Raw genomic sequence first — 131,833 nt, forward strand, 5'->3', positions numbered from 1 at the left:
AGGTCACTGCCAAGTGTCACAAAAACCTTTTGACTGTGGGTAAAGGGAAGATGACACTATCCCAACTCAAGAGTCTGCCACATGGAGACTGCCAAACAGCCAGGGCTCCTCACCCTATTGCCGCCTCCATTTTTTTTCCCTTGGGAGTGGAGGCACAGAGCTTTAGGCCATGTTTGTGGGGTTGCAAGCTGACAGCTGGCTCAGAGTCTACTCCCCAAGTTCTGTCCCTGCCCTGACATTCCTCCTAGTCTCAGTAGAGCAGGATGAGATGCCAGCCAAGGGAACCAAGGTATGTGCCCAGAGGTGGCGGAAGGACTTTATTCAAGTTCTGGATTTTCCCATGTCTGATTCTTCTGTCAAGTTCTGGATTTTTCCGTCAGTCTGATTCTTCCATTATCTCCACTTTGGGGAGGAAGCCTCCAGACCTGATGGAACGTTCATAATGCCTAGGGAGATTTCCAGGCCCTAAAAAATGTGTCTTCCACCTCCCCCCCAGGTCCATCTGTATCCATATCCATGCTGGAGACACTTCTGGGCCTGGCCCCAAACACACGGGACTAATCTTTGAGGCAATTGGCAGGGACCTGTTTGAGCGGCATGACCACTTCGGTCCCTGTCTCTGAGGTGGCCCGGGAGCATTTCCGGCTGCTGCGTAGGCTGTAGAACTTCTCAGTGAGGTGCTTCCGGAATTTCTTGGTGAGGAAACAGTAGATGATGGGGTCTAAGACACAGTTGGTGCTCAGGAGGCAAAGGGTGATTTGATGAGCATCATTAATGGCCTGATGGAACGGGGTCTTCAGGAATTTCAGTTCCAGCAGGGTCCAGGGCAACTGCACTATATGGTGGGGCACAAAACAAATGATGAACACGGCCAAGACAGTGCACACCATCCACAGCGCCCGACGCTTGACTTCCACGTTGCTCTGCAGCTGGGCTGGCTGCATGAGCAGCTTCCGAATGATGACCAGGTTGCAGAAGAAAATGAGGAGGAATACAAGGAAGAAACTGCACACAAGAAAGATGTGGATGGTGAGGACTGGGATGCTGCCCTCCTCATAATGCTCAAAGCAGCGGGTGACGTTGCCTGAACCCAACTTGTTGGGCACAACATTGGTAGAGTCGTCAAAAAAGAAGTAGGAGGCAGAAGACACAATAGCCACCCAAATGACCAGGGACAAATAGATGCCCCGCTTGCGTGTGGTGGCCTGAGCCGTCTTGATGGGCTGTGTCACGGCCTGGAAACGGTTGTAAGTGATGACACCCAAAAAGGCCACCGAGCAGTAGGTGTTGATGAAAAAGAAGCAACCAGTCATGTTGCACAGGAATTTAGGGAGAACCCAGTTGCCCTGGTTGTAGTAGTAGATGATCCACAGGGGCAGAGCGATCAGAAACAGCAGGTCTGCCATGGTGAGGTTCACCATGAAGATCTTTATCTCGTTGAGTTTCTTGGAAGGGTACAGGCGGGCAAAAACCCACAGCACATAGCTGTTGGCTATTACCCCCAGCACAAAGATGATGCTGTAGAAGATGGGGAAGAGGGTGTATCTGAACTCAGAATCCACACGGTGGGAGTCATTTGACTCCATTGCTCTGGACTGACTGGGGCAGCTGGTCTTAGGGCCTGTCACAGGGTTCATCTGTGCCTGAAAGACAACACAGGAATTATGGGTTATTGAAGGGCCAGCAAGGGACTATCTTCACTCATAAACTTCAAAACTATCATTTCCCGCATTTCATTTTATGAACATTGCCAGGGATCGACCCCAGAGTCTCACACTTGCAAGTAAAATGCTGCGCTAATGAGTTGGTTATATATATTGGCTTATCTACTTTCAGGGACACACCCAGGACGTTCAGGCCTGATAGACCTTTGTTTTGTTATTTTGTTTGTTTGCTTGTTTTTTTTGGGCCACACCCAGCAGTGCTCAGGACTTATTCCTGACTCTGCACTCAGGGACCACTCCTGACAGTGCTCAGGGGACCATATGGGGTTCCAGGGATCGAACCTGGGAAGACCTTGTGCAAAACAAGTGTCTTGCCAGCTCTTCAGCCCCAAAGCCTGATAGTCCTTTGAGGACACTGCAGATCACACACAGAAATTATGAGGGACATGAAGTAGTGGAATGTAACTCAAGGCCTTCACATGTCAGGCATGTGCTCTGCATGGAGCCATCTCCCCCAGCCCTCCTTGACTTACTTGACTTAAAGTTTTAGACAATCTTCAGAAATATGGCTCAGCAGTAGAGCACTTTCCTCGAATATGTGGGCACTGGGCTCGGTCCCCAGAACCATTTCTTTAAAAGCCTCAATCTTTTACTGGTGAAAATGATATCAAATTTTATGAGATAAATTTTTAATTGTCTGGAAATTATAAATAATTTTCTGTGGGGGTATGGTGCTGCCAGCAAGTCAATCTGTACCTGGGAGGCGAGTACATCAGCAGCCTGATGGCGTCTTCAAACTTCCATATACCCCAAAATTGCTGCTGTGCCTTTGGCTAGACCCCAAAAACTTGGGGCAAAGTTTACCAAGGAAGTAAATGGCCAAAAGTTAGGTATGTGGGAGACACACCCACAAACCACCTCCGGTTCAGCTATATAATTGGAGGCATGGCCTCTCTGGTTCCTGACCGAACTGCTTAATGGCCATGATCCCAGAGACTCAGAAACAAATCTCGAAAGCCAGCAGCTTTTGGCAGAAATGCGTCCGGTCCCTGCAGTAGGTTACCGGTTCTGGGCCAACCCAGGTGGGAAGAGGTTTTGTGCCTTGGCCTCTTCCCCCTGGCAGCCCAGTGGCCACCATCCTCCAGAGGCCACTGGACAATCCAGTTTGGGCCTGCAGTGATGAGACACACAGGGCCTCATGGGATGGGGGTGGAGCCGGTCCTTTCCTCCCCACCCCAATGAGACCCCAAGTCATCATCCACGAACAGCCTCTCTGGCTCCTGATTAAGCTGCTTAACAGCCATGATACCAGAGACTCAGAAACAAGTCTCAAAACCCATTGGCTTTTGGCAGAAATGCATCTGGACCCCACAGTAGGTTACTGTCGCCAGGCCAACCCAGGGGGGAAAGGGTGTCCTTCCTCCACCTGCTCCCCCTTGGCGGCTAGGTGGCCGTCATCCTCCAGAGGCCATTGAACAGTCAGGCTTGGGCCCACAGTGACGAAACTTGCTGGGCCTCATGGGATGGGGGTGGAGCCGGTCCTGTTCTCCCCACCCCAACGAGACCCCAAGTCATCGCCCATGAACGGCCTTTCTGGCTCCTGATCAAGCTGCTTTACGGCCATGATCCAAGAGACTCAGAAACAAATCTCGAAACCCAGCAGCTTTTGGCAGAAACACATCCAGACCATGTAGTAGATTACTGTTACTGAGCCACCCCAGGGGGAAAGGGTGATGTCACTCCGCCTGCTCCCCCTTGGCGGCTTGGTGGCTGTCATCCTCCAGAGGCCATTGGACAGTCAGGCTTGGGCCCACAGTGACGAAACTTGTTGGGCCTCATGGGATGGGGGGGGGGGAGGCTGGTCCTGTCCTCCCCACCCCAATGAGACCCCAAGTCATCACCCACGAATGGCCTCTCTGACTCCTGATCAAGCTGCTTAATGGCCATGATCCCAGAGACTCAGAAACAAATCTCGAAACCCAGCAACTTTTGGCAGAAATGCGTCCAGACCACGCAGTAGGTTCTTGTCGCCAGGCCACCCCAGGGGGGAAAGGGTGTTGTCCCTCCGCCTGCTTCCCCCTGGCAGCTCAGTGGCTGTCATCCTCCAGAGGCCATTGGACGGTCAAGTTTGGGCCACAGTGATGAGACACGAGGGGTCTTGTGGGATGGGGGTGGAGCCGGCCCTTTACTCCCCACCCCAACAAGATCCTGAGTCACCGCCCATGAACGGCCTTTCTGGCTCCTGATCAAGCTGCTTAACGGCCATGATCCCAGAGACTCAGGAGCAAATCTCAGAACCCAGCAGGTTTTGGCAGAAATCCCTCCAGATTTAAGTATTAAAATTTTGGAATTTCAAAATCGCGTGGCCACTACTGCAGCCATGCAACATCATATGTTATTCATAACCAGCAATAGAAAACAAATTATCTACGGTTGCCTTTTCAGCAGATCGGAGTGTTGGGGTAAAATCTCAAATAATAATGGTGGGCCTGGTGTCAAAATATTGAACGTGATCAAAGTAGAGAGAAAGTAATGTGGAAATCATCTGCCCCACGGGTAGGGGGAGGGTGTGGGATGGGGGTTGTTTGTGGTGGAGAATGGGCACTGGTGAAGGTACGGGTGTTTCATTGTATGACTGAGACTTAGACCCGAAAGCTTTGTAACTGCTCTCACAGTGATTCAATAAATAAAATTATAAAAATGGAAAAAAAAAAGTAAGGTAGATTCATGCCCAATTCAATCAACTAATCAGTGGCTGAATAAGTAGCAGTACTCCTACATAAAACAACAACAACAACAACAAAATTATTTTCTGATGATGAAATTTGAAAATAAAATTATTTCTGGCTTTTTTCCATTCTAGAGAAATCTGTGTTCTCTCTTGAGCCTATATCTCTTTCTCTTCTTTCATACAAGTAAAATTCTTTCAGTAAAACTTTTTAGCATCACTTAAAAAAATAATTCTGTTCTCCTTAAAAAAAATCTGAAAAATAGAGGCCAGAGAGATGAGACAGTAGGTTGGGTGTTTGCTTGCACATGGCTGACCAGAGTTCAATTGCCAGCACCCATTTGGTCCCCCAAGTCTTACTAGGAATAATTCCTGAGTGCAGAGTCAGGACCAACCCCTGAACACTGTTGGGTGTGACCCCCTCAAAAAATCTGAAAGATATAGAGAAATATTTTAGTGTCAGAAATACCTGAGAAAGAAATACCACCTTGTCTGATTAAAAGAATATTGTGTCCGTTTTTTTTTTCAATAGAAATATTTATTGGAAATTAGAAGGAAAAGGAAAAGAAACTCCTCCGTGGAGTAAATGTGGTCTAACAGGGAAAACTAACCTGATTAATTTTGTTAAATAAAAGAGCTGCTTGGTCCCAATTATATATGTGTATAGAACTAGAAAATGATCTAAAAGATATCCGTGACTCAAACAGTTGGCAGAAGTATTATTTGAGGAGGTGGGGTGGACTTGGTGGTAAGTTTATTTACTTTATATTTTTGTTTCAACTTTTTAGGAGCATTTATTACTTTGTCAAGTGTGTGTGTGTGTGTGTGTGTGTGTGTGTGTGTGTGTGTTTCTTGGAGTTCAAACCCACTAAACGCTACCAATGAGTCACCATCAGTCCTGCTCATTTCCTTTTAAAACATTTTTAGGGACTGGAGGCTGGAGTGACAATACAGTTAGTAAGGCATTTGCCTTGCACCTGGCTGATTGGGGTTCTATCCCTGGCATTCCATATGGTCCCCCAAGCACAGACAGGAGTCATTCCTGAGTGCAGAGACAGGAGTAATACCTGAGTATCACCAGGTATGACCCAAAAAGAAAAAAAAATTGAGGCTGAAGAGATAGTACATGGTTAAGGCATTTGCCTTGCATGCAACTGACCTAGGTTTAATCCTTGACACCACATATGGCCTCCCAGACATCTCTAGGAATGACCCCTGAGCACAGAGCCAGGAGTAACTCCTGAGCACAGCCAGATGTGACCCCAAACAAAAACAAGGAGTTGTATTTTGAGGGGAGGGTAGTGAGGTGGTACAAGAGGTAAAGAATTTGCTTTGCCTGTGGCCTAACACTCCTTCCCCGCCACAAAAAGGAAACCAAGCATTAAAAAATATATAATATTAAAAGAAAAGTTGCCAGTAAAAAATCCTAGCAGACAATAACTTAATGAAGTCATCAGTATTAACATCATCAAGGCCAGAGAGATGGTTCCGATGCGCTGAGCATATGCTTTGCATGTAGAAGTGCTGGGTATGGTCACTGTTCATGATCCCCTAAGCACTCTGCTGGGTGTAACCCAAACCTCCCCCCTGGAAAAGATTTAAATCATCATTAATAATATATAATTTGGCCAGAGATGTAGTACATTGGTTAAGGTGCTTGCTTTCCTTGGTGATTCAATTTTATCCCCACATACGGCCCTCAAACATCATCAAGAGTGATCCCTAAACACAGAGTCAAGAGTAAGTCCTGAGCTGTGTGTGGCCCCAAATCTAGAATTTTATAAAAAGACATAGTATCTGTAAGTACTCCTGATACGATGTTGTTCACTCGAGTCATCCTAAATAGGATTGGCAGAACACTAGATGAAGGACAACCATGTGAGCAAGCAGGGTTCCGCAAAGGATTCAGCACCATCGACCATATCCACACGATAACCAAACTCATTGAGGTTTCTCGGGAGTTCAAGATGCCGCTCTGCTTAACGTTCATTGATTTAAAGAAGGCCTTTGATTCTGTTGAGACGGAAGCGGTCATTGAAGCCCTAGCCAATCAGGGCATACAAGCCCAATACATCAGGATCCTCCGTGAGCTGTATTGCGGATTCACTACCAGGATCTCACCATTCTACAAAGAAGTGATCGTTGATGTCAAGAGAGGGGTGCGGCAGGGTGATACCATTTCACCAAAACTCTTCAGTGCCACCCTCGAGAACATCATGCGACGACTGGAATGGGAAGGAATGGGAGTGAAGATAGATGGTCGGCAACTACACCACCTCCGCTTTGCTGATGACATTGTTTTAATAACACCAAACATCAGCCAAGCGGCACAAATGCTGGCCGACTTTGACCGTGAGTGTGGAAAGGTAGGACTACAGCTGAATCTTACGAAGACAATGTTTATGAGAAATAGCCTTGTTCCTGACTCCCCATTCGCTCTCAATGGAACGACCATCTCCGAATGCAACAGCTATGTGTACCTAGGTCGAGAGGTCAACATGACAAATGACCTGGCACCCGAGCTGCGCAGGAGGAAGAGAGCGGCTTGGAACGCCTTCAAGAACGTCGAAGAAATAGCTAAGAGGACGAAGAACCTCCGGCTCCGGGCACATCTCTTTGATTCCACTGTTCTTCCTGCATTATCATATGCCTCAGAGACCTGGGCCCTACGCAAACAAGATGAGAACGCCATTCAGGTCTCCCAAAGAAGAATAGAAAGAGCTATGCTTGGAATATCACGTTTCACTCAAATGAGAGAACGAATCCGGAGTTCTGACATCCGTCGACGATCAAGGATCAGGGACGCTGTCTCATTTGCCAAGGTGTCGAAAATCAGATGGGCTGGTCACGTAATGAGATTTAAAGACGACCGTTGGACTAGAGCTGTTACTGATTGGATTCCACGGGATGTCAAGAGACCGCGTGGCCGCCCACCTACCAGATGGTCAGACTTCTTTGTCAAGGTCATGAACGATCGGTTTGAGGCCCTCCATGTTCCTGGAGCGAAGAGATGCCATTGGGCTACACTAGCACGCGACAGGGACAAATGGAGACGTTACTGGCGCCCGCTCGAGCAAATCGACGACTAACGGGAAGTTAAGTGATTAAGTGAAATTAAAAAATAAACACAGTTTGGGATGGCCCAAAAACAAAGAAAGGAAAAAGAAAGACAATGTACACTTGGGATCACTTCTTCTGGAGCCAGTCAGTCTGCAAGAGGCTTTCACAAACACACTATCTCATTTGAATCTCACAAAACCCCTTGGAGACCAAAAGCATGATCCCCATGTTATGGGACAGAAAAAGTACTTAGTGACCTCTCTGTGTCCTTACAGCTGTTACAGATTGGAGCCAGTACCTCAAACCCAGCTCTGTCATTGTTCAGTCAGCTTGTCGTCCACCACTTACTGCAGAACAGTACAGAAGTGAAGTGCACTGTGACACAGGGGAGACCAGGGCAAACACAATGGGCAGGAACTGACAGCTGCATGCGGGGGACAGACAAAGCACAGCTGCTCTCTAACAAAAATGGGAGCTGAGGGTCGGAGAGATGGTACAGCAGATTGTCTTAAATGTTGGAGCTTCAGTGGTGTTTTTTGTGGCTTTCTTTTCTTTCTTTTTTAAAGTTTTTGGGGCACACTCAGCTGTGCTCAGGGGCTTACTCCTGGCTCCACACTCAAGAATTACTCCTGGTGGTACTCGGGTCACCATATGAGATAACAAGGATCAAATCCAGGTCAGCCACATGCAAGGCAAGCACCCCACCTGCTGTACTATCTCTCTAGGCCCCCTCACATGTGGGGACCTGGTTCCATCCCCAGCACCATAAATGATCTCCCAGCACAGCCAGGAGGGATCCCTAAGCACAGAGCAGAAATCAGCCCTGAGTTCAGTTGGGTATGGCCCAAACACCCCATCCCCTGCAGAAAAAAAAAAACGCAAGCAAGCAAGCAAGCAAGCAAGCAAGCAAGCAAACAGGCAGGCAGGCAGGCAAGAAGGAAAGAAAGAAAGAAAGAAAGAAAGAAAGAAAGAAAGAAAGAAAGGAAGGAAGGAAGGAAGGAAGGAAGGAAGGAAGGAAGGAAGGAAGGAAGGAAGAAAGAAAGAGAGAGGGGAAGGAAGGAAGGAAGGAAGGAAGGAAGGAAGGAAGGAAGGAAGGAAGGAAGGAAGGAAGGAAGGAAGGAAGGGAGGGCCAGAGCGATAGCACAGCGGGTAGGGCGTTTGCCTTGCACACAGCTGACCTGGGTTCGATCCCTGGCATCCCATATGGTCCCCCAAGCACCACCAGGAGAGATTCCTGAGTTCAGAGCCAGGAATGACCCCTGAGCATCGCTGGGTGTGACAAAGAAAGAAAAGAAAGAAAGAAAGAAAGAAAGAAAGAAAGAAAGAAAGAAAGAAAGAAAATGGAGGGCTGATATGAACAATGAATAAGAGAAGTCTATTTTTAAATGAGGTGACATTTCAGTTGAGTCTAGAAAAAGGAACAGAAGGAAAGTTCCACGCAGACGGGTCATCTCAGATCTAGGACTGAGGCAGGAAGGGGGTTCACTAGGTTTCAGAAACTGAAAAGAGTGTCACTTGATGACCATTCCCTTACTTCCAACTTCCACCTCCCCTCATTTGATGCCAAGTTTCCACCAGCCTCAGCCAACACAGACTTTTCATGCCCCGAAGATGGCACCATCAGCAGGAACACTGCTTTGCATGCAGGTGCCCTCAGTTTGCCCATCACCCCATCCGCCATGCACAGAGCTGCAAGGAGACTGAGCTCTACTGCCTGTGGCTGCAGAACCAAATAGACTTCCAGGTGCAGTCTTCAGCCTGCCACACCTTTCCTGCCTCTGTCTTCAGGCATCACCAGGGCCCTGGCTTGAACACTTCTCCCTGGCCAACTCCAACTAGCATTTCCTATTAGAACTAAAGTTCCAATGCTTCTGAAGTCTCCAGGCCAGGGGACATCTCAAAACTCCCTGGATTTCTTTTTTTTATTTGACGATGGAGGGGGCGGGGGCGGGGGTGTGTTGGGCATTGGGCCAAACCCAGTGATGCTCAAGGTTTATTCCAGGCTATGCACTCAGGAATCACTCCTGGAAGTCTTCAGGGGACCACATGGGAGGTTGGGGTCGAATCCAGGTGGATGGGCTGCATGCAAGGCAAGTGCCTTACCACTGTACTATCACTCCCGCCCCAAAGCACCCGGGATTTCTTTGTAAATTTTAGTGGAGTTGTAATCAATAGCCCTTTGTGTGATTTGCTTAATCCTGTGCATTGATTATGAGCACATGGTCTTGCCTGTCTATTCAATGCTGTTCCCAGCGCTCTGAGTCCAGGAAGAGGCACTGGGAAGGAAGTCTAGTAATGACACCCATCCCTCAGGGAACCCAGAGTGTCGGAAACACTTGAAATCTAAAGATACTTACAAGAGAGTATAAAGAAATAAATGATTTTAAGTGGAAGTTTGTGCTTTGTTTCATTTCATGCGGCAGTGGTTTATCTATTTAGTTTTAAATAAATGTAGGTTTCATTATTCCAATAAATCATTGCTATTCCTTTCAAAACAAAGCCCTTGCCCTCAAGTCACACAGTGACTGACATTATTCCTGCTGCAGCTTCCCAGCAGGAAAAGTAGCAACTTCTACTGGCAGCCAACTTTCCCACTCCTAAAGGTGACAATGGTCCCACATCTCTAGGATTTTGGGAGCCAGAGAGAGTACAGCGGTAAGGCATTTGCCTTGCACTGGAGAAGTTGGCCTGAGTTTGATCCTCGACATAGTAGATAGTCCCCCCAACACCATTAAAAGTGATCCCTGAGCACAGAGCCATGCATAAGCCCTAAGCATTGCTTGGTGTAGAGCAAAAGCAAAAAAATAAAATGATTAATGGGGGACCAATGAGATATACATATGGGTATAAATATATAATATATATTATAAATATATACCCCTTCCTTTTTAAGTACATATCTGTATGAAAGCAAATATTTTCATTTATTCCAACCAAAACAAATTAATACAACATATTGCAGAAACAGATTTTAAAAATCCAGCTGCCTTCTATTAAGCCCAACATTAAAGAGATTTGTAAAAAATGTAAATCAATGCCACTCTTCTCTCCCTGTGTTTTGAAAATGTAGTTCTTTTCCACTAAAAATAGGGTATTTATGCTAATATGGAGTTAATATTGATTTATTTAAAAGCAAAAATTTTAGCATGTCTTAGTTTTACTTCTGAATACAGTAAACATTGATGGATGGAATTCATCTTTTGTAAATAAAAACCACCTGGGGTCTCCAACAATAGTTTGGAAGGAAAGAAAAAGATCCTGAAACATGAGGATTTGAAAATTAGGGCTACACCATCTTAGCATCTACTCCCCAATCCCCTCTCCTCAGGGAGCAGATGAGCTGGAGTCAGGGAGACAGCCATGCGGTAAGACCGATGAAACTTGGTAGAGCGAACCTGCAGGCAGGAGGCTATGGGGACCTGGACACCATCCCACATGCCAAGTGTGACAGAGACACTGTGAGCCTGGTGCACATGGAGTGAGAAGTGCACTGTGGTTCAGTGCACACAGGCACCACAACCACAGTTTGGCCCCGTCATTGCAACAAGCAAGCAAAAGGTAGGGTGGAGAGGGGTAATAGGATAAGATGGGTTGCTGGGACACACACGTCAAGTCCTACATTCAGCCTCTCCAATAATAAATGCTTGTTCAAGGAGACAGCTTTTTTCCTTTTGTTGAAGCTTTTGTCTTGGGGGGGGGGGGGGTCTCTGTTCTTGGGACCTATGGGAGGAAGCCCCTAGCTGGACAGTGCTTGGTGTTCACTCTGAGACTTTGAGGAAGTTACAACCCTACCCATCCACTTCAAAGGAAGTCCCCATAAAGAAAGTTCCTTCCTCCTTTGGAAAATAGGGTGGAGGACACTCTTTTCAGCCAGAGATCATGCCAATACATTTTGGGTTTTTTTTTTTTCTTATTGGGTCACACCCAGTGATACACAGGGGTTACTCCTGGTTCATTCACTTAGGAATTACTCCTGGCAGTGCTCAGGGGACCATATGGGATGCTTGGAATCAAACCCAGGTTGGCCGCATGCAAGGTAAACACCCTACCTGCTGTGCTATCACTCCAGTCCCTTGCCACTACACTTTGGGTAGTGTCCCCATGCCATGCCTGCCTAGGCCCGTACAGAATTAATGATTTAAAAATACATACTCTCATTGGGGAAAAACTAAAAGTTTTCCCTTGATCAGCCACAAGACAAGGTTGCCCACACTCACCACTTCTATTCAATACAGTACTGAAATTCTTTGCCATAGCAATTAGACAAGAAAACGGTATTAAGGGCATCCAGATAGGAAAAGAAGAAATCCTAAAAGAAAAGAGATATTTAAAAAACAATTCTATTCATAAATCTGCCTCAGAAAATCAAGTACTTTGCAGTCAGCTTAACTAAATGGGTGAAAGAGCCATACAAAGAAAACTATGGGACTGGAGAGATAGCACAGCAGGTAGGGCATTTGCCTTGCATGCAGCTGACCTGGGTTCGATTCCCAGCATCCCATATGGTCCCCTGAGCACTGCCAGGAGTAACTCCTGAGTGCAGACCCAGGAGTAACCCCTGTGCATCACCAAGTGTGACCCAAAAAGAAAAAAAAACTATAAAACACAATTTTAAGAAATAAAAGAGGAGAAAGAGAGAGAGAGGGGAAGAAGAAAAGTGCCTGTCATAGAGGCAGACTGGGGGCGAGAGGCAGAAGGAAAACTGGGAATATTAGTGGTGGGAAATGTACACTGGTGAAGGGATGGTGTTGGAATATTATACAACTGAAACTCAGTCATGAACAACTTTGTAACTGTGTGTCTCATTGTAATTCAAATGGAAAGAAAGAAAGAAAGAAAGAAAGAAAGAAAGAAAGAGAGAGAGAGAAAGAAAGAAAGAAAGAAAGAAAGAAAGAAAGAAAGAAAGAAAGAAAGAAAATAAGACCAAGAATATAGAAGCACACCCCCTGCTCATGGATGGAGATATTAATACCATCAAAATGGCAATACTCCTCAAAGCATTATACAGATTCAGTGCAATCCCTAACCCGTGATATTTTTCAAAAACATAGATCAAACACTCCTAAAATTGGGGGTATGGTGCTGCCAGCAGGTCAATCTGTACCTGTGAGACGAGTGCATCAGCAGCCTGATGGCGCCTACAGACATCCAGAAACCCCAAAATTGCTGCTGTGCCTTTGGCCAGACCCAAAAACTTGGGGCAAAGTTTACCAAGAAAGTAAACAGCCAATGGGGCTGAAGCAATAACAAAGCAGGTAGGGCGTTTGCCTTGCACGCGGCCAACCCGGGTTCAATTCCCAGCATCCCATATGGTCCCCTGAGCACCGCCAGGGGTAATTCCTGAGCGCAGAGCCAGGAGTAACCCCTGTGCATCGCCGGGTGTGACCCAAAAAGATTTTTAAAAAAATGAAAGTAAACGGCAAGAGGCTGGAAAAATAGCACAGCGGGTAGAGCGTTTGCCTTGCACAAAGCCAAACCAGGTTTGATTCCCAGCATCTCATATAGTCCCCTGAGCACCGCCAGGGGTAATTCCTTAGTGCAGAGCCAGGTGTGACCCAAAAAAAAAAACAGAAAACAAAAAAAAAAAGAAAGTAAACGGCCAAAAGTTAGGTATGTGGGAGACACACCCACAAACCACCTTCACCTCAGCTATATAATTGGAGGCATAGCCTCTCTGGTTCCTGATTGAACTGCTTAATGGCCATGACCCCAGAGACTCAGAAATAAATCTCGAAACCCAACAGCTTTTGGCAGAAATGTGTCTAGTCCCTGCAGTAGGTTACCGGCGCTAGGCCACCCCAAGTGGGAATAGGTTTTGTGCCTTGGCCTGCTCCCCCTTGGTGGCTCAGTGGCCGCCATCCTCCAGAGGCCACTGGACAGTCAGGTTTGGGCCCACAGTGACGAGACAACTGGGGCCTCACAGAACGGGGGTGACGTCGGCCCTTTCCTCCCCATCCTAACGATACCCTGAGTCGCCGCCCATGAACGGCCTCTCTGGCTCCTGATCAAGCTGCTTAATGACCATGATATCAGAGACTTAGAAACAAATCTTGAAACCCAGCAGCTTCTGGCAGAAATACATCCGGACCCCTCAGTAGTTTACTGTCTTCAGGCCACCTCAGGGGGGGAGATGGGTGCTGTCCTTCCACCTGCTCCCCTCTGGCGGCCCGGTGCCGCCATCCTCCAGAGGCCACTGGACAGTCAGGTTTGGGCCCACAGTGATGAGACACATGGGGCCTCATGGGATGGGGGTGGAGCCAACCCTTTCCTTCCCGTCCCAACGAGACCCCGAGTTGCTGCCACAAACAGCCTCTCTGGCTCCTGATCAAGCTGCTTAACGGCCATGATCCCAGAGACTCAGGAACAAATCGCAGAACCCAGCAGGTTTTGGCAGAAGTCCCTCCAGATTTAATTGTTAAAACTTTTGAATTTCAAAATCACGCAGCTACTACTGCAGCCGTGCGACATCATGTGTTATTCATAAACAGCAATAGAAAACAAATTGTCTACTGTTGGCTTTTTGGCAGATCCGAGTGTTGGGGTAAAATCTCAAATAATAATGCTGGGTCAGGTGTCAAAATATTGAATGTAATCAAAGTAGAGAGAGAGTAATGTGGAGGTCATCTGCCCCACAGGTGGGGAAGGGTGTGGGATGGGAGTATACTGGGGTTTTTGGAGGTGGAGAATGGGCCCAGGTACGGGTGTTTCGTTGTATGACCAAGACTTAAACCTGAAAGCTTTGTAACTGCTCTCACAGTGATTCAATAAATAAAATTATAAAAAATTAAAAAATATAATAAAATTTTTAAAAAAACACTCCTAGAATTTATATGAATACTTCCTCCCCTGCAAAATAGTGAAAGTAATCCTCAGGAAAAAAAGATGATGGGAGGCATCACTCTCCCCAACTCAAACTGTACTATAAAGCAGTAGTAATTAAAACAGCATGGTACTGCAGACCCTCAAATCAAGGAATAGAGTTAAATATTCTGAGGCAGAACCTCAGGTATATGACCAGTTGATCTTTGACAAAGAAGCAAAATATATAAAATGTAGCAAGGAAAACCTCTTCAACATGTGGTGCTGAGAAAACTGGTCAGCTACATGCAATAAAATGAACTCAGACCTCTTTCTAATGCCATGCACAGAAGTCAAATCAAAATGGGTTAAAGATTTTGATATCAGACCTGAATCCATAAGATACACAGAGGAAAACATAGGCAGAAGCCTCCATGACATTGAAGCTAAAAGACATCTTCAAGGATAAAATTCCACTGACTAAACGAGTGAAAACAAAGATAAACAAATGGGGCTACATTAAATTTAAAAGCTTCTGCTCCTCGGAGGAAATGGGGACCAGGATACAAAGATAGGAATGGAATGGAAGAAACTATTTACCCAACACTCATCGGATAAAGGGTTAATATCAAAGATATTAAAGTCACTGGTAAAACTATAAGAAAAAAACATCCAGCCTGATCAAAAAATGGGGAGAAAGAATTAACAGAAACTTACTTAAAATATAAATACAAATGGCCAAAAGGCATAAGAAAAATGTTCATCATTAATCATCAGGGAGATGCAAATCAAAACAACGAGATAACTTCTCACACCACAGAGCCTAACACACATCAAAAAGAACAAAAACAAACAAACAAAAAAATGAACAAGAACAACCAGTGCCGGAGCAGATGCAGGGAGAAAGGGACTCTCACTCACTGCTGTTGGGAATGCTGACTGGTCCAGCCTTTCTGAAAAACTATGTGGACATTCCTTAAAAACCTAGGAATTGGGGGTATGGTGCCGCCAGCAGGGCAATTTGTACCTGAGAGGTAAGTGCATCAGCAGCCTGATGGCACCATCAGACTTTCAGATACCCCAAAATTGCTGCTGTGCCTTTGGCCAGACCCCAAAAACTTGGGGCAAAGTTTGCCAAGAAAGTAAAAGGCCAAAAATTAGGTATGTGGAAGACACACCCACAAACCACCTCCGGCTCAGCTATATAATTGGAGGCAAGGCCTCTCTGGTTCCTGATCGAACTGCTTAATGGCCATGATCCCAGAGACTCAGAAATGAATCTCGGAACTCAAAGGCTTTTGGCAGAAATGCGTCCTGTTCCTGCAGTAGGTTACTGGCACTGGGCCACTCCGAGTGGGAATAGGTTTCGTGCCTTGGCCTGTTCCCCCTGGTGGCCCGGTGGCTGCCATCCTCCAGAGGCCACTGGACAGTCAAGTTTGGGCCTGCAGTGACGAGATACGCGGGGCTTCACCAGATGGGGGTGGAACCGACCCTTTCCTCCCCATCCCAACGAGACCCGAGTCACCGCCTACAAACGGCCTCTCTGGCTCCTGATCAAGCTGATTAACGGCCATGATCCCAGAGACTCAGAAACAAATTTTGAAATACAGCGGCTTTTGGCAGAAATGCATCTGGACCACATACAAGGTGGCCGCCATCTCAGAGTTTATAGGAAAGCCAAGTATGAGCCGGCGGTGACAGGGCAACTGCTGTCTCATGGGAAGGGGGTGGTACTGGCTCATCCTTCACGCCCTACCAAGGTCACGAGTTGCCCTCCAGAAGCGGTTCTCTGGCACAGCCATGGCTCAAGAGGCAAAAGGACTTAATCCAGAGCCCAGCAGCTTGCGGCAGAAAAGAAAAGGGACCATGCGTTAAACTACGGTGCCATGCCTCCCTGGGAGGGAAAGGGTGTTGCTCCCTTCCATCTTCCCCCACCACCACCCTACCTCCCCCACCCCTGGAAGCAAGGTGGCCACCGCCTCAGAGCTTATAGAAAAGCCAGGTAGGAGCCGGAGGTGACGGGGCAACTGCAGTCTCATGGGAAGGGGGGCGGTACTGGCTCGTCCTTCACGCCCTACCGAGGTCACGAGTTGCCCCCCACGAGTGGCTCTCTGGCACAGCCATAACACCAGATGCACAGAAACCAATCTCGTAATTATCTGGCTCTTTGCAGAAATCCAAAGTCATTATATGATTCTCATAACCAGCTATAGAAAACAGAGTATTTCACAATGCCTTTTCAGCAATTCTGATTGTTGGGTGAGAAATTCTAAACAATAATGGTGCATCTTTTGTCAAAATAATGAATGTAATCAATGTAGAGAAAAGTTAAATAGAAATCATGTGCCTCACAGGCATGGGGAGGGATGGGAGGAGGGGTATATTGGGGTTCTTGGTGGTGAAAAATGAGTACTGGTGAAGGGAAAGGTGTTTGATCATTATATGACGGAGACTTAAACCTGAAAGCTTTGTAACTTTTCCCACAGTGATTCAATAAATAAATATAAGAAAAATAAATAAATAAATTTATGGAAAAAAAAGTAAGGTGGAGTTCATGCCCAATTCAATCAATTTATTCAGCTAATCAGTGGCTGAATAAATAGCAGTACTCCTACACTAAAAAAAAAAAAAAAACCCTAGGAATTAAGCTTCCATTTGACCCTGTAACTCCACTTCTTAGGATATACCCCGGAGACCCAAAAACAAAATGGAGAAAAGTATGCTCTTTGCAGCACTGCCACAATAGCTAAAACCTGGAAACAACCCCAGTGTCCAAGAAGAGATGACAGGATAAAGAAACTATGGTCCATATACACATTGGAATATTACTCGGACATAAGAAAAGAAAACATTATGCAACTTGCTGCTACATGGAGGGACCTGGAAAGTATGATGCTGTGTGAAGACAGAGGGAGAGAGACCATGATATAAAGAAACAAAGTTGTGAAATAAGGAATACCCAAAGACAATGGAAACAAAGAACATGAGAACTGGACTTCAGTAGGAAGCTCGTGAGAAGGCTGGGGGCTGGGGCAGGGAGCAGCCTGTGTTGGAAGGAAGCATTCAACCAGGAAGAGGAGGTGAGGAGTGACCAGTGGTAAAGTGTTATGCGTGAAATCCTATCAACAATAATACTTTAAACCACAGTGCAAAAATGTACATATATATATATATACACATACACACACATATACATGTGTGTGCCTCTTGTAGAAGCTGACTGGTGGATGGGAGGCAACTGGGGTGGCGGGGTACATTGATGGAGGGAAGTGCTCACTTCCCTGTGGAAGGAGTTGGTGTTGAAATATTGTATGTCTGAAGCCCAGTCATGAATAACTTGCTGATTCACGGTGACTAAATAAAACAATTACATTTGGTTTGTTCATCACAGACTGGACTTTTGGGTTTGTTTGTTTGGTTTTTTTTTTTTGCATTGCATTACATAAGTCCACTATTACATTATCATAGATTCTTGAAAACTGCAACTTTAGGCAAAGGACAATGCATAACAAAAGCAGATCTTCTAATAACATTTCATTCTACATCAGCAGGTTTTTTTTTTCTCATCAACATAGGAAACAAAATGATGTTATCTGAGGACTTATTGTAAGTAATTTCTTTGGTTCTCCCCATGACCTCATTTTATTTCCTTTATGTGGGACTTTCCTGGAATTAGCTTGTTTATTTACAAATGTAATGCCTATTCTTTAAAACTCTAGTGTTAATGTTGATCACTCCTTTTCTCCCCTCTTCCCTCTGTGCGCCCAACTCTCTTAGTTCTATTTTCAGATTCCAAGGGTTTGTTTTCATTCATCACTGTCCGTGTCTCTTGTCCATTCCCTTTTATGATTCCTTTCTGGTTTTTTGTCTGTTTGGGGGCCACATCTGGTAGTTCTCAGGGGTTACTCCTGGTTCTGCACTCAGAAATTACTCCTGACGGGCTCAGGGGACCATATGGGATGTCAGGGATTGAACCTGGGTTGGCCGCATTCAAGGCAAGTGAACTACCTGCTGTACTATCGCTATGGTCCCTAATGGTTATTTTAAATACCAGGCATATGAGCAACATTATCCAGCTTTGGTGCACCTCTCTCTGATTGATTTCACTTAGTGTGACACTCTCTAGCTATCCAAATTGTAACCAAAGGTAGAATTGTATCTCCTCTCAGAACCGAGTAATATTCCGTGGCATATCTACAGACCACAGTGGAACTGGTTTTTTTTTTTTTTTACCCACAAGCCTTCTCTTCTCAGTGGGGCACTCACAGACCAAGCCCTTTTGTCTGGTCACACATTCATAGGCTTTCATTAGATCAGTGCTCACAGCTTCAGGCCTGTGCAGAGCTCAGAGTCCTCTGAGAACAGACCCAGTCCCTGCCCCTGAGTGCCTCACACAGCATGAAAGATTCAGCAATGGTAAATGGAAAGTTCTCTGAAGCGGAAGACACCAAAGGTCAGAGAAATGCTGCAGTGCTGGCCGGCACCCAGGCCTGAGGTCAGCAGCAGCTTCCTCGGGTGCTGAAAGAGGAGAAATCGCAGGCAGGAAGGCCAGGTGGGCGACTGGTATGCCTTGTTCTGGGACACTCTGCCTTCTAGGGTGAGGGAGGTGAGAAGAAACGGGATCAGTCAAGTCAGGAAAGGCCTTGGAGATGAAATTAGGGACTACCAGGTGGCTGAGAGGAGCCTGGAGCCTCCACTCTAGGCTGGATGTGGCCTTGGGGAAGACAGTTCAGACAGCTGCGCAGACAGACAGGTGAGGGGGACAGACAGACCACTGTGATGACCTGGGGACTCCCAGGAGGCTGGAACCAAAGAAAAGAGGGGAAAAGCATGCGACACTGTAGTTTTTATAGGAGACTGAATGAACAGGAATTGGTGATGGGTGGGAGAGAGAGAAAGAAGTCGGGACTGTCAGAGCCGTAGGCCAGGGCATTGAGGATGATACTGAAGGGGGCGCTGAGTAGGGCTGGGGAGAAGGAACTCAGCTGAGCCGGAGCCTGCAGAAGTGCCTGTGAAATGCCAGGAAAGCTGAGAGTAAACCCTGGAAAGCCTGACATTAAAAGAGAAGGGAGGGCCAGGGAGATAGTACTGGTGGGCAGGGCCTAAAGTTGGGATGAGGGCTGGAGTGATAGTACAGAGGGTAAGACGTTTGCCTTGCACTCAGCCAACCAGGGTCAATCCCCAGAATCCCATGTGGTCCCCCAAACACCACTAAGAGTAATCCCTGATGGGGCTGGAGCAATAGTACTATAGGTAGGGCATTTGCCTTGCATATGGCTGACCCGGGTTCGATACCCAGCATCCCATATGGTCCCCCTGAGCACTGCCAGAAGTAATTCCCGAGTGCATGAGCTAGGAGTAACCCCTGTGCATCACCGGGAGTGACCCAAAAAGCCAAAAAAGAAAAGAGTAATTTCTGAATGCAGAGCCAGGAGCACCCCCTGAGCATCACTGGGTGTGGCCAAAAAGCAAAACTAAAAAATAAAAGCAGGATGTCAGAAGAGAAAGCTAGTAAAATAAGAACAGTGTAACTGTATAAAATTAAAAAATAAGTAGAAAAAAGAAAATTTATTGTTGACTCCCAGGATCGTCTTAGTTCCAATCTTTGCATTAAAGTTGGAGAAGCAGCAAATCCTTCAGATGATCCAACCATGATATTCGGGGAATTTTTTTTTAATTCTAATAAATAAATAAATAAAGTTGGACACAAGGCAAGTCCCTTACCCCTTATTCCATCTCTCCAGCTTAGGATTGCTTTCTAAACTCAGGTCTTGTCTCACCTGGGGCCAGAGAGATAGTACAGGGGGTAAGTTTCTCATTTTGCATGCAGTTAACCTGAGTTCAATCCCTGGCACCACATAATGGTTCCCTGAGCCCCTCTAGGAGCAATCCCTGAATGTAGAGCCAGCAGTAAGCCCTGAACACTGCTGGGTATGGCTTCAAAACCAAAATAAATAAAATTAAAATAAAAGAGAAGGGAGTTCCCAACGAGACCCCAAGTCATTGCCCACGAACAGCCTCTCTGGCTCCTGATCAAACTGCTTAATGGCCATGATCTCAGAGACTCAGAAACAAATCTCGAAACCCAGCAGCTTTTGACAGAAATATGTCCGGACCACCCAGTAGGTTCCTGTCGCCAGGCCACCCCATGGGGGAAAGGGTGTTGTCCCTCCGCCTGCTTCCCCTTGGCGGCTCGGTGGCTGTCATCCTCCAGAGGCCATTGGACAGTCAGGTTTGGGCCCACAGTGACGAGACACGCAGGGCCTTGTGGGATGGGGTGGAGCCGGCCCTTTGCTCCCCACCCCAACAAGACCCCGAGTCTCCGCCTATGAATGGCCTTTCTGGCTTCTGATCAAGCTGCTTAACGGCCATGATCCCAGAGACTCAGGAGCAAATCTCAGAACCCAGCAGGTTTTGGCAGAAATCCCTCCAGATTTAAGTATTAAAATTTTGGAATTTCAAAATCGCGTGGCCACTACTGCAGCCATGCAACATCATATGTTATTCATAACCAGCAATAGAAAACACATTGCCTACGGTTGCCTTTTCAGTAGATCGGAGTGTTGGGGTAAAATCTCAAATAATAATGGTGAGTCTGGTGTCAAAATATTGAATGTGATCAAAGTAGAGAGAGAGTAATGAGGAAATCATCCGCCCCACAGGTAGGGGGAGGGTGTGGGATAGGGTAGACTGGGGTTGTTGGGGGTGGAGAATGGGCATTGGTGAAGGTACGGGTGTTTCATTGTATGACCGAGACTTAGACCTGAAAGCTCTGTAACTGCTCTCACGGTGATTCAATAAATAAAATTATAAAAAATGAAAAAAAAAAGTAAGGTGGAGTTCATGCACATTCAATCAGCTAATCAGTGGCTGAATAAATAGCAGTATTCCTACATTTAAAAAAGAGAGAGAAAAGGGAGTTCCTTCGCCTCGCTCTATCAAAGAAAGAGAGAAACCAGAGGAATAGCACAGTGGTTACATGCCTTGTAAGCATTTGGTAACAGATTTAAATCCCCGGTGTCCCACATATGCCAAGTACAATCCTGGCAGCTCCCCAGTTTAAATCGGACAGCTCTACTACCTGTGATTCCCTGCACCACATGCCATTTCCAGCCCACCACAGCCAGATGTGTGTGAACACCACAAAAAGGAGTGTGATTCCCCCACCCCCCTCCCCAGTGCAAACACCAAAACTAAGGCACCACAGCCAAGAAGTGCATCCCCTGGAAAGCACATGTATGAGCACTGCAGAGATCCCTTGTGAATGTCACACCTTCATTTATGTGTCTCAACCAAGAGCGAAAGCACCTTAACTAAAGGAGTACAAAGCTCAGGGAGCACTGTGGCTCAGGGTGCAAGCACCACTAACAATGTGTGAGCTCCATAGTTAGGCACACACATACGTGTGTGTTTGTGTGTGCACACACGCCACCTCTAGTCATCACAACATCAATAACAGAGAAGCGGGAGGTAGGCAGGAACTAATCAACTACTTTTCAGTCATCTAATTAATTTAACTAATTATTAGTTAATTATTGTTAATTAAGTGCTCATGGCTTACTCCTGGCTGTGTTCAGAGATCACTCCTGGTTGGGGCTCAAGTAACCATATGTGGTGCCAGAAATCGAATCTGGGTCAGCAGCATGCAAGGCAATTGCCCTACCTGCTATACTATATCTCTGGCCCTTAACTTTTTTTTTTCAAGATAGAAATGTGGGTCATCATTGGGTTGGAGAGATAGTGCAATGTGTAGGGCACTTGCCTTACACGGGGCCAACCAGGTTCAATCCCCAGCACCCCATGTGGTCTCCTAAGCACCGCCTGGAGTGATTTCAGAACACAGAGCCAGGAGTAACCTCTGAGTATTGCTGGATGTAGCCCCAAAACAAATAAGCAAACAAACAACAAAAAGATGGGTCACCAGCAGCTCTCCTGGAAACATCCAAGAAAATTCACCAGGGTTCTTGCACGCACCACATCTCTGCCAACTGGCATGGTCTATTCTGGAAATGTGGCCTCAGTGTATGCCACCAGCATCTCCATCAGTGCTGGAAAGAACTCGGGTTCTATTTAGTTGACCTCAGTGAAATTCCTTAAATGGATTATCAAGACACTCCTCAGCGGAAAACATGTAGTTCTTTGTACATTGAAGTTTTTCAACACTTAGGGTCATGGTCCCCTGTACTGCTGGGTTCAAATTCTGTACTGTTAGGTCTGTACTTTCAGCCCAAGTATCACCTGGGGAGGCCCTTTCTAGACAGATACATACATAGATGATAGACAGACAGATGGACAGACAACTAGGCAGAGAGAGGAATAGGTAGGTAGGAAGAGAAAGAACTGGCTTGATAGATAGGTAGACAGGAAGGTAGGTAGATAGAATAATAGTTATGTAAATAGATAAGCAGATAGGTAGGTAAGCTGATATAATGAGGGAAGGAGGGAAGTAGATTTATAGGGAAGGAGATACTTAAAATGGTAGCTGGATGGATGGATGGATGGATGGATGGATGGATGGGTGGATGGTTGAATGGATAAGATGGACAGATAAGAAAGTAGACAATCCAAGAGAGAGTTCATTGCAGGAGAGAATGTGCCTGCATTCTGACCTCCATCCCAAAGGTCAGCTTCCCAGGAACCCCACCTGTGACAATGTCTCTCTCCCCAGAGATTCAGAAGCCCCTGCAGAAGGCTCCACGGAGCTGGGCGCCAGAACAGTGAAACATCTGCTCAAGTAGAGCCTTCAGGTGGGCTTAGCCGAGAATTGGTGGCAGCTGGCCCCCGGCCCCTGGGATTGCTTGGGAGACAACCCCCAGCCTGGCACAAAATTTTCTGTTTGTTTTTGGGCGCTTAGGGGATCAAGTGAATGTTTTGCATGTGCAAGGCCTGTTGAACTATCTCTACAGCACCCTCCACAAAACTTTTTAATTAAAAATTTGATTAGGGGCCAGAGAAGTAATACAGCAAATAACGCTCTTTCTTGCCTTGCACATGGCAGATCTGGGTTTGATTCTGGCTTGCTATATGGTTGGTCCTTAGGGCACCTCCAGGAGTGAGTCCTGAGTGCAGAGCCAGGAGTAACCTTTAAGCATTGCCAAGTGTGACCCCCCCCCCCAACAAAACAAAATAAAATAATGGTTTAATTTAATTTTTTTGGTTGTTTTTTGGGGGTTTTTTGTTTGTTTTTTGCTTTTTGGGTCACACCCAGAGATTCTCAGGGATTGCTCCTGGCTCTGTACTCAGGAATTTCTCCTGGGGGTGCTCGGGAGCCCATGTGGGATGCCAGGGATTGAGCCGAGTCAGTCATGTCAGTCACGTGCAAGGCAAATGCCCTACCCACTGTACTATTGCTCCAGCCCCTATTTTTTATTTTTTTAATCAATTTTTAAAAAGTGATCTCAGGGGCTAGAGAGATAGCACAGCGGGTAGGGCGTTTGCCTTGCACGCGGCCGACCCGGGTTCAATTCCCAGCATTCCATATGGTCCCCTGAGCACCACCAGGAGTAACTCCTAAGTGCAGAGCCAGGAGTAACCCCTGTGCATTTCCGGGTGTGACCCAAAAAAGCAAAAAAAAAAAAAAGAAAAAGAAAAAGTGATCTCAGAGGAGGTGACATATAAATGAAACCAGAGGCAGTTTGGCAGGAAGCCCAAGAAACTGACGCTTCAAACTCCTAGATCTTATATCTAATTTATGTGCTTGCAATTTGGTATCTTTGTTCAAAGATGGCCTTCAAGATAACATAAATATTAGAGTCCATCAAGACCTGTACCCTGCACTGGCTGAAATCTGAAAAGCGAGAATGAACATGTCAGGAAAATCTGGAGATTCTTCCAGGCAAAGGGAACTATGTGCAAAGGAGCAGCAGTGGGAGCATGTGATGTTCTAAGACAGAATATTTTTGTTATGTTCAAGGAACAAAAGGTCAGTGCGGCCCTAGGGGGAGAAGAAACAGGGTGGGTAAGATGAGGTTAGATGGGAGGCTGCCAAGTTGCTCCTAAGTCAAGAGTTTGATGCACAAAGGCATTCAGCTATCAATTTTTTTTCAGTACCAAAGATCAAATCCAGAGTTTCACATGCAAGGTCTCTACCTTTGAGTTACATCCTAGAGACACTCTTCCTAACCCCTTTTTTTGAGCCATACCCACTATGCTCAGCTTGGTGCTCCCAGGACTTACTGTGCAGAGGTGCCTGCTTTCGGCACTTGAGTGACCTCCTTGGCCTCTAATTTATTCATTTCTCTGTTTTTTCCCTTAGGGTTTTTGGGCCACACCAGCGGTGCTCAGGACTTACTCCTGACTGCACTCAGGAATTACTCCTGGCAGTGCTTGGGAACAATTTGGGGGTCAAATGTGGGTCGGACATGTACAAGGTCAGCGCCCTTCTCACTGGACTCTCTCTCCATGCCTTAATTTATTCATTTCTTATAGGACCAGAGCGACCAGTACTCAGGAGGCCAGGTCACTTCAGGGGTGCAATTCAGGGCCTTGCACAAACTGGAGCGATAGCACAGCGGGTAGGGCGTTCGCCTTACAAGTGGCCAACATGGCCGACCCGAGTTCGATTCCTCCACCCCTCTCGGAGAGCCCGGCAAGCTACCGAGAGTATTCGATATGCCAGACACAGTAACAACAAAGTCTCCAATGGAGACGTTACTGGGCCCGCTCGAGCAAATCGACGATCAACGGGAGGGCACAAACCAAGCATGTGCTCTATCACTTGAGCTGTCTCCAGACTCAGGAGTTTGCATTTAACTCTGAGCCCCAGGGTGCTATGGAGTCTGTCAAACAGGTAAACCACGGGCTCAAATTGTCCTGCTTCTGAGCAGAGGATAGACAATGGGTGATGAGGGCAGAAGCAGAGACTGTCGCAGAAGCAAGCGAGGGCAGTAGCCTGCACCGGAGTGTGGCATTTTCAGTCCCTCTGTCCCCATCACCCAGTCTAAACTTGGCCAGAGTAGGAGCTTGGTAAACACTGTGGAGTGAATAAATACCCAGCAGCAGTCAAGGGTGGCCCCTTAGGGAGATTTGCGAAAGGGTAGTCTACACAGAGACAGGAGAGTGCCTGGGGCTGCCTATTACCCTGAGCAACTTCCACACCAGGCAGAGTGAGCCCTTGACAACCTCTGTGCTCGCTCTGTGGTCCCAGAAGCTAACGAGAAATGCAGATTCTGGGGGCTGGGATGTAACTCAGTTACAGAGTGATTGCCTTGCATGTGTGAAGCCTGGGTTCAGTACCTAGCAGAGACAGAAAGGAAGAAAGGAAAAGAACCAGAACCAGAGAGATAGTACAGTGGAAAGGGTCTTTGCCTTGCATGTGGCTGATCCACGTTCGATCCCTGGCATCCTGTATGGTTTCTCGAGCACTGCCAGGAGTGATTCCTGAGCACAGAGGCAGGAGTAAGTCCTGAGCACTGCAGGTGTTCAATAAACTGCTGGGTTCAATAACCTGGAGTTAATGTGTGCTGGTGTAATCTATGACAATGACATTGTGAAAAAAACATAGAGGCTTCTCAAGAACCCAGAATCTTTTGTTTGTTTGCTTGTTTGTTTGAGCAGCCACACCCTGTAGTCTTTTTTAAAATTTATTTGAGCTGCAAATGTAGTGCATTAAATTTACCTTAAATAAATATCTATTACAATTTTTTTTTAAAGAAGAAAGAAATAGGCCCAGTCTCTCTAAGGGAGGTGTGTTGCGCTGGGGAGAGCAGAAAGATCTGGGTTCACACCTGGATCTGCCCTTCTCCTGCTGTGTGACCTTGAGCAGGCCACTTCAGCTCTCTGAGCCACAGTCCTGCCATCTGCAAAAATCTGACATTCCTGACTGTGTTTCCAGAGACGTGTGCTGAGTGCTGGACCCAGACAGGACCACCTAGGAAGAGGCTACCCTCTCCCTGTGCCCAGCCACCCTCATGGAGCCAGGAGAAGAGACGAAGGTCACCCTGAACTCCAGGCACTCTCCTGCCAACTCCAGGCAGTGCCTCAAACTCAAGCCCACAAAGCTTTTAACAGTGCAGGAGCATCTGGAGGCGGAGAGAGGAGACTCAGACTTAACATGTGGGCAAGATTCTCTGACAGCTCCAGGCTGGAAGTAGGCCTAGGCCCAGCATTCGCGGGGCTGGGCAGGGGGAGCATAAATATTCGAGGTGACAAGAGGAATCCTGTCAACTGGGTCCCCCTCCCTCTGCCTGCATGCCCGTCCTCCCTGGAGAGATGCCAGCACTGGGGAGCCTGGAGTGTGGGTCCCATCCTGAGCGGGACAGTCAGAGCCAAGGGACCACCACACCCGAAGGGGGGCGGGGGGTGGGAAGGAGAAGGAAGTAGGTAGTTGCTACTTTCCGGTGGACACGGTGGGCTAGGAAGTTGGGTTTACCACGCAGACCGACTTCTAATGTCTATGGGATCTCTTGCGGTCAAGAATACAGATGTCTAAATATTTATAAACTATAAGTCAGACACATCCAAGTTCATGCACACCCCGCGCCCAGGCAGCTCTTTGCAGCTCTGCCAGACTGGGGGTGCGTTTGCTCAGAGCATGGGCTGGGAGTGGAGGGCGGGGGAGCCTCCGAGGGGGTGCACCCACCCAGACTGCTCTCCTGGCTCTGTGTGAGGGCTTGTCTAGAGGGGAGTCAGAGCCTGTCCAGCTCAGCACAGGCCACTGAGCATCACTTTCTCATCTAACGTACAGACAGGGCTGGGGAGACGCTTCAACAGCCTGAGCAGATGCAGGGGACTGGATTCCATCCCCAGCACCACAAGGTCCCACAGGCACCACCAAGAGTGATTCTGAGCACAGAGCAGCAGCCCCTGAGCACTGCTGGGTTTGGCCCCAAAGCCAAGACAATGACCACATTTATGGTTGAGGGCTAGGAGATAGCTCAATGATACAGCACATGCCTAGTATCACAAACCCAATACCTGAGCACTACACCCTCAAGTATCACTGGGAAACCCGGGACCTTTGAGCACCACTGTGAGTGTCTCCTATTTAAACACACTGCTCTCGGGGCCAGAGCGATGGTACAGCAGGAAGGGCCTTTGCCTTGTATGTGGCTGACCTGGATTCGATCCCTGGCATCCCATATGGTTTCCTGAACACCACCAGGAGTAATTCCTGAGTGCAAAGCCAGAAGTAAACCCTGAATACCCCCTGAGTATGGTTCAAAATCAAAATTTAAAAAAAAAAATACTGCTCTGAGAGGGTAAATTTATCTCAGTAAAAAAGTAAAATATTTAGGAGTTAGAGATAGTGCAGCTGGTATGGCACTTGCTTTGCATGCAACTGGCCTGGGTTCGATTCCCAGCATCCCATATGGCCCCTGAACCCCATCAGGAGTGATCCCTGAGCTCAGAGCCAGGAGTAAATCCTGAGCACTACCAGGTGTGACCCCCCCCCTCAAAAAAAATAAAATAAAAATGAAATGCTTAAGGAAGCAGTTATTGAAGAACACAGTTTCTATTTTTAACTTGAAATCATATAGCTCACCTTTATTTGCCAACTGGTGAACCTTAGAACAAATTGTGTCCCCTCTCTGGGTCCCTAGATAAAACTGCATCTACCTTGGAGCTCTGTGAGCACCCAGTGAGATAAAGGACAGGCGAATTTGGGCAGTGAGCGTTCAAAGCAGAAACTCCAGAGACAGACAAACCCAGGCTCAAATCTTGCCTCTGATGTTTCCCAACTTTTAGGCCACAGGCAAGCATGCAGCTTTGTGCTTCAGGTCCTTTCCCAGAGACAGAGCTAGTAGCATTGCCTGTAAAGAGGGGCTGGAGCGATAGCACAGCGGGCAGGGCGTTTGCCTTGCACGCGGCCGACCCGGGTTCGATTTCCAGCATCCCATATGGTCCCCTGAGCACCGCCAAGAGTGATTCCTGAGTGCAGAGCCAGGAGTAACGCCTGTGAATCGCTGGGTGTGATCCAAAAAGAAAAAAAAAAACCACACTGATGTAAAGAATTGAGGAACTTTTCTGTCCGGTGAGCACAATTCAAGGTCTCCACAATCAGCAGCTGTAATGTGAGCAAAAATCAGCTGGCAACCTGCTTGCCACCAATTTCTGCCAAGACAATTATCACTTCCCTGAAGCTCTGGTTTAATTGTCTGAGGAAAAGATAACATTACGTGCTTATTCGGGTTATTTAAGGATGAAGTGGAAAATGCTTTTTGTTTATTGTAGGTGGTTAAAAAGAAAAGTTTTCCCCCTGTGTAATTATTGTGAGCACTTTGCTTTGTGGTCACTGTAATATCTGGGGGGAGGTGTGGGACGGGAAGAGTAACAATAGTCCATATTTCCCTGGCATCGATTCAGAGCAGTGTGCAGAACGTAATGCTCTTTTGTAAGCAACAATCTGATGTTCAAAATAAATTTAGTAAGAAACATTTTTATGATTTTTAAAATAAATGTAGTGAATTAAAAAAAAACAGAAGTAGAAAATACCTGGTCCTGGTCCATTGCAAGAACCCAGTGAGGGCCAGGGACGTGGATCACGGGGTCTCCTACAGAGGCACGGCCCTGGGTTCCACCCCTGTCACCACATGTCTCTGGAGCACCGATGACCCCTGAGAAACAGAGGGGAGGACCCCCACAACAACATCTACAGAGCATCTACAGAGCTCAATGAATGCTCACTGCTCTTAGTCTTCCCTACCCTAGAAAGAGTCAGAGGGGCCACGCCTGCTTCCTGTAACACAGCACTCACCGCACTGTAAGAGCTGTAGGTTGTATACTCCCTGGGAGCCATCACATCCCAGCATCACCTCCCACGCAGCAGATATGTGGACAACACTTAGTAAATAGTCTCTCTCTCTCTCTCTCTCCCTCTCTCTCTCTCTCTCTCTCTCTGTGTGTGTGTGTGTGTGTGTGTGTGTGTGTGTGTGTCTAGCTTTCTCTCTCTCTCCCTCACACATCATACTGTCCTTCAGTCTTCACTTTCAAATTTTGGAGCTGGAAAGATGGTACAGCACAGGTAGAGTACTTGACTTGCACACACACAACCAATCCAGGTTCAATCCCTGGCACCCCATATGGTTCCCCAAGTGCACCAGGGGTGATCCCTAAGCTCAGAGCCAGGAGTAAGCCCTGAGCATGGACAAAAACAAACGCCTGCCCCAGCCACTCTCAGACCTTACATTCCCTAAGGCTTCAAAAAACTCCATAATCATTTGCCTCCTACAAACAACAAACACTGTCCTCCCGTTGTTCATCTATTTGCTTGAGCGGGCCCAGCAACATCTCCATATTTTTTTGAGACTTGTTGTTACTGTGTTTGGCATATCGAATACATCATGGGTAGCTTGCCAGGCTCTGCCGTGCGGGCGAGATACTCTCAGTAGCTTGCCGGGCTCTCCGAGAGGGGCGGAGGAATTGAACCCAGCTCAGCCGGGTTCGATGTCTGCAAGGAAAACGCCCTAACACTGTGCTATCGCTCCAGCCCTATGAGTCCCAGAATTTTCATCTGGAAGAATATCATCTACACTCGTCACAAAATTGCCCTGAAGTTAGGGAAAGATGAACCTCTCAAGCCATGGCAGATCCAGGGCGCTCGACCCATGCCCTCTGGCCTCTGTGCTGGCCGATCCCCGCTCCTCTCCTGCTAAAGCACCCTTGGAGGGCAATTTTCACCATTTGTTCAAGAAAGGATTCGAGGGGCATATTTGGGGAGACAGGTATGCTGGCCTATAATTCTACCTGGGGCTCCCCAGTCTCCATACAGAGATCTGCAGGGACTGAGGACATTGATCACTGACTGTTCCTCCTCTGGAGTAGGGCAGGGCTGGGGAGAACCCGCGCGGGGAGAAGCCATGCTGGCCTCCTTCCACAGCCTGGTTATCCTTCTCCCTGCAATGCTACCTTGGCCCCTGGTGCAGGCTGGCTGTGAAGCTGGGGGGCCCTGGGCCTGGCCTGGGTCTCTCCTTTTGGCTCCATGGTGGTGTTAGTCTGGGATCCCCTCCCCCAGGTGCTTCTTGGAAGTCAAGCAAGGCAGAGAAGAGAAAACAGGAGGAACTTCCCTGGGCGCCCGAGAACAGGGCTCAGGACTATAGACCCAGGAGTCCTGCTCAGTCCAAGGGCAAACACTGGGTACGGAGCAGAGCCCGGGGCCACATACGCCTAAGTCTGCAGCTTGCTGACCTGGGGGTCTCCTTTTCTTCAATCGCAAAATGGTGATAAGGAAACCTTCCTCATTTTTGTTTTGTTGCCACATCTGACAATGCTCAGGGCTAACTTCTGGCTCTGCAATCAGGGATCACTCCTGGCAGTGCTCAGGGGACCCTACGGGATGCCCGGGACTGAACCTTGGTCAGCTCTGTGCAAGGCAAACACCCTACCCACTGTACTATTGCTCTAGCCCCAAGAGGAAGGTTTTCTGGGCTGAAGCGATAGTACAGTGGGTAGGGCACTTCTCTTGAACGCTGCCAACTCAGCTTCAATCCCCAATACCACATATCCCTAAAGCACGGAGCATCACCATATGTGATCCCTGATTGCAGAGCCAGGAGCAACCCCTGAGCACTGCTGAGTATGGCCCCCAAAACCTCCTGAAAAATAAGAAAAGAAAATCTTCATAGATAATCATCTACAATCATCAAACAATTTGTGCGGGTGGTATTATGAGCTCAGGAAGGAAGGGAGGGAGGGAGGGAGGGAGGGAGGAAGGAAGGAAGGAAGGAAGGAAGGAAGGAAGGAAGGAAGGAAGGAAGGAAGGAAGGAAAGAGGGAGGGAGGGAGGGAGGGAGGGAAAGAGAGGGAGGGAGGGTGAAAAAAGAGAGGGAAGGAGGGAGGGAAGGAAGGAGACAGGTGTCAAACTGGGTATATCTCCTTTGGAAACAGTAACCTGGATGGCAGAAGGAAATCCGGTATCAGGGTAAGATCTGAGATCTGGTCTCAGCTGTATTTCCCTTTCTTGAATCTCTTCCCAGTTTGGGGTCTTTGGATCTTTATCTTCAAAAAAAGGGCACACGCCCATACCTCCCCTACCTCAATCCATTACTGTGAAAAGGAAGTAGAAAAGTTAGGAGTGATAGAACTTCCGTAAACAGCAGCGAGCTTTGCAAACTGAAATGGACTTGACTGCGGAGGGACTGGCACACCATTGTGGCATTATTTAATTCAGCATAGCCCTAAACCTGGGCCATGAGGCTCTCCTCCAGCAGAAGAGGTAGAAGGGGTTCCTGAGTAGGGGTCTTCCCTCCACCTATTATCCCCCCATCCTGTCTGTTTCTCTCTCTGTCTCTGTCTCTGTCTCTCTCTCTGTCTCTCTCTCTCTCTCTCTCTCTCTCTCTCTCTCTCACACACACACACACATACACACACTGTGGTTCTTGGAATCATTTTGACTTAAGACACAAGAAAAGGACTAGTAGGTGACTCAAAGGGTTGGGCACATGCTCTCTATGTGGGAACCCCAGATTCAGTTCCTGACATTGCATAGTTTCTCAAGCACTACTTTGAGCAACCCCAAGCAATGTGCCGGGACTAACTCCCCCTCCACACACACACACACACACACACACACACACACACACACACCCCACAAATACCACTGGGTATGGCCCCAAACCAAAACCAACAAGAGACACAAGGAGAGCAAGGCTTTCCACTGTCGGCATCAGGCCCACCTGCAGGTTGGAGCTTCCTGGACAGAAGCCGATACAGCCAGAGCCAGCTCCCCAGTGCACACCCACACCCCGTGGCACACAGTCCTCACACGTGTTTCAATCAGTGCGCACTCTGGCCTGAAGACCTGCTTTCTCACTCCTGCTGCACGCTTGAGGCCCTCACCCAAACCTTCCTGGGACAGAAGGGGAAAGTGAGAGTCAGAGAAGAGAAAGCGTTTGCCCACAGTGACAGCAGGGCAGGGGACAGAGCTGGTCACTGAGGCATGATCTTCTCACGCTCCAAAATTCCCCAAGCACAATACGCCACCTTTTCGTTCATCTGCTAAGTCCTGCTTTGAGAGGACACTCCAGGGGCTGGAGCAATAACACAGCCGGGTTCAAACCCCAGCACCACCTCAAGCCCTTCAGGAGTGATCTGCAAGCACAGAGCCAGGAGGAAGCCCTGAGCACAGCCAGGTATGGCCCCCAAACCAAACCAACAACAACAAGTAAGATAATGCTTCACGCCAAGTTCTGCTAAGAGTGAGGCTTAAACATTGGTCACAACAAATTCCTGGACTTGATGGAGCCAGAGAGACAGTACTCTTGCGGGTAGGACACTAGCCTAGCAGGCACCCAGCCCAGGGTCAATCTCTGACATCACTTATGGTCAACTGCATACCAGCGGGAGTGATCTGTGAGTGCAGAGCCAGGAGTAATGCTGTCACCCCAAAAGCAAAAAGACAAAAACCAAGTTCCAGGGCCGGAGAGAACTCTATAGGCTGAGCACAGTCTTTGCATGCAGGAGGCTGGGTTCCATCCCAGGCAAGGCAAAATCCCAAAACATCACCAGGACTGACCCTCAATACAGAGTTAGTTGGGAGAAGTCCCCAAGTATCACTGGGTCTAGCTCCCCAAACATTTTAATTAATTAAAAAAATTATCTTCCTGGGATAAGTGTTGGAATGCTGTATGACTGAAACCGAATCATGAACAACCTTGTAACTATGTATCTCACCGTTATTCTATTTCACGGTCACAGTCACAGTCCTCCTGTTGTTCATCAATTTGCTCGAGCAGGCCCAGTAACATCTCCATCATGAGACTTGTTGATACTGTGTTTTGGCACATCGAATACTTCACGGGTAGCTTGCCAGGCTCTGCCGTGCGGGCGAGATACTCTCAGTAGCTTGCCAGGCTCTCTGAGAGGGGTGGAGGAATCGAACTCGGGTCAGCCATGTTGGCCGCTTGTAAGGCAAATGCCCTACCGCTGTGCTATCGCTCCAGCCCAGTGATTCTATTTTAAAAAAAAAAAAATTATTCCTGGGTATGGAGCAATAGTAAAATGGGTAGGGCATTTGCCTTGCACGTGGCCAAGCTGGGTTCAATCCTCAGCATTCCATATGGTCTGCCAAGCACACCAGGAGTCATCCTCGAGCACTCCTAGGTGTGGCCAAAAAACAAATAAAATTCTCTTTCTGGCATTCACAGTATGAATTACCGTGTCAGAATTATAAACACCTGGGCTGAGTTCCTGCAGCATCTTCCAAGTCACCAAACACTTCCCCACCAGTCCTGGGACCTGAGGAGCAAACCCACTGCGAGCCAGACCTTGGTACGAACCTCCCCAGAGAACCGAGCAGTGGGTGATCAGTCCCTATCCCAGCCACAGCTGTGACTTTCTGGAGCTCCTGCCAGGGAGCTGCCATGCCCTCGGTGGAAGCTCAAGAGACCACAGGAGGCTGGCAGCAGATTCTGAACACCTCTCCTCACCCTGAACACACATCTCATTTCCTTGTCTGTTTGCTCGCTTGCTTGTTTCTTTGCTGCCTGTTTCCACTCTGGAGAAACTATGTTCTCTCACGCTCTCCCTCTCTCTCCCCTCTCATGTCTTTCTAAATAAGTTTCAAAAAACCTATCTTTTTCACAAAAAAAAGAAAAAAGAAACTGAAGGGGTGGCCGATTCCTAGGGAGCCCCCTGGGTCCCGTCGGGATCATCCTCCTCTCGTCACCATCCCCCCCTCCCAGTCACCCCAGCACTATCTCCACCCCAGGCAGCCAAAGAGCAGAGCCGGGACCCCCAAGAAGGCAGTTGGAGAAAATCTTCCCAAAGAGGAGATCGCTTGTGGAGAGGGTGCTCGCTAGCGAGAGCGGCCAAGGGTCAGAACCCTGGTCTCCTAAGGATCTTCCATCTGCCTCCCCCTGCCCTGCCAAAGCTTGGACCGCCCCCCCCCCCCCATGCTCCCTCACACTTACCTGCACCCAAGCAGCTGAGCTCCACCGCCAGAGTGAGCGTCTAAGGGCAGCCCTGACCTCAGCTGTCTGGAAATTGCAGAAGTGAGGAAACAGGGTGATGCTGCCAAGTCACCCCCGCGAGGAAACGCCGTGACCCTCCGCTGCATGCGCGGCAGCATCCGCTGAGTTGGGTTCACCCTGGGCTCACACTGAGGTGGAGTGCTTACAGGGCAAGGGGACAACGAGCAGGGTGGGGTGTGGGCACAGCTATTATGCCAGGAAGCGGGGTTGAGAGGAAAAGGAGAAAGCAAGAACTCTGTGTGTGTGTGTGTGTGTGAGAGAGAGAGAGAGAGAGAGAGAGAGAGAGAGAGAGAGAGAGAGAGAGAGAAAGAGAGAGAGAGTTAAAAGAGAAAAGATGAGACAGTGAGTGTGTGTCAGTGTGGGGGGTGGGAAAAAATGAGGAGACCAAGAGAGTTTAAAGACAAAAGATGAGGAAGTGTGTGTGTGTGTGTGTGTGTGTGTGAGAGAGAGAGAGAGAGAGAGAGAGAGAAATGAGGAGAGAGAAGTACAAAGACTAAGAGAGTTAAAAGACAAAAGATGAGACAGTGAGTATGTATGAGTGTGTGTGTGTGTGTGAGTGTGTGAGTGTGTGTGTGAGTGTGTGAGTGTGTGTGTGTGAGTGTGTGAGTGTGTGTGTGTGTGTGCGTGCTGGTGGGTGAGAGGAAACATGAAAGAAAGGGGAAGAAGACGGGGGGAGGGGGTGGCTGAGAAGGGAGGAGCCCACACTGAGAAGAGATCTACCCATAGCCCACACTGAGCATCCCTGGTGACAAAGAAAAGCCAAGGCAAGGAAGCGGGAGATGAGAGGAGAGTGAGGGTGGATGACTGCAAAGGGAGTGAACTCAGGTGTGCGCAGGGGAGGGGGCAGGGGAAGAGGGGTGAGAGTCACTTGAACGGAGGTTCTGTGCTGACACAAGCGACAGCCATGTGAACCAGAGCTCCCTGCCTCTGTCTCCATCTACCACACATCTGTTCCACCAATAAGCATTGACTGGGTACCCCCGGGCACCAGGCGCTGTGCTGGATGAAGTCCCTGTCAGGCCGGGCTGAAATCTAACCGCCTCCTTGCACAGGAACCGACTCCCAGCAAATGGAGGGTTCCAGTCTCAGCTCACCCAGGAGTTCAGACTCCTCCTCCTGAGTTGGATCGCAGACAGTTCTCCTTCTCCTTCTGCCCATCACCAGAACCAAAACCTGAGCTCAAGAGTCATACCACCTTTAAACTGTGTCTCCATCCTGAGAACCAAAGCCTCCCACCCCTGCCCCCCATCACCATGGGTGCCCCCATGTGCTCCTGACCCTTAAGTCACTCAGCGCACAATCCTAGGAGACCCATCACAGCTCTGCCTGTCACTCACACATACCGACACATGGGCGCCCAGATCTCTCCCAGACTCACCTCAATCACACACACACACACACACACACACACACACACACACACACACACACTCCTCCAATCCCAGGACATGGCTCAGACCTGTCAGGAGCTTCAATGGAAGCTCAGTTGTTGTTGCTTGGTTGGCTTGGGGGCCACCCTGGTGGTTCTCAGAGACGACTCCCAAGACATTGCTCAGGGGTCACTCCTGGCAGCATGCAGGAGACCACCGGTGTTGGGTTTGATTTCCACGTGTAGAGCATGTACACTGGCCCCTGGAGCTATCCCACAATGCCTATGAGGGACTTTCAAGCTCTCCTGTTCCCTTAAAGGCCTTTTGAACTTTGAACACCCTTAGACACAACCAAATGTTCGGTGCTTTTCGCATCTGAGTTTACAAACTCCACCTGAACATGGGGTTCTACTCCCCAACTCAAATCCTCTTTCCCACACTGGCTTCGCTTCCCCCAGCATCTTCCCACCACTCCAGTCCAGGAGGTCTAGAGGGACTGTTCGGACTAGCCAGTCCCATTGGCTAGATTCTCTGGGATACCTGGTCCCAGCTGAAGGATGCTCAGCTCCATTTTTCTTCAGTCCCTCACATATGTTCATGGAGCACCTGCTCCTCAGGGACTTCTTTTGTTTGCTTGTTTGTTTGGCCACACCTGGAAGTGCTCAGGTTTTATTCCCAGCACTGTGCTCAGGGATCACTCCTGGTGGGGCTCAGGAGGACCATATGGGGTGTTGAGGATCACACCCAAGTTGGTCATGTGCAAGGCAAGTGCTCTGCCCACTGTACTATCTCTCCAGCCCCTTCAGGATCATTTTTTAAGATTAGCAATAAGCAGGATAGGAGGGGAGAGACTATTATCAACAACCCACAGGTGAAGAAACTGAGATTGGCTTCCAACCATTCACATCCATCTCCATTCTTAGCAAATGATGCCACGTCTATTTGGAATTGTATCTAAATATGAATCTCACTAAGCCTTAGCTTGAACCAAAGATTTTTAGGGAAAATGGGGGACGGAGGATCGTATTAAAGGATTTTCCAAGGAAGCAATTAACCAATCAGATCCAGGATGTGAGACAAGGAGCTTCTATGGCACAATCAATCCATTTCATCAATATATCAACCACACGAAAGAAAGAAAGAAAAAAAAAGAGGTCACCGTTCTAGATTAAAGAGATTTAAGAGATTAAACTCAAATGCAGGCTGGAGAGATAGCACAGGAGGTAAAATGTTTGCCTTACACACAGCTGACCCGGATTGATCCCTGACAGCAGATGGTCCCCCAGTCCCACCAGGAGTGATTGATCCATGAGCAAAGAGCCAGGGGGAAGCGCCACACCCCATAAGGTCTGGCAAAAAAAAAAAAAAAAAAGACAAAAACCCTAAATCAAACACAACCTGAGGCTCTTGCTTGAAGCCCGGCTGGGTCACAGCCAGTATGGAGAAAGAGTCTGGCACAGACCCGTGAAGAAGAAAAGAGGCCAGGCGGGGCCACTCAGGAAGCCAGCATCCCTGCGCACAGCCTTTCCACCCTGAGAGCCCAGGAGAGGGGGCAGCACCCGAGACCTGAGATTTGCTCGAGCGGGCCCAGTAACGTCTCCATTGGAGACTTTGTTGTTACTGTGTCTGGCATATCGCATACTCTCGGGAGCTTGCCGGGCTCTCCGAGCGGGGCGGAGGAATCGAACTCGGGTCGGCCATGTTGGCTGCGTGCAAGGCAGACGCCCTACCCGCTGTGCTATCGCTCCAGCCCGAGCCCTGAGATAGCAGAGCTAAATTCCCAAACCTCAACTTCTTTCTTAGTGAGAGGGGAGGAATTAGCCACACTCTGTGGTGCTCAAGGCCTATTCCTGGCTCAGTGCTCAGGAGTAAGCCCTGGTGGTTCTCAGGAAACCATATCTCACACTGGGGATCTGAACTTGGCCAGCTGCCTGCAAGACAATCACCTTAACAGCTGTACTTCTTTTGGGTCCTACAGACTTCTTTTTTGTTGCCGGGGAGGCTGGGTGGGGGCGGGGTGGAAGGAGGGAGGTACTTTATACCTAGTAGTACTCATGGTTTTCTCCTGGTTCTGTGCTCAGGGTCACTCCTGGCAGTGTTGGGGGACCATATGTAATGCTAGGGATCAAACTGGAGTCAGTTGCGTGCATACAACGCAAGTTCCTGAGCCCCTGGACTATCTCTCCAGTCCCCTGCTGACTGCTTACCAGTGCCTCCCTGAGTAACCAGAAGCAAGAGTCATGGGTCGATGCAGCTCAGGATTCAGGGGCACCGGGCGGAGCAGAGACAGGCAGGCAGTGGATCTAGAGGTGGAAACAGAAGGTACCAAGACAAGAATAGTTGAGAAATTCTGGACAGGATTTTAGGGAATTCTAAAAAATCGTTAATTTTATCGGTGACAATGATAGTATAGTTATACTTTCAAATATGCATACATATATATATATATGGGCTGAGAGGGAGGACAGGACGAAGGTGCTTTCAGGCACATGCAAATTCAAATCCCCAGACTCACAGTCCCCCCAAGCACTGCCAGGGGTCCCTCCTGAGCACATAGCTGAGAGTAACTTCTAAGCACTGCAGGATGTGGCCCCAAAGCAAACCACAACAAAAATGTGTTTAGACGTCAACACATTTAGGGATAAAATGACCTAGATTTGCTTTAAAATATTATTGCAAACCAAATAATAAAGTATAAGTGCAAAGCAAGAGAAAAGCAAGGAGAAAGAGAAAAGGGGAGAGAGGGAGAGAAGAAGAGAGCCAGCAGGCAAGAAGGGTGTGGCGAGATACGGAACCCAGGAGTGAATCCTGCAGGAAGGCTGGATCAAGGTCCTCAAATCCCAGATCTGAGGCTCTGGAACCTGTAAATATTACCTTATATGGCCGGGACTTCGCACAAGGATCAAATGAATGCTCTTGAGATGGGGGATTTTCCTACATTGTCCAAGGCAGCCTTATGCAATTCCAAGTATCTGTCACAGCGAATGGGCAGGGCTGCTGTCTGGTGGGTGGGGCCTGCTGAATGCCCGACAATGCACAGAACAACAAAAACGCATCTGCCTCAAAGTGCGGGTCTGACTGAGGCTGAGAAATGCTGGACTCTAGGACCAGGGATATGACTCAAAGTGAAGAAGACAAGCCAGAAACAGCCTGCATTCCCTCTCCGGCACCACAAGACCCCCTCACACTGCAGGAACCAAAAATTTATTGAGCCCTACAATGGTGTGGCGGGAGGGTGGGGGGGCGGGGAGAGGCAATCTGGATTCTATCCATCTATATTGCTAAGAGTTAATCTAAAATTTCTTGTGGAGGTGTTATCAGGAAAATAGAACTGTTTACCTTACATTTGGGGTTAATAAGATATTTTACTGGTCCTATCACTAAAAAAGCTTATCATCAAGTTTAAAGTAAACAAATTTTTGGGGGGGGGTCACACCCAGCGATGCACAGGGGTTACTCCTGGCTCATTTGCTCAAGAATTACTTCTAGCGGTTCTCAGGGGACCATATGGAATGCTGAGAATGGAACCCAGTTCAGCGGCATGCAAGGCAGATGCGCTACCTGTTGTGCTATCGCTCCAGCCCCTAAACAAGTTTTAAATGAGATATTTTCTCTCTCTGTCTCTCTCTGTCTCTGTCTCTCTGTCTCTGTCTCTGTCTCTCTCTCTCTCTCTCTCTCACACACACACACACACACACACACAACCCTCTGGCCACCTTTCACTCTCTCCATGCAAGGAGGGCACTGTCCAAACCATTTTCCTTCTTATCTGGGTTTTGACACCTCACTCATCTGCCTGCTTCCACCCTTGAGCCCTTTTTCTGTTCTCCACACAGCAGTGCCCTGACCCTATTAAACATCCATCAGATCACATCAGTGTTTCGCTCAAAGCCCCCTGGTGGCTTCTATAGCACTCAGATGAAAAGCCTGAGTCCTTTCAAATGTCCCCAAGGCCCTGCAAGACCATACCTCATGCCCCTCTCCCGTTCCCCATCCCCTGCAGTTCCCTCTTCCTGTTCCACAAGGAAGCACCAGGCTCACGTCTCCACCCAATTTTGTATATGGCGTGCTTTCAGTCTGAAACGCTTCCCCAGACACGCAGACTGAGTCTTTACCAGACCCACTTTCTCAGAGAGACCTTCTCCCCTAAAGGAATCGCATCCACACATGCCCCTACCCATGTGCTCTCAGCCCCTACCCTGTTCTCCACAGCACTAGACACATCAAACATATTCTGTTTCCTTTGCTTCTCATCTGTCTTCACGACTCAACTGAGAAATCTTAGAGTACCGGGACTTGTTTGCTGGTCGTAAATTATATCTTTTAAAAAATTAGGTTTCCTTCTCATTGCTTGCTCATATTTTTTTTCTGTTGATGTTGTATTGAGGAATCTTGTTACTGGATCCCATGATAAGATATTTTACTGGTCCCTTCACTAAAAAAGCTTATCATCAAGTTTAAAGTAAACAAATTTGGGGGGGGGTCACACCCAGCGACACACAGGGATTACTCCTGGCTCATTTGCTCAAGAACTACCATGTTGTACGGTTTCTCTCTAACATTTCTGGAGTGAAGGAAGTTAGAAAGAGGAAGTGATTCTCACGTGATGTAGCTGCTAGAGGCCAGAACTAGAATTAGGACCCAGGAGCCCAAAATCCTCCCTGAGTCTCGCACCACTGTTCCAGAAGCCTTGTGAGCTCCTTCCTGCTGTCTTACACTGTCTGTACAGGACGGGGCAGTTTTGTGAAGTCTTCTCTCAAAATAAAGGATAACATGGGTCGGAGCAATAGTACAGCAGATTGGGCACTTGCCTTGCACACAACTGATCTGGGTTTGATCCCTGACATCCCACATGGTCTCCTAAGCACCATCAGGAGTAATTCCTGAGTGCAGAGCCAGGAGTAACCCCTGAGCATCATGGGGTGTAACTCAAAAAGCCTAAATAAATACTTTTTTTTAAATAAAGGATAATGTGGGAGGAGAGCATCACGGGGAAAGAGCATGGATTTTAGAGTCAAAGGAACTTGTACTCACAGCTTGACTGCCACTAACTTTCTATATAGATTTTAAAACGCCAATTTAGGGGCTGGAGCAATAGCACAGCGGGTAGGACGTTTGCCTTGCATGTGGCCAACCCGGGTTCGATTCCCAGCATCCCATATGGTACCCTGAGCACCGCCAGGAGTAACTCCTGAGCGCAAAGCCAGGAGTAACCCCTGTGCATTGCCGGGTGTGACCCAAAAAGCAAAATAAATAAATAAAATTTTTAAAAAATAAAATGCCAATTTACCTGCACAAGTCTCAGTTTCTTCATCTGCAAACAGGGTATAAAAGTACCTCACTTTGTTATTAAGAACATGAGTACCCACCCCTCAAAATTATGAAGCTTGGAAAGGAAAAGCAAGATTTGCCTTAGACCAAACAATATGAATTTTTAGTTGTTGTTTTTGGAGCCACAACCAGCCATGTTCAGGGGCTAATCCTGGCTTTGTGCTCAGGAGTGACGCTTGGCTGCTTGGGGGCCCATCTGGGGTGCGAGGATTTGAACCAGTCTCAACCACAGGTCAGGTTGAGACCTGATCTCCTGTAGTATCTTTCCAGCCGACCAAATAGAAACTTTACATAGAAAAATTAAAGCAAGCAAGTGAAAAAGTTATTGGAACCAACAAAAGACTTCAACAATATTTCTACATATAAAATCAACAGGAAAAAATCAATAAGTAAGCAATGAAAAGAAAATGTTATTTTGGGGCTGGAGCAATAGCACAGCGGGTAAGGTGTTTGTCTTGCACGTGGCCGACCTGAATTCGACTCCCAGCATCCCATATGGTCCCCCGAGCACCGCCAGGAGTAATTCCTGAGTGCAGAGCCAGGAGTAACCCCTGTGCATCGCCGGGTGTGACCCAAAAAGAAAAAAAAAAGTTATTTTTCAGAAGATACAATTTATAACAGCAAAAAAAAAATCCTGTTATGGTAAGATAGTTTTTATAGGGTGTGCAGGATCTTGATGGAGGAAATTACAAAATCGTTGAAAAAATAAAGAGATCCAACAGATGTGACATTTTGTACATAGGACTGTCAAAAATATCATAAACAAATAAATTCTTCCCAATGTAATCTATAAATTTAATGCTAAACCCTTCCCAATGTAATCTATAAATTTAATGCCAATATAATCAAATCCAATAAATGTTAGACTGCAAAAGTCTTTTCACAACGTTTATGTGTATCAAATCACCACAATATGTTATGTATTGTGATTGTTGGGTCACACCTGGTGGTGCTCAGGGCTTACTGCTGGCTCTGTGCTCCTTGCAAGGCTCAGGGGACTGTATGTGTGGTGCCAGGGATCAAACCTGGGTTGGCCGTATGCAAGGCAAACATCCTACCTGCTATAGTACCTCTCCAACTCTGCTACAATGTACACTTAAAATATTTTACTTTTTTTTATGTCAATTACACACTAATAAGACTGGGGGGGGGCGGCTGGAGAGAGAGCACAGCGGGTAGGGGCGTTTGCCTTGCAGGAGGCCAACCTGGGTTCAATTCCCAGCACCCCATATGGTCCCCTGAGCACCGCCAGGAGTAACTCCTGAGTGCAGAGCCAGGAGTAACCCCTGTGCATCGCCCCATCGCCGGGTATGACTCAAAAAGAAAAAAAAAAATAAGACTCAGGGGAATAACATATATAAAATACTTGAAAAAATACAGGGACCAAGAAGTTAATTGGGGGTTAGGACGCTTCTTGCATGTACCTGAACAAGGCTCGGTCCCTGGCACCACATGGTCCTCACTGGAAACACAGCCCCCGAGCTGCCCCACATCCTTGGCCCCTGCACTCAACCACGGGTGGCTGAGAGCCCTAGTTAGGCCCCCAGGCCTCCTGAGTACCCCCTGGGATACCCACACCACCACGCAAAATAAGATGGGGGTGGGGGAAGATCTCTAGTAACACACTGATTGCAAAACAAGGACAGGAAACTGTCTTTTTACTACATTCTATTGGGCTGTTACTTTGTTCCTTTGCAAAATATAAAATAATCGGGCCAGAGAGATAGTACCGTGAGTAGGGCACTTGCCTTGCACATGACTGATGCTGGTAAGGTCCCTGGCACTTCACAAAGTTCCCTGAGCTGAACCCTGGGCACAGAGACAGGAGTAAGGACTGAGGATTGTCAGTGTGGCCCATGTGAGAGCGTCTTAATCTCTCTGAGCCTGTACCAAAACTTAGCTTTTAAATGAAAATAGGGAGCAAGAAAGATGGTTCAAAGGCCTGGAGCACATGCTTTGCGCGTGAAAACTCTGAATTCAGTCCCCAGCTTTGGGTTCCCACAAAAGGCAAGAGGACTCTCAAGCACTGAGCCCGGAATAGCCACCCAGACTGCTGGGTGCAATTCCCAGACCAAAATAACGCAGGTTAAGCGAGGTCACAGAATCTACTTGCTAAAAGGACTGCAGGGCCCTGGGATGACTCAGAAGCAGAGCAACTGGTGTGAGGCTGACAGCTGAACCCCCACCCCCATCCCACATGCCCAGTTCCCGCCCCCAGGTCCGACTATTAGTGTTCCTGTCTCACAATGGGGTGTGCAATCCACAGCACATGACTGAAAGTGTGTGGGAGCCTGCGGAGCACCACAACCACCTCTAAAAGGAAGGAACCATTTCCATTCCACTATTCAAACGCTAGTTAAGATGGTGCCTGCCAAGGCTCGGGGCGTGCTGTCTGACTACAGCCACGTGTGATAAATGCCAGCCAGCTTTCACTCTTAGCTGCTTGTGTGGAATCCTGGGGGCACAACAGCAGCAGAGAAACCCTCCCTCGGTCAGAGAGATGGGACAGAGGTCAAGGTGCTTGCCTTGCACGTGGCCGACCCTGGTTCAATCCCTGTCACCACAAATGGTCCCTTGAATCCCTCCAGGAGTACTCCAAGTGCAGAACCAGGAGTAAGCCCTGAGCACTGCCAGATGTGGCCCAACCCTCCCTGCCGAAATAAACCCCCTGTTATCCTCCATGTGATAGGATTCCTGACTGCTCCTGGCTGCCCCAATAGCACAGCAGGACCTGAAAGGAGATGGGGGTGTTTCTGGGTTGAAAGGAGTGTGTGTGTGTGTGTGTGTGTGTGTGTGTGTGTGTGTGTGTGTGTGTGTTTCTGTGTTTGTCTTTATATGTGTATATCGATAGGGCTGGAGCGATAGCACAGCGGTAGGGCGTTTGCCTTGCACATAGCCAAGATGGCCGACCCGAGTTCGATTCCTCCGCCCCTCTCGGAGAGCCCGGCAAGCTACCGAGAGTATCTCACCCCCACGGCAGAGCCTGGCAAGCTCCCCGTGATGTATTCGATATGCCAAACACAGTAACAACAAAGTCTCCAATGGAGACGTTACTGGGCCCGCTCGAGCAAATCGATGAACAACGGGAGGACGGTGATTGATTGATTGTGTATATCGATGTCTATGTGTGTCTGTATGTGTGTCTGAGTCTGTGTGTCTCTGTATGTGTGTCTGTCTCTGTGTATCTGGGTTTTTGTATTTGTCTCTGTGTATCTATGTGTGTATCTATGTCTCTGTATGCCTGTGTGTCTGTACATGTGTGTATGAGTCTCTGTGTGTGTTTCTGTCTCTGTGTGTCTGTGTTTTGTGTTTGAGTCTCTGTATGTGTCTGAGTTGTATCTGTCTATGTGTGTCCATGTGTGCCTGTGTGTGTCTAAGTCTGTGTGTCTGTATCTGTGTCTGAGTCTGTGTGTGTGTGTGTGTGTGTGTGTGTGTGTGTGTGTGTATGTGCCAGTCTGTGGGAGTGCAGGATCCAGCATGTCTTGGCCTGCTCAGGTCTCATGTCTGCCACTGCGGTTGTCCACGCTGTGTATCTGTCTGGATGCTGCCTCCTCTGTGGGACTGACTAGTATGCACCTCCCGTGCAGGAACACTGCATCCCGGTCACAGCTGACACTCTGTCCAATGATGGCCCTGGGTTGTTTCCGGAACAAGGAGAGCCGAGGCTGTGGCTCATCTGGGAAGGTGAGAAGGGTTTCGTGGGAGGTGGCACAGGAATGCTCTGTTGGTAACCCCTATGCCCTGGAATGCTGTGGAGAAAGATGTATGCTGTGTCAGTGTGTGTGGGAAAGGGGTGCTGCCACGATGGAGCCAGACCCCGCTCTATTCTACAGGCCCCTCCAGCCGCAGGGATTCTGTGGCACATCCCCGCCTGACCCTCTCATCCCAGCCACCAGCCTCTTACCTGACAAACAGCAGGGACGGGATCCAAGTGGTGGCAGGAGGCTAAGAGGGTGATGGGGGAACATGTTTCCTGGGAGGCTTCTCAGGAGCTCAGGAAGCAGGGAAGGAGCATGCGGAAGGCAGGCCCAGCCCAAGGTGTGACTCACTTTATACAGCAGTCCCTGTTCAGAATTTCGGGGAGGTCTGCCCACTGGCTAGACGCGGAGGGCAGGGCAGAAAGCCAGGAAGCAGGTCTGGGAGGAGCCCAGGTGTCTGGGAACGCCTCCTCCAGCCAGGCGCCCCGCCAATACCCGCCCAGGCCCATTGGATGCAGAGGCCCCCAGGAAGAGTTGGGGCCAGCCTGGCAGAGGATGAACTGGTACCCTAGAATGTCAGGGAGATGGACGCTGACCAAGAAAAGGGCCCTGATCCAGGCAGGTTCCCGCCCTCTCCTCAGAGTTCAGCTTTCAAGGCTGTAGCCCCAACTCCAGTGAGCCCCAAGTGGACATAAATGACCCTAAGGTGCTTCCAGAAGACATGTTCAAGGGAGCTCTGCTGACAGGCGCCAACAGAGAACAGCCCTCTAGAAACACTCACTCTTTGTTTTGGGGGCTCTTTTGGGGGGCCCACACCCAGGGGCTTCCTCCTGGAGTGTCAAGGCTTCCTCTTGGCTCTGTGCTCCGGGATCACTCCTGGTGGCCAGAGGACCTTATAGGGTGCTGGGGATAGAACCCATGTCAGCCGCATACAAGGTAAATGCCCTAACCACCGGACTATATTGCTCTGGGCCCACGGAATACCCAATCTTTTGTTTGTTCATTTTTTGTTTGAGGCCATACCTGGCTATGCTCAGGAGTTACTCCTGGCTTCTGGCTTCTGTGCTCAGGAATTACTCCTGGCAGTGCTCGAGATACCATATGGGATATTAGGGATGGAAATCGTGTTGGCCGCGTGCAAGGCTGGCACCCTCCCTGCTGTACTATTGCTCCAGCCCCAGAATACCCAATCTTCTAGAGAAAAGTCTGTCTTCAGAAGTCATCCCTGTCTTGACAGAGAGGTAGCCCCTTCCTGCAGGGGCCCCCACCTGAGGAGGGAGACAAATTCCTGCTCTGGGGAGCCCCTGTCTGAGCAGGCCCCACATTCCGTAGAAAGCAACTTGCAGTCACCTCCCTCATCAGAACCCCGGTGGGCTCAGAGTGGGCAGCGGTGCTCAGCAAGGAGAACCAAAATAGGGGTCTTTGCTCAGAGTCCAAGAGAACCCGTCTCTGAGGGACGTGGTTCTGGGAGCAGCAGGCGAGTCGGGCTCCAGAGGAAGACAGGTCAGGAAAGAGCCTTCCGTTACCTCGGGGCTTTCTAACTGTGCTCACCACTCCCCATCCTGGTCAGAGCCGCCCCTCGGAGCCCACACAGGCTCCTCAACCTCCTCACCCTCAGGAAAAAACATCTTAGAAGCAGCAGCTGAGGCTCTAAGAGAACATCAGGAGTGCAGATGTCTGACACAAAACACAGGCCACTGCCTCTATGTACAAGGCTTGATTTCCCTTTCAGTGTTTATTATCCTCACCCTCTACTGGCTGTTGTTGATGTTACAAGGACCAGAGTTGCCACACCCCTGGCCATGGTGCTCACACACAGGCTCAGCAGAGGCTGCACTCCACGCTGAGGCCCCAAGTTTCCGGCTGTGCTCACTGCTCCCCGTCCTGGTCAGAACCGCCTCACTGAGCCCACACAGTGAGGTCATGGATCTCATTAGGACTCTGCAGTGCTCACCTATGTATAGGCCACAGGTCAAGCTTCCTGGCACAAGAGCTTTTTTAGTCAGTGATTGTGAGGGGATTGCACCCCTTTGTGGTGCTTCCACATTTTACTGCATGGAGACCGGATGTTACTTATGGCACTGGAGACTGCAAACAAAAGAACTGGCGGGCTCTAAGAGCAGAGCTGTCAGGACAGAGCTCTGCGCACATGAGTCACTGGGGGTCTAGGCTCAGGACCAGACACACACAGGGCAGGTACTTACCCCTTGTGCCAGTACTCTGGGCCGACAAGTTTTCCTCTTTTTATAACTGGAATGAAGAGGGGGTGGCGGGGTATTTTTAACTTCATTTTACTTAAGAAGGTAAAAACTAAAGCCTATAGATAAGAAATAACATGCCAAAGTTACAGTCAGCAAGTGAATGAACAAACAGCCAGAAACATGATTCCGCCCCTTGGGTGCTCATCCCAGAGTCGAGGCAGACATACCACTCCCCAGTTCCAAGGGTGAGAGTGGGCATGCTCCAGCCAGGAGGTTGATGCACCGACAGACAGTGTGCGTATGAAGTAGGGGGTGGGCACAAAAGGCGACGAAAGCCGAAAGGAACAAATCCTGCATCACTGAGCTCCCACCTTGGGTGGGTCAGGCTCCCTAGCAGCCCCCTAGGCACTGACTTTCACCCACAGAAGCTGCAAATCAGACATGGGGCCTGGACAAGGGTGCAAGGCCAAGGGGGCAGGGATCTGGAGTGACTGAACAGCGAAGGGCAACGACTGATGTTCTTAACTGATGCTTCTGTTGAGGTGATCACACTGTTTTCAAGACACAATTTTCTGGGCCCAGGAGATAAAACTCACAGGCTTAGCACACAAAAGCTCTGCATTTGACCAGCCCCTCCCCCAGAGCCACACGATGTCCCAAACCCCGCCAGAAATGGCCAGAAGTAAAAGATGTAACTCCCTCTTCAGACACAAGGAAGCAGAGACTCAGGGCTGACTCCACATGCCAGGATTGGACCCAGCCCAGCCTGGCTCCTGCTCACCACTACCCTCAGTTGGCCCCCAGGTGGCAGCAGGCGTGTGTTCCAGTAGCTCAGTAATCCAGTAAATCACCGCGAGAAGGGAAACTGCTCATCAGGTCTTTCATCTGCTCTAGGCACTGACCCCAAAAACCCTCGACACATTCATGAACTGAGGCTGGAGTTCCACCAACACCCCGGCCCCGGAGGCACCCAGATTCAGTCTACCCCTGCGCTGCACACCCCCAGCCCTCCACGTGGCCCTGGAAAGATGCTCTCGGCACACTTGGTACAGGCCAGCGACTGCCTGTGTGCCATTAGAATGTCTATGGCTGAAATTCACCAGAAAGGAAAGGAAACGGGCAGGCATTAGTCCACCTGTACAAACAGGATGTTGTGTGAATTTTCAGTAAGATTTTGTGACCTCCCAGGTCTCCCCTCACCCAACCAGTATGTTTGAGACAGGACAAAGGCCACTCTGCTCCCGCTTCTGGGGCCCGTTCCTTCCAGCAGCCCTTAAGTCTGACTCACCTGTGCAGTTCTTAGTCACTCCCAGCAGGTAATCTCCCTTCTTCCTTTCTCACCAACATTACTCTTAGAGAAACAGCAGGTCCCCTTGGGTAAGAGCCATAGTATGGTGGGAAGGAAAAAGAGGGAGGAAGGGAGGAACCAATCCCCGAATCCAAAGGGCAAGCCCATGCTCCTGTCATCTTCCCAGCTATGAGTCAGAGGTGGCCAGGGAAGCCATTTTCTAACGCCATCTCTTGGGGAACATTTTATATCTCCTGAGTGATTTCTGCTTGGTAACTCAGGCGGGCTGCTGGCCTGATCTTCCAGAAGATGAGCCTAGAGATTGCTGAGGACAACGCCATCCTCTGAGGGTGGAAGGGAGAAATGATGCATTGACTTTTGCTCCTTTTTCCTTGCAGCAAATGGGTTTCCTAACATACCAATCTCTGGGCTCCCCCTTTAAAAAGACCACCTCCAGGCCAGAGAGCCCAGTGGGTTCTGCATGTGGGCCAGGACAAAACCCTCATGTTACAAAGTCTCCAAGCACAGCCTGGAGTGACACTGAACACAAAGCTGTGAGCAGCCTCTGGGTGTGGTCCAAATACCAAACCAATCGAACACAAAACCCAATGCTCTATTTCCTCTTTTGTCCCTCCCAGAGCCAGCTGGACATTCGAATTGATGGGTATTTTCATGCATTATCCCATTTAATCCTCAAAATAGCAAATATCTTCCTTTTACACAGTAATAAGCATATGGAAACATGCAGAGTCCTGGGGTAGTGACCTGTTTATGCTATGAATAATACTGACTGTGAAAGCAGTGAATCTAGAACCTCATTCTATTCCGAAGGAAACAGGTTCAGGGGCCGGAGTGATGGTACAGCAGGGAGGGCACCTGCCTTACACGCGGCAACCTGGGTTTGATCCCCAGTTATCTCATATGTCTCATGAGCACCGCCGGGAATGATCCCTGAGTACACAGCCAGGAGTAATCCCTGAGAACCACCAGTGTGGCCCCCAAACAAAAACGGAAACAGGTTCAGAGGCTGGAGAGATAGTAGTAGACAGGGCGCTTGCTCTGCATGTGGCCAATCCAGGTTCAATTCCCAGCACCCCATGTGATCCCCTAAGTCTCTAGGAGTGATCCCCCAAACAAGAAGTGCCAGGAGTGAGCCCTGAGTATGGCCAAAAAAGGAAACAGGTCCAGCAAATCAATGGCAGGGAGTAGGTCTCTCCAGCTCCAAGGCATTTCCATGTTGAGTAACTTTGGCCTCATACGTGACACATCACTGCAGAGAACATCAATGACGGGGTACAAACGTGTCACACAGAGGATCAGCTCTAACGAACGCAGGCCGGGGCCATGACGGTACTGGGAGGTGGACGCTCTCTTAAGAGAAAACAGGATTGGGTGCCCGGAGGCTCAAGCCACACTGACTGGCTGCGCTGTCAGGGCATGCCTCTCCCTGAAGAGGAAAGCTTAGAAGGAGCCACACCCAGAAACAAGCTCTGCAGCCAAGGAGCTCCCATGGGGACCCCACTCGGCTTGGAAGTCAAGGCCACACCATTTTAAGCAACATGTTTAATTGGATGATTTCCACAAACTCTACATCAAGTTCCTAACCATCACAATCCAGTGGAGTACAAAACATTAAGTTACAGGCTGTGGGAGGAGAAGACAGCCGGGAGGAGGCGCCTTCCACTCCGGGTTGGTCTACGGGGTATGAGAAGGAGGTTCCACTTCCAACCAAGCCCCTCTTTCCATTGTACAAAAGAATTACTCTGATCGGTATTAAATTGTATTGAAAACAAAATGGACTAAAAAGCAAGTACTACTCTATGTTGGGGTGGAAATGGGAGGGTAGAATGAGTCCTTCAAAGCGGGAAGGGAGATGGCGGGAGAAGGGTCTGCGGCCCAGCCCCAGGCGGTCACTCGCGCTGCTCCATTTTTACTTTGGGGGGTCTCAGGAAGGTCCGATTTTTCTTCTCTTTCTTCCCCTTTGTATTTGCTTGGAAGTTTCGCCAGCTGTCCACACGGCCATCTCGACTTTCCTAAGCAGTAAAGAGGGTTGAGTGGAAACAGCCTACTGGGAGGAAGGGACTAGCCCTGCTGTGCCCCTCCCTACCCGCCAGCTCAGCCCTGTGAACGGTCCAAGGACAGCAGGGAACTTTCTCCCACTCCTGCAGGTTCAAAAGAGTGACAGCGTACCCAGAAAGCAGTGTATGCTACAGCAGGAAGAAGGGGTAGGCGGCTCCAGGGGCTGGAGCAACTGCCTTGCTTGCAGTGGCCCCGAGTTTAATCCCCAGAAACGAAGGGTCCCTGGACACCACTGGGAGCAACTCCTAACTACCAGCACATGTGGCCCAAAAGCAAAAGCAAAAAAAAAAAAAAAAAAAAAAGCGTGCCATTTAGCACAGGCCATTACGAATTCACCCAAAATCTCTGCTGTGCCGCTGGCTTTCCAGAAGCGTCACTCAGATTCCTATCCCCTGTCTGAGGTTTAGGGATAAGCCTGTGACCAGGGTGTCCCAGGAGTCAAGTTCCGAAATCACATGTCTTATCTGGAAGCAGGACGCCATTAAGAACCCCAGCTCCTACAAACAGACCTCAAGTCACACAAAACTGTCTAAATCAGACGTGCAAATCATGATCCTTGAGCACCGCAGCCAGTACAGACTAAGGCCATGCTTGGGGACCCACTGCCCTTTGCAATGGGACAGAGCTGCCTCCAAAGCCCGTACCCTGCGTCAGGCTAGATCCTCCTGTGGGTCCCAGGACCAACCCAGAACCAAAGTGCTGAGACTTGAGTTTTTTTTTCTCTGGAGGAGATTCCCTTGGTTAACTTAAAACTTACCTCGAAGTTTTTCTGCCACTCTCTTTCTCGTTTGGCTTTTTCTTGAGCTTCAATCTCTTCTTCTCTTTGCCGCTTCCTAGGGAAAGAACCAGGTCATAGTACTCTCAGAGACTGAGCACCACCCTGGTTTGGGCATCCGCATTGAAGCAGGATTCATTAAAGTCAGCAGTCTAGTCTAGCTGAGGTCACAGAGTCAACGGATCAGTCTATTCTGAGGTCAGGCAGTCGAGGGAGCTACACTGACAACAGTTCCCTCGAGTTCTGTACGTGTGCACCAGGGAAAGAGTTCAACACAGTTTCTGGCTATGCTTGGGGGACTACATGTGGAAATAGAGTATCGAACTGAGGTTGGCTGCATGCGTGTGGGGCAACCCCCTTACCCACTTGTACTATGCCCTAGCTCCAAATTGATTTTCTGAATGTACCTGTAGAGGGGGCAGGAACAAGAATTCCCACACCACTGCAAACACTAACCAAAAGTGCCAAGTGCAGCCTGTGAGAAAACTATCTGGAGAACTCAGGCCATCCTGTTTCAGCGGAGGGCCTCTGGAATAGAGACGCTTACTCAAAATCATAGCCAGAACCCTCTCCCCAAAAAAAGGCATTTCAGGGCTGGAGCAATAGTACAGTGGATAAGGCACTTGCCTTGCACAGTGAACCTGGGTTCGATCTCCAAGTACCACTAGGAGAGCGAAGTCAGGAGGAAGCCCAGTTACCGTGTATAGCCCAAAAAGCGCCTGTGAATGTGTGAGAACGTGTGTACACACACACACACACACACACACACACACTTCAAGCACCTTAAATAGCAGAACCTAGTAACTACTAAGCACCGATCAACAATACAAATATCGAAACTAAATACACAGAAAGGTTCCCTGTACAGGCCTGGGGGAACAGCACTGGCCCCACGTCTGCCCTTCAAGCACATGGTGCCCACAGCACCAACAGCAGGTTTGGATGCTCTGCTGTCTGGGACTTCCACCGCCCCTCCCCACCACCCCGCACACAGCCAGGAAGGGAGACCCTGCCCCCTCCTGTGAGTACCACGGCCCTAAGGAGGAGCCCCGACTAAAGAGTGTGTGAGACATAACTGCAGCAGAAAGGGTGTGGTCGGGGAGCACGAAGGCTGAGCATGCAGTATGCCCAGGCTCCCTCAGCTCACCACTACCAAAGGGAGGAGAGAGGATGGACATTACTTTAAAAAGATTTCTTGCAAAAAGAAAAATGAATTTAAGACAATGGATGTTCTGTAAGAGACTACTGTACAATACTACATTGCCACCAAAACTAAACCCACTCATCACACAAGATTCTGCAGCCAAAGAGAGCACTCAGAGGACTGAAGGGCAGAGCACTTGCTTGGTGGGGTGGGGATTTTGGGGTTAATCCTCAGTATTCACCACCCCCCCAAGAAAAGGTCTGAGAGTAGCCACCAAGCATTGCTAGGTGTATCTTGCCCCTACCCCACCCCCCAAAAAATAAAACACAGAATGATTAGGATGACAAATTCTGGACTAGAGAGATAGTATAGGGGACAGTATTTGCCTTGAATGAATGTCACCAGGCCCAGCTCAAATCCCTGCCACTGCCAGGAGTCACTCATGAGCACAGAGTCTCTGAGCACCTCTGGTGTGACCCAAAAACAAATACAGTTCTGGCCTCATAACTGCCCAGTTCACAGCAGGAAATCAGAAAGAAAACAGCATTTCAATTATAATCTTCCTAAATGTGGGTCTATGTTCCCTAAGTCAAAAGAACTGTTTGCTCTGGTGATTCACAAGTATGGTTCTTAAGGGCCAGAGCAATAGTATAGCAGGTAGGGCATTTGCCTGCATATGTCCAACTCAGGTTTAACCCTCAATCCCTTATGGTCCCCTGAGATCTGCCAGGAGTGATCCCTGAGTGCAGAACCAGGAATAAGTCTTAAAGCACAGCAGGCTGTGGCCAAAAACAAAAAAATAATAATAAAGGGGAAAAAACTGGCTTTTTCAAGGTACTCCTTTAGGCAAATTCTGAAGTCACAAGCTTCAATCTGCTTTCTTATATCAGGAATTTCCCAAAGCCAGATCTTGGTGGACCCAGGGGCTCAGAGAACGGCTGATGTGAATGTGTAAATACATACCTTTCATGCATCTCTTTGGCTTCTCTCTCTTTCCTTTTAATTTCCAGCTCAGCAAATAGCTTCATGGTCTGTTTGTATACTGCTTGTTTGAACTAAAAGAAAATTAACAACGAAAGGAAGTAAGTTCAACCAGTGACTTCAATCAGTTCTTTTAGATGGAGTTTAAAACAAAATTAGGGTGCAATAAAGGAAAAAAAGAAGATTCTTCAGACAAAACCACTTAATGATGCTCTCTCAGGAGAGAACACACCTGCCTAAGAAATCTTTCTACTGTCATCCACTGGAACCCCACTCCTCACTAAAAAGCACCAGGAAGGAAACAATTCTGTCCGCTTACTACAATTCAGGACTTCTCTGCAGTTGCAGTTACTTAGGTGAGGGATTTCCAAGGACATGCTCTAGAGTCCCAGGGGCCCTACCACTATGATGGATTCCTGGCTGACTGGGTCAGCGGCTCAGTGCAAGCACCCTGGAACTATGTGTTGCTCAGGATCCAGAATCAGGGATCCCCAGACCACCCAGGCAGCTCTCAAGGGGTCTCAAGGCTGCACCTGGCAACACTCTTGGGACTTGGTGGCCTGAGGATCCATGCACATACCAGGCTAGGCACATGCCCTGACCGCTGTGCAAACTCCCAGCCCTGAACCTTTGTTCTTCTTGTTTTTTTTTTCTTGGCTTTTTAGGTAATACCAGTGAAACTCCGGGTAGGGGGGTTACTCCTGGCTCTGCACTCAGGAATCACTCCCGGCAGTATTTGGGGGACCATATGAGGTGCTGGGGATCAAACCCAGGTCGGCCATGTGCAAGGCAAATATCCTACCTGCTGTACTACCGCTAGGCCCGGGTCCTCTATTCTTGAAATGTCCCAAGATACATTTCATCATTTCGTTTCACAAATGCTTTATGATGATTCTGTGCACCTACTCTCACAGGCTACGGGCTGTGGGAGAGCCACTCCACATCCCATCATCTGTCCTCCAGACGCGGTCCTGAACCAGCAGTTAAAAGCTGAAGCTTCCCAGGCTTCCTTGGAGAGGCAGAGCCAATTGAATTTCAAGTTTCAGCCCATGAGAAATGAGGCAGCCACTTCCTGGAATGTTCTCACAGGGAAAGCGTTAATCCCCACTTGTTCTCTTCCTTGATTCTGCTGTTTGGCACTTGAGCTGACATGATGACACACCCTAGACTTCAAAGAGCAAGTCACATCCTTGTGAGCTGAGTGACAGAAAGGAGGAGGCTGAGCGTCTGGGTGACACAGGCCCTGGGCAGCCAGACCATTGGCCATCTTCCCAAAGAAACAAACCACTCTTGTTCAAACCCATCATGCTGGATCTGTGCATGGTGCTGAACTTATGTTCTACCCAATACACTGAACAGAAATGACAACAGTGCACAGGGGCTGGGGAGGTGGCACAGAGGGCAGAGTATGCAGGAGCCTCGGGTTCAGTCCCCAGTACCACCTGGTCCCCCAAGGCACCAAGCCAGGAATAGCCATGCACCACCAGGTGTGGCCCAAAAACCTACAGACCAAAAAAACAAAAAATATTTAACAACAGAATTCTATCTTTAAAACCTCCTGCCCATCAAATGCAAAGAACTGTACTTTATTTTTTAGTGAAATAAAGTAGTATTATTGAGAGAGAACACTAATTCAACAGAGAGAGAATATGCAGAGGGGGAGAGGCAGAGAGAGAAGAAAGGCTGGAAGGAAAGGAACGCATGTCTTAAAGAAGAGGTGGGGCAACCCCGGGTGGAGTGCTCGCAACCCCAGAGTGGAGAGCACTCAAGCACAACTTTTTTCTCCCTTTGTTTTGGCATTTTTGGCCACATCCAGCTGTGCTCAGAGATCACTCCAGGTGGGTTCAGGGGACCACCTGAGGTGCAAGGGATTAAACCTAGACTGGGCACATGCAAAGCAATCGCCTTACCCACTGCAATCTCTACCCCCCAAATATATTTCAAATATACAAAGCAATACAGAAAATAATAAATGACAGATTTCATATGATCGGTATCCAGAAATACAGAGACAATGGAGCTGAGTGATGAATGTAGTAAAAAGGAAAGTAAGAGATTCCAAATTTTTGTCACTTCCTTCTAGTACTGTTTCCTGCCCGGCAATACTCAGTGAAATCAGGGCTGGAGAGATAGCACAGCAGGTAGGGCATTTGCCTTGCACACGGCCAACCTGGGTTCGATTCCCAGCATCCCATATGGTCCCCTGAGCAGCGCCAGGAGTAACTCGTGAGTGCAGAGCCAGGAGTAACCCCTGTGCATTGCCAGGTGTGACCCAAAAAGCCAAAAAAAAATAAAATAAAATAAAATACTCAGTGAAATCAATGCTGCGAACTCAGCCAATAAGGACCAATAGCAAGAGAAGTCCAAGAGTCTGCAATGAATATTTCAATATATTTAGGGCTCTAAATAAAGGCTCCTCAATGGAGAGTTACTACTGGAGACTTTTAATTTATGTATTTTTTTTCAACTTTTCCAAATTTTCAATCACGAGTTTTTTTACAAGAAGCAGGGAGTCAAGGTATGTGGGGGGGAGCTTCAGTTAATACAGCAGTTTATAGTATAGAGTTAGTACAGCATTTGCCTTGCATAAAGTAGACCTGGGTTCAATCCCAGAAGTGACTCCTGAGCACAGAGTCAGGAGTAAGTCCTGAGTAAAACCACCTGTGGCCCAAAAACCAAAATATATTATTTTAGCACTGTAGCAATGAAGCACTGTCCTCCCATTGTTCATCGATTTGCTCAAGCAGGCACCAGTAATGTCTCTTGTTGTGAGACTTGTTGTTACTATTTCTGGCATATCGAATATGTCACGGGGAGCCCCTGCTAGGCCTTGTCAAGAGGGCAAGATAATTTAAGTAATCAGACACAAATATCAAAGCAAATTCTCTCTGAACCAGGCTCTACAAAACAGCCCCCTGAATTAAACAATGCTCCATTTTTCTGTAAATTATTGAAGCATAAGGAGCACTTGAAGCTAGTAACAGCTCCTTACCCTAAATTATTTATGACTGCTCCCAAAAGAGCCTATGCCAATTAAAATGTCTATTGTACTGATATGGTTTAAGTATCATCAAATGGATAAATGTGACTATGAAAATAAATGTTTGTTGGACTGAGACTGCAGCTCAATGGTAGGGCACTGCCTTACACGTGTGAGGGTTTTCTATACTTGGTATTTTTGGCTGTGTCACCCCCAACATGTTCAGGGGTTACTCCTGGCTCTGCACTCAAGAACTATTCCCAGCAGTGCTCGGGGTACCATATGGGATCTGAGGATTAAACCCAGGTCAGTCATAAGCAAGGCAAATATCCTAACCACTGTACTATCACTCCAGCCCCAAGACCAGGGTTTGATCCCCCGCATGGCAAAAAATAAATAGTAAGGCCAGAGAGAGAATACAACAGAAAAGGCACTTGCCTTTCATGGGGCCAACCCTGGTTTAATCCCCAACACTATATATAGTTCCCTGAGTACTGCCCAGAGTAATTTCAGGACACTTTCAGGTGTTTCCAACCCCCAACCCAAATAAAAAAACTATTCTAATCATGAAAGGACAACTGGGACGGAGAAGGGACCATTATGACAGTAATGGTAACAAGAGGTCACTCTGGATGGGAGATGCATGCTGAACGGTATCTGTACTGCAAACAATAACAGGAGAGAGGAGACAGGAGACAGGAGAGAGGAAACGAGAGACAGAGAGAGAGAGAGAAGAAAAATGCCTGCCACAGAGGCAGGATGGCGGGGCTGAGGGGGGAAGAGAGAGGGGATACAGAGGATATTGGTGGGTAATATGCACTGGTAGAAGAATGGGTGTTAGAACATTGTATGACTGAAATTCAATCATGAAAGCTTTGTAACTATCTCACAGTGACACATTCAATTAAAAATAAAAATAAAATTAATTTAAAAAATAATAATGAAAGTAAGAGCTTACTTCTGGTTTTGAAGCTAAGCTGACTAGGGCATGTCAGGTACATGGCTCAGTGTAAACTTAGGTTTCAGACGCATAAAGTCGGTTTAATCCCTGATGCTGGAGAACATGAAACTGACTGGGTAGGGAGTTGAGTCAAAGGGCTAGAGCACACATTCTACATACAGGAGCCCCCACTGACCCCCCACCCCGCACTACATGATCCTGTGAGTCAGGAGCAGCCTCTTGTACTGAAAGATACGGTCCCCCTGAAAATAAACTAAGCTGACTGCCGGCTTATTACTTACAGAGTTCTTTCTCAACCCATAATCGATCAATACTGAATGTATGAGGACCCAGGGAGACGGTTCAAACAGCCAAGCGGATGTTTTAAATGCCCTATATTCAATCCCTGGCACCACATGGATCCTCTCCCCCCATGGGGGGTGGGGGAGAACTGCCAGGAGAACCACCAAGCACAGAGCTGCAAGCAGCCCATGAGCACTGCCAAAACAAAAAATAGAAATAAAAATAATAAGGTTGAATGTTTGATATTCAATAAACATGAGTCCTTAAAATAGCTGTTCAATAAATTCAGTAAATTCAATAAGATCTAAGGAGACATCTGTGAAAGACTAGGGTATACTCCAGATGGAATCCCGGCGACCAAAAGCTTCCACAAGCAAGGCCCAGGTATGTGGGTTCCAGGACTAAAACTCCATGCCGCATGGCGGCAAAGGCGCTGGGCTGTCCCCCCTAAGTTCCCCGCCCGCTCGTCGGCCTGGCTGTCACATCCACAATGTCCCTCCAGGCGCCTTCTTAATGCACCGACAGCTCTGGTCCAGACACCCAACTGAATCCCAAAATGGATTAATGCCCTACAGAAATGTCTCTGGAACCCAACCATTTACAATCTAGAATTCCAGAAGTGCGTGGCCACGGCACCCAAGATATTCAAAATGAACAATGGACAATAAATGATCTAGCATCTGCCCCTGGCAGGCAGACTTGAATTCAAGCAAAACATAATGCCCAAAAGTAGAGAAAGAGTATTGGGGAAACTGCCTGCCATGGAGGCAGAGTGAAGACTGGGATGGGGGAGGAGGGTGTGGGTATATATATTGGGGACACTGGTGGTGGAAAATGGGCACTGGTGGAGGGATGAGTGTTCGGTCACTGCACGGCTGAATCTCGAACATGAAAGCTTTGTAACTATCTCACAGTGATTCAATAAAAAAAAAAAAAAGAAAAAAAACAGTAATGTGGAGTTCATGCCCAATTCAGTCAGCTTAATCAATGGCTGAATAAATAGCAGTACTTCTACATTAAAAAAGAAAAAAAAAAAAAACCCTAGGGGAAAAAATCACTAACATTCAGGACTTGGTTCTCAGGTTTACTTTACAAATATCAAAGTTTTCAATGTACTTAGAAAGAATTTATAATAGAAATAACACAGGCCCAGGAGATGGCTCAGTGATCTAAAGCCCTTATCTAGCAATCCTAAGGCTGCAGGTTCAAGTCCAGCACTGTGGTGATGCTGAGAGGCTATTATCAGGGATGCCCAGAGGGGCAGGTCTAAAAGATGGCACACGGGCTTCGAAAGCACACAGGGCAGGCATACGATCCTAAGCTGACCACATGCACCCAGGCACTCCTCAAGTTCAACCACCAGCACCAAAAACCAAACCGAAAAAAAAAAAAAAAAGCAGAAGTATGGAGAATTGCTTTGTGTGCAGTATTTAATAGAGGAGTCAACTTCAGGAGGCTGGAATGATTAATATGGGTAGGATATCTGCCTTGCACACAATCAACCAAGATTCGATCTCCAGCATCCCATAAGGTCCTCCACAATTCCTGAGTGCAGAGCCAGGAGTAACCCCTGAGCATTGCTGGGAGTGGCGTAAAAATAAATTTTTATAAAAAGGAGTCAGCAGTGTGGGAAGCTGTCCCTTTAACTGACCAAGGCCTAAGTGCCTGTGCTACGTGGCCTGCAACAGGCACAGCCTGTGCCACGTGACTTGCAACAAGCAAGGCCAGTGCTAGGTATGGTTACCTTGAGGTATGGTGATAACAAGAAGTAACTATCTCTTGCCTAGTATGTGATGCCTATAAATCATACGGACATAGCCCTTTGTGTAACAAACCTCCCTAACCATATATGGGCACGACCTTCTGTGTAGCTGCCTCACTAATGAATATATTCCCTGATTTCCCCCAATAAAGTCTGTCCCTTTTTCTCTCTTTTTCTGAGCTACATTCTGTCTCTTGTGTCTCGTGTTCATTCGGTCGGTCCTTCTCAGCACCTACGGATCCTAGGGCCACCTCCGCAGGCCGGAGAGTGGTCTGGCGGGGCCCCCCGCAAGCAGAATAGATTCAAGGCATGCCTTCATGCTACGGACCCAAGGACCACATATGAGCCCCTATGTGGCTCACTTCTAAGTACAGAGACAGAAACACACACTGTTGGGTGTGGCCCAATCCTTCTCCTGCTAAAAGAAACCAAACCAGAGAAAGTGGAGAGTGAATGAATGCTCAAATATTTGTGTTAAAACACTCGCAGGAGGGCTGGAGTGACAGTATAGCGGGTAGGGTGTTTGCCTTGCACGCGGCCAACCTGGGTTCGATTCCCAGCATCACATTGGTCCTCTGGAGCACCGCCAGGAGTAATTCCTGAGTACAAAGCCAGGAATAACCCTTGTGCATCACTGGGTATGATTAAAAAGGCCAAAAAAAAAAAAAAAAAAACCTCACGGGAGCGGAGAAATCACAAAATCACTGCCTGGCACGGGGTAACCCCGGTTCAATCCCCAGCACCACATAGAGTCTCCCAAGACCTGCCAGGAAGGATCCCAGGGCACAGAGCCAGAAGTAAACCCTGAGCACCGCCAGGTCTTGCACAAAACAAAAATAATGTTTACAGCATATATGTGTCCTTGTCCAACCTTCCCTCTCCCTCACTCATCAATCACACAAGGTAAGGCGTCTCTCCCCAAATATAACTCACCAGCTCAGGGTCATCCTCCTCCACATTTGTAGGCTTTCCTTCCTTCTTTAATTGCTTTTTTCGCTCTTTTACCTAAAAAGATTTTTTCCATCAAAAAATGAACACACATACATTGGCACTATCTATATACATATGTTGCATACATATGTTGTACTTTATTTTGGACATTATCAAACAGAAATCTCTCCCCTTCCCTCCATTCCCCTTCAAAAGAGCAATGCACGCAAGGGACACTGGGTGCCAAGGGTCTTCGCTAACCTCACCTAAAACCCATCTACCAGGAAGAATGAAAGCCGGACAGAGGGAGCTATCCCCAGTGCATCAGATTCTAGGCCAGATCCAAAGAGCCGTTGATATGCTGAACAGATTACCTGGTGATCTTTCAGAGCTTGTGCTTACGAGTTTAAAGCAAAGGAAATACATCTGTCAGGTTTTTTAAAAAACCACATAATTTATAGCATTAAGTATAAACTATTTTCTGACTTTTAAAAACTGTAATCTTGATCATTTTCACTGTGAAACCAAACCCCCTTAAGCCAACTTTTTCACATCATGTTAACTAATGTTTTATCACTTTAGCCACTAATGACAGCTTAACTATTTCCATTCACAGAAGAATGACATTATTCAATTAAATAAGTGGTTTTGTTACTCTAGCAAAAACCCTAAGTACTTTCCATCTTCAGGAATGTACTGCCCCCTTGTGGCCAGAAGGTCCAAAGTTGGTGCTTTTACAGGCAACTACAGAGCAATGTCCTCAAAATGGACGATGCTGCCCCCTGCAGGGTGTTGAGACAATGCAGGTAGCCTCAGTGTAGGGGTGCAGGCGCATTCTGTCTGTTTAAAGGTAGGGCTCTGAGTGATTTTTACCAGAAAAGGGGGCAGGCGACTTGCCAAATGAGTTTTGGAATCTCTGCCAGAGAGGAAGAGCAACCACGACATGATTTTAGTGAGGAATTATCAGGTCACTTTTTGAACTTCTACCAGACTTAAGCCAGCACACCTGTGGCTGTCCACTTCATTCACTCATCATCCTCACCTAAACTGAACTCCCTGTTCCTGGCTGTATAGTTTGATTCCAAAACAGTCCAAAAAAAGTCACATCCACATTCACTACTCCCAATTTAAACAGCACATATAAATACCTCGGGATTCTTGCCCCAGAAGTAAAAAATATTCGACCACAGAAAGCAAGCCATCTAAACATTCCCCACCACACAGGAGACTTAAGTAATGCAAAAAACGGTAATACAGCCAGCTATTACTAAACTCATTTCACCTGAGCCCTTCCCTGTTACTGAAAAAGAGGTACCCTTTTAAGAAAATTTATATCCCTTTGCAGCCTCTCTCAGGCCCACTTTCTTATCCCTTCAACACAGAAGAGTAAAAGTCAAGGGGAGAGAGACTCCAAACAGTGTATGTCCTGCATCCATGGGGTCCCGAGCTCAGGAGTTTGCTCCCCCTGGCACCAATGCTTACCCAAGGCAATACCAGGTGTGGCCCTGTTAGCTTCAACACTAGAGAAAGCCTCCCCACCCAAAATAAACAAGAATCACCATGGCAGCTCCACTTTCGCTCACTCCCAGTCGGGTCACGGGCCAGATCAGCCCTCATCCTGGCAGAAGGACTGAGGCAGGAGCAGTGTCCCGGCCATTCTGCATTCTGGGCGCTCAAGGGTGAGCACTACATTAGGCACACACCACTCCACACCACTCAGGCCTGTTACAGCAAAGTGGGAGAGCTCAAACCTGTCATGGGTCAGTAAACCACTAGGAGTACTTGCCATAGATGTGAGGTCCCCTGTACCACATGGCCACCACCAGGAGTGGCCCGGATACCAACACCACCCGAGCACTGGAGGGAGTGTTCCCTAGGTACCCCGGGCACTACTTGGGGGACCAAAATTTTTTTCCAGTAATAGTCACAAGTCTCACCATAGGCATTAGACATAACTTTGACCCTCCTGCCTGCCAGATCACCACGGCTTGTTTGCTAATACTTCCTGTAAACACAGCAGCACTATAAATACTTACAGTGTGTTCCACGTATTCTTTTCCTGCCTGAATTACATCCAGGGCCCTCTTCTTTTGCTCCTGATCCAGTAGCAACTTGTAAGCTTTGTCCACAGCTAATGCAAAACATTGAAATTAACTGTTTCTGCAAACACCCTCTGAAAGTCTGAACTATACTCAGGCAGTGTAAATGGGCTCGTGCCCTCTACAATCATTCCCTGCTGTTACAATATTAATGATTGTTAAACTACATTAAGAATATAGCCAGAGCAATGACTTTTCTTCCAGAGCCTTGGGGAGAAAAGGTAAATAAACATATTCAAGGCTAAATACACCACATGGAGAGTTCAACAATGGTAAAATACTTTTAATTACTTATTTTCAACAGTAGAAAAAAAGTGATGCAATGCAATACTACTCTCTTGTTAGCACATAAAAGTTTTAACACAACCAAGTTACACTGTCTTTTTCTTAAACAGCAACATTCTACTTTGGAATGACAACAGTTCTGCTCAAAACCACAGCTCCCTGAGCAGAGAACACATTTTAATCTTCCCCTGATCCAGGGTAAGAGCAATGAGTCCCCAGCATTGACAATGGCTAACCCAGAAGCAGATCAATGTACAAATACCTTCAAAAGCCTTTTGCGCTCTGTCAGCATCATCCTGATTCTTATCTGGATGCACCAATATGGATAACTGCAGTAGAAAAGAGTTAGGTTTGTCAGTAAGAGACACATGCTAGTAACTTCACCTGCACTGGGCCTTTGATAACCAACTATTCGCAGGTGCTATTTTTTCCAATTAGCACAGCGGGTAGGGCATTTGCCTTGCATGCGACTGACCTGGCCAACCCGAGTTCGATTTCTCTGCCCTTCTCGGAGAGCCCGGCAAGATATCCAGAGTATCTTGCCTTCACGGCAAAGCCTGGCAAGCTACCCGAGACATATTCAATGTGCCAAACACAATAACAACAAAGTCTCACAATGGAGACGTTACTGGGCCCGCTTGAGCAACTCGATGAACAATGGGAGGCCAGTGCTAGAGTGCTACAGTGCCATAAAATGCCCAGAAATATTCATCCTGGGGAGACCCGTCCAGGCAGGCTGCTCAAGGGTCAGTACCAGAGGCCAGGCTCAGGGGAAACATGCAGTGCCAGGGATCAAAACTGGGGTTCCCAGATGCTCCAGCCTTTTGAGCCATCTCCCTGGCTCCAAACCAGAGGTTGTTTTTGATTTGTTTTATTTGGGCCACACTGACAGAGCTCGGGGTTTACATCTTGCTTTGAGTTCAGGGATCACTTCTGGCAATGCGCAGAGGATGACATGTGAACTAGGGATCGATTCAAAGTCAGCGCAGGCAAGGCAAACACCCCATGTGCTGTATTCTCTCAGACCCACCAGCAGGTTTTGTGTAGAATTTTTCTGATTTTGCTTTTCAAAAGACTGCCACCGGAGCTACAGAAATAGTACAGTGGTTAAGGGGTTTGGTTCCCAAGCCCTGCTGGGACTGATCTCTGAACAGAGAACCAGGAATAACCCTGAACACCCTTGGGTGTAGCCCAAATACCCCACCACTGAAAAAGACTACTACTGGAGCTGGAGAGGTAGTACAGCAGATGGAGCACTTGCCTTGCAAGCAGCTGACCCGGCTTTGATCCCCCAGCATCCCGTATGTCAGCCATGCCTGCCAGGAGTAATTTCTGAGTGCAAAGCCAGGAGTAACTCCTAAGCATCACTAGATGTGTACACCCCACACCCTCCCCCGCCCCCACAAAGAAAATAGGAGGTGAAGGGAGCCAGAGCAATATTACAGCAGGTAGGAAGCTTGCCCTGCACTTAGCTGACCCAGGTTCAATCCCCAGCACCACCCCCTATGGTCCCCTGAGCACTGCCAGGAGTGATCCCTGAGCCAAGTATGATCTCAAGGCCAAAAAAAAAAAAAAAAAAAAAAAAAACAGAAATACATAAATAGGAGTTTGAGTGATAGAATAGAGGATAGAGTATTTGCACATGGCCAGCCCAGGTTTAATCCCTAGCATCCCATATAGTCACCAGAGCACTGCAATTCCTGAATGCAGACTCAGGAGTTGAGCACTGCCGGTTGTGGCCTACCAAAAATAAATAAAGACTACTAGAAAATGTTACAGCTTCAAAAACATAAAAGGAGGGGATGAGAGATAATACAGTGGGTAAGGCTCTTGCCTTGCATATGGTTGACCCAGGTTCTGTCCCCAGCACCCCATCTGGTACCCCACTCCTTGCCAAGAGTAATCCTTGAATGCAGAACCAGGAGTAAGTGAGCTCTGAGCATAGCCAGGTGTGGCTCAAAATACAACAACAACAACAACAAATTAATTAAAATAAATAAGCTGTTCTGACTCATTTCACCTGTCTGGGGAAGCCAGAGGATTAGTAAATCTGATTCCATGGAAGGTTTTCTGCTCTCCCTTGTAACTTACCCTTTTACATAAAGACTATTTAGAAGAAAATTCATTCACCAGCAACCCACAATCATTATATTATTTAAAATATATAATGCTAGTACTTTTTGCGTTACATCAACTTTGTTTTAAAAAAGTTAGATTGGGGCTGGAGTGATAGCACAGCGGGTAGGGTGTTTGCCTTGCATGCAACCTGACCTGGGTTCAATTCCCAGCATCCCATGTGGTCCCCCGAGCATGGCCAGGAGTAATTCCTGAGTGCATGCATGAACCAGGAGTAACCCCTGTGCATCGCTGGGTGTGACCCAAAAAGGAAAAAAAAAGAAAAAAAAGTTAGATTATGGCCCATACATCTTAAGAGAAGTATGTGCTTTAATGCACTTTTAAAAAGTTCAAGCTCCGTCTATTTACAGGAAAATAGTACAGTACCTGCCGAAACCTCTTTTTTATTTCTTCATCTGTCACTTCAGGATCTATCTGAAGAACCTAGGGGAACCAAAATTAAAATGATAAAAATATTTCATAAATGCAAGAGGTGTCCAATAATTATACATGTTATAATCACATGAAAATAGTACTCAAGAGTGTAGAATGCCTCACATAGTTTTTGAAGTATGCAGTAAATATAAAGGAACAGATCAACAACAGAATAATCGATGTACTATTCTATGATTCTAAATTATTAAAGAGGCTATTTTTTTTTTATTAGTGAAACATCATGAGGTACAGTTGTAGACTTACAAATTTTTGTGCTTGGGTTTCAGTTATACAATGATCGAATACCCATCCCTCCACCAGTGCCCATTCTCCACCACCACCAGTCCCAGTATCCCTCCCACCCCCATCCCCCCACCCCACCCTACCACTGTGGCAGGGCATTCCCCTCCGTTATCTCTCTCCTTTTGAGTGCTGTGGTTTGCAAAAGAGACATTGAGTGGCAATCTTGTTCGGACTATAGTCTACTGTCATCACGCATTTCCCATCCTGAGAGGAACCTCCCAACACCCTTTATTTGGTGCTCCCTTCTCTATCTGAGCTGACAGAGGCTACTTTCACTCCAACAAAATGTTAACTACCTATACCCAGAAACACATTTCTAAACTACAACTAAATGCTGCGCCATTTTTCCTTCGTTTTTCCTCAACACTGCATGCACCACTCCCACCCACCCCAGAACACACAAACCTTTACAAATGTGGAGAAAACCTATCAGCTCATCAGGGAAAAGAACGAAGCTGGCTACCGATTTTCCATCCCTGGGATGATGACATGGTCTCTGAACTGTGAGAGGAATCCACACACCAAATTGCTATGTACTAGAAATGCATCAATAATTAAGCAGGGAAACTTCGTTCTGTTTGGGGGGCTACACCCAGTGATGCTCAGGGATTACTCCCAGCTTGATGGAAGTAATCAAGATCAGGTCAGTGGGGGCGGGGGGAGGGGGCAAGGCAAGCACATTTTTTGTTTTTTGCTTTTGCTTTTTGTTTTTTGCTTTTTTGGGCCACACTCACTGGTGTTCAGGGAAAACACCTACTGAAAATATAGGGTGCTGGGAGATCGAACTCAGTTCTGTTGTGTGCAAGGCAAGCGACCTACCTGCTATACTGTCTGTGGTCCCAGAAAATATTTTAAATTATCACATAAAACCTTTCTACAGAAGGTACTGTTATAAGATATGCAATTAAGGCAAATGATTTCAGTGTAATCCTTGGAGTCAACCTAGCCATTCTTATATTTACTTAGTATTCAAGGCCAGAGGACAGCGCTGAAATAGCAGAGGTCAGATGGAACTACGGAAAAGAGGTGCATATGTCAATGCAGCTGAATCAGAATCACACTTCAACATGCCTATGGCCCTAAGTCCACACGGCCTCCCACGGGTGAAGCACGATACTGGCAGCCCTTTTATCTGTGAGCCTGGTACCACAAGCTTTTTCTGGCCATACCAGGCCAAGGTGTGTGCAAGTATCATACAAAGGTCTATGGCCCACCTTCGTCCCCGACAAGCACCACCATTAAAACTGATGTTTAAGAACTACAGCCAAGAAGGACAGCCTCTGGCAAGCACATCAAAGAGCACCAGTGAGCCCTAGCCAGCATAACTTGTGATGCCTCAGGACTGGAGCGATAGCACAGCGGGTAGGGCATTTGCCTTGCACACAGCCAAGATGGCCGATACAGGTTCGATTCCCAGCATCCCATATGGTCCCCCGAGCACCGCCAGGAGTGATTCCTGAGTGCATGAGCCAGGAGTAACACCTGAGCATCGCCGGGTATGACCCAAAAAGCAAAAAAAAAAAAAACTTGTGATGCCTCATGTAAGCGCATGACCCTCAGCAAGCAGGTGGACAATCACAACAACTAAAGGAGAGCCATTTTCGGTGAGCATCACTGCTGAACGCAGGAACCACAGCTTGGCCCGTGTGCAACCCCCACTCATCACTACAGCAACAAGGGGAGAGGAGGGAAGGGAACTAACAAAGGACTGGGAAGGAAGGATGATACAGCTTAGGAATAAGGGGCTGGAGAGATTGTACTGTAGGTAGGCAGGGCGCTTGCCCTGCACATGGCTGATCTGGGTTCTATCCCTAGCACCACATATGAACCCCTGAGCCCCACCTGGAGTGATCCTTCAATCCAGAACCAGGAGTAAACCCTGTGCACAGCCAGATGTGGCCCAAAATAAACAAGTTAATAGAGACCCAAAGACAGGGTTAAACAGGCCAAGTGCACTGATCCCCAGTTACTATATGGTCCCCTGAGCACCACTGGGAGTGACTCTCAAGCACCCCAAGTATGGCCCCCCAAAAGAACAAGTTAGCAGAATTGAGGACAAGTTATAAAAGAAGCGGGGGGAGGAATGAAAGTAAATCTGGAATTGAAAACTATATACCAAAGAAATTGTGAAAGTAATCTGCTAAAACAGTGAAACGCCTACAGGAACTTAGGAAAACCTAAGTATTTCAGAGACCGCTCAAAGACCTGGTGCATGTGTGAGCCCAGATTAGATCCCCAGGACCCCAAGGGACCCTCCCCAGCACTAGAGACTCCCAAGCACCTTGGTAAGAGTAAGCCCCAGGACTGTTGGGTATGGCCCCAAAAACCAAAATAAAGAAAAAACTGCTAATAACATGATTCACAGTGGTGGAAGGGACAGTTCAACTGGCTGAGCAAGGGCAAAACGTACAGAATGCCTGGGTTCAACCCCAGCATCATCAGGAGCAACCCTGGACAGAGCCCAGAGCAGTTCCTAAGCATCAGAAATGAACCAAAAAAGACTCATGGAGTCCAGGGATGACTCAGTAGAAGACTGTCTGCCTTGCAAGACACAAGGCCCCAAGTCTCACCCTCCTTCCTACTCCCAAACCACCATCCCACATGCCAAGTACTATCCAGCAGCACTGCCTTTTGAGATCCCTGTGTCACCAGGATCAAGTCTGTGATCTCTGGTACACAGCAACCAAGCATGTGCCACTGCAAAAAAAGTGTGTGACACCATCCACCATGGGGAACCTCCACTAAGCACGTGACCACCCTGACACAGTGTGCAACCCCTGCACATCAACACTACCACCAAATGAATGAAGAAAGGGGCGGAGGAAGGCTGCAGCAGTGTAGGGGAGGTCCAAGTCTGGTTCCCCTAGCACTGCACAGAGTTGGGAGTAACACCCAAGCACTGCCAGCTAAGACCTCGAAACAAAACAAACACAAAGCAATAGTTGGGGTACCGGAGCGATAGTACAGTGGGTAGGGCATTTGCCTTGCACTTGGCCGACCCGAGTTCAATCCCCAGCATCCCATATGGTCCCCCAAGCACTGTCAGGAGTGACCCCTGAGCATCGCTGGGTGTGACCAAAAAGAAAAAAAAAAAACCAACAACAACAATAGTTGATGATGCCTCAAGGTGATGCCTGCTGCCTGCAGTGCACACATGATGCCAGCCTGATGCCAGCTCTATTCGTTCATTACAAACTGCCACAGCATCTCCTGGTGATACATGCTAGCCTTCTATTCCCCTAGAACTCAAGGTCCACAGGTAGGGACAAACAAGTGTCAACTAGTTATTTTTAAAAAATGATCGCAGGGCCAGAGTGATAGTATAGCAGGAAGGGCATTTGACTTGCACCTGGCAGTCCCAGGTTCCGTCCCCAGCATCCCAAATGGTCCCCCAACCACCACCAGGAATAATACCTGAGTGTGGAGCCAGGAGTAAGTCCTGAGTATTGCCAGATATAGCACAGAAACAAAACAGAAACACTAAACTTAGAGAGGTCTTCCACAAAATAACTGGCATATCATCGTCACAAAAGTTAAAACTAGTGGGGCCAGAGTGACAGCACAGCGGGTAGGGCGTTTGCCCTGCACGCGGCCCACCCAGGTTCGATCCCCAGCATCCCATATGGTCCCCCAAGCACCGCCAGGGTTGATTCCTGAGTGCAAAGCCAGGAGTAACTCCTGAGCATTGCTGGGTGTGACCCAAAAAGAAAAAAAAAAGTTAAAACTAGTAAATCAAAGAAAGACTGAGGAACATTCCAAATAAAATACAGAGACTAATAACCATGCACCCTCAAGGGGCTAGAAGGCATTCTTTGCATGTGAGAGTCCTAGTTTTAAATTCAAAAACAACCTAGTCCCTGTAGGACCACCAGGAGTGTCCCACAAGGACAAAGCACTAAGCTAGGAGTAGCCTCTGAGCCTAACACCAGGTATGGACCACACACTGTGCAGAAAAAAACATACCTAAGAATTTCTGGGTGATGAGATATCATGTTGACAACTTAGTCTCAAACAATTGAACAGTTGGTTTTTTTTTTTTTTGGTTTTGGTTTTTTTATGGGGGTGGGGGGGGCACTCAGCAATGCTCAGGGGTTACTCCTGGCCTGGCTCTGGACTCAGGAATTACTCCTGGCAGTGCTGCAGGACCATATGGGAAGCTAGAGATTGAACCTGGGTCAGCTGCGTGCAAGGCCAACACCCTACCTGCTGTGCTATCGCTGCAGCCCCCAACTCAATAAAGTTTTAAGACAGAGAAGACAATGCAGAAGACATATGCCTAGCAAGCAACTGGCCCCAGTTTGAATCCCAGCCCCCACAGTCCCTAGGCACTACCAGGAGTGGCATTTTGAGCAATCTGCCATGACCCAAAGCACACTCCGTGCCTGGGGAAAAAAAAGCAAGCAACAAAATAGAATTTTAGGTGCTCAGTTAGGTGTTCACTCATTAACTATGAATCTTCACTTCAAAAGAAATTCGTTTTGAAAAAGATTTTTTTGTTTTTGGGCCACACCCAGTGATGCTCAGAGCTTGCTCCTGGCAGGACTCAGGAAACCATACGGGATGCCGGGGATCAAACCCAGGTAGGCCACATGCAAGGCAAGCACTGTACTATCACTCCAACATCCTCAAAACATTTTTTCCTTAATTTATTAAATTACCATGAATTACAAAGTTATTCATGACTGAGTTCCAGGCTTATAATGTCCCAACATCAATCCCTTCACCAGTGCCCCCTCCTTCCCTTCACCAACATCCCCAGTTTTCTTCCCGGCACCCGGTCTGCCTCTATAACATGCACTTTTTACTTTTCCTTTTAGGCACTGTGGTTTGCAGTACTGTTATTAAGAGTGTATCATTCATATCACTCTACCTCCTTTCAGCACCCAGTTCTCATCCACAGTGATCAAAATTATTACTAACTGGAGTGCCGTGGAAGTGGTTCGGCAATACAGTGCATGACTTGCATGAAAGGTAACTTCGATTCCAGAAAGGCACAGGAAAAAAATAAATGTATTTAGAGGGGTCCAGAGAGATAGGATAGCAGACAGGGTGCTTGCCTTGCCTGCACCTGCCCCAGGTTCAATCCCTGAGGCCCGACAAGAGTGACCCTGAGGGCAGAGTCAGAAGTAAGCCTGAGCACAGCCAGTTGTGCCCCCCCCCCCAAAAAAAAAAGAAATAGAACAGTATTTAGAGGCTGGATTAAATATACAGTGGGTAGCGAATTTGCCTTACTCACAGTCAATCTGGGATCAATCCCTGGAACCCCATACAGTTCCCTATGCATGGCTACAAGTGATCCCTGAGCACAGTCAGGGCACAAGGGATAGAACCCAGATCTGCGGTGTGCAAGGCAGGCGCTTATCCACTGTATCACCTCTCCAGCCTAGTACACAATTGTTACTTTTTCTATATTTCAGATTTGCCAACACTATTTTTGCACCATACCCAGTGATGTTCAAGGGTCACTCCTAGCAATATGTGGGGTTCCATGCTGTGCCAGGGATCAAACCCAGACCTCCCTGACAAAGCATGTATGTAGCCACTGAGCTAGCTCTCCAATCCTATATTCAGATATTTGTAACTAACATCAGATTTTAAAATCAAAAGTTTAATGCCATGAAAGGAAATAAAAAAAGAGACCGGAAAGACAGCACAGCGGATAGAGCACTTGCCTTTTACATGATGCCTGCCATCCCAAATAGTCCCCGGTGCACACCAGGAACGATTCCGGTGTACAGAGACAGGAGTAACCCCTGAGCACCACTGGGTATATATAAAATAAAGTATGTTTGCTTCTCTAAAGCCTGTGAACATTTATTTTATCTTATAATTTTTTGTTTTGGGGCCATGTCTGGCTATGCTCAGGACATACCCCTCACTCTGTGCTCAGGGGTCATTCCTGGCAATGCTTGCAAGACTATATGTGGTACCAGGGATTGAACCCAGGTCAGTAACATGCTAAGAAAGCCCCTACCCACTGTGCTATTTTTTCAGCCCCTGGTTTTAATTTCTTCTGTAATTGCTTTCCTGTGATCAAAAATAAGAACACTAAGTAGTAAATTAGACCAGTCTCAATTTTCAATGCTAATTATCCCTTCATAATCACAGAATAATCTATAGTCATAACAAAGAAAAATCTGTGTATGTTTATGGTGCTGAAAGATGATGAGAACAAATCTCATTTTTCTTGGGCCGGAGCAATGGTAGAAGTAATGTTACCAAAGCAGAGGTAACATTACAGAGGGTCAGGTGCTTGCCTTGCACGTGACTGATATCCCATGTAATTTGCTGTGCACCACCAGGAATGATCCCAGAGTGCAGAGCCAGGATTAATCCCTGAGAATCGCTGGGTGTGGCCCCAAAACAAAAACAAAAGACATATACTCATTTCCCTTAACATGCTGCCTCTAAATTAGCTCATTGATGGTAAAACTACCCAAAGTTCCTAACTCAAATAGCTCAGCCCACAGCTAAGTACTGCTTTGCCTTAGAAGACACAGCAACATCTGCTCACCTCAAACGGGTTCAAATTGAAGTAGGAGGAACCAGGACGGGTCAATCTTTCGATTTGATTTTTGGATGTTAGAACTGAATCTCTCTTCTCTATCTGTTTCACCTGAAATTAAGAAGAGAAGAATTTCATTAGCAAAGCTCAACAATGAACTCTGAATTACTTAACACATTACTTACTGATGTGTGCAATGAAATGAATGTATGTTCGCATGTACAAAATACTTTGCTAAACATTTGAGGTCACGGTCACGGTCACGGTCCTCCCGTTGTTCATCGATTTGCTCGAGCGGGCCCAGTAATGTCTCCATCATGAGACTTGTTGAGGTACTAGGGAAAAAAAATTGGCGTGAGGGCCACAATCAGAGGTGCCAAGGGAGCTACTCCCAATGATGCTGAGTGTAATATGCAGTTCAGAGTATCCAACTTGTGCCTCACACACACAAAGCATGCACTCAGGCCATTGAGCAAATTCTTCAGGACATCCCTGAATAATAATTTTAAAATAATGTAATAATACCACAAAAACCTTACATATGGCATCAGAGCAACAATATAGACAAAAAGGCATTTGTCTTGCATATGGCCAACCCAGGTTCGATCCCTAGCATCCTATATGGTCTCCTGAGCACCACCAGGAGTAATTCCTGGGTGTAGAGTCAGGAGTCAGGAGTAATCCTAACTCCTGAGCATCACTGGGTATTACCCAAAAAGCAAAACGATAACAACACTATCCTCTCAACAATCCTATCATCATCATCTCACAGATAAGAAAACTGAAATTTAGGGCCAGAGAGTACAGAAGCTAAGATAATAGCCTTGGACACAACTGACCCCAATGGATCCCTGGCACCCCTTATGGTATCCCCAAGCCCCATCAGAACTGATCACTGAGCACAGAGCCAGGAGCGCACCATCAGGAGTGACTGCAACCCGCCCCCTACAAAAAAAAAGGGGGGGAGGGGCAGCAAGTGAGAGTACGGTAGGTAAGGCACTTGCCTTGGACACAGCTGACCCAGGTTCCATCCCCCCACCACATATGATCCCTCAAGCCCCACCAGGAGTATGTGATCCCTAAGAACAAAGCCAGGAGTTAAGCCCTGAGCACAGCTGAGTATGACCCAAAAAGCAGCAGACACCAGGAAAAAAGGTAACAGAAAGAGAGACAACAGGGGCAGGGACAATGGTACAGGGGGTACCTTAGCTCTCCTTTGCCTTGCACACAGCCAACCCAGGTTTGGTCCCCAGTACCACACATGATCCCTTGAGCACTGCCAGGAATAATCCCTGTGTGCAAAACCAGGAGTAAGGCCTGAGCACCCCCAGATGTGCCACTTCCCCACACCTCTCCCCCCAAAAGAGAGAGATTAAGCCCCAGGAAAGCATCCTTCGTGTCATTACCAGAGTTGGAACGCTAGCCAGAATGAATTTCTAGTGGGGTAAACACTGGCATTATCCCTAAGGCCAAAATGAGTCGAAAAAAAATTCAGTAGCAATCACCCCTTCTCAGCATCCCTTTGCCCCTTCATCCTTTTCACAATAGCACACCACCCGGGTCCTCTCTAGCTTCTTTCCCAGTGTCTTCTTACTACAGAGAAGTGCTTCTATAAAGATTCTCCTCAGAACACAACTTTTCTGCTGTTTAACCCCGCATCTCTAAAAACTTATAAGGTACAAGTCCTCAAAAGACACTGAAGTTTTTGTTTTGGGGTCACACCCCGCGATGCACCGGGTTACCCCCGCTCTGCCTCAGGAATTACTACTAAAGAGCTGTGGTAGCGGGTCCTCAACACTTTCAAGTGAATTAGACATTTCAACAGGGGAAACCTTTGAAAAGGATGTGCTAATTTCCGTCTTCCAATGTGATACTCTGAAGAAAGTACTTTGTAACAAATATAAAGAGGCGAGAAAAAAGATGCTCGCAAAACGGTGCTGAACGCTGAGAGTCTAGGAGGAAAGAAAAGACATTTCTCAAATCTATGCCAACTCTGAGAGGGCCATCCTCAATCTTGTTTTAAGTCTGAAAATATGTTTCTGACTCGATTTTATAAAAATCTTTTCTTATACGTCAACTCTTTTTTTTTCCCTCTGCGAGGAAAAATACTCTAGGTTTTAACGTTAACTCTTGAATCCGTGGAGAACTGAGAAACTGCAAAATGAATGCCTTGAAAGAATTGTCGGGTGGGACCAACACTAAGGGTAGGGCATCTGCCTTGCTCGTGAACGACCAGGGTTCGATTCCCGGCACACCATTTGGTGACCCGAGGCCACCAAGAATAATTCCTGAGTGCAGAGCCAGGAGTAAACCCCGAGCACGGACGGATATGGCGGGGAAGAAACCAAGGGAGGAAAAAAGAACTGATAACTGCACTGTATTGCACGAATCCAACCAGTGTCCTCGATTCCCAGCAGCTTGGTTTTCTACCTTTCACTCAGTCGTTCGTTCGGTTACTCAATATTATTTGCTGCGCAACCGCTAGGTACCGGGTGGTGGAGATGTAACAGCACAGGAGGTTTGGACCAAGATCCCGAATCCGCGCCGTTATCTGCTGGTAAGTCCCTGAACTTCACGTTGGTCTCTGCTACAACACGAAGACAATGCCTACCTAGGCTTGACGGACGTGCCGGCGTTCAAGAACGGCCGAAGCAGCCACTGACAGAACAGAACGAGGAGCAGAGAGCGCTGCCGTTTGGACCGAAAATGGGGCCAGAACGGTTCGGTGCCTTCCGGAAACGCGCAGCCTCGGCCCACACCCGTCCCGGCCCGGGCCCCGCGGACGTGGGGGGGATCGCTGAGCGCGCCAAGGCACTTCGCTGGCCACATTCACCCTGACCCCGCCGAGGACAACCGAGCCCCTTTCCTCACGGCCCAGGGGATCCTCCGGAGCCGTCGGGGGCGACGCGCACACACCCGCCCGGGCCCCCACCTCCCCTCAGGGCCAGGCAGCAGAGGCCCAACGGTCCAGACCAGGAGGCCCTTTGCCTCCGCCCGCTGCGAGAATGCGCCCTGGCAGCGCGGTCGCGGGCGCACGATCCCTCACTCAGGGTTCACCTCACTGTAGAAGGTCATAAACGCTTCTTCGGTGCTGCCGCCGCCGCCGCCGCCGCCGCCAGAAACTCCGCTCTCTCCCGGAGCCGCCATTTCTCCGGTCCAGCCACCACGTGACTCTTGTGCGCAGGCGCAGCGTCACGTGATCCCTACTGGCCCGCCTCTATGGCCCCGCCCCCTCCTGTGCGACTTAAAGGGCGCGCCTCCCAATTTGACGCCACTGTTTTATTTCTTTTGCTTCGCTGCTTTTGGACCGCCCCTGGCAATGTTCACGTCCTGTTTATTCCCTGAAGGATGCTGGGGGCGTGGGAAAGGTGGTTGTCGCTCCGGGGGACTTACAGGGCTGGAGCTCCAGCACGCACAACGACCCCATTGATTCTTAATTACCTTAGTACACAATGTGCCATTTTTTTAATGAATATTATGGTACGTTTGACGTGTTGCGCGACCCTCTAATTCCGAAACAGCTTTATAGGAGCAGAAGCCCTAACTCAGCGATAGGGCTCTTGCTTCGCGCGTGGCCAACCATGGGCTCGATCCCCAGCACCCCTAATGATCCCCCGAGCCCCCCAGTGACTCCTGAGTGCAGAGCCTCGTATAAACCCTGGGTACTGCTGGGTGTGGCACGCAGACACACACGGGAACAAATTAAAAAAGAGATGCTGCTTTAAAACACACCGAATTTCACCACTCTTTGGTGCTTAAGAGTGATTAATTTCTAACCTTCTGCTTGTGTTTTGTACGGTTGTGGGGGGGAAGCTGACGGGAGTCGGGGGTTGGGTTTTCTGTTTGGTTTGGAGACCTTTCCTGGCTCTGCGCTGAGATGGGCTCAGGGAGCCTATGAGGTGCTGGAAATTGAAACCTTGTTGGATGGATGCTTACAAAGCAAGTGTGCCTTGCCTGCAGTTAGTATTCTGACTCCTGAAATGAACATTTCAAATAAACATTTGAAAATGTGTCCCAGAAACATTTCCTCCCAACTAAATCACTGTCACTGTCTTTCTGTTGTTCATCGATTTGCTCCAGCGGGCGCAGTAGTGTCTCCATTGTGACAATTGTTACTGTGTTTGGCATATCGAATACTTCACGGGTAGCTTGCCAGGCTTTGCCGTGCAGGCGAGATACTCTTGGTAGCTTGCCGGGCTCTCTGAGAGGGGCAGAGGAATCGAACTCGGGTCGACCATGTTGGCCGCTTGCAAGGCAAATGCCCTTCCCGCTGTGCTATCTATCGCTCCAGCCCAAAATAAGACTGTAGCACTGTAGCACTGTCTTCCCATTGTTCATCGATTTGCCCAAGCGGGCACAGTAATATTGTGAGACTTGTTACTGTGTTTTGGCATATCGAATACATCACGGTCGCTTTGCCGTGTGGGTGAAATACTGTTGATAGCTTGCCGGGCTCTCTGAGAGGGGCAGAGAAATCGAACTGCGTGCAAGGCAAACACCCTACCCACTGTGCTATTGCTCCAGCCCACCATCTAAATCATACAAGATTATTATTTTTGCGATTAAAAGGTGATTAATGAAGGGGCCTGAGCAATAGTACAGTGGGTAGGCATTTGCCTTCCACAGGGATCATCCTGGTTTAATCATCAGCACCCCGTATGGTCCTTTGAGTTTGTCAGGAGTGACCTCTGAGAGCAGAGTCAGGAATAAGCCCTGAGTACCAGCAGGTGTGGCCCCAAAACAAAAAACAAAGAAAATGATGATTAATGGAAGATGGGGCTGGAGCGATAGCACAGCGGTAGGGCGTTTGCTTTGCCTTGCAAGCCGCCAACATGGCTAACTCGAGTTTTGATTCATCTGCCCCTCTTGAAGAGCCCGGCAAACTACTGAGAGTATCTCGCCCACATGGCAAAGCTTGGCAAACTACCTGTGAAGTATTCTATATGCCAAACACAGTACCAATTGTCACAATGGAGACTTTACTGGGCCCACCTGAACAAATCGATGAACAACAGGAGGACAGTGACAGTGACAATGGAAGATGATGAGAATTTAGTACACATGTTCACTTAGTTTTACATATGGTTCACTTGCTCTACATATGAGGTCCTGAATTTGATATCTACACTGCAAAAAAAAAAAATTAAGGGCCAGGAGGGGCAGTGCAGGGATTCAAATCAACTACCCTGTTAGTATATGTCACAAGTTCAAACCCTGTGTCCTACATGGGCAAGCCTGAAAACTCTACTGTTTGAACTTTGCAGTTATCCTGTCTGTGATCTATGACCCTGTGATTTCTGGCCATACCACAGTCATAACTCGTGTGCCTTATTACTAAAAGTACAAAAGCACTGCACTGTAGCACCGTTTTCCTGTTGTTCATCGATTTGCTCGAGCAGGCACCAGTAATTTGCTCGAGCGGGCACAACAAATTGTGAGACTGTTGTTACTGTTTTTGGCATATCGAATATGCCACGGGTAGCTTTCCAGACTTTGCCATGTGGGTGAGATACTCTCGGTAGCTTGCTGGGCTCTCTGAGAGGGGCAGAGGAATTGAACTCGGATCGGCCGCATGCAAGGCAAACACCCTACCCACTGTGCTATTGCTCCAGCCCAAGAGAAAGAAAATCAAATCACAAATCATCCTGTTATTCGTCGATTGCCTCGAGCAGGCCCCAGTAACGTCTCCTTCATCCTAGCCCTGAGATTATATTCAAGGCTCTTTAGGAGAATGAGACCCATCATTGTTACTGGTATTTGGCATATATTGGGTACGCCACGGGGAGTTTGCCAGACTCTGCCGTGTGGGCAGGCTACATTCGGTAGCCTGCCAGTTTGTCCAAAGTAGGAATGAGATAATAAGATGTCATAATAAGATGTCGCGCGGCCGCAAATGCTCAACCCGCTCCCCTTCAAGGGGCCCCAGCGAGGACAGCCAGGCGTGGGCGCAGGAGACTGCACTGTTCTCTTCCAGGAGCTGGTTTTTATAGTCTCTGAGTCTTGGCCGCTGATGGGATTACACGGCGCCAGGGGGCCAGTTGGTGGGTGTGACCCCCGCCTACTGGAAATTGGAGGATCTGGGTGGAGGATGCTCGGCCCCAATCCAAGTAGGCTTGGAGATCTCGGCCCGGAACTCGCGTGACTTTGTCCCTCTGTCTGTACCTTCATGTGTGCAGAGAGTGGTCTCAGCATGGTGGTGGCTGGTCCTGGAGGTCTTTGGCTGCCGAAGCCCTGGTCGGGGCGGGGAGGAAAGCTCAACCCGCTCCCCTCCAAGGGGCCCCAGCGAGGACAGCCAGGTGCGGGGGCAGGAGAATGCACTGTTATCTTCCAGGAGCTGGTTTTTAATCCCATCAACAGCCAAGACTCAGAGACTATAAAAACCAGCTCCTGGAAGAGAAAGAAAGAAAGAAAAAAAAAATTAAGTGCAAGCACCACTGCCAAGAGTATACACAAACTTCAGTTAGCATAATAAATAATAATATGATCAATAATAAGAAGAAAGGGGGAGGAAATTTTTATTTTATTCTTATTTTAGGGTCAATCCAATGGTGGTCAGAGCTTACTCCTGGCTCTGTGCTCAAGGATCATTCCCGGTGGCAGTGCTCAGGGAACCATATTGGGTGCCAGGGATTCAACCTAGGTTGACTGTGTGCAAAGCAAGAACCTTACCCTCTGCACTATCTCGGTGGTCCTTATTTTACTTATTTTTGCAGTGCAGGGACTCAAATTCAAGGCCTCACACATGCAAAGCAAGTGCTTTGCCACTGAGCTACATCCTTTACCCCTAAAATACTTTAATTTTAAAAAGATGATTAATAAAAACATCCTAATACTAGAAAGATTGCATAGAGGTTAAGGCACTTGCCTCGAATGTGGCCCATGCTGGTCTGATCCCTACCACCACATGTGGTCAGTCCCTTGAGCACCTCCAGGAACGATCCCTGAGCACAGGGCCAGGATTAAACCCTGAGCAATGCAGGATGTGGACCAACCTCCTTTGGCCCCCCCAAAAATTATATGATTTTATTTAAAAAATAAATAGGGGGGCTGGAGAGATAGCACAGAGGGTAGGGTGTTTGCCTTGCACACAGCAGACCCGGGTTCGATCCCCAGCATCCCATATGGTCCCCTGAACACCGCCAGGAGTAACTCCTGATTGCAGAGCCAGGAGTAACCCCTGTGCATTGCCAGGTGTGACCCAAAAAGCAAAAATAAACAAATAAATAAATAAAAACAGGTACTCTGGGGCTGGAGAAATAGTACAGCAGTAAAACACTTTCCTTCATCCATCTATCTGGTTCCAAACCTGGGCACCATATCCTGTTATGCCCCACTCCAACCTCAGTCCTAAGCATAGAGCCAGAATAGCCGGAGCAAGGTCAAATGTGACTACAAAATAAAAAACGCCCTCCCTGCCCTAAATACAATATAATACAATAAAAGTTAATCTAGCCCGTTCTCATCTAAAAGAGAAAAAAAATTAAAAGAACCTTCAGATGTTGGTAAAGGCCATAAATTTCCAGAAAGTAAATACTATTAATGTCTTGTTCACATTAAATGGTTGAAAAAAAGGAAATTCAAAGGAAAGTTTTTCCCCCGGACTTTAAGCGCCTTTGGACTTCATTCCACACTAAAAGTTATCAAGCCCATTCTATAATACATCAATGCATCGCAGGTATAAAAAAATTCAGTGCCTTGGGGCTGGAGCAATAGCATAGTGGGTAGGACATTTGCCTAGCAGGCGACCCGGGTTCAATTCCCAGCATCGTATTTGGTCCCCTGAGCGCTGCCAGGAGTAATTCCTGAGTGCAAAGCCAGGAGTAACCCCTGTGCATCCCTGGGTGTGACCCAAAACGAAAAAATAAAAATGCAGTGCCTACTGGATCAAGGCCCTGTTAACTTCAGAAGATAAAGGGTGGGTGAGGCAATTGGGCGTGAGCAGAAATGTGGTTCAGTGATAAGTACTTGCCTTGCATGCAGAAGATCTGGGTCTATCCTGGCACTGCAAAAAAAAAAAAAAAAGAAGAAGAAGAAAGGATGGAAGGAGTAGAAAAAAAGAAGGAAAAAAGCAAAGAATGAATGAAGTAACTAGTGTGGGTGGCTGAAGAGGTAGTACAGCAGGTAGGGCACTTGCCATGCATGGCTAACCCTGTTCAATCCCTGGCACCCCATGTTTCCCCAAGCCCGCCAGGAATGATTCCTGAGCACAGAGCCAACAGAAAGTCCTGAGGTCCAAAAACAAAACATTGCCCCCAATGCTAACTAAATGAGAATATCCTGGACATATGCCCCTGACAACACCTATATGCCAATCTTTTGTGATTTTTTTTTTTTGCTTTGGTTTGGTATTCCAGGCTCCGTGCTCAGGAGTCACTCTGATTCTGTTGAGGGGTTGGGTGGAGGGAGTAGAGAGGCCGTGGGATTAGCAGGGGTTTGGCTCATGCAAGGCAAGCGTTTTAGTCCCTGCAGGACAACCCTGACCTTTATTACCTTCTTTTGGAGGCTAGCAGTCCAGGAAAGGGAAGGCTTATTTTGCATGTTTGTTTTGTTTTGTTTTGAATTTTAGGGCAATGCTCAAGGGCTGCCTCCTGAGTCTGCGCTGAGGGATCACTCCTGGCCTGTTGGGAATGGGGGGCGCAGGGGTGCCGAGTGCCTGGGATCGAATCCGGGTCGGCCGCGTGCGAGGCAAGTGCCCTACCCCGTTGTACTATAGCCCCCTTTTTTTTTTTTTTGCTTGTTTACTAACTTTACGGGGCCAGCACCGCAGGGTGTGGCCCCCAAACCCAAACCAAACCTTTGGACTGAAACTGAGATGGAAACTGGGATGGACTCCACAATCATTTTGACGACTCCAAGAGCGGAAGTCTAGGCTGCAGAACCTCTCCGTCCCTTTTCATTATCATTCTCTCCAATGATTTAGCCACGGAATTCCAAAAAGATTGGTTCCGATTAGACCTGCCTCTCGCTCAGGATTCGCTAGGAGCCACCGGAATCCCGCCCCCTTCCTCTCACGATTCGTCACTTCGAGCAACGTCCCGCCTCCCCTTCGAAAAGATTGGCTGCCCGCCATCCCCGCTGTTAGCGCCCACGGTGATGCTGCGACGCCTGCGCCAGTAACCGGCGCGGTGCAGCATCCGACCATGGCAGCCCCGGCGTTGGCGGCGCAGTTGCGGCTCGGCGTGTGCGGCCTGAGGGCCTTGCAAGCCCGAGGATTCAAATCCGATCAGGTACGCCGCGGCAGCGTCCACCCCCCCCACCCCACCCCCACCCGCAGCTAGGCGCGCGTGTCCTCCACCCCGGAGCCGCTTGACCGATGTCGCTTTCTCTCTCCCCCAAGTCTGGTAAATTCGACTCCCACGACGGCTCCATCCGGGAGGGCGGTGGGGCCTTCGCCAGAAGAGAGAAGGCCGAAGAGGAGCGCTACTTCCGGTGAGACCCGCGGGGCCCGAGGCCCTCGGGACGGCCACTCCCCTCTGCCCGCCGCCCAGGACTCGGCCGGCCGAACGGCCGCAGAGCTGGACGGGCCGGCCCGTTAGATCCCGGTCCCTCCGGATCCCCTTGAGCAATGCCGGGAGAGCGTCCCCGAGCTTGGGGGAGCCCCTGACCGCTGTCGGGTGTGGCCCCTAAACACAGCACTAATTAAACAGGACGCTGTGGATGCCCTGGACCGCATTATGCCCAACACTTGCTGACCTACTGCCGCTACCGAGGGTGCCCCCAGTAGTCAGGACCCCCAGACCCAATTTTTTTTTTCCCACCCGGAGGACCAGGCGAGTCTCCAGAAGACCCAGATCCCGACACTTTTCTTGCTGAATCATTTCCCACCCCCAGGCGTGGATTCTCCCTGCGTCATCCGAACCTCCTCCCCCACCCCTCGGCAATTTGTTGGCCTGACCTTGCAGTACTGTCCACCTATCGCCCCCCCACACACACACACACATGCTGTAGCCTGTCATGCCCTGCAGAGATGGACGCCCCAACTGGCCAGCCCTTTTCACTCAGCCACAGCTAGTGGGATCCTAGGCGCTGGTGGCAGCAGCTCTTTGGAATTTCCCCCTTCCTGGTCCTTTTGGCCCTGCCCAGCTGCAGCCCAGCCCACCGCGCCCACACAAGCCCAAAGCAACCCAATCCAACCGGCCTGCCAGCCTAGTCTCTGGACTAGATATGGCTGGAGCTCATTCTTTGCATGCAGGAAGCTGTTAGATCCGCAGCTCTTTTGATGTGACTACCCCTCCCCAGCCGACTCCCACGCACTACCAGATGTGCTCCCTTCAAAAATGATAATACTGATAATGAGGTGGAGACCACCTGAGAGGGTAGTGCAAGTAAGGCGCTTGTTTTTCACACAGCTGACCTGGGTTCAATCCCCAGTATCCCAAATGGACCGTGTATGGCTCAAAAACAAAAGCTATGGAGTGGGCTGGGTCTGTTTATTTGTGGTTTTATGTTCTGGAAACACATACAGCAGTGCTCAGGGCTTACTCCTGGCTTGGTTCAGGGGACAACTCATACTGGGGAGTGAACCCAGCTAGGCTGTGTGCAAGGGGAATGCACACCTTCCTTACCTGCTGCACTATCTCCAGCCCAGTTATTTTTTTTTGGTTTTGGGGTGGACTTTTTTTGTTTTCTTTTGCTTTTTGTGTCACACCCAGCGATGCTCGGGGGTTACTCCTGGTGGTGCTTGGGGGGACCGTATGGAATGCTGGGAATCAAACCTGGGTCAGCCACGTGCAAGGCAAATGCCCTACTGCTGTACTGTCTCTGACCCGACTTTCTTATTCTTTACCAGATGTTATTTTTAATTGATTTCTGGCTACAGCAGAAGCAATATGGAATTGATCTGCTTCTCCTTTTGCTCCTTTTTTTTTTGTGACAACTTCTGGCAGTGCCCAGAGGCTACTCCCAGCTTGGTGTTTATGGGGTGGAAGTGGATTGTATTCATGGGATCACAAATGCTGGGATCTAACCAGGGGGTATGTGCTTTAAGCTCTTTGAGCCATCTTCCCTGCCCACTTTTGCTCACTCTGAAGAACTGTTGCCACGACACCTGCCATACCAGAAAGCTCCAGAGATAGCTCAAAAGAACTGAAATAAATGCTTTGCATGTGGGAGGCTCACATTCAGTCCCTGGCATCCACATGGTCCCAGGTCACTGCTGTAAGTCCCCCACTGTAAGCAGTGAAATCAGGAGGAGCTCCTGAACCCTGCCAGATGTCTCCTCAAAACAGAACAACTCCCCCGGAAAAGCAGGTGTTAGTGATCTTAAGGATTTATGTTATATATCTCCACAGAGTTTTCTACTTCAAAGAGTATCTGAAGGGGAATAGTTAATGGATAAGAGATTTTCAGACATTAGTTTACTCATCTCCTGGATTTTTTTTTTTTTTTTTTTTTTTTTTTTTGGTGAGGGGAGAGAGGGATACTACATTTGCTCAGGGATCACTCCTTGCAGTTCTCAGGGAACCATAGTGGTGCTAAGAATGGAACCAAAGTTAACTGTATGTAAGGCAAGCAACTTAACCCCTGTACTATCTCTCTGGCCCAACATTGCAACAGATTAAGGCAGAATGTTCTTTCTGTGGTGAGGCTTGAAGAGGTAAAAGAGGATGACCAGCAAGCCTCCCGTGGGATTGGGATCCTGTTCTTTGCCATCGGGAGCTATTGTGGGTTATATTAAGAGATTTCTTTGAGCGAAGGATTGGGATTAAGCAGAGCCACTGTGTTCTTGTAGAGCACGATCTAAAGAACAGCTGGCAGCCTTGAAGAAGCACCATGAAGATGAGATTGCTCTTCATAAGAAGGAGATTGAGCGTCTGCAGAAAGAAATTGAGAGGCACAAGAAGAAGATCCAAACCTTAAAAGAACAACATGAGGATGATGATTAAGTGCACACACTTACCTGTTGAATGGCTGCAAATCATTGCTCCCTTCAGTGAAGTTCCCATTTATTTTCTGTATTGATATGTGTGCTATTAACAGACTATAATAAATCAGCACCAGTGGCAGTGTCTTAATTATTCTATCTGGAATAGGTATGTGTGTAGGGGGACATACATTTCTAAACTGCTAAAATGGATCGAATAGGGCTAGAATAGGGAGCTCCCAGAATTTAAAGCAGAGATATGCTCTGTGTGTGTGTGTGTGTGTGTGTGTTGGGATGGAAGGGGGAGTGGCACAGAAAACAGAAAAGGTCCTTACCCATATCTGACGCCAGTTGGAATTCAGAGAAAGTTGGAAGAGTTGGGGGGGAAAAAACCTAATCCAGGGGCCAGAGAGATAGTACAGTGGGCAGAGTGATTGCCTTGCAAATGTAACTGAATTGGGTTTGGTCCTTGACACCCCATATGACTCCCTCATCCCCTCCAGGAGTGACCTCTCACACAGCCTGGAGTAAGCCCTAAGCACCACCTGATGTAAAAAAGTATTTAGTGTGAGGGAGTTCACAGCACTATGTGGTCCCCTGAGACCACCAGGAGACTTCTAGGCACTGCTGGTAGAGGCCTCTCAGCCCAGCCAGATTGTGCACGCGTGCGCACACACACACATACTAAAGCAATTTAGAAACAGATGTTCTGAAGGCTTGGAGAATGTGCTTTGCATCCCGAAGGCCCAGATTTGATCCCCTACCTTGAATGCTGCAGGGAGTAAATTCAGAACCACTGTAGTACCGCACTGCAGCACTGTCCTCCCATTGTTCATTGATTTGCTCGAGTGGGCCCAGTAATATTGTGAGACTTGTTACTGTGTTTGGCATATCGAATACGTCATGGGTAGCTTGCCAGGCTCTGCCGTGTGGACAAGATACTCTTGGTAGCTTGCCGTCTTGCCGGACTCTCCGAGAGGCGCGAAAGAATCATACCTGGGCCGACCAGGTTGGCCTCATGCAAGGCAAACGTCTTACCTGCTGTGCCTACCAAAATCAAATGATGAAGCACTTGCCTAGCCAAGTGTGAGGCTCTTGAGTTTGATCCCAGCACCACACACAAAAAAAGCCAGTTCAGGGAGGGTCCAGAGAGTGCAGCAGGTAAAATATTTGCCTTGAACTCTGCTGACCGGGATTCAATTCATGGCATCCCATATGATCCCCAGAGCACCATCAGGAGTGATCCCTGAGTACCACCAAGTATGAAGTAAAGCATCTGCACTTGTAAAATGGCTTTGAGAGCTCCATGTGAACTAGTTACACTTGTACAGTTTGAGAGAATTGAAATAGAAATTTGCATCTATAGTCACTTTGTATGTTGGAGTTAACACTTGGAATCCAGATTTTTTTGTTTTGTGGCCACACCTAGAAGTGCTCAGGGGTTACTCCTACCATTGCTTCGGGGACCATATGGGATGCTGGAAAATCTAATCCTGGTCAACGACATGCAGACAACCTACCCACTATACTATCACTCCAGTCCCATGGAATCCAGATTTTTTACTCCTAATCCAAGACTGTTAAATAATTTTTCTAGATTATCATTTTTGCTTTATCAAGTGTGCTGCTAGTAAAACATTAAGGATTTGTTTGAATTATATATAGAAACCTAGTTATGTAACTTCTTAAGCAAAAGAAAATTCATGCTCTTTTTTTTTTTTTTTTTTTTGCTTTTTGGGTTATACCTGGTGATACACAGGGGTTACTTCTGGCTTTGTACTCAGGAATTACTCCTGGCAGTGCTCAGGGGGACCATATGGGATGCAGGGAATCAAACCCGGGTCGGCCATGTGCAAGGCAAATGCCCTACTCGCTGTACTATATAGCTCCAGCCCCTCAAGTGACTTCTTTAAAAGATTAAATGAATGAGCCGGAGAGATAGTACAGCAGGGAGAGAGCTTGTTCTGGCACATGCCTGACCCAGGTTTGATCCCTGGTACCACCTACGGTCCTGGAGCCCCACTAGGTGTGATCCCTAAGCAAAGCCAGGAATCAGCCTGAGCACTGCCAGATGTGCCCCCCCCTTTCCAAAAACGAAGGATTTTTGGAGCAGCGTAATATATGACAACTTGAACTGTGTGAAAACCAGGTATCTCATAGTCTTTTAAGATACCATACTGAGGCAAACATTTCTGTCGTGATGAAGGCAAGATAGAAATACTGTCTAGGTCATTAGTAAGACATTCTTAGTTCACTTACTAGATTATTTGCCGTAGAATTGTGATGAGTCGTTTCTTAGAAGGCATATTACTAACCAGAGGCCTTTAGGCCACTGAGTGATAAATGCTTGGTCATGTCCTTGACTGCCCTTGCAGACAAGACATTTAACACGGCCGTGTCCAGTACACTGCTCCTGGATGCTGCTGATAGAAACTCAGGGACACTCCTAAGCTGTGAGTGCTGAGACTCTCAGTACTAGAAGCGAAAAGACCTCAATGATGAATGCAGGAAATGATTTAGTCATGGGCTTTTCTTTTCTTTTTTTTTAGGTGACTTTCAGGCCTTTTCTTTTTATAGGGGTCACACTCAGCAGAGTCCCAGGGCTTGGTGCCCCTTGGAGTGATGCTCAGCCCTGCAATACGGCTTGATGCTTTATGACAATTGATGGTATCAAATTTTGGGGAAAAAAATTCTGGCAGGGCTTTTTTGGTAACACCTGGCAATATTCAAGGGTTACTTCTGGCTCTGCACTCAGGAATTACTCCTGGTAGTGCTCCAAAGACCATATGGGATGGCAGGGATCAATCTCTGGTCGGTCGTGTGCAAGGTAAACTCCCTCTCCACTGTACTATTGCTCTGGCCTCTCCACAAATATTTCTGATGTTCGCTGCAGTTTGAACACTGATATGTGAAAGAAATTTCTCATGGAATTGTCTAGCATTCTGGAGACATAGAACACTTGTTTATAAAGGTAGATTACTAAGTATTATAAGAATAAGACAGTTTTTAGTATGAATGCTTTTTTGGAATATAAAAATATGAGGGCGAGAAAGATAATACACTGGCTGGTGCAGCACACTTGCTTTGCACATGACCGACCCAGGTTCAATTCCCAGCATCACATATGGTTCCCTGAGCACCACGCCAGGAGTAATCGCTGAGCACAGAGCCAGGAGTAATCGCTGAGCACAGAGCCAGTAGTAAACTTTGAGCACAGCTGGGTGTGGCCCCCAAACCAAACTAAAAACAAAATATGAGACACCAAGAGGGTAACTCAAAGAATAGGAATACGTGCTTTGAATGCAGGAACCACACCTAGTGGCCTCTCTTAACACCACCAGGAGTAGCCCCTGAGGACCACAGATGAGGAATGAATTAATCTTCTTTTGCAAAGTGTATGATCATTTTAGAACAAAGCATTCCACTGAATACAGTTTGGAAAATTCTATGCCACATATGGTATTAATTAAAATCCCTTTTGTTTATAAGTAACTGAATCCAGGACTGTTGGTTGGGAAGAACAGGAAAAAGAGGGCTGTTGCCTTGACTGTCAGGAAGCCTTAACAGTCAGGAATGGGGGGCACCAAGGAAGCTCCGAGTGCTGTTTGCACGGCTTCTCCAGAAGCCATGTCCTAACCAGCTGGATTAGTTTTTAAATATCTTTTTTTTTTTCGTGGCTTTTATGGGGCTACACACGCAGTGGAGTTCAGGGCTTACTCCTGGCTCTGTGCTTCAGAGACTGCCACTCTGGCCATGCCCAGGGGATTCTTGGCAGTGTCAGCAATTGAACCAGGATTGGCAGTATGCAGTACAAGCGCCTTTCCAGCTGTACTATCTCCCTGATCCCTGAAGAGAGGTTATTTTCTGGAATTTTATACAATGAAGTTCTTTCACAATTGCATGATAATTTTTAAAATTTTTTGCATAATTATTTATATGAAGGGAGCACTTTAATACCATTTGCTCATTGATAACTTGGCTATTGATAACTTAAGTAACTGAAATAGGGACTTGTAGAATACCCACCCCCAGGTCACACACCGAGCAAAGGCTTGACTTCTGACTCCTGCTCCACCATCTCAAGTTGCACTGGCAATGCCGAGGCTGGGGCACCGGGGAAGAGCAGGCCTAGCCATCCAGGGACAGGTGGGAAAGGCAAAGGTTCCTGGAACTGACAAACCGACACCGATGTTGGCATTGGTGCCACAGGTTGGCATGTTGGCTGCCATGTGAGCCCGCCAACATCTCTACCCAGGCCTAGGGGGTAGAAGTACTTTTGCACGTGAGCCCAGTTTGAGATTTTTCTTCTTTAGAAAGAAAAATTGGTGTGGGGGACACAACTGGCTGTGCTCCAAGATCATTCCTGACAGTGCTCAGGAGACCATATATGGGACTGGGGAATCCAAGCCGGTTGGCCACATGCAAGGCCTGCGCGCTACCTCCTATATTATCACTGTAGCCCCTGTTTGAGATTTTCACGTAAGTTTGAAGTTAGAGTTCAGGTTGCACGTTGAAATACCACCAGGGAACCTTCAACTGAAGTCAGTGCCCACCAAGGAGATAGATCAATAGACTGAACATGTGCTTTGCATGAAGGAAGCCCAGGTTCAAGTACCTCCAGTAGGGATCTCTGAGCATTGATCTGGGGGCGGAGGGGGAGAGGGGGAGGCGAGACAGTAGTCCCTGAAAAAATCTCAGGTGGCCCCAATACAAAAGATAATTAAAATAATAAAATTACATTGAAACAATGCTTCGGGACAAAATTCATATCTCTGAGACCCCAGGGACCTTCTTGGGTATGAGTATTTTCAAGCTAGAGGTTTTTCCCATCTGTGATCAGAGTTGAAACCTCCCGTATCTGCCACAGGTGTTAGGCACCTTGTTCACACCACAAGGCACCTCATAGATGAGATGGGGCAGCTGAAGTTCACGCCACGCTCTGTTCACCAAGCGTAGCACCATAGAGCAGGGGTGGCTCAGATTCTGGTGTTTTTTTTTTTTTACCTTGTTTGTCGAGACCACTCCCAGCAGTGCTCGGGATCTAGTCCCAGCTCTATATGGTGTCAGGATTTCAACCAGGGTTAGCAAGACACAAGCTAAGTGCCTGAACCCCTGTAGCATCCAGTTCCCGCCTCTGGTTCTGAGAAAGATGCCAGTTGTCTAATTCCCATCAAGAAGACCCTGGGTCATCTTACATTTGGCGGGATGAATATTTACATTACTGCATATGCTCTATCTCATTTCCAGAGTCATAAAATGTAGTTCTTTGGATTTGTATTTAAGGAATAAGAGAGATAATAGAGTAGTTAAGGCGCTAGTCTTGCATCCCACCACCCCCAACTCAACTCCCCATCACCACCGAGCACTGCCAGGGAACACTCCTGAGCACAGAGTCAGGAACAGCCTCTTGAGAACCACCAGGTGTGCGCTCCAACCCTCCCCAACCCCTACTAATCAAACAAACCTGCATTTCTGGAACCAGGAAAAGGCCTGAAGGAATGAAACACTGCATGCGTGCATGGTGAGTCCTGGGTTGGAACTCCCACACCATATGGTTATCCACACATCAAGAGAGCAGCTCCCCAGCACTGCACCCAGAGCAGACCCTCAGCACCACTAGATGTGGCCCTAAAACAAACATTTATTTGATGGTGGTTGCTGTTTGTTTGCTTTTTGGGGAAAGATTTTTGGGCCACACCCTGTGGTGTGGGCAGAGGGGCTATTCCTGGTTCTGTGCTAAGGAAAGGGGGATGGAGAGTGATAATTGTTGAAAGTAGGGTATGTGGTACTGGGGATCAAACCCCAACCTCATACATGCAAAGCATGTGCTCAGCCTGTTGTATAACTGTGCTGACCCCACAAACACTTAGTACCTTTCATATCCTAGCCGCATGGAATATCGCTCAGGAAATACAACTACAAAATAATCACTACATCAATCCAGTCCTTAAGGAACCCACAGCTTGCTGGGAAAGACAAATGGAAACAACCGTAGGAAGTGTTGTAATATGAGGTGAGTCCAGAATGTTGGAGGAGGACACCGGGCAGAGTCTCCAGCCAGACTCTGGACTCAAAGGGCCCTCCTGGAAGGAGAGGTTTAACAGCAGCACCGGCTGACAGGAGATGGCTCGGATGGATCCAAGGTCGGGGCACAGCTTTGCATGCAACAGACCTCGTATCTCTCCAGGGCACCACCAGGAGAGATCCCCAGCAAACTCAGAGCCAGGAGTAGTCCCTGAGCACCATCCGGTCAGAACTTTACAGTGACAAACGGTTTTAATAAAATCACAACTTCTTTTAGAAATTAGTATGTTCAGATTTCTAACATCTAATGATTTTTATTTCTACAATGTCGACTTCACACTACATATTCATTTAGCTCTTTTTTTGGGGGGGGGGGGATAATTATTTAGCGCTATACATCCTTACCAAAGCATAGTTCCAGGCCCATTGTAGGCATGACTTTGGATTGAATTGTATATTCCAAAAATTCATGTGTTGAAGTCCCAACCCCAAATGTGACAGTATCTGGCGACAGGGGTCTGTTAGTCATATGTAGGTCTGCAACAGGAAATGGGAGTTCGGGCCTCATGATGGCATATATTTACCTTTATAAGAAACACTGGAGCCAGAAAGACAGGTCAGCAAGTCGGAGGGCATTGCGTCTCATGCTGGAGGCCCAAGTTCTATCCCAGACACCATGTGCACTTCAACATTTCCAGAGGCAATTCCACAGCACAGAGCCAAGAGTAGTTCCTGAGCCCTGCTGGGCAAGGCTCCCCAAACAAACAAACAAACAAACAAAAAGAACAAAGACCAAAGAGGCCCCATAGGGTTCAGCAGCACTGTGTCTGCCTTGCATGCATGAGGCCTGGGAGGTTGAGGGTTCAATCCAACACCTCCCATGTGTTCAGTAGCTTTGCTGTCAGGATTCCCAGCTCTGCAACTGCAGGGTGCCATCTCGCACTGCCACTAGTGTGCGATCCCAAGAAGCATGCAACAAAGTCTGTGCAATCATGCTCGTGGCAGATATAACAGCAAAAACAAAGGGAAGAGCAGAGTCCTGTTTAAAAAGAGAAGAGGGGGAATGGAGTGAGGTTGGGTGTGCTTGCCTTGCACACAGCTATCCTGGGTTTGATCCCAGTACCACAAATGGTCCCCGAAGCACCAGGAAGAGTGATTTCTGAGCACAGAGCCAGGAGTAACCTCTGAGCATCACTGGGTGTGGGCCAAAAACTGAGGGGGGGGGGGGTTGAGAAGACAAGGCGCTAGTTGAGAGATACAGCATATGCCTCACATATTTGAGGCCTTGGGTTTGATCCCTGGGACCAGAAAAAAAAAAGGAAAAGGCAGCAGCAGCAACCACCAGAGTGAGCACTTCCTCCTGCTTCGTGTGGACACAGGGAGAAGAGGGCATTTGCAGACAGCAAGGGAGTCCCCCAGAACCTGACAGTGCCCATACCTCCATCCTGGACTTCCAGCCTCCAGGACTGCAGCAAAACCCATTTCTCAGGGGCCAGGGAGACAGACCAAAAGCTGGAGCACATGTTTTGCATACTGGAGCCCCAGATTCAACCCCTGGCACCACAAGGTCCAAGAAACACCAGGCGTGACTCCCAAGCACTGCTGGTGTGACGACCAAACAAAACAGAGCCTTTTCTTCTTGTGTCAACTGCCCACACAGTGCGTTTAACTGCGCCTCCCTCATTGACTGTGCCTTCGCCGAGTCGTGTTTTGTACATGGACAGTTCCGACTGTGGCAGCCTACCTCAAGCAAATCTCATGGCATATTTGTCCTGTCAATATCCTGTGTCATAGTATCTCTGGGTCATGTGCTAGAAATTCTAATATTTCAAATTCTCCTAATTTTTCATTATTATTCTGCCATATGATTTTTTCAGGGGGCAGGGCATGTCAGGTCACACCTGGCTGTGCTCAGTGCCTACTCCTGGCTCTGTGCTCAGGGATCACTCCTGGCAGTACTCAGGGACTATATGTGAGGCTGGAGATTGAACTGGGGCTAGTCTACTGTGTGCAAGTTGAGCACCTAAATTCCTATATTATTTACTCTCTCTCCTATATTGTTATTGTTATCATTAGCACTGTAGCACTGTCCTCCCGTTGTTCATCGATTTGCTCGAGCAGGCCCAGTAACGTCTCCATCGTGAAACTTCTTGTTACTGTGTTTGGCATATCAAATACGTCACGGGGAGCTTGCGAGGCTCTGACATGATTATTATTATTGTTGTTGTTATTTTAGTTTGGGGGCTATACCAGACTGTATTCAGGAGTTACTCCTCGTTCTGCACTCAGAAGCCACTCCTGGAAGTGCTCAAGGATGCTGGGGATTGAACCCGATCAGCCATGTGCAAGGCAAGCACCCTACCTACCCACTGTACTATTGCTCCAGCCCCATGTATTCTTTTTAATTAATCTTTTTTGTTTTGGTTTGGTTTCTGGGCCATGATCACAGTGCTCAGGGACTCTTCCTAGCTTGGTGTAATTCTGAGGTCCATATGGTGTTGGGGATCAAACCTGGGTCTTCTGGGGCTGGAGAGATAGTACAGTGGTTAGGGCACTTGCCTTGTGCGTGATCAACCCCAGTTCAATCCTGGTACCACATATGTCCCCCTAACCCCATTAGAAGTGATCCCTGAGTACAGAGCCGGGAGTAAGCCCTGAGCACCACTGTGTGGCCAATTTTTTAAAGTCCCCCCTCCCCCAAGAAGAAAAGACAACCTGGGGCTCCTGCAGAAAAAGCATGCATTGAATTACTTCTCTAATTCACATCTTCTGCCTTAAATCCAAAGTAGAAATGATTAAGCTTAGTGAGGAAGGTACGTTTTAAGTCCAAATAGGCTGAAATTTATGTTCCTGTGACAGCCGTTGTAACTGCAGGGGGAAAATTCTTGAAGGAAATGTAAGATGCTATTCTGTGGGCTAAGAGATATGGGGGTGGGGCATCGGGGTTGTAAGGAACTTGTCTTGTGTGACTAATCCATACTCAATCCCAGGCGTCCCATATAATCACTAGCCCAGCCAAGAGTGATCCCTGAGCACAGAGCCAGAAGCCCTGGGGATTGCTGGATGGGGTGCCCAAAAACAAGCAAACAAACAAAATGTTCATTCAGGGAACAGAATGATGAGAAAGTGAAATAGCCTTTTTGTTGATATGGAGAAAGTTTTAGTGGTTAAGTAAGAAAGGTCAAATCAGCAACAACATTTCCTTTAAACCAAAGCCTAATTCACAACAAGGCCTAAGCACTCTCTCTCTCTCTCTGTCTCTGTCTCTGTGTGTGTGTGTGTATCTGTGTGTCTGTCTGTGTGTATGTGTATGTGTGTCTTGTGTGTGTCATACACATGGCTCAGGGACCATACCGTGCTGGGGACCAAACTTGCATCTCCTGAATATGAAACATGTGCTCCATCTCCTCATAGCTCAAAAATACATTTTCTGCAAGGATATAGCTACCATCCATAGTGATCCTATCAATGGTTCTGAGCAAAGTATGCTGAAATTCAGGGAAGCCTGCTGCAATCTAGATGCAGCTGAGAACACAGGAGATGTCAAATCATCAACCTTAGCAGGAGTCTAGAGGATGGTCCAACCTTCCTGGATGACCTTGAGGGAAGACTCTCATGTGGGGCCTGGGAGATGGCTCAAAGGGCTGGAGCACATGCTTTGCTGCTGGAGCCCAGCTTCAGTACCCACACCACATGGTCCCCCAGCACTAAAGGGAGTGACCCAGGACCCTGAGCACCTGCAGGGAGTAGCACCAGGGCAAGAGGTGTGGGGTGTGGAGTGTGTGGTATCATCCCCAAACAAAGGAAAGGCTTCCATGTAGGAAGCAAATGTGGTTAAAGTAAGAAGAGAACTAAGATTAGAAGTGCAGCGAGTGCCCAGAAAGCTCCAAGGACTAACTACTACAATGGACCCAGGAGTAGTCCCCAGCACCACCAGCAGTTACCAAAAAATCAGAGAGAGAGAGAGAGAGAGAGAGAGAGAGAGAGAGAGAGATTTGGAGTCTGAAGATGCACTCAACTGCTAAACACTCAGGCTACAACTTGATTTTGGGTTTTTGTTAGGCGACCCACCTGGCAGTGCTCAGGGACTAATCCCAGCCTAGTGCTTACTCCCTGCAGCGTTCAGGGAACACTGTAGCGCTGAGAATCAAACGCAGGGCGCCTACACACAAAGGTGTGCCTTAGCCCTTAGACCATGTCTCCCACCCCACACACACCGCACTTCTAATAGAGAAGCAAAGACAGTGGTTTCTTGAGATGGAATTTTCTTCTTCTTTTTCTTTTTTTCTTTTATAATGTAGGAGTACTGCTATTTATTCAGCCATTGATTAAGCTGATTGAATTGGGCATTAACTCCACATTCACGATCATCCTGTTGTTCATCGATTGCCTTGAGCAGGCACCCGTAACATCTCCTTCGTCCTAGCCCTGAGATTTTAAAAAGTGCCATATTCAAGGCTCTTTCAAAATTAGGAGAATGAGACCCATCATTGTTACTGGTATTTGGCATATTGGGTATGGGCCACAGGGAGTTTGCCAGACTCTGCCGTGTGGGCAGGTTACATTCAATAGCCTGCCAGGTTGTCCAAAGCAAGAATGAGATAATAAGATGTCGCGGCCGTGTGCTTCTGGGAGCTAGGTTTTATAGTCTCTGTAAATGTAACTCCACATTACTTTTTTATTTTAATTCAGAATGTTAATTTTGGAATTTTCTTCTCATGATGATCCTAAGGACATTGTTGAAAGGAACAGGAAAGACTTGGAGTATTGCATAAACTTGGTTGATAAAGCAGTAGCAGGGTCAGTGAGAATTGACTGTAGATCAAAATGTGTGGGGTCAGAGAGATAGGAGAGATTAAAGCACTTGCTGGGCAAGTGCTGACTTTAGTTTGATCCCCAGCAGAGCAAATGGTCCTCCAAACACTGCCAGGAGAGATCCCTGAGCACCACTGAATCTGATGGAGAAAAACAACAAAGAAAGTTCTACTGCAAATAACATGCTATCAAACAGCAACATGCTACAGAAATTTTTTTTTTATAAAAGAGTCAATTGATACAGCAAAGCTATTGTCTTATTTTAAGAAATTGCACAGTCAGCCTAACCTTCAGCAACTACACCCCATCAATCACCAACAATAAGCTTCAAAGCAAGAGCCTCCACCAGCTGAGAGAATACAATCAGGAAAGGCTAAGAGAGTAGCAAATACTTTCCCTGTGGCTGTTGAAGTGACCAAGGCTGGACACACCTGGCTGTGGAACTTGCCCATTCTCATTGCAGTGCTCACCCAGGCTCCTGTGGTGCTCACATTGTACTTGCTGGGGGGTCACACTCCTCCAAGTTGGGGTGTGTGTGTGTGGCACCCGGAAGGCTGGTTTGCAGAACTGCCTACAGCACCAGGGATGAAATTCTGGGCTTCACAAAGCAGGAGCTTTTAGCCACTTAACACAGAGCCATTGCCGAGGGCCCAATACTTTTTTTGTTTTGGTTTTTGGTCCCGGACCTGGTGCTGCTCAGAGGACATACTGAATGGGGTCCCCAGTGCCGAAGGCCAGCACCTATATCCTTGTACTCTCTTCAGCCCTACAGCATGACTTTTTATGCAATTATTATGATTTATGTAAAGGGATAAAAATCTCTATTGCCCCCCACCCCCAAGGGTAACCGGAAACTGTTGCAGGTTTTGTTGCCTCCATGTAATCAAGTAGTTATCTATGACATCTTTTTAGATGTATCATTGTGCAACTTCTGTTGTTATTTTAACCTCACGTAATATCCTGCACACCTTTTCACAGCCCGCCTACGCAGAAGAGCAGAGATACCTCCTCGGCGCTTTTCATTGTGTGGAGAAACCTGTTTAACACTTTAATCAGTTTCCTTGAAGGGGTTTTTTGGTCGCTTCGTTTTACGCTTTGACATCAACAGAACACGGAAGGAGAGTAATACAAGCTTGGCTAACGACAGACAGCATGGGGAGAGGGGAAAGAACCACAAAGTGGAGGGGGGTCATTTCGGATTTTTTTTTTTTTTACTTAAACACTTTTTCTGGACTTTTCCAAATGTTCGCAATAAATACAATTTGGAAAGAAAAAAAAACCTTTAAAAAGGAAGAAAGGAAAAAGGGGGACGAAGGAATAAACCGACGGCTAGTAGCAGCCCCAGGCGTGGAGGCGGGGGCAAGGGCCGGCCCCCCCTCCCACCTCCCGGATGGTTTTGCAGAGCCTGAGGAATTTGGAGACACTCCCTGGCCCCGAAAATAGCCACGGGGCTTGGCTTCCCTTAGCCGCCTGGAAACCAGCTCGGGCCAATGCTGCGCCGCTCCGGGCTGCCATTGGCTGCCAGCTAATCCCGCCCATCTCCCTGCCGATTGGCGCCCGCCGTTTACGTCAAAGGAGCCTGTTGCTGAGCAAAAACAAGTAAACGCTGCAGCTTTCGCCCCCGATAGATGTTGGGTCTGCAAATGTACCCGGCGCCCTTGGGTCAAAAAAGCAACAGTCCTAACCGCCGTTTGTTCAGTTCCTGCTAAAAGCCAGGTTTCTGTGTTCTGTTTTACTTACTCCGGGTTATACCCAGCTTTCTTGAAACCACTCTCTGCCAGTCACTCACGAAGTTACTTTAAAATAACAGCGACACAAATAATTACAATTTACTGAGCACTGGATCTGCGTCGAGGCTTGTTAAAGAGGATTTATTTGCACTAGCTTTCATCTTCACAACATCATCCCCCTTTTATTTGGGGGGGGGGTTGGGCCATACCCAGTTGTGCTCAGGCTTATTCCCAGCTCTGCATTCAGGGATCACGCCTGGCTAGCTCTGGGGACCATACGAGGTGCTGGGGGTTAGAACCCGGCTCCAAAGTGTGCAAGGCAAGCACTTTATCCGCTGTACTGCCTCTCCAGCTCACAACAGACCCCACTTTGCACAACAATACAGGTTGAGAGACATGAAGTGACTTGCCCAATTCATGCAACTAGAAAGAAATAGGAAAAATCCAGCAAGAGAATTATCTCAGTGGTCATGCTTGCCTGCAGAAGGCTGAGGTAGGAGGTCCGCTTCAATCCCTGGCTCCACAAAAGGCAACTGACTAGTGGGCAAGAAGGGCTTTCAGAGGTATTTGGCTGGGTTTCAGAGAGGCTCTAGTTAATCCTGCTGGCTAATGCACTTGTTCCCCTTGAAGCCCACCACCACCCAAAAATCCCAAACTTGGAAACAAACTCTTGATAACCTGATTTCAAATCCAACATTGGTAGAGACGGTATGTGTCTGTGGGGGGAGGGAGATCTTGCAGGGGTAGAAAGGTGGGACAGTTTGAGTATTGGAAGATGCTCTTGAGATAAACGGAGACAGACATAAGTGGCCTCTGGGAGTGGAGGTGTAGGGATGGGGGTGGGGGAACAGAAACACCAATGCCAAAAGAATGGAAGTGTGGGGATCCACGAGTAGGTAGCAAGAGACTTTCTAAAGGACCTTAGCTGATGACCCCTCTCTGGTCCTCAGCTCAGAAGTAAACAGAATCAACGCGAAGTACATTCAGACCGGGAGGACTGTGAGTCTGGTCCCCACTAGCAGGAGGCTGATCCTCAGCAAACACTTTATGTAATTGTTGCCAGGCTGCGGGGGCCTGTCGGGGTGTGTGAGGAAAGGACGCTGACAATTCCTGTGAAGGATCTGGGGCGGCCCTCCCATCAGAACCCTTTTCTTCCCCAGTCCATCCTGAGTTATAGCAGGATCCTGCCTGCAGAGGGTGCCAAGGGCTCACGCAGCCTACAAGACCAAATGCTGAGTAAATTATCCAACAGGCACCCAGTTAAACCGAGTCCTTTTCCGTAATGTGTTTATTAAGAGGGATGAACGAGAGTTTCATCCTGAAGGTATCCGTTCTCAATTTAATCGAAGAAACTGAAGTAGCCTCATCTCCCTGCACCAACCCTTTGCACATGACAATCAATTCCTTTGTCTTACAGGTAAGAAAACAAAAAGTAAGCTGAAAATTAAAATTCACTTTTATGGGGTCCCATAATTAAAAGACTAGCAGCTTAGTTGCCTGACCGGTGGGCTGGGTTTCAGAGAGGCTTTGGGTAATCCTGCCCCCTGAAGCACTTGTTCCCCTTGAAGGCCTGGGGAAAAATTTCAGTTTTGATTGTGCAGTGTTACAGCTGCAGGCTTGTCAGCAGCCAGCACAGTGCCCACGTAATGAACACAGTAATTAAATGAATGGATGTGCGAAAGAGTCAGTCACCGTGAGTTAGCTTTGGCCTTATCAAACCAGTTGGAGTTGGTCTGCTTTCCTGAAAGCTCCCCCAAGGCAGGAATTTTTTTTTTTTTTATGATGGGAGTGGAGGAGTGGCTAGAACAATACAGAAAAGACCCAGGAAATAATATATGGGGTAATAAATCACAGCCCCCAAGTAAAGTCGGGGCTATCATGATAAAATAGTTCCAGAAATTAGGATTTTACATTTTTCACAGAGAATTTAAAAGACTGATGAAAATCCCACTAGGGTTTAAATCGCTTGAAGGGGCTTGAAACCAAGGAAACTTAAAAAAAAAAAAAAAAACCACTTCAAATCCTATATATCTAATCTAGATGTATCTTCAGAACTGGAATGTGATTGAGGAAGAAAAAAAAGCTTCAGCCAATCAGTGGCCTCAACATAGCTGATGCAAGAGTCCAGAGAGAATGGCAACAGGAGGTGGAGAATTTAACTGAACCAAAATACCAGGTGCTGGGTTGTTTGGCGGAGGGGTGGGGGGGAGGTGCGAGGAATCAACTCCTCCTGGGTCACTGGGCCCAGCCTCAGTGGGCTTCCAGGCTTCACCACTACATTTCCAGAACCCAGCCAAGTGCCTGGCTCAGGTTTGATGGTCAGTAAGTGCTTACTGAGAGGGAGGGGAGAAAGCCAAGGCTCTTGACCAGCATGTTTGCTAGAGACCTGGTTCACTGATTCATCTTTCCACCGGTTCCTTTCTGTTCAATTCAGCTGTCCTCAGCCACTTTCAGATGCCTATGAGGCTTTTCAGAGACTCTCCTATAAAGAGTGTGCTGGTCCATCATTATAGGTCGCTTGACAATTATGTTTCCTGCTCTCCATTACTGTACTGGAATTCTGTTTTGCATACCAGTGCCTTGGTGGGTCTGCTTTTTACATATTCAGTGCCTTTCTCATCAGGGTACTGTGAAATTCCTGTTTTGAGTCATTCCTGTTAGGTTTAAATCTTTATTCAATATATTATATTAAGTTCATTTGAGGGAGGGGGTACATCCAGTGGTGTTCAAGGGTTATTCCTGGCTCTGCACTCAGGAATTACTCCTGGAGGGGCTCCGGGGACCATATGGGATGCCAAGGATTGAACCCCGATCAGCCACTTACCAGGCAAGTGCTCTGCCCGCTGTTCAGTTTGCTTTTCTGTCCAAAAGGAGTATAGGGCTAGGCATGTAGCTCAGTGGTAGAGCATTTGTTTTGCATGCATGAAGCCCTGGATTTGGATCTCTCTGGCAGGGGTAATGGGGAAGTGGAGGAATGGGGAACGAAACTCATATGCCTACTTCACCAGGTTGTGGCACGAATAACATGAGATAAGAAGATGAAACCTGAACTGATGTTGGAGCTTGCAAATGGTCATATCTGTACCTCTTCCAGCTTTCCTTGGAGATTGTGCCACAAATTGAGTGTGTTTCACAATTTACAAGTGAACCCTTGAGGAATGCTTCAATTGCTCCCCTGAAGAAGATTCTGAAGAGTTATCTACAGAGTACCTTATAGTCAGTGATTCAAAAATATTACCAAGGACTCCCTACATGATAACAACGGACACATTGGACTATCAGACACAGTTCCTGCCTAAAAGGAGCGCTGATACAGCCTTTTGCAGGCAAAAGAAGATACTGCATGACCTTGACATGAAGTTTTCCCTTTCTGAGATCAAGTTTCCTCATTTTGCAAAAGTTGTCAATAACATTTATTTGTTAATGGGAGGGAAGGGGTAAGACATATAGATACGACAAGGCTGCATTAAGTCTGAATACCAGAAACCTCCAGTCTCCAGGAGACTGGAGGTTACTTTCAGATAAACTGAAGAAGCAGCACTTCCTGTATGAAATGGCATATTGAAGCCTTCATTCAGGCCATAATTCCATGAGGTACTGACTGCTGGGAAGTATTTCAGAGGTTAGAGATTTTCAGAGAAGTACTGGAAGAAGTACTGGCAGAACAAATAACAGATGTGGCAGGTGCTTGGATCAGATAGGTAAATTGAGGCAAATCTTGCAGATTTTGTCAATCTAGGGTTTTGTGGGGGTTTTTTTGGTAGGTAATAAAGTACTAGTAGAAAGTTTTTCATCCTGGACATTATAGAGTAAATCTTTATATCTTACTTTTTGGGTGGTGGGAGGGCTGATGCTGAGATTGAACCAAGGCTTCTCCCACTTGAGTCACAGTTCCAGCCCCCAGAGTAAATTTATTTTGTTTTGTGTTTGAGTCACACTTGGAGAGGCTCAAGGGCTACTGCCAGAGGGGCTTGGGGGACCATGTGATGCTGGGGATCAAGCTCCTCAGATCTCCAGATGTAGTCCCTGGAGCTATCTTTCCAGCCCCCCTGGAGTAAATGTGTTTTGTTTTGTTTTTCCTCCTGGGTTTGTGGGCCATATCCAGCAGTGCTCAGGGCTTACTTCTGGCTCTGAGCTCAGGGATTTATCACTCCTGGCAGGGCTCTGGGAACTGTATGGAGTTCCAAGGACTGAACCTGGGTTGGCCGTGTGCAAAGCAAACACCCTACCCGATGTACTATCTCTCCAGCCTCATCGGTAGTACATTTTAAAAATTAAACTAGACCTGATTTAAAAGAGAGGAATTTCATTCTGAGGAAGTTTCAGTTACCAAGGACATACTATTGGCAGGACATTTTGTGCTAGGTGGCATCGGGCTGAAAACAAGATGTCAAGATTGGACCCTGCCCTCAAGGAGCTTATAACCAAAAGGGGCAGATAAGACAAGCACACAGACAATTACAATAGCGGTAAAGTGTGATAGTGCTATAATCCAGCCTTAGCCCCATGAGCCTTGGAAATGCAGCAGAGCCTAAGATTAATTTCCTTCTCCTAGCCTGGGGGTAGGAGGCCCAGTCAAGAGGGTCATCTTTGGAATTTTAAACCTAGACTCAGAAAGTCTCAGAGGGGGATCTTGGAGATCATCTTCATTCCTGCCAGTATTCGCTATCCAGAGAAAACAATGACTTTAAATTTGAAGCAGGGCCAGAGAGATAGAGTTAAGGCGTTTGCCCTGACCCTTGCTTCCTTTTCCAGCAAAGCATGCATGCATGGTTCTCAGGGAACCCCCCGAGGAGCTGGCGAAGCACTGGGCAGGGAGTAGGCCCCAGTACTTCAGGGTGAGGCAAAAAAAAAAAAAAACCACAACCAAAATTACATTAACAAAATGTAAAAATTAATAAAATCAGAACTAATGTAGAGCTCTGCAGGAAAGCCGGGAAGAAAGAGGGAAGAGGACAGACAGGAATCCAGGGTTGAAGCGCTGTTGGAAGTAACTTTTATGCCCAAATGGAGGGTGAAGGTGAGGAAATGGATGAGATCAGAGAGGCAGCATGTGTGGTGAGGAATAAAAACAACTAGGAAACCAGCCCTCTGGAAGAGGAGTCAAAGGAGAGGTGAGAAAAGACCCAGCAGAACACCTTGCCACCAAATTCCTAGAAAAGTTGTGGCAGGATTGAGAGCACAACACTGGAGGCCCAAGAGAGCAGACTTGGAAAACTGCCGCAATAGGGACTGACGTTAGACCCGAGGTTGCCAAGAACAAACGTTGCATTGAATGTTTCCAGAAACTCCTCCAATCAGGTGGATCCCCAGTGTCTGCTGCGTTTTAAGGTGGAAATCCTCCCGGGAGGCCTGGGACCCGGGATCCCAGCTGATCCGACAATGATCTCTATCCTTGGCACCACCTCTCCAAACCCCAACCGGCCGCTCCGAGGACCTGAAAAGCTGCAGAACGTGCGCGAGAGCGATTTCACACCTCGCTCCCTGGCCCAGCCCCGAGACGAAGTGCCGTTTCATCACGCAGCCGTAATGACTCTCCGGGCAGTCCCTTCTCGGAGGGGGATTTGCCAACCCTCTGACTAAAGCCTTTTTGCAAAAGTTTGCAGCATTCGCCGCCGCCTGACTACAGCTCCCAGAATCCCCGGGAGCCTCCCGCGCCGATTGGCCGAGCGGCGGGCTCCGAAGGGAGGCGTTGTCCCCGCCCCCCCGGGAAACAGGCTTCCCATTGGCCGCCGCGCCGGGCTTTTGTGTCCCCGCCCTCCCCCGGGGACCGCAGCGGGCAGAGCCGGGCGGCGGGTGTCAGAGCCGGGCGGACGCGGGCAGTTCCGCGGCGGGGATGCTGAGCAGCGCCGGGGCGCCGAGCTGCCCTCGCCACTGCGGACTTCCGAGGCGCTCCGGGCCGTGAAAAGCCCCGCGCCGCGCGCAGCCCCGCTGCCGAAGCCGGACGCCGGGAGGAGAGTCCAGCGCCGTCGCCTGCCCGCCACCCCCGGGGCTTTTCTGGAAGCCGAGCGACCCCCCGGGGCTCTCGCGCCTCCGCAGCGGCCCCCCGAGCCTCGGCGCGGCGAGCGCGTCCGGCCAGACCCTCCTCAGCTGCGCGGGTCGTCGGGGAGCCCCCGGCCGGCTCCTGCCGCGCACCATGATCGTGGCGGACCCCGAGTGCCGCGCCGAGCTCCAGACCTACCTGCCCATCTCCCGGGGCGCCGGCGGCCCCGGGGCCGGAGAGGTGAGCGCGCCCCCCGCCCCCCTCGGGCCCCCACCCGGCCCGGGAGGGGCGCAGCGCGTAATCGGCCAGTGGGGTTGCATCAACTGGCGGTCGCGGCGCTCTGCGCGCACCCCCCCCCCCCCAACACACACACACACACACACACACACACACACCCGGGACGGTGGCGACCCCCGAGGCTCCGTCGGACTCCTGGCCAATGAGCGGGGCTCCCTCTCGGGGTTAGCTGCGCTCCGGGCTCGAGTCGAGAGTCGTCTTGTCCAGGCAAATCCCGGCCGCGGCGGCAGCTCGACCACTTCTCCCCGCCCCCTTCCGCAGAGTCCTTTCCTTTCGGCTGGGGCTGCCGGGCACTGGACTCTTGATGGGGTCCGTCGCCCCCACTTCCCCCGCCCCCCAGCGCGGGGGACGGGGCACCTGGGACTGGCCAGCGATGGTTGGCTCGACGCCTCCCTCCACCTGCACCCCGCATCCGGAGGGGCGCGGGCACTCGGGCCTGGGCCAGCGGCGGGTGCGCGGCAGGGGGGGCGGCGGCGGCCGGCGCTCGGGGAGGCGGGGACTGTGATCGGCGCCCCGAGCTCCGCGCCGACTACACTGCGCGCTGCCCAGGGGCGTGAGGTCCAGAAGTTTGTGGCTCCTGCACAGGGAGACGGGGAGTGAGGCTGAACCGGGTTCTGGTCGCTCCCTCCCTCCCCTACCCATCCGCTGGTAGTCACCCATCCTGGCTTGCTGACCTTTTTATTGAGCACCTACTAGACCCGAGCTGCTTCAGCTGTGGGTTGGGACCTTGCTCCAGGGTCTGGAAATTAAAGATTTTTGTTGTTGTTGTTTTGAAAAAAGGTGGGTAACTCTGAATTTTTTTTGTTTCAAAGTGAATTTCGTTATGATTTGTTGTGTATTCAATGGTTGACTTGTGGACCTGTTTTTTTTTTTTTTCCCGTTTTGGACCACATCCAACGGTCCTCAGCGGCTTCACTGGGCCTCACATGCAGTGAGCATCTCTCTTGCCCATGATACCTATATGTGCTGGATTGAGTAACAGTTTCTTAAGTGAAAATGGGCCAGCTGTGGAGAACAGTTGAAGAAAACTTGTTCTAGAGAACTGGCGCTGAGTTTTGTCTTTTCTGAGTCCTCAGGACTGAAGTTAGCCGTTTCAGGGGCTGTGAATGTTGAGGCACTGGAAGGCTGGTGACTGGCTCCTCCCTCCTTCAGTGGGTAGCACAGCTGGGTCTGGTTCCTTCCTTTAATTTTGAGGCCCTGGAGCAAGGGTGCCCAAGTCCGGTGCTGGGGATGGGAGTGAGACAAAGCTGTGTGACCCTGGGAAAACCGCTGCCCACTTCTGAGCCCCACCCCTCCCCTTCCTGCTTTCAGAGTGGTTTGTGTCCTAGATTTTCTGTTGTTTACCCTTCCACCATGGCTTCGGAGCCCTGAGCAGGCAGTGAAAGCCCTCCTTGTCCCTTGTGTGACTTTTTAAAAAACAGACTTGAATTGTATGCATGTGTGTTTTGTTGGGGATCAAACCCTGAGCTCAAACAAAGGGAAGGGCTCTACTCTAAGCTACATCCGCAGTGCCTGCAACCCCTCCCCCCCATAACTTTTGCTCAGAGCCCCTTACCCTGTGTGTTGAGTCTAGATTCTGGGTTTCTGAGTGCAGTAGTGTTTCAGAGTGGACTTGGATACCCGGGCAGGCTGGCTGGGTGTGTGCCCACACCCTCCCACTCACTGGCAGTGCCATTTTGACCAAGTGATCTCCTCTCTCATCTGCAGCTTCCTCCCCTGGGGATTTGATGGTATCTTTGAAGAGGGTAGTTTGGAGAATTAGCTGAGACCTAGCAGAGGCAGAAGCACCAATGCCAGGAGAGATTCCCTGGGTCAGACCTGGAGAAGGTGGCAATAGGTCCCACTTCCTGCCCCTCCCCATTGGGAGGTCTGAGCCTGTCTCACCCACCAGAGATGAGAGTTGGCACCCCGTGCTCTGGGACAGTGGTTGGGAAGTAATCTGGGGAGAGGAACTTCTGTTTTTCTGAGTGTGCTTTTGAGGTAGTGGCCTTTCCATGGAGGGCCTGGAGGTGGGAAGGGAAGGTGATATCGACTCATTCTCTAGGAGAATCTTGGAATGATGTTGGGCTTTAAGCAGAATCCTTAGCAGACAGTAGTGTGGGCAAATTTCCATTGTCTAGTGCGCTGTCAGAGAACCAGAGCGAAGGCACAGCGGGTAGGGCGCTTGCTTTGCACATGGCTGATCCAAGTTCAGTCTCCAGTATTCTGAATACAGAGTCAGGAGTAAGCCCTGAGCATCTCTCTCTCTCTCTCTCTCTCTCTCTCTCTCTCTCTCTCTCTCACTCTCACACACACACACACACACACACACACACACACAAATGTAGGGGAGACTCAAAAGAGTCAAAGACCTCCACTTCCCATTAACTCATATTCTCTTTCAGGGAGTCGGGGCCCCTCGGATGCTGTGATCGGGTCCTGTTAGTAAGTTTTTCCAGCTCAGGACTTCTAGAATCACTTTCTCGAAGTTCACTTCCCTTCGGAAGGCCTCTGCTCCCCACCAGCCGAGCCCCCTGCACAGCCTCTTCCAGGCCCCCTTCTCTGCCACAGGGGCTTGATCCCAATCACACAGCAGCCCGTGTGTAATTAGGTGTTCCTGTCTCTTCTTTGCGGGATTGGAAACACCCTGCAGGTCACTTCCCTAGCACTGTTCTTAACGCCTAATGAGTGCTTGCCATCTGCAGCTCGTTGGCTTAGCTGACCCTGTGAACTGCAGCCTTTGAAGTCAGGTCTGAGCTCTCCTAGGCTGGAACAGGACTCGGGAGAGAGCCTCAATGACCTGTCTCTGAAGGAGGGATAATGACACCTATTTCCCTTTGGGTGGTTGGGAGGGATTGGCCAGATCAGAGGTGTAAAGCTCCTGGTGGATGCCCACCCAAGTTTGGACGTTCCAAAGAGAGCACTCATGAGGAGCACTCTCACCCCTTCCCTCTCGAGGTCAGAGTCGTGAGGAGGAGGGCGGTAGGTCTGCTGCATGCGCTGTAGAGCGAGCTCCTTCTCAAGTGTAAAGCCAACAAATATCTGAGGTCAGCAGCCCGCAGCTGCCCTGGGATGGGGGAGAAGCCTGCCCTTTCAGCTGGCAGAGTGCCAGGGGAGCGCAGACTCTGGGTCGGGTACCAAGGATAAAGGCTGGAACTTCTCCCAGAAGCTGATGTGGGTGGTGGGCAGAGCCCTGGAGGGCCGAAGGAGAGTTCCAGCCTCAGATTGGCCTGTCAGCAGTGCTTCATCTTTGGAATCTTAATCTTTCCTTGTGTGCAAATAGATACCCACTCCCACACACCCCCGATAGTTTTGGGGTGAAATCACCTAAAAATTGATGGTGCTGTCTGCAAGTGCAGAGCTATAAAAAAGCATTAGTGTGGGCCTGAATGATAGTATGCTGGGTAGGATGCTTGCCTTGCACTCAGCAAGGACCCAGGTTTGATCCCCAGCATCCCATATGACCCCTGAGCACCACCAGAGGTAATTCCTGAGTGCAGAGCCAGAAGTAGCCCCGGAGCGTCTCCAGGTGTGGCCCTCAAACCAAGAAAAACCATCACGACCAATAATAAATTTTAAAGGCATTAGTGTATCATGAGCTGCTAAATTAGGAGCCAGGGCCAGGAATTAGCTTAAGGGACTGGAGTGCATGCTTTTCCTGAGGTGGGCTTTGATTGGTCCCTAGCATTCCTGGTGCCACATGGACCCTCAACATTGCCCACCTGAGTAACCTCTGGAATAGCACCTTGTGTGACTTAGCATGCCCCCAGCCCTCCATCAAGCTCTGTGTTTGTTCCCGTTTACAACTTCCCTGAAGACCTCCCAGCCTAGAGCGACTTGATGGCATTGTTCTTGGGGCCCCAGGTGATCTCCTTGGGTGGAACTAGAGGAATGGCTGCCTTTGGCTTTCCACTGCACCACACAGCTTTGTGACCTTGGGTAGGTCACCTGTCCCCTCTGGCTCCCCCCCCTTCTATCTACCCTTGGCATCTTGCCATTATCAGCTCAGTCCATCATGGTAGCCCCTAGCCACTTGTGGCTGTTTTATTAAATTACCTTGGGGATGGGGGTGCTGTAGAGATAGCTCAACTGATGGCCTTGGTTGCTGGAGGCCTGGGTTTGATCCCTGACATTTCAGGGACCCCTCCAGCACTGCCAGGAATGACAGCAGTTAAGGGATGGTTTTCATCACTCTGTATAGTTCTCATATCTTTTTCCAGGCCAAACCCAGTGGAGTCTCTTCCAGTGGTTCTTAGAGCATATGGTAGTGACTTGAGCTCTCTCTCTCTCTCTCTCTCTCCCCCCCTCCCTCTCTCTCCCCCTCTCTCCCTCTCTCCCTTTCCCTCTCTCTCTCCCCCACTCTGTCCCTCTCTCTTCCCCCATTCCATTGTTTTGCACCCTGCTGGACAAGGAAGGGGGTAAGAAGCATCACAATAGGGTAGGTGCTGTGATTGGAGGTGGTGGATTCCCTGGGATGTGGCCAGAGAGAGAGAGAGCGCGCGGTTCATTCATAGTGAACCCCGGGTACAAGGCCTTGGCATGGAACCCTGTATCTCATTTACTTCTGGAGTCCTGGGTAGAGGCCAGACTCCTCCCGGGTATCAGAGCCCCTGATTCTGGCCTACTTACCTCTGCTTCTGGGGTTTTGTTTGCACTTTCTGTTCCTTCTGACTCAATCCTGGTCTCTAGGTCTCTCCTGGTCCTACTGCCTTCTCAGGATATGAGTGTCAGTTCAAGGCCACCTCCTAGTTTGCTTACACTCCTACCCCATTATATTCTTTATAGACCCCAACACTTGAAATCCTGGTCATCAGTTTCTTTCATTTGGATTGTAAATTCGGTGATGACTTGAGACCTTTTCTTTTTACTTCTGTTGTGCAGTGGGGTGTGGTCACACCTAGCTGTGCTCAGGGCTCACTCCTGGCGGGGCTCAGGACTATGGAGTGCTAGAGATCGAACCCAGGTCGGCCATGTCCAATGTCCGGTGGTCTTTTCATTCCATCAATATTATTTGTCAAGGAACAGATTAGTTTGGTTCCACCTGGACACAGCATTCCCAGTGCCTTAAACTTGAAAAAGTGACCAGTTACCGCTCAGACCCTTTGCCTGCGTCCCTGTTGCACTTGTGCTGGGCGTCACCCACCCAGCTGGCCAGGAGACCTTGGCATTAGAATTTAATCAAAACTTCCCAGAGGGATTCAGCTTGGGTACCAGGCCCTTGTTTAACCATGAGGTAATGAAGACTGGCTTGAGTGCCGACTTTCTGCCCATGTGGACCCCCGAGGACCACCCTGTGAAAGTAGGTACCATGGTCTGCATTACTCCAAGCTCAAGCAGTTGGGGCGGGGGTGGAGGTGGGGTGGGGAGGTGATAGCCTAGCGGGGGGGGGGGGGGGTGGTGGTGCTTGCCTTGCACATGGCCGACTTGGGGGTTCAATCCCCGGCATCCCATATTGTCCCCCAGCACTACCAGGAGTAATTCCTGAGTGCAGAGCCAGGAGTAATAACCCCTGCCCCAAAACCAAACCAAACAAACACAAGCTTTGTTGGAAGCCTCTGGAGAGACAGAGCAGCAGACAGCTCCTTGCCTTGCTCGGGCCAACGCTGTGCTCTCCAGGAGTCATCCCCAGGCACAGATCAATCAGTAAACCTCTGGGTATGGCCCCCAAACAAACAAAACCAAAAGAGAAAAACCTCCTTAGACTTGCAGCCAGTGTGAGGAGGAACCCCAGGCAGGTCCCTTGCTACCTCCGGGGTTAGCTCCTGGGGCAGATCATAGCCTGAGGGGCTCCCAGGTGGGCCCAGGCTGCTAGGACTCCCCAACCCCTGTTCTACTCTTTGCCACCCCACCTGTCTGTGGTTTTCTGTTGTCCTCAGCCGCCCTGAGGGGGAGGCGGTTTGTGGAGTCAGCAATCCTTATCTCCAGACAGGCCCGGGAGCCTCTCTCTGCCCAGGGCCTGGAGGCCTAGGGGAGCTGCCTGGGAGCACTTAGGGGGTGGGGGGTGGGGCCTGGATTTTCTGCTAGAGTCCAACCAGCTACCCAGGAGTGTGGTTTACTTCCTCGATTTTTCTTTTTTCTTTGATCGGGGCGGCTCAGGGGCTACTCCTGACTCTGCACTCTGGGATCACATCCCTGGTGGTGCTCGGGAGACCATCTGGGATGCTGGGGATTGATCTGCGTCTTCCATGAGCAAGGCAGGCACCTTGTCTCCTGTACTCTGTACTGTCTCTCCAGCCACAACCAGCTAAGCCTGTTTGTTTTTTTATTTTTGTTTTTGTTTTGCTTGTTTATTACTATACTATGCTCAGCAGCTATGTTCTTTTATTGATGTGATTTGGGGGCCCCACCTGGTGGTGCTTAGGGGCTACTCCAGGCTCAGTGCTCAGACTTAAAGACAGGTCCTTCTGCGAACAAAGCCTGCCATTCAACTCTCCTGATGGCCTTAGAGAGCTGCAGAGCGCCGCCTCCCTGCCAAGGGTGGGAGATGGGGGTGGGAGGAACTCTCAGCCATCCAAGAGGAAGGTGACATTTTAATCTGGAGTCTCGGCCCCTCTGGGGAAAGATACCAAGTCTGGATTTGAAGGAAGAGTTGAGAGATACTGCCTCTGTCAAGGCTTGGGTCAGGCCAGCGCTGAGTGTTCCCCTCCCAGGGAACCAAACAGATGAATAAACCAAACATCCTCTCTCAGCCCCTCTTGTAGACTAGAGTGGATTTGATGAGTAGGTGACTGTGGTTTCCCAAGAGGCTCCTGTACGTGCATGTCAGAGTAGCTGTGCTCAGCCCGAACCCCTGCCTCTTTGAGAACTCAGCCACAGACAGAATGGGCTGGCCCGCTCTCTGCAGGATGATGGATGTCGCCTTTTGTGTCTGCCCCTCCCCCCCTTCCACCTCCTTTGGGTCACACCCAAAGGCAGGTCCTCAGGGGCTGTGCTCTGCATAATGGCTCTGGGGGTCACTCCAGGTGGTGCTCTGGGGGGACCCTGGAGTCCTGGGGATTGAATTCTTTCCTCTTGCATACAAAGAGTGCTAAACCTGTGCTTCTCCGGAAACTACCCATCAAGTCCAAGTCTATCTCCTCTGCCCCGAGGCAGGAGGATGTTGGAATTTGTTAGGTGGTGGCTGAGAGCTGAGGGCTGAGGGCTGTCATGCAGGGGACCATTGAAGCAACTGGGTAATGGCCCAGATAAGATGACACAGTGGCAGGGCCAGGGCGAGGGATGAAGAAATGCCAGGGAGAGAGATAGAAGCTGCACTGTGTGAATCCAGGGTATCTGGTCGCCTCATTCTAGGGTTCCCCTTGGTAGGGGTTCTCTACACTTCCTCGAGGGCTCTTGGGGAGGTGACTGTGTATAGTTCCTCCCGCTGTCTCTACCCCACCTTTGCTGGCACTCTGGGGTTCTTCTGGGCTCTGAGAACTCAGCCTAGGCTGGGCACCTCCTTTCTCCACCTACCAAAACAGGTGTCTGTCACTCACTCTGCTCCCCCATGCAAGGTAAGCGAACAGGATGGTTTGAAAAGCTCATGTGGGAGTCTGGGAGTTAGTGGACAGAGCGGGTATAGGCGGTAGGGCTCTTTTGCCTGTATGTGGCCAACCTCGGTCCAATCAGTTCCCAGCACTGCATATGGTCCCCCAAGCCCACCCAGAGTAAGCCCTGAGCTCAGAGCCAGGAGTAAGCTCCGAGCACCCCTGCATGTGGCTCCAAAGCAAACAATGAAGAACTTGCACACAGGCTTGCAAGCGGGAGGCCCATGTTTGATCCCTGGTACCACATGGTTCCCTTAGCAGCCCAGGAGTGACTCTCAAGCACCACTGGGTGATAAAACAAAACCAGAACCTGGCTGGAGCACATGCTTTGCAGGAGCGCATACAGCCTGCAGGAAGCCTGGATTCCATCCCAGAGCACAGCTGGAGGAGTAATTCTGAACACTGCAGGGTGTGACCCCAAACCAAGCGAACAGAAAAGTTCATGTTGCCCTTTTGGTTGGAGCATCCTAGAGAGATGCTGTCATCTTCATTTTTTTTCATTCTCCTAACCAGTGTGTTGTGTCCTCGTAGGAGCATAGAGAGAGCCGGGCTCGTCGAGGCCCCCGGGGGCCCAGCGCCTTCATCCCTGTGGAGGAGGTAAGTTTGGGAGGGGACCCTGGGTGCTGGGCCGTGGGCGGGTGGGAGAGCTCTTCCTGACTTGGGAAATAGCTGCTGCGGTTTCAGATTCGTTTAATCCACGAAACAGCTCAAATGAGGTTGAAGCAGGTAGATTAAGCCCAGTTGCTGGGAATCGGACTCCAAACAAACAAGCAGTGACAGAATGAGGCAGTGAACACGCTTGATTCCCAGAACTTCGCCTCTTTTTCTCCCTTGGAAAGATGGAAATGTCTGTATTTATCTTCTCACCCTGCTGGGTGTGTGCATATATTTTAAAAAGTTTTTTGGGGCCGGAGAGATGACTCAGGAGTGCTGGAGCATGCTTCTGAGTTCATTTCTGCTGCCATCTGGTCCCCCTGAACTCTGCCGGGTGTTGCCCTGGTGACCCTTAGCATTACCCAGGTGTGACCTCTTAAAAAAAGAAGCATGGGGCTGGAGCGACAGCACAGCGGGTAGGATGTTTGCCTTGCACGCGGCCGACCTGGGTTCGATCCCCGGCATCCCATATGGTCCCAAGCACCGCCAGGAGTAATTCCTGAGTGCAGAGCCAGGAGTAACCCAAGCATTGCTGGGTGTGACCCAAAAAGAAAAAAAAAAGCAAAGTCTGATGTGGCTGACGTGGGTCAATCCCCAGCACCAGGTGGTCCCCCAGGGCTGGGAGTGGTCCCCCCTTCACAAATGAGTTTCCCACTTTTAGAAAACTCTGCTGTCTTCTAATCCAGCCCACCCTCACCACACAGTCACTGTTGCTTAACCATTTAACCCCTTTTCCAGACTTCATTCAGAACCAAGGTCATAGTTTACGACATCTTGGTGGTTGGTCGTGTCCCCCCACACCCTCCCCTTAATTCAACAAAGACATCTTTCATCTACTTAGTTCATTCATTCATTTATTTAACAGATACCTGTTGAATGATTAATCTGTACCAGGCCCTGATCTAGATGCTGGGGGTACAGCAATGAACAGGAAAAGTCCTTGTGTTTTTGATGCTGATGTTTGGGTCAGAGCTTGGCAGAAGGACAACTCCAGAATAGGCACACATCATTTTTTATTATTTATGTATTTGGGGGTGGGTTAGAATCCATACTGGGAGCGGGGCTTGGGGACTGCCCCCAGTTCTGTGCTGCTTCTGGCTCTGCTGGAGGGGGATGGACTGGGCAGTGCCAGAGATTAAACAGGGGTCAGCCACACACAAGATAAACAAGTGCCATAGCCCGTACTATTTCTTCCCCCCATGTACATATAATACATATATGTATATATACACACACACACATATATATATATATATCACTTCTGGTGATGCTTAGGGGTTACTCCAGGCTCTGCACTCAGGAATTACTCCTGGTAATATTTGGGGACTATATGGGATGCTGGAGATTGAACCCAGGTTGGGTGCATGCAAGGCAAACATCCTATTCACTCCTCTGCCTCTCCTCCCGCCCCTCCAAAGTTCCTTACGTAACTGTATTTTTTACTTGGCCTTTAATGAACAAAGACAAATGTATTTCCTTATCCTCATGGTCACGGTCCCGGTCCTCCCGTTGTTCATCGATTTTCTCCAGCGGGCCCAGTAACGTCTCCATTGGAGACTTTGTTATTACTGTGTTTGGCATATCGAATACATCACGGGTAGCTTGCCAGGCTCTGCCGTGCGGGCGAGATACTCTCAGTAGCTTGCCGGGCTCGAACTCGGGTCAGCCGTGTTGGCTGCGTGCAAGGCAAACGCCCTACCGCTGTGCTATCGCTCCAGCCCCGCTTTCCTAAATATGGGTGCCTTAGTAGTTAATGAGAAGTTAGCGCCCCCCCCCCCCCCCCAACGAAGTTTCCTCTACCCTTTGTGTATGTAATCAGCCAACTCCTGATAAATTTAAAGCCATGGTCCAAATTTTTTGTTTGTTTGTTTCAGCAGGGGTTATCCCAGCCCTGCTGGGGGGTGGCCATCAGATATCGCTGGAAGGTGGGGCCGCAGGTATCATTGAGATGCTGGGGGCCTACTGCGAAGCCTCAAACACACGAGGCACATGCTCTATCACTTGTGCTATCTCCCGGGTTCAGAATTTTGAGCTCAAGCGTTGTTTTGTGTGTTTGTTTCTGGGCTACGTCCAGCTGTGCTCAGAGCTTATTTCTGGCTCTGTGCTCAGGGATCACTCCTGAAAGTGCTCAGGGGACCGCATGTGGTTCCAGGGATGGGACCCTGGTCTGTTGACAGCAAGGCAGGTGCCCTACCCACCTTAGGGCTGTGCTGCTGGGAATCCACCAGCAGTCCCCTCGCCTCTTACATGGTCTCCTCACTTTTGCTGGGCAGGTCCTCCGGGAGGGTCCTGAGAGCCTTGAGCAGCACCTGGGGCTGGAGGCACTGATGTCCTCAGGCCGGGTGGACAACCTGGCGGTGGTGATGGGCCTGCACCCCGACTACCTCAGCTGCTTCTGGCGCCTGCACTACCTGCTGCTGCACACGGATGGGCCCCTGGCCAGCTCTTGGCGCCATTACATCGCCATCATGGTGAGCCAGCCTGGGCCTGACCTCAGGGGTGGGGACCCCCGGGGGGGGGGGGGTGCCGGCGAGCTGCCGCTCCTGGCCTCAGGTGTCTGAGGAGGCGATTCCTGAGACCCAGAGGGGAGGCAGCAGGGCCAGGCTGTGCATCTTTAAGATTCTGAGGCAAGGGTCATGAGTGCCTGCTTTTACCAATTGGGAAAGTGAGGTGCAAGGAAGGCCGGGCACTGCCTGCAGGAGGACCAGCTGGGGAGAGAGCTGGGATCCGCATCCGCGTGTCCGGCCTCTGGGGGACAGTGCAGGGAAAACAAGAAGAGCTCTGAGCCTCGGCCTCTCCCACAGGCTGCCGCCCGCCACCAGTGCTCCTACCTGGTGGGTTCCCACATGACCGAGTTTCTGCAGACCGGCGGGGACCCCGAGTGGCTGCTGGGCCTCCACCGGGCTCCTGAGAAGCTGCGTAAACTCAGCGAGATCAACAAGCTGCTGGCACACCGGCCGTGGCTCATCACCAAGGAGCACATCCAGGTGCGGTGGCAGCAAGGCTGCCCGGGCAGGGGCAGGGCAGGGCATGGAGCTGGGCCAGCACTCACAGATCGGCCTCTTTGCTCCCCAGGCCTTGCTGAAGACCGGGGAGCACAGCTGGTCCCTGGCCGAGCTCATCCAGGCCCTGGTCCTGCTCACCCACTGCCATTCCCTGGCCTCCTTTGTCTTCGGCTGCGGCATCCTCCCAGAGGGGGGCCCAGAGGGGAGCCCTGAACCCCAGGCACCTTCACCCCCCAGTGAGCGGAATAGCCCCCCCAGCAGGGATTCATTGAACAACTTTGGGGTAAGTCAGTGGCTCTGGCCTGGGCTGGGGGGTGGGGTGGGAGAGGAAGCAGACACGGTGTCTGGTCCTTGGGTTGATGGCTCTGCTTCCCGGCTCCTGCGTGCTTGGGGAATGTGGCTTCACAGTGAAGCACAGAACTTGGAGTGCACAAACCTGGGTTTGATCCCCGCAGAGAAAAGGGGGCGGGGTGGGGGGGCTGAGATAGGGTCACGAAGGGAAGGAAGGAAAAGGATTTTTGTCTTAGGAATCTGTTTTCTTATCTGTGAAATGAGGATGAAGACCCTGACTCAGAGTGGGTATAAGCCTGTGGCTGGCTTCCCAGCATATACCCCCATCGGCTTAGAGTCTGCTGCTGGCTTTTACCAAGAGTTAAGATACTCCTTAAATAAACCTCCATGTTTGAAAGCAGAGCGTTTGCTACTTGATGTGGTGGCTTTGTTTTATTTATCTGTTTGGTGGCTTGAATCGGGGCTTCACACTGGCAGGGTAGGTGCTTCCTATGGAGCGCATCCGTGGCCCTGCCTTTGAAATTTTATTTATTATTACTTTTATTGATTTATTTTACTATTATTTTTTCTTTTTGGGGGGTGTGGTCGCACCCAGCAATGCTCAGGGGGTTACTCAAGACTTTTCTTTTTTTTCAATTAAGACACCGCGATTTACAAAATCATCTACGTTGAATTCTAGACATACTGTAGTCTCTCACCAATCCCACCACCTGGGTCCCAGGCTCCTGCCCCTGCCCCCCGCCTGCCACCTTAACATGCACATGCTAAGTTTGCTGTCGTTTGATCGCCTGCTTTCAGTGTCATTCCCTCTGTGGTTTGGATATACAGTAAACCACTCTTCTACACCACAGATGCACCCAAGGCCCTTGGCCACCTGACCCACCACCGCTGGTACTTCCCATCTGTTGCTTCTTGTCATCCCCTTGATTTATCTTTTAGGGGTCCCCCCCAAATGATGCCCAGGGGCTCTGGATGCCTCTCCAGCCGCCTCTCCATCCTTACCCAGCTGGGCTGGCGGCCCTGTACGACAGACGACCCAAGGCTGTGGTGCTGTGGGCCCTGTGATGTGGGAGGATCTCCCGGGCCACCCTCCAGTGTGTAGGGCCTTGATTTTGATTCTGGTTTTAGGTCACCATCTGGCAGTGTTAGGGCTTACTCCTCTGTGGAGAGGACCTAAGGGGTGCTGGGGAGCATGACCAGGACCTCCGCATGCCAGGACAAGCACCCTACCCACTATACTATCTCCCTGGTCCCTTATTTGTTTTAATATAAAAGTACTGAGACTTTTTGAGGAGCTGGGGCTTGAACGTAGCACCTTGTTCATGTGAAGTGTGTGCTCTTCCCTTAGCCATGATCTCCGGCTCCCCAATGCTGGTGTTTTTGTTTTCTTTCTTCTTTTTTTTCCTTTTGGTTTTTGGGCTATACTCAAGGGTGCTTGGGTCTACTCTCTGCTCAGTGCTTAGGGGACCCTGCGATGCTGGGGGGTGGGGGGAGTGAGTGCCGGCTCCCTCATGCTAATGCACGGTCCAGCCTTGGAACATCTCCCCAGCCTCCCAGGTCCTGCAGAAACCCAGGCCTGTGAGAGAAGTTGATGCTCAGGGGAGCTTGTCTGTCCTGTAGCTTCTGGTGTTTCTCCCAGCCCAGCACAGAGCATGGGAGCTGCCCAGCGCAGAGGCCTTCTTGACCCTTCGGGAAGGCCTGATGTCTGGGACAGGCCCCAGGCTGAGGGGGGCGGAGGAGGAGGTGGTCACCCCAGATCTCTGCTCCAGGGCTTCGAGGCCGAGCGGGACGTGGAGACTCTGATGGAGCGGATGCGGCAGCTGCAGGAGAGCCTGCTGCGGGACGAGGGCGCGTCCCAGGAGGAGATGGAGAGCCGCTTCGAGCTGGAGAAGTGCGAGAGTCTGCTGGTGACCCCCTCAGGTATCCGGGGTCCTGCCACCGCCCCCTTCTCACAGCGTTTCTGCCGGGCAGGAGCTGTCTTGTCTGCATTGCACCCGCGAAGTAAAAGCCCGAGCTTGGTGGGTAGAGCCAGACAGACATGGGATTGAATCCCCACCGGTCAGCCTTTCTGGCAGTGTGACCACTATAAGTCGTTGCCTGTCTCAGGGTTTTCCTCCTCCACGGGCGTTGCAGAAGCTGGTCCATAAACTGCAGCTGTTACTATTACGAGGGCTCTTGTCTTCTGGGCCCTTGGGACCAAGTCACCTCCTTCCTCAGACCCGGCTCAGGGTGACTCCGGCTTTGCTTGTGGGAGCGAGGGGCTTACCCAGGCCTGGTACTCTGTGGTCCCTCGGCAGGAGGGTCCCTGCCCCCTGCCGCCTCTCACTGTCCCGTTTCCCCGCCCTCCTCAGCGGACATCCTGGAGCCCTCTCCACACCCAGACATGCTGTGCTTTGTGGAAGATCCTGCCTTCGGATATGAGGACTTCACTCGCCGAGGGGCTCAGGCGCCCCCCACCTTCCGTGCCCAGGTAGGCGCTCCCCGCTTGTCCTCATCCCGACGTGATATCAGATGTGCCACAAATCAGGAGCAACAGTTGGCGTGCACAGGGTCGGGCCCTCCTCTTGTTCAAAAGACTGTGTTGGAAGTGGAGGGAACCCTCGGTCATGAAGGGGGACACCCATCTGTACTTGTCTGAGCGGGGTAGCATCTAGGGAGCAAGTCATGCCCACAGGGCATCCTCCTCAGTGGCTCAGGCCAGGAGGAAGCCTGGGAGGGGGACGGGTTTGTGGCCAGCCCAGGTGTGTTTGGAGCTTGGGGCGTCGGGCCGCAGTGCCCCGAGATCTGCTCACTGACCGCTCCTCGGTCTCTAGGATTATACCTGGGAAGACCATGGCTACTCGCTGATCCAGCGGCTCTACCCTGAGGGAGGGCAGCTGCTGGATGAGAAGTTCCAGGCAGCCTACAGCCTCACCTATAACACCATCGCCATGCACAGCGGCGTGGACACCTCCGTGCTCCGCAGAGCCATCTGGAACTACATCCACTGCGTCTTCGGCATCAGGTGAGTATGTGCCCCTCACGACCCGCTCTGAGGTCACAACTGTGCCCCTTTATTTTGTTTGGGGGCCACACCTGACGGTATTCAGTGGTTACTTCTGGCTCTGCACTCAAAGGTCATTCCTGGTCGGGCTCCTGGGACTATATGGGATGCCAGGGATCAAACCCTGGGCAGCCACGTAGAAGGCATGCACCTGAGCCTACCCGCTGTGCTACTGGAACTGTGCAGTTTTTTTTGGTCTTTTCCTTATTTCCTGCCTATACTGCTTTTCAAAGCCAAATTGTTTCCTGGCCGGGAGATCGATCAAAGGACTAGGGCGCCTGTTTGGCATGTGGGAGCCTCGAGTTTTATACCTAGCACCGCATTGCCCTCCAAGCACTACAAGGAGTGCCCCCAAAGCAAAGCCAAACTTGTCTCTCTGCAGAGAGAAACAGATTAAACAGATTAAGGGTTAGAGAAACAGATTAAGGAGGATTATTAAATAGAGGTGGGCAGATGAGAAAATGAATGTTTGCATTTCCATTCTAAGTAGCAGGTACACTCATAATAAGTCAATATAAATGCCTGTCAACAGTGGACTTCAGACATATTAGTTCAGTCAAATATTATGTAACTATTAGAAATTACAGTAATGGTTTATTTATGTTACCATGGGAAAATATTCAGATGTATTGAGAGAAACTGGCTAATCAGAATTTTTTTGTTTGTTTGTTTGTTTGGGGGCCACACCTGGTCGTGCTCAGGGCTTACCTTTTTTTTTTTTAAATTTTATTTAGTTATTTGGATTTTGAACTCTATGTTGAGAATCAATCCTGGTGAGACCATATGGGGTATCAGGAACTGAACCTAGGTCTGCCGTGTGCAAGGAAAATGCACCACCTACTGTACTATCTCTCTAGCCCCTTGGAGCTTACTATTATTTCTGCACTCGGGGATCACTCTTATGGGCTCAGGGAACCATATGAAGTGCTGGGGATCAAATCCGGGTAAGCCATGTGTAAAGCAAGCACTCTACCCACTGTACTATCGCTCTGGCCCCTGGCCAGAAACTTTTTACTCAAAGAATAACGCTTAGAAAATAAAGAAGGTTCTACAAAACATGGCACAGGTCTCTGCTATGTGGTAAATTATCACAGCTTGTTACCGAAGTATTTTCTGATTTTTATTTTTAACTAGGGTTTTTTAAATTGCTGTATCTTACAACTTGCCTATTTTTAACCTGGCCTTTTGTGAATTGCCTTCTTGTCAGCATTAAGAGAAATTTTATGCTTTTTTAAAAAATTAATCTTTTGGCCACACCTAGCTCTGTGCTCACCTAGTCCTGGCTCTGTGCTGGCTGTCACTCCTGGGGCACCACGGTACTGGGGATCAAACCTGGGCTTCTGAATGCAAAACATGTGCTTAGCTTGTTGAGCCCTCTCTAGCCCACAGTTACTTTTATTTTATTCTGGGGGTGCACCAATTGATGCTCAGGGGTTACTCCTGGCTCTGCGCCCAGGAATTACTCCTGGCATTGGGCTGGAGCGATAGCACAGCGGTAGGGCGTTTGCCTTGCACGTAGCCAACATGGCCAACCCGAGTTCGATTCCTCCGCCCCTCTCGGAGAGCCCGGCAAGCTACCGAGAGTATCTCGCCCGCACGGCAGAGCCTGGCAAGCTCCCCGTGATGTATTCGATATGCCAAACACAGTAACAACAAAGTCTCCAATGGAGACGTTACTGGGCCCGCTCGAGCAAATCGATGATCAACGGGAGGGCCTTTATTTATTTTATTTTATTTATTGCTCAGGGGACCATATGGGATGCCGGGGATCAACCCCAGGTTGGCTGCATGCAAGGCAACTGCCCTACCCACTGTACTATCTCCTTGGCACCCCCATGATTACATTTTTATTTTTAAAATATCCCAGATAACATTGTGGGCAATTCAGAAGAGTCAAGGGAAAAATCAATTCCCTGAGTTTCTACTTTGTCCATACTCTGTGGCATTTTAAAGTTTTCCTCCCAAGCAGTGCTGAGTGGGTCTCAGGGCCACCGCTGATACCCGGTGAACCAGCCAGGGCTTGAACCTGGCAGTGCAGTGGTGCTTGAGCCTGATGGTGCTGTGTGTGGGGTATACAACACCAGGGATCGCACCTGAGGCTTATACGTGCCGAGCATGTGCCCTTGCCCGTGCTGTCTTCTCCTTTCCCCTTCCCTTTTTGTTGTCGTGGTGACTAGGCCTTCCCTGCTTTAGTTGCCGTTGTGTTGTACCAGGTATTCCACACTTCGTTGTGGTATTGGGATTCCAAATGACAGTATCACCAGAATCGCCTTTGGCATATGGAACTTCCAGGGGTATAACCCATGACCTCAGGCCTGTGAAGGAGACACCATACCACTCAGCTGTCCAGCCTGGCTCTCTGGGGTGTCTTTCTCCCACCTTTCCAGCCCTCTTTCTGCTCTCTCATTTTACTGCTTACTCATACTCACCCCCTAAAAGGTTCCTAATATCTTAAAAGGCGCGTGTTCCTCCAGCAAGGTGTTCCTTGTTGGAATGCAAACCGCATTTTCCTGAGTGGCGTGAGAGGTCCTTAATCGGCTGCCCTCTTGGTGGCTGGCAGCAGTTTTTCCGGAAAGGCCAGGGATAGACGGCACTGGAGAAGTGGCCCAGGCTAGTCCTGCCCAGCTCTGAGGAGCGTGCTCTCCAGCATGGTCTCTGCTTGCTGTCCCTCGGTGCACCACACCTGTCCGCAGTTCGAAACCAGTCTCACCCAGCCACACCCATCTGTACAACTGGACTGCAGGGACCTGTGACCTTTACTTATTTATATTGTTGTGAGAGCCACCACTGGCAGTGCCCAGGGGCCCACAAGGACTTAAACCTAGGCCCTTAGAGACGCTAGTTGTTGTTTGTTTTGGGGCCCATGCTCAGTGGTGCTTAGGGCTTAGTCCTGGTGCTCAGGATCACTCCACATGGGGTGCTGGGGATCCTCAACCACTCTGGGTTGAGGCTGCATGCCAGGCAAGCACCTTTCCCGCTCTCCCATCACTCTGGCCCCGACATGCTCGTTTTGTTTATACTGCGTGAGCGTCATTCCCAGCCTCACAGGTGGCTTTTAGATTTGTCGGCCACTTGCTACTGTTTGAACAAGCTCATTCCCTTCTCCAGCTCTGAGCTAACCCCTCTGTAAAATGAGTACAGGCTGCTTTTACCCATCTTCCTTCTCCAGGGCAGATAGTTGCCTACCCCTGCCCCATGTTTCGGGCGTGTACTGACAGGTACTGACTGGAGCCAGGCAGAGCAGAGTTTGAGCCAGGTTCTCAGCGGGGAGACCCCAGACACATCACTGCACATTTCGCCAATAAACCAGGGCTGGTGGTGGAAACAGATGCTTTATAATCACGTACTGTTGTTTGGAAGATTGCACGTGTGATGCACACGTGCACGGGGGTCAGCATTCACTGTATCCTTCTCTGCATTCCTGGAAGTGGGGGGGTCCCTGGCAAATCTGGTGGCTTGTGTCTGTGGGTGTTTTTGATGAGAGAAAATGGGGGCCAGAGAGGTAGTACAGTGAGTAGGACACTTGCCTTATATGCGACTAACCCAAGAGTGATCCTTGAGTGCAGCCAGGGGGGTCACGTGACCTCTGAGCACAGAGTGGAAGTTAGCCCTGAGCACTGCACTGGGTGTGACTTAAAAACAACAGAAGAAGAAGCAGAATCAAAAAAGAAAGAGAAATAGCTTTATCTGGCTTTTGTGCCATGCCTAGAGGTGCTCAGGGGTGTTTGTTCCTGGCCTTGCTCAGGAACCCATTTGTGGGGCCTGGGATTCGAACTGGGGTATCAGTGGGGTACAAGGCAAGCAAAAGAAAAACAGCTCTTTTCTAAGAGCAAGGGAGCTTCTAATTGCTTCCTTCCTTCTTTCTCTTCTTGTCACTCACTTCCCCCTTCTGCAGCATGGGGGTTAGGGGTCAGAGCTCTGTCTGGGAGCAGAGGGTGAGGGACGATGTCGGGGCCTTTCCCTCCAGGTACGATGACTATGACTACGGGGAGGTGAACCAACTCCTGGAGCGGAACCTCAAGGTGTACATCAAGACGGTGGCCTGCCACCCCGAGAAGACCACCCGAAGAATGTACAATCTCTTCTGGAGGCACTTCCGCCATTCGGAGAAGGTACAGCCACTGCGGTGGGGCAGGACGGCAGAAGAGATTGGCCTGTGCGGGGAGGCCAGGAGGGGGCAGGGCCTCATCTTCCCGCCCAGCTAGGACCCCTGGGCACTGTGATCCCCTGATTCTCTGCTCCAGGCAGATTCCAGAGTCCGGTGACTCACCTGTAAAGGGGAATGTGCATCCCAGCTTAGTCCTGACTGGGAGGACTGGGTGCAGGTCATCATGTGCCACTCATCCTGACCTTGGGCAAGTCGCTTTGCCCTTCTGCGCTTATTTTTTACTTTTGGGTCACACCTGGCAGTGCTCAGGGGTTACTCGCAGTTCTTCACTCAGGAGTTATTCCTGGTGGTGCTTGGGGGACCATATAGGATGCTGGGGATGGAACCCGGGTCTGCCATGCGCAAGGCAAATGCCCTACCTCCTGTACTTTCGCTCCAGCCACTTTCTGCACTTTTTTGCTGCCTGCCTCTTGGGGCTGAAATGAGCACAGGAGCGTTTGGCTCTGCAACTGAACATGGCTCAGGGGGAGCTCTGTCTGGGCTTTGACCGGGAAACGATTAGTCTCGGTGGAGATGGGTGGAAGTTTCCAGCTGTCGCTCTGAACAGTTCCAAGAGCCTTAGGAAAGACGGGGCCGGCCGTCTCAGGAGGGAGGAGGGCTGAGGCTGGGCGGGGGGCGGTGATGAGGGACACCACTCTCAACTCCTGTACCCAGGTCCACGTGAACTTGCTGCTCCTGGAGGCCCGGATGCAAGCGGCTCTGCTCTACGCCCTCCGTGCCATCACCCGCTACATGACCTGACTCGGGAGCGGACCTGGGGACTGCTCGGTGTGGGAACAGCCCCCCTCTTCCTCTCTCCCACGCCCGCCTCACCACACACTCTGGGGACTGGCCTGCGTGTGACGCGCTGCCCCCCAGGCCACATCCTGCTTTTTCTCCCTGGAATGGATTGGATCATTAGATGGACTCGGGGAGCTCAACTCTGCCTGGGGGAGCTGGGGACAGACCAGGCCGACCGCCAGGGCAGAGGGCACCGGGAGGAAAACGGGCTGAAGTCCGAGTTGGGCGCCAGCTGCTAGGCCCCAGGGGTAACACATGCTGTGCCCTTCCTGGACCGGGATGTCTCTGGCTGGCCCCCAGGAGACAGGGGCGCCGGCGCCGGGACTCACACTCCATTGGCTTTGCTTTTCTTCCTCCACGTTCCAGACTCCGTTATCTCTCACCGACCATTCACCCATCAATGTGAAAGTCAGGGTCACAGCTGGTCTGTGTCTGACCCCACCCCCCCCCGACACCCATTCTTCTGGGCACCCTGAAGGCCACTGTTTCCTGGTTGCCCTTGTCCCGGTCAGTCCCTTTGACCTCCCTAACCCTCTGACCCTTCTCTCCCGGACCTGGTGGCAGAAGGCCCCAGGGGAGAACAAGCTCCTCGAGAAAGCTGATCTCAGTGCGGGGTCTCCGTCACTTTGCCTACTGAACAGAGGCAGCAGCCCCTGTTTCCTCATGGTGAGGCTCTTCTACGCCTCAGAATTCAGTACCACATTCAAAGCCAGAGAGGAGGAGGAAGAAGGGAGAGAAATCTCCCCAGAGCTGCACCTGCCTTGGTGGAGCCTGGCACTCCCATGACCCTGACACGTACATGTGCCAAAAAGCTGAGCCTCTCTAGGTGGCTCCATGGGAGAGGTAGGGGACCCCACGGTACCTGTGTGGGTCCTGCTACTGGCCTAGTGACCACGGCCTCATTGCCAAATCTCTTTGACCTCATTTCCCCAGTTACAGCGCAGGCCGGATGGGTTTTCAGTGACGTCCGTGGTGAGGTTCAGATTTTTGCAAGACCATCCTGACAGCCACCAGCCACACATCTGACAGGACCTCAGGGGCCTCTGGGGAGCCTCCAGCTCCCATGTTCAATCTCCTGCCTACCTCCTCGGGACCCCCTCCTCCCACTTCTGTCCCCTTCCTTGAGTGCTGGATTTCTTGGAGGACAGCAACCAAGGGCCTGTCCCAGGCACTTTCTGTAGCAAACAAGCTGTGAATTGGGACTCCCCAACTCCCCTGGTGGTTAGTCTGTTCCTCTGCCCCACCCCTAGAAGGCGAGGGTTCAGCTCCTGCCCCTTCTGACCCTCCTCTGGTCTGGGCAGGAGAGGACCCTGGTCAGTTTGCCACATTTCATACCCGTGCAGGCATGGGGACGCGATTGGCCCTCCCTGCAGGGAAGCTGAGCAGGTCGAAAGGGGCCCCAGCGCTGGGGCTTGGAGCTAGAGGGAGGGCCATGAGGTCTTGTCAGTGTCCCTGGAGGATGGGCAGCGTGTCTAGTGTTGGAAGTCTATGGCTTTGCTACCACTTACGTATGATGAGAAATAAAAGTTCACCGAGGTTTTTGTTTTGTACTTGTTGTTAATGGACTGTTTTTGCATTTCCTGGGGTTCATGGTTCACCTTTCGGCATGAGCCGGGGGATTGTGATTACATCATGGACTTGGCTTGCTGGTCCAACCCTGCTAGACACGTGTGCCCAGAAACTGCAGGGTTGGCTGTGTTGCCACTGGAAGTCTACTTCTGGCCCTGGGTGTACAGCCTTATCACCCACCCTCTGTCAAGGGCCCAGCATCATGGAAAAAATTTATATATATATGTGTAGATAGATAGATAGATAGATAGATAGTTGGGGGGGGCAGTACAATAGTACAGCAGGTAGGACTCTTGCCTGATCCAGGTTCAATCCCCAGTATCCAATGTGATCCTCAGAACACCACCAGGAGTGATCCCTGAGCACAGCCAGGAGTAATCTCTGAGCAATGCCAGATGTGGCTCAAAAACAAAAAAATGGTTTTCCTTCTGCAACAAGCCTGCCAGAGAATTGAGTTGCTGAGGCCAGTGTCACTATTGGCTGAACCCTAGAATCCAGTGACACGACATCAGATAGCAGTGATACTGGAGAGGATAGGAGAGAGTCTGGATTTCGTCTGAGCTCTACTTCCCCCGAGGCTGGAATTCTTTGTTTGTAGGCCCTGCTGTGTTGTTCCAGGTTGTTGGAGAAGGTTGGACTGGGGGTTTTCAGGTGTCATTTGCTTACCTCATCCTTACCCTTCCCTAACACCCTAGAAACAGGGCCAGCCTGGAGAGGTTTATGTGTGTTACCCCCAAATTATGCCAGTGCTTGTCAGTGGCTGTGTGACCTCGGTGATGCTTTGTAGCTTCTCTGGGCAACAGGAACCTCAGTAAGCTGATTCGAAAACCACATCATGACTAAGAGCTAAGACCTGCTCGGTTGCCACTTCCTTTAAACGTTGCTTCCATAAAAAGAAAACCAGGGCTCCTCCAGGAATCCCCCCTGATTGCCTCTGTGTCCTTCCCCCTGAACCGCCTTTACTTTCTCAGTATCCCCAACCTTTATATTCTTTCTAAACTAGGTACATGTGACCTAGAGGAATAAAAACCCTTGGATTCTGCCTTAGTCATTGATTATCCCGAGGAGTTTGGTTCATTACACTGTGCCATGTTTACTCTGCCATAAAAACGGGCCAAATGCTTTCAGTCTTTTCCAAGTAGCCTTGGGAGTGACGGGCCAGATCCTTTCAAATTTGATTGCTCAGTTCTCTACAATCTGTGAGAAAGGGGTGGTGTTCCCATTTTACAGATGTGGGAGAGGAACCCCAAGTGAAAGAGTAAGAAACACCTTTCTAGCTGGGCAGACTGGCCCTGACCTTTCATGTCTGCTAGACCATAAACAAATTACTTCACTTCTGCCTCATTTCCTCCTCCACGCCATGGAATTCGTACCTGGGGTCACAGGAGGGTTATGTGGGTTAAATGAAAACCAGCCCAGCTCAGGAACTAGACACTCACCACTCCTGTCCACTGGGATCTGTTGTCTAGTGGAGGAGGGGACAGATCATTGCCCAGTGATTTAAATGACTGCTGTGATGGGGACCTCAAAGGAGAAGGATGTGCTGCCGGGGCCATTTACAGCCTTGCAATGGAGCCTCAGAAATATACACACTTTCTTGTTATGTTGTGGGGCCGCTCCCAGCATGCTCTGGGGTTACTCCTGGTGGGGTCCAGGAAACCATATGAGATGCTGGGGATTGAACCTGGGTTGGTCTTGTGCATAGGCCAAGTGTCCTACCCATGGTACTAGTATCGCCTCTCCCCAAATATGCTCATTTTGATAGAAGCTAAAAACACATCCATGAAGAGCCGCTTCCCATCGAAGAAAGCACCTTCTGGAAAAGAGGGACAAAGTCCAGAAACTCACCTCCATTGTTCCATAGGGGTGTTATGTGCAGCCCGGACCAGCGCTCGCTTCCCACTCTGGGTTCTAGGGCGGGTGCTGGACCCTGAAGGCTCTCGACTGAGTCCCTCTCAGGGAACAGCCCTCGTGGAAGGAAGCTCCCTGTGGCCCCCTGTCATGCCCCCTCCGTGTGTCTTTGTCTAGTGACAGATCAGTGGGAGACAGTGTACAGAGACTGGCCCCTTGTGTCCATTTGGAACAGTTGTGATGGCTGATGGCAGATCGAGTGCCCCATTCCCGCTACCCCAGTCCTCCTGCCGTGGCCCCCGATACTGAGTTTCAGTACTTTCCAGCTCAGAGTCGGCTGACATAGACACTCTCCTGTCAAACATGGTGGAAATAAAAGTCTGAGGGCGGAAATGACTAGCCTGGGGTCTCAAAACCTGGACCTTTCAGTTCTTCCCAGTTCTACAACTTCCTGTCAACTTTCCCTTCAGAGGCCGGAGGTCACAGCTGCAATGCTGAAAGGGCTGAAATAAGTTCCTACCCCCGTGTCCGGAGACCTTGGGCAAGTCACTTCCCCTCCTAGGGAGGTTAAGGCACACCCCAGAGAGCTCTATTTTCTCTCAAGTCTGCCAGTCCGTATACCCAGATTGTAAGAAAAACCAAGTTCCAGCTGGTTATAGAACCAGCTTTCTTTCCCGTGGTATCAAAATCTTTCTTTCCCCTGGTATCAAAATCACTTTCGACCTCACTGTGGGGAAGAAATTTTGAGCTTTTCCAAGTATCAAAACTCGTTTTTCTATTTTGGGTGAGGAGGAGGAGGGGCTGGGGCCACACCCAGATATTCTCAGGGGCTACTCTTGGCTCTGTATTTAGGGTTCACTCCTGGACATCTCAGAGGACCGTATGCAGTGCCAGGAATCAAACCTGGATCCACCTCATGCAAGGCAAGTGTCTTAATCTCTATACTATTTCTCTGGCACAAGACTCACATTTCAGGGCAGAAACTGTTTTCTTGGTTTGAGGGGGGTGTTCTATTTTGTTGTTTTGTTTTTGCTTTCTTTTGTAATATCCAAAAAGTACTCAGGGGATGTTCAGGGGTTATTCCTGGCTCTACATTCAGGAATTACCCCTGGTGATGCTTGGGGGAACCATATGAGATGCCAGTGATTGAACCCAGGTCAGTCTTGTGCAAGGCAAATGCTCTACCCACTGTACTATTACTCCGGCGCCCAGAAAAAAAAATGTTTTTGTTCATATCAACATTTCTAAGTGTTCCCTTTGGCCCAGCAGTGATGGGGCTGCGGTGAAGGAGTATCGTGGTGCTGGCCCAGAAGTCAGTGATTGAAAAAGAACATCACACAGGTTGGGCTTGGGTCCTGGGGAAGTAGCAGTAACAGGAGCCCAATGAGCAAGCCCCACCGTGTGTGGCTCTGTACTGTGCAGACACTCCCAGTGGGACAGCCTGGGCCTGCAGTTTAAGGAAGGCTGTGTGGGTGGGTGGAGAGAAGAGTGTGGAAGAAAGGTTTCTGGCAGAAGAAACAGCATGGGATAGCATTTTTCTTTTTTTCTTGTTTTTCTTTCTTTTTTTTTTTTTGCAGGGGCCCACACCTCACTGTACTCAGGGCTTACTCCTGGCGGTGCTCAGGGCACCAGATGGGCTGCCAGAAATTGAACTCTGGTATGAAAGGCAAATGCCCTACCTGCTCTCCTATTGCTCCAGCACCTTCATGGAGCAAAATTTAAAGCATAAAGGACAAGACAGCCTGGTAGGGGCAGAAGGAGCAGGAGAGTGCAAGGAAAAGTGGAACTGAGAAGGAAGCCTGGCATGAGGTTGGCACAAGAAATTTAACAATTTTGGGCTTTCAGGGGCTGGGGAGATAGCACAGCCGGTAGGGCGTTTGCCTGGCATGTGGCTGATCTGGGTTCGATTCCCAACATCCCATATGGTCCCCTGAGCACTGCCAGGAGTAATTCCTGAGTGCAGAGACAGGAGTAACCTCTGAGCATCACTGGGTGTGATCCGAAATCCGCCCCCCCACCAAAAAAATGTGCAAGTCCCTCTCAGAGTTACTGTCCTTAGATGGCGTTTGTAGATGGGATGTTTGGAAAATAATGAAGTCATTCGGGTAAAGTCTTTATCAACGTGATTGGTGCACTTAAAAAATAGAAAAAAGGGGGGTATAGTGCTGCCAGCAGGTCAGTCTGTACCTGTGAGGCGAGTGCATCAGCAGCCTCATGGCGCCTTCAGACTTCCAGATACCCCAAAATTGCTACTGTGCCTTTGGCCAGACCCCAAACACTTGGGGCAAAGTTTACCAAGAAAGTAAACGGCCAAAAGTTAGGTATGTGGGAAACACACCCACAAACCACCTCCGGCTCAGCTATATAATTGGAGGCAAGGCCTCTCTGGTTCCTGATTGAACTGCTTAATGGCCATGATCCCAGAGACTCAGAAACGAATCTCAGAACCCAGTGGCTTTAGGTAGAAATGCGTCTGGTCTCTGCAGTAGGCTACCGGTGCTGGGCCAACCCAGGCGGGAATAGGTTTCGTGCCTTGGCCTATTCCCCCTGGCGGCCCAGTGGCCGCCATCCATCTGAGGCCACTGGATAGTCACATTTGGGCCCCCAGTGACGAGACACACAGGGCCTCACGGGATGAGGGTGGAGCCGGGCTTGTCCTCCCCACCCCAACGAGACCCCAAGTTCATCGCCCACGAATGGCCTCTCTGGCTCCTGATCAATCTGCTTAATGGCCATGATCCCAGAGACTCAGAAACAAATCTCAAAACCCAGTGGCGTTTGGCAGAAATGCATCCGGACTCCACAGTACGTTACTGTCGCCGGGCCACCCCAGGGAGGAAAGGGTGTTGTCCCTCCGCCTGCTCCCTCTTGGTGACTTGGTGGCTGTCATCCTCCAGAGGCCATTGGACAGTCAGGCTTGGGCCTGCAGTGATGAAACTTGTTGGGTCTCACGGGATGGGGGGGGGGGGAGGTGGAGCCGGGCCTGTCCTCCCCACCCTAACGAGACCCCAAGTCATCGCCCACAAACGGCCTCTCTGGCTCCTCATCAAGCTGCTCAACGGCCTTGATCCCAGAGACTCAGAAACAAATCTCGAAACCCAGCGGCTTTTGTCAGAAATGTGTCCGGACCCCGCAGTAGGTTACTGTCGCCGGGCCACCCCAGGGGGGAATGGGTGCTGTCCCTCCGCCTGCTCCCTCTTGGCGACTTGGTGGCTGTCATCCTACAGAGGCCACTGGACAGTCAGGCTTGGGCCCGCAATGACGAAACTTGTTGGGTCTCACGGGATGGGGGGGGGAGGTGGAGCCGGGCGCCCTAATGAGACCCCAAGTCATCACCCACGAACGGCCTCTTTGGCTCCTCATCAAGCTGCTCAACGGCCATGATCCCAGAGACTCAGGAGCAGATCTCGAAACCCAGTGGCTTTTGGCAGAAATCCCTCCAGATTTAAGTGTTAAAATTTCAGAATTTCAAAACCACATGGCCCTACTGCAGCCACACGACATCATATGTTATTCATAACCAGCAATAGAACACAAATTGTCTATTGTTGCCTTTTCAGCAGATCTGAGTGTTGGGGTAAAATCTTAAATAATGGTGGGTCTGGTGTTGAAATAGTGAATGTGATCAAAGTAGAGAGAGAGTAATGTAGAAATCATCTGCCCCACAGGCAGGGGGAGGATGTGGGATGGGGTATACTGGGATTTTTGGTGGTGGAGAATGGGCACTGGTGAAGGTACGGGTGTTTCATTGTATGACTGAGACTTAGACCCAAAAGCTTTGTAACTGCTCTCACGGTGATTCAATAAATAAAATTATAAAAACTGGAAAAAAATAGAAAAAAGGAGAGCACAGGAGTTAAAGTACTTGCCTTGCTTGTGGTCAACCCAAGTTATCCCTAGCACTGCATGAATCTCCAGAACACCACCAGCAGTGGCCCCTGAGCACTGGGCTTGGAGTAGCTCCCAAGAACTGCCAGGTATGACTCAAAATAGAGGAAAAGAAAGACTAGAAAAGCCGAGAGCTTGTTTCTCCATTCAACCATGTGAGGACATAACTAGAATGAGGGCTCTGATGGAGAACCCAGTTGGCTGGCACCTTGATCTTGGACTTCCCAGCCTGTGAGAAAGAAGTTTCTCTTGTATAAGTCCCTGAATCTATGCTATTTGGGGGTGAGGGTGTTGAGTCACACTAAGTGATGCTCGGGAATTACTCCTGGCTCTGTGCTCAGGAATCACCGGTGGGGCTTGGAGGACCATATGGGGTACCGGATTTGAACCCAGGTTGACTGTGCACAAGGCAAGTACCTCACCCGCTGTATTTTTACTCCAGCTCCTTCTCATCTAATTATTCTATATACCACAAATAAATGAGATCATCTTGGATTTGTTCTTCTGTCTTACTTCACTCAACATAATATCGTCCGGCTCCATCCAGAAACTGCAACAAATTGTAGTTTTTTCTCACCCTGTGCTCAGGTCCTACTCCTGGGTCTGTGCTCAGAGATTACTGGCGGGGGGGGAGGGCGGAGGTGGAGGACATCAGGGGATCATATGTGGCGATGGGGATCAAACTTGTGTTGGCCACGTGCAAGACAGACTCCCTATACCCTTACTATCATTCTGGCCCCACAATAATATTTTTGTTAGAGTCCAAACTGACTGAGACTAGATGCCATGTATGAGAAGCACAGGAGGAAGTAAGCTGAATTCAGGGCTTCCATGTTTAAGGCCCACCACTAGGGCTTTAGACAGCCCCTGACCCTCAAAACAGCCACAGAGGCAGCTGACCACCACCTCTCCCATTTACAGATGGCATTGGGAGAGCCAGGCTCAAGTGTCACTTTATCTAAAAGTTTCTCTGGAGCCAGGTAGTATAGAGATGAGGGCACTTGCCTGTGGCTGCCACCTTGACAATGGTCTGAATCCCAGCTTATCTCTGAGCTCTGCCAACTGTGGTCCCTGAGCACAGAGCTAGGTGTAGACCCCGAGCACAACCAGATGTGCATACCCCTCCCCCCAAAACAGAACAATTTCTCTGGCTCCCCATGCCTACTCCAAGTGTACATGGTCCTTCATTGATCAAGAGCTTACCAGGGCTTTCCCCCCACCCCCACCCCCCAGCGTTGTAATCACTTTCCCCATTTGAGAGCAAGCCTTGAAAGACAACAGCTTTTGTCAGGCATGTTCACTCCTTCCTTTCCAGAGCTGAGAACTGGAGGGTAGCACGGAGTGGGGGCTGATGTGGAACGTGCCTGCTTGCGCCAGGATGCCCACTGGGCGCTGCCTCAGAGGCGGCTCTTGCTCTCCTGGCTGGTTGTCAGTTTTGTCACTGGCTCTCAGAAACTCAGTGTCAGTTGCATGTTGGGGAAAGTGGACTTTGGAACCAGACAGATGAGGCTCCCTTCTGAACACAGGTCCATCTGGAATGAGGCAGAGTATAAATAAATAGAACCCAGTGCCTTTACAACCTCTGGCCATAAGGCCATAATGTCCTTTAATTTCTTCATCTATAAAATGAGGATATCCTATGTCCAAGAATTTTTTTGCTGCTGGGATCAAATACAATTTTTTTTGTTTTGGCTTTTTAGGTTACACCTAACAATGCTCAGGGATTATTCTTGACTCTGCACTCAGGAATTACTCCTAGTGGTGCTCAGGGGACCATATGGGATGCCAGGGGTCGAACCCTGGTCAGCCATGTGCCAGGCAAATGCCCTCCCTACTAGACTATCACTCTGCCCTGCCCCCGCCACAATAAAATGTCTATAAGATGACTTTTATTTTGGGATTTGGATTTTTGAGGCCATATTCTGCAGTGCTCAGGACTTGCTCCTGCCTCTGTGCTCAGGCATCACTCCCAGTGAGGCTTGGAGGGACCATATGTGGTGCCAGGAGTCAAACCAGGGTTGGCCATATGCAAGGTAAGTATCATACCTGCTGTGCTGTCTCTGGCCCTAGGAGATAGTCTTTGCATTTGATTCTTCCCTTTGGTAGAAGACATTTTCGGTAAGTATCATTTTCCTGCTTTTGTTTGTTGGGTCCCACCTGGAGAGGCTTAGGACTTGCTCCTGATTCTGTGCTCAGGGATCACTGCTGGCAAGCTGGAAGGATTATCTGGGGTGCCAGGGATCAAATCCAGATTGACTGGGTGCAAGACAAGCACTCTACTTGCTACTACACTATTGCTCCAGCCCCATCAATGTCATTTTTCCTTTTGTTTATGATTTGTTTGGGGGGTCCTCAGCAATGCTGGGGCCATCAGATCTACATCTGGTGGTTTGGTGGTGCTGGGTGATCATGCGGTGTCAAGGATGCCACCAGGGGCCCTGCATATGGGAGCATACTCCCAGTCTGGGATCTGTCTCCCCGTACTCTATATTTCTTTTGAGGGCTTGGCTGGGGAGGTGGAGTTTGGGGCCATATCCAGAGTGCTCAGGGTCTATTTTGTGCTCTCAAAGTAAGCCCTGGCAGTGCTCTGCCACACGCAAGGCAAAAATCTTACCCTCCCCCCTCAATGTCATTTTCTTAGACTCATGGCCTCAGTTTCCTCATGTGTGAAGTAAGACTTGTGAAAT

The 131,833-nt window shown here is 49.2% G+C and overlaps 4 protein-coding genes across 6 annotated transcripts; 2 read left to right on the forward strand and 2 right to left on the reverse strand.

The window, feature by feature from the left end:
- Nucleotides 1–550: 550 nt before the first annotated feature.
- Nucleotides 551–34,198, reverse strand: PTAFR (platelet activating factor receptor). Of its 2 annotated transcripts, XM_056123568.1 has the most exons (3): nucleotides 34,097–34,137; nucleotides 19,975–20,030; nucleotides 551–1,643 (listed from the first exon to the last, which is right to left on the reverse strand). In XM_056123568.1, exon 3 carries the CDS (start codon nucleotides 1,635–1,637, stop codon nucleotides 558–560), a length of 1,080 nt encoding a protein of 359 aa, XP_055979543.1. In that variant the 5' UTR covers nucleotides 1,638–1,643; nucleotides 19,975–20,030; nucleotides 34,097–34,137; the 3' UTR covers nucleotides 551–557. The 2 variants fall into 2 exon arrangements, with proteins under 2 accessions (XP_055979543.1, XP_055979542.1); XM_056123567.1 differs by lacking the exon at nucleotides 19,975–20,030 and having other exon boundaries at nucleotides 34,097–34,198.
- Nucleotides 34,199–49,466: 15,268 nt separating this feature from the next.
- On the reverse strand, nucleotides 49,467–74,875 carry DNAJC8 (DnaJ heat shock protein family (Hsp40) member C8). Its single transcript, XM_056123003.1, has 9 exons — nucleotides 74,738–74,875; nucleotides 71,690–71,791; nucleotides 64,825–64,881; nucleotides 62,585–62,651; nucleotides 61,975–62,069; nucleotides 59,942–60,013; nucleotides 53,006–53,097; nucleotides 50,881–50,956; nucleotides 49,467–50,077 (listed from the first exon to the last, which is right to left on the reverse strand). The coding sequence occupies exons 1-9, from the start codon at nucleotides 74,825–74,827 to the stop codon at nucleotides 49,955–49,957; spliced, it is 774 nt and encodes a 257-aa protein (XP_055978978.1). The 5' UTR covers nucleotides 74,828–74,875; the 3' UTR covers nucleotides 49,467–49,954.
- A 5,872-nt stretch (nucleotides 74,876–80,747) lies between these two features.
- Nucleotides 80,748–83,682, forward strand: ATP5IF1 (ATP synthase inhibitory factor subunit 1). Its single transcript, XM_056123485.1, has 3 exons — nucleotides 80,748–80,907; nucleotides 81,018–81,109; nucleotides 83,412–83,682. Exons 1-3 carry the CDS (start codon nucleotides 80,821–80,823, stop codon nucleotides 83,563–83,565), a joined length of 333 nt encoding a protein of 110 aa, XP_055979460.1. The 5' UTR covers nucleotides 80,748–80,820; the 3' UTR covers nucleotides 83,566–83,682.
- A 14,589-nt stretch (nucleotides 83,683–98,271) lies between these two features.
- SESN2 (sestrin 2) lies at nucleotides 98,272–123,388 on the forward strand. 2 transcript variants are annotated; one of them, XM_056123357.1, is made up of 10 exons: nucleotides 98,272–98,288; nucleotides 110,429–110,494; nucleotides 112,825–113,022; nucleotides 113,356–113,538; nucleotides 113,627–113,839; nucleotides 115,617–115,767; nucleotides 116,199–116,317; nucleotides 116,661–116,851; nucleotides 120,858–121,002; nucleotides 121,713–123,388. In XM_056123357.1, the coding sequence occupies exons 3-10, from the start codon at nucleotides 112,879–112,881 to the stop codon at nucleotides 121,797–121,799; spliced, it is 1,233 nt and encodes a 410-aa protein (XP_055979332.1). In that variant the 5' UTR covers nucleotides 98,272–98,288; nucleotides 110,429–110,494; nucleotides 112,825–112,878; the 3' UTR covers nucleotides 121,800–123,388. The 2 variants fall into 2 exon arrangements, with proteins under 2 accessions (XP_055979332.1, XP_055979331.1); XM_056123356.1 differs by lacking the exon at nucleotides 98,272–98,288 and adding an exon at nucleotides 101,733–102,335.
- Nucleotides 123,389–131,833: the final 8,445 nt, after the last annotated feature.

Source organism: Sorex fumeus, unplaced genomic scaffold, assembly GCF_029834395.1.
Source record: "Sorex fumeus unplaced genomic scaffold, SorFum_2.1 ptg000047l, whole genome shotgun sequence".
NCBI lineage: Eukaryota > Metazoa > Chordata > Mammalia > Eulipotyphla > Soricidae > Sorex > Sorex fumeus.

Excerpts from the sequence above, each read along its gene's own strand:
- DNAJC8 (XM_056123003.1), bottom strand. The coding sequence starts at position 74,827 with ATGGCGGCTCCGGGAGAGAGCGGAGTTTCTGGCGGCGGCGGCGGCGGC. Across the intron at positions 71,792-74,737 it reads TTATGACCTTCTACAGTGAG|GTGAAACAGATAGAGAAGAG; the intron begins GTGAACCCTGAG and ends TCTTAATTTCAG. Across the intron at positions 50,078-50,880 it reads AGTGGCAGAAAAACTTCGAG|GAAAGTCGAGATGGCCGTGT; the intron begins GTAAGTTTTAAG and ends TTTACTGCTTAG.
- SESN2 (XM_056123356.1), top strand. The coding sequence starts at position 102,249 with ATGATCGTGGCGGACCCCGAGTGCCGCGCCGAGCTCCAGACCTACCTG. Across the intron at positions 116,852-120,857 it reads CACTGCGTCTTCGGCATCAG|GTACGATGACTATGACTACG; the intron begins GTGAGTATGTGC and ends CTTTCCCTCCAG. Across the intron at positions 121,003-121,712 it reads ACTTCCGCCATTCGGAGAAG|GTCCACGTGAACTTGCTGCT; the intron begins GTACAGCCACTG and ends TCCTGTACCCAG.
- PTAFR (XM_056123567.1), bottom strand. The coding sequence starts at position 1,637 with ATGAACCCTGTGACAGGCCCTAAGACCAGCTGCCCCAGTCAGTCCAGA.
- ATP5IF1 (XM_056123485.1), top strand. The coding sequence starts at position 80,821 with ATGGCAGCCCCGGCGTTGGCGGCGCAGTTGCGGCTCGGCGTGTGCGGC. Across the intron at positions 80,908-81,017 it reads GAGGATTCAAATCCGATCAG|TCTGGTAAATTCGACTCCCA; the intron begins GTACGCCGCGGC and ends CTCTCCCCCAAG. Across the intron at positions 81,110-83,411 it reads GAAGAGGAGCGCTACTTCCG|AGCACGATCTAAAGAACAGC; the intron begins GTGAGACCCGCG and ends GTGTTCTTGTAG.